Source organism: Sus scrofa, chromosome 2 (genome assembly GCF_000003025.6).
Source record: "Sus scrofa isolate TJ Tabasco breed Duroc chromosome 2, Sscrofa11.1, whole genome shotgun sequence".
Taxonomy (NCBI): domain Eukaryota; kingdom Metazoa; phylum Chordata; class Mammalia; order Artiodactyla; family Suidae; genus Sus; species Sus scrofa.
Window position 1 is genome coordinate 1,136,221 of NC_010444.4, and position 123,534 is coordinate 1,259,754.

The 123,534-nt window shown below is 61.5% G+C and overlaps 5 protein-coding genes and 1 long non-coding RNA gene across 9 annotated transcripts; 4 read left to right on the forward strand and 2 right to left on the reverse strand.

Annotated features, from left to right (window-relative positions):
• IFITM10 (interferon induced transmembrane protein 10) lies at window positions 30,755-47,089 on the reverse strand. Its single transcript, XM_021082599.1, has 2 exons — window positions 46,581-47,089; window positions 30,755-31,391 (listed from the first exon to the last, which is right to left on the reverse strand). The coding sequence occupies exons 1-2, from the start codon at window positions 47,085-47,087 to the stop codon at window positions 31,242-31,244; spliced, it is 657 nt and encodes a 218-aa protein (XP_020938258.1). The 5' UTR covers window positions 47,088-47,089; the 3' UTR covers window positions 30,755-31,241.
• On the forward strand, window positions 47,415-48,601 carry LOC110259170 (basic proline-rich protein-like). The gene is made up of 3 exons (XM_021082503.1): window positions 47,415-47,718; window positions 47,843-48,448; window positions 48,567-48,601. Exons 1-3 carry the CDS (start codon window positions 47,415-47,417, stop codon window positions 48,599-48,601), a joined length of 945 nt encoding a protein of 314 aa, XP_020938162.1.
• CTSD (cathepsin D) lies at window positions 52,328-61,422 on the reverse strand. The gene is given in 9 exon segments (NM_001037721.1): window positions 52,328-53,184; window positions 53,260-53,358; window positions 53,454-53,598; window positions 53,910-54,032; window positions 55,361-55,587; window positions 56,751-56,869; window positions 57,165-57,288; window positions 59,109-59,268; window positions 61,262-61,422. Coding segments are annotated over 9 exon segments (1,233 nt in total). The 5' UTR covers window positions 61,330-61,422; the 3' UTR covers window positions 52,328-53,016.
• Window positions 69,989-87,892, forward strand: LOC106508288. Of its 4 annotated transcripts, none has more exons than XR_002341384.1 (8): window positions 69,989-70,292; window positions 74,478-74,641; window positions 74,994-75,193; window positions 80,282-80,336; window positions 81,183-81,737; window positions 83,909-85,628; window positions 85,728-85,947; window positions 87,511-87,892. It is a non-coding gene; the product is annotated as an uncharacterized LOC106508288 (long non-coding RNA). The 4 variants fall into 4 exon arrangements; XR_002341381.1 differs by lacking the exon at window positions 69,989-70,292 and having other exon boundaries at window positions 72,017-74,641; window positions 81,183-81,342; window positions 81,569-81,737; XR_002341383.1 differs by lacking the exon at window positions 69,989-70,292 and adding an exon at window positions 72,017-74,024 and having other exon boundaries at window positions 74,423-74,641.
• SYT8 (synaptotagmin 8) lies at window positions 109,768-114,202 on the forward strand. Its single transcript, XM_021082508.1, is given in 11 exon segments — window positions 109,768-110,069; window positions 110,291-110,400; window positions 111,564-111,980; window positions 112,086-112,252; window positions 112,536-112,634; window positions 112,758-112,839; window positions 112,842-112,924; window positions 112,997-113,164; window positions 113,244-113,349; window positions 113,445-113,578; window positions 113,676-114,202. Coding segments are annotated over 11 exon segments (1,902 nt in total). The 3' UTR covers window positions 113,910-114,202.
• On the forward strand, window positions 115,346-117,663 carry TNNI2 (troponin I type 2 (skeletal, fast)). Its single transcript, NM_001032359.1, is given in 8 exon segments — window positions 115,346-115,368; window positions 115,966-115,995; window positions 116,193-116,199; window positions 116,655-116,696; window positions 116,776-116,904; window positions 116,990-117,079; window positions 117,166-117,342; window positions 117,484-117,663. Coding segments are annotated over 7 exon segments (549 nt in total). The 5' UTR covers window positions 115,346-115,368; window positions 115,966-115,987; the 3' UTR covers window positions 117,580-117,663.

Here is a 123,534-nt window from a genome sequence, read left to right on the forward strand (position 1 = left end):
GAGCCCCCCAGCAGCGTGGTTCCCCCATCCTGAGGTTGGCCAGTTTGGCTGCTCCTCGCGCTGTCCCCGGCGTCCCTTTGTGAATCTCTACTGAAGGCAGACATTGTGGCCAAAGAGCAGAGCCGCCGAACGTAGATTTCTGCCCAGGAGGGGCCGGCCTCCTCTCCCGCCAGGACCTCGGGGCAGGATGTGCCCGGCCGGCCAGGGGCGGGCCTGCATTTGGGTTTCTCACTGGCGGTGGCGGTGCCGTCACCACCCTGTGCCCTGGTGTGGGGTGTGGGTGCTCTTCCTGTCTGAACCACAGAGGGGCTTCCTCTTCGTTCTCAACCCTCCGCTCATGTGTTTAGGCACCAGTGTTTACTGAGCAACCGCTCTGTGCCAGGCACCAAACCGAGGATGGGGCTACAGCAGAAAATGCACTTATGAAAGCCTGAAACTTCGCAGATGATGAAAATCTAAGAACATCTCAAGTATAAACTTCAGGTTCAAAGTCCTAAAGCTTAGAGCACAGCATTCATTTTTTTAGGAGACAGGGCAAGACTTGAAAAGCTGACACTGTCTCCGACTTCTGAGAGTCAGCCACCAGAAACTGACCCTAAACTTCATTTAAAGGCGAAGCATTAGGAGAAAAAAGCCACCACCTATTCTACCTGGCAAGGTTCTGGATGATGACGCTGTGGCAAAATAAAAACACAATTACAGTAATATTTCAATGATTAAATTTAATGTACGGATCCACCCAACCGTGTATGTAACGGAAAAAAATAGTACAATTAAAAACATGTAAAAGGAGGGGACAAAACCACCAGGACCAATAAAGTCGACACGAGATACAAACACTATAAATCAAGAGGTTCCCTGCACACCACGTGCAGGAAAATCTCCCGCGGCCGTGTTTCCCGTGTATCATTAAACATCAGCCATACTACGGGAGCGTCCTTGGCAAAAAACTAACAGACGAAAATGGAGTTGGAAAAATCGAGTCTTAAGAGCGAACTCTGCTAAAGAAAAGAGCTGAACAAATGAAGAGAAATCAAACGTTCCGTGACTGGGAAAGCCAAGAATGAATTCGGTTCTCTGAAGGCGAATCTCCACGTTGGAGGCCACGGCACGTGAAATAAAGATTACTGCCACCTTACCGAACTGGCTTGAGATTCTCTGCAAAGAGTGTGCAGGCAGAGTAGCTGTAAAAGCCAAATTCAGAGGAAGCAGGCCGAGCAGTCTCCCCAGGCGGATACCGGAACACGCGGCAACGGCCGGCAAAGCCAGGACAGTGCACCGATTCTCCATGGGACACCCCGGCCACTCCAGCAAGGCCACCCAGCCTCATGCAGGACGCGATGACGTGGGGTCGTGACAGGGAAAAGGAGTCTGCCACCGAGATGGCACGACCTCTCCTTCGCTGGGCCTGAAACAATGAAAGCTCAGTTTCGACACGAGAGTGAATGAAGGACGAGCTGCAGTCTCAGCAGGAGCAAGAAAGTGAAATTTCTGAAAGGAGTTCAAGGGCACGTTAGTGCGAGGCACCTTTGCGGGCGCGAGAGACGGCGGTGGTGGGGAGGGCGTCTAAGAACCTCAACGGACATCTTTCTGCTGAAAACCACCACCTGGAGCTCCCGTCGTGGCTCAGTGGTAAGGAGCCGGACCAGCATCCACGGAGACGCGGGCTCCATCCTTGGCCTCGCTCAGCGGGTTAAGGATCTGGCGTTGCTGAGGCCGTGGCTCAGGCTGGCAGCTGTGGCTCCAATTGGAACCCTAGCCTGGGAACCTCCATATGCCGCGGGTGTGGCCCTCAAAAGACAAAAAAAAAAAAAAAAAAAAAAAGAGAGCGAGAGCGAGAGAGAGAGAGAGAGAGAGAGAGAGAGAGAGAGAGAGAGAGAGAGAAAATAATCACCCAATCACAGATTCAGAGAAAATACCTCCAACAAACAGAGTAAGGAAACACGACTGCCCCTGACATCCAAATTGGCTGCACGAATCTGGGAGTGAGTGGCTAGGGGCCTCAGAAAAACGGGCTGAGGGTGAAAAGGTGACTCACGGGGGTCCAGGCTGGGGGTCGGGGGCAGACCCCACATCGCTGTCTTCATCTCACACGTGAGTGTAGTAAATGACCACCTCAGGAAATGGCCGCTGTCTCAGATTGCCTTTAGATTTGAATTTTCCTAAAGTGGTCTGTCTGGATTTAACACACGTCCTAGCAAAACCCAAGAAAACCATCTTCCGTTTTGTAGAAACACAGCGACGCTAAAATTTAAGTGGAAGGCAGAAGAACTAGAGCAGCTCGTTTTTAACTATTTTTCAGACTGAAGTGGGAGGGTGCACAGCACGGGGTTTTCGGACGCTCTCCAAGGCTGCTGTGATCAAGGCCCCCGACCCACGGTACACGGAACAGGACGGGCCCAGGCTCAGCGCCCCCCCCAGGACACCCCGTAATTTACAGAGACCAAAAAGCCACGCGGTGGAGGAAGTAAAGTCTTCTCGACAAATGGGGCTTCATTGAGCAATGAGACATCCAGAGGGAAAGAGGCCCTGACCTGAACCGCACACCGTCTTATGAGAAAATTAACTCAGATCAGATCAGAGATTTAAACGCTGCAGCCTTTTCAAAGCAAACACGCGGGAGGACCTTCGGGACACGGCGTGTGCTTGGGTGTGATGTGAAAAGCATGGTCCATACATGTTTTTGAAAGTCACGAAATTAAAAACGTTTGCCCCCTGAGAGCCCCGTGAGGAGGATGAAAGAATAAGCTGGAGACGCGGAGGAAGTGTTTGCAAACTGCCAGTCTGACGAGGGGCCGCATTTAGAATGTGTGTCGAACGCTCAGCGCCCAACTAACGGCAGGGAGACGAAACGTGGGCAAAAGACACGAAGACACGTCTCCTGGGAGGGGCGACGGGGAGGCAAAGCAGCCCCTGAAAAGATGCCCCCGAGACGGTCCCTGACGGACCTGCAAATTGGGGCTCCAAGGCGGGACCGCTCGCACCCACGAAAACGGCTGGAAGGAAAAGCGTGCACAAGGCCACGTGCTGCAGGTCACAGCCGCTGCGGCGCTGTGCGCGGGGACATCCACGCAGGGACAGAGCGTGACGCTTCCTTACAAAACTAGGCACGCACTTGTCTCACTGTCGAGGGCTCACACGCGAGGCGTTTGTCCCGGAGACATGAAAACGCGTTCACACACACGCGAAGGAAAGAAAACCCAGCATGCAAACGGCTGTCGGTAGCTGCGTGTAATCAGGGACAGTGTGGAGTCCGTCGGGGACCGGGGACCGGCTGTGGATAAAATTCAGCAGGTGATACGCACAGCAGCCTCTGTGGGTCCCCAGCCCTGGGCCGAGGGGAGAAGCCGGCCTCAAACAGCCACGTTCCGTGTGAATCAATCCATTCATCCTTTCGAGACAAAGCTCGAGCCACGCAGGGAGCTCCCGCTGTACAGCCCGGGGGCTCCACCTAACCCCAGTGGCGGGACATGACGGAGGATCTCGTGAAAAAGATTGGGTATCAGTGGACAGCTGGGTTTCTTGGCTGCGCAGCGGAAATCGACAGAACACTGCAAATCAACTCCAATAAAAAAAAAAATTAAGTTATAGCCACAAAACCAGGCAGGCATCGCTGGGGGTTCTGGGTGGGTGGGTGGGGGGTCTGTGACTCGGTTCTGTGACGCTGTCCTGTCCCCTGTGTCCAGACCCCCGGGAGCCCCGGCCAGTCCTGGGGCCACGCGCTCCTCTAGCTCAGGGGAGGGACGCCGGGGAGCTGGGGAGGGCTCTGTGGGCCGCTTGGTCCTTATTTCTAGAATTCTGTGAACCTACAATTGTTTCAAAATAAAAAGAGAATTTAGGTGACATTCTAAGCTTTAAGAAAGGAGCCTGTGTTGTCTGTGAAAGCGCATCTAACAAACAAGACGAATTGGGAGACGGGCGCGAGTCTGGTCACTCTTGCGAGTGAAACCCACGGGAAGGAGACCAGGGACAAGGGGCAGACAAGAGCAACAGGTGTTAGCGTCTGGGGTCCCTTACAAGTTTTACTCCATCAAACAGGGGACACCAAAGAAGATCAAGAAGAACGGAGAACAAGCGAAATGGGACAAAGCAGGGCCCACGAGCCTCTTACAGGAATGAGCGTTGGCGAGGGCCGCCGGCCCCGACGCCCTCCGCCCCCCAAAGCCCAGGTGCCCTCACAGTGAAGGCCAGGGCAGGGCCAGCAGCCAGCAGGCAAACCAGCTCAGCCCGGGCGCGGGCCTCCCGCCGGGCCCCTGTCCTTGGTGCTGCCACGCAGCCGGAGGCCTTCGGGGGCCTCCCAGCCCCCAGTGCCCCGGGCCCAGGGCCAGGGTCAGCCCGGCCCCGCCGCTGTGCCCCCACCCCGCCCCCGCCCTCCCCTCGGGGCTCCCGGCAGACGCGGCCCAGCCATGAGCTCCCCGCGCAGCCCAAGGTGGGCGCGAAGTCGGGGCGGCTCCCTTCGCGGGCATTTTCCAGCTGACAGGGCCCCCTGTGCTGTTTCCACTGGTATCACTTAATCAGCCAGTGTTTTCCTTTTCGAGAAGACCTGAAATTGCAGAGATCGCGGGGATTTAGGGCAGGAATGCGAGGCCAATTTGGCCTAATTAGGACCCGTCTCGGCGGCCACGCTGACGTGTCCCAGGGTAGGCGCTGCAGACCCCGGGGCCTCCCCGGAGGCGGGGGCTCTGACACACATGTTTACCTCACGTCCTGGCCAGAGTCTGGTTTGCGTTGAGGACTCAGACTGTTTACGGGACGGCACGTCGGCCTCCCTCCGCTCGCCTTTCATTTGCTGTAACGCTCTGCAGGGCCCTCGGGTCCTGGGGGATTAGCTGGGACATCACGGGAGTCACGCCACCTCCGGACGGACGCGCCCGTGTGGGGGACGCGTGCGCCACGGCCCGGCCGCCCGGGTGGTCAGGGGCGCCCGGGCCGCCGTGCGGGCGGGGAGGGTCCGGGCACCCCCGGGGGGGGAGAGGCCCGGGCCTGGGGAGGGGGCTGCTCCGTCCCCCCTCCCCCCGGCCTGCAGACCAGGCGGGCGCCGGCCCTCTGGGGGCTTCTGGAAGCGGAGGCTGAGGGTGGGCCCCGGGCTCGGGGAGGGTCCACGGCCCCGAGAGGCCCCGCTCCCCGGGGACCGAGCGTCCAGACCCCGGGCCCGGGCCCGGGTGGGGTCAGGGACAGCACGGAGGAGGTGAGGTCGCGGCCGGGGGCCCTGCATCGGCAAAGCCACAGGGGTGCGGGTCAGAGGGCGGCAGGCACAGGGGGGCTGCCCCCCAGGACCAGGGCAGGGGCTGCAAGGGGGCTGTGGCCCCGCGGTCCCCCAGCCCGGCCCCGAACGTCGCCTCCCGATCCTCGTGGCCTCCAGAGCCAGGCCGCCCTTGTGACCTCGTGGTGTCTGCCTCCTGCCTCTGCCGGCCACGCCGAGCGGCCCACTTGCTCACGATGCCCACAACGCCTCCCAGGACCCGGGCCCCGCTGACAGCAGCCTCGGGCCGCGAGGCGGGACCCAGTCTCCACCCTCCCCACAGACCCCACCCAGCTGGTGAGAGACTCTGCCCTCGTGGCACCCAGGTCGGAGCCCCTCCCGCAGCTGGTCAGGCGGCCCGGACCCTTGCGTGTCTGGCTTTGGCCCCGACGCCCCCACCCCTGCCTCCGTGGTCCTCCGGGGCCCCATCCCCGGGACCACTGCTGGGCCTGCAGCCCCCTAGGGCTGCCTCCACGGTGCCCTCAGCAGCTCCCCCGGCTTTCAGGGAGGCCAGGTCCCCCGCCCGAGGGCGGCCAGGAGGCTCCCAGTCCATCTCCGTGCAGAGAAGCGGCCCGGGGCCTCCTCGCCCACCCGGGTCCCCCTCCCCCTCCCGCCCCCGGACACACGGGGCTGCCCTGTCCCCACCGTCCCCACGGAGGACGCGTGCCCTGCACCGCCAGCTCGGGTCCCGGCCTCGCCCACGCCCGCGGTGGCCGCAGCCCGGCGCCCCGGCCGCCGAGAGAGGACCCGAGTGTGTCGTCAAACGTCCTGGCAGCCAGGTCCTTCCTCGCCCGCTGTCCTCCGTGCAAAGACCGTCGCAGACGCTGTGCAGCACCAGCCTGGCAGCCTCCCCATTCTCAGCGCCCAGGTCCGTGGCACGCAGTCGGTCACGTGGTCGTGTGACCGTCACGCTGGCAGGTCCAGAGCTTCGCGTCTTCCCAGGGGACACGCTGCCCCCTTTGCACACCCGCCCTGCCCCACCCCGGCCCCTCCGCCCCACCTCCTCTCCGTGGCCCTGGCTCCTCCGGGGGCCTCCTGGGCCTGGGCTCCTGCGGGACTGGCCCTTCGGGTCTGTCTCGTCTCAGGGGCACAGCGTCCCCGAGGCCCACCCGCGCTGCAGCCTGTGTCACCACGTCCCTCCTTCCTCGGTCACGGCTGAACACGGTTCCACGGCCTGGCCGGGCCCCACGCGGGACCCGCTCACCTGTGGCTGGACTGGGCTGTCCCCACAGCGAGGTCACTGTGGGGAGGACCCGTGCTGTGCACGTGCCTCTTCGAATCTCCGCTCTCAAGGCTCGGGGGCCGCGCTCAGGAGGGTTGCCGGCTCAGGCGGCAGCCCCACGGGCAGCCCGCCCTCTCGCAAGGCACATGCGCTGCTGCCCGGGCTGCTCTTTGGTCCTTTCGGCTGCGCTCCTCGCTGCCTCTGAGAACGCTGACCCGCGGTGGTGCTCCAGCCACCGTCTCACCACGTAAGGGCCTCTCGGGCTCAGGTTGGGGAGCAGGGGGGCCTTTGGGCTCGGGTTGGGGAGCAGGGGCCCCGTCGGGCTTGGGTTGGGGAGCGGAACACGAAAGAGCTCGAACACCTGATCATTCGTCTCCGTGACCACCTCAGCGGACGCCACCTCTCGACTCGAGACGCTGGGCTTGAGGATTCGAATGCTACCCTGCAGGTGCCTTCGTCACCGTGGGGTCTCTGTGATGTGCTCTGACTTTAAAAATCACGCGAGACTTTGGGGTTCCCTTCGTGGCTCAGCGGTTGAGGAACCCGACTAGGATCCACGAGGGCGTGGGTTCGATCCCTGGCCTGGCTCAGTGGGTTAAGGATCCAGCGTTGCTGTGGCCGTGGTGTAGGCCGGCGGATGCAGCTCCCTTTCGACCCCTAGCCTGGGGTCCTCCATATGCCACGGGTGTGGCCCCCCAAAAGAAATCATCAAAACAAATAAAAATACTGCTCGCCTTTGGGCAGGTTGGACTCATTCTTTTCTCTTGTAGAAAAGGATGAAACGTAAGTGAAATCGGGCCGGAATCTCCCCAAGCAGACAGGCCCAGGCGCAGCCCTTGGGGGGTCGCTCTCCAGCTCTTTCCCCACCTGCCCTGACACTTGCCGGCGCACGCGTGTGCTCAGGCCAACAGGGCTGCGCGTGTGTGTGTGCCCCGGACACGCCTCTCTCGTACCCCCAGGGCTTGGGTGCCTCAAGAGCTCGCCCCCCGCGGCCACGCCTCCTCTCGGATGAGGCTGGAAACCTTTCAGCAGCACCGCTTTCACGACCCCGGGCTCCCGTGGAGGAGGCGGCGGCAGGGAGGGGCTCTTTCCAGGCCCCCGGGGAGTCCGAGGCTCGGCTGCATTTGTCCAGGCCGCTTCCGCAAAGGTTCCGCACCTCCCTCGGTGGCGGCGGGGCTCAGCTGCCTGCCTCCCCGCACGCGGGGCACAGAGGGCCCTCCCCGGCCAGCCTCGGGAGAGGAGGGCGCCTCGGCCCCTCTTTCCCGCGCTCTCTCCTCTTTGGTGCTTTTTCCAACTCCACGGTGGCCCGTTTTTCACAGTGTGGCTCACGTCTTCGCTCGCCCCTTTTACGTGGGTTTTGGAGTTTGCTCGACGCCCAAGCCTCTCGATCTTGGCGGTGACAAGCTTTGTCGTTCCGTTAGAGGCGGGTGGCCCCACTTTGGACTTGGTGGGCTGCCCGGTTAACTAGGTAATTTAAAAACACCTGTGTCTGAGCCTTTTACGGGCAAGGGGACGCGTGCCCCGGGCGACACATACCCACAGGGCTTCAGGGCAGCGGGTGAGCTGGGCAGTGCGGGAAGGGGGTCTCCTCATTGGCAGTGTGGACAGGGGCCGGTCCCCACTCCGCAGTCACGGACGATGGTGAGACGAGCCCATGCACGCCCACGCGGTGCCCTGGTCCTGTAGTTACCCCGCGCCCACACGCACGCACCACGCCCGCACACACCGGCTCCTGGGCACCGCATCGGCCCAGGCCCAGGTTCGCTGCCCGGTTCGCTGGGTGCTCCAGGCCACCACCCGCTGTCCCCTGAGCCCTTTCTGTAGCAGGTCACGCGGGCAAGGAAGTGGGTGACGACGACCACGGGGTGACCGCCCTGCGGCTGCTCCGGGGGAGGGCAGAGCCTGCCCGGGGCTCTCTGCTGGTTTACCCCGCAGCAGTGTCTGCTCCTCCTGCTCTATTTACTGTTCGCTGCCGTGTCTGCCACTTGCCACAGTCTCGCTGGCCCTGCACGTGTCATCTGGGCCTGGGGTCCTTGTGCCCCCCTCCCTTTGGGGCACTCAGGGGTGAAGAGAACCGGGGCCTGTGTGCCACTGTCCACACTGCCTGCCGTGCTGGGCGTGGTGAGGCTGTGGTCTGTGACCCGGGTGGATGGAGCCGGGCTTGGGGCCACGGCCTCCCTGTGGTGGACAGCGGCTGCCTGGATGATGCCTGCCCCAGAGAGGGCACATTGTGTGGGACCCGGGGACCTGAGGGATCTGGGGTCCCTGCAGAGTGCCCTGTGGCCTCGGGGAAGGAGGAGCCTCCAGCATCTTGAACTGGCCCTGGGTGGGTTTCCCGCCGTGCTCGGCGCCTGGGCCGCTGCTCGAAGCCCCGCAGCCTCATCCTGACTCCGAAACAGCCCCTTCAGGAACCTGTCCCATGGCTTCACAGAGGCCTGCCCTGGCCTGTGCCCCAGCGCCCCCCGTCTGGGTCTCCCCAGGGCCACGTCTCCCAGATGCCTCATTCCAAGTCCCTCCCTGATCAAGCCTCTTTCCGAAATCTCTGAGATGGTCCCCAAACCGCTCGTGTGCGCCGGCATTTGCGGGAGGGTCCAGGGCTCTTAGGCTGCGTCTGTTCCTCCTCTGTTGGTGAGACAGAGAATGACGGAAAGATGGTTCATAATGAAAAAGCGATGAAGGGAGGAAGCAAACTAACTCCCTGCCCATCTCCGGACAGTGTCCACCTGCTGGCCTGGTCCCTGGTCTCGTTTGGGTCTTTCCTGTTTATCTTGGTGGCCTGGACAAGGGGAGCTGGAATCTCATCAGAGCCTCCAGGTTTCTGTGGACCTGCGGGCACCTGGCCAGTTGGGGACACAGCCCCTGGAGACCCAGCAGATTTGTGCAGACCACAGACCCTGGAGGTCCCCCTCCCTGGACAGAAGGTGTCTGCGCCTCTGGCCTTCCTTCCCCGGGCCAGTGCCCCGCTATGTGCATCTCCTGCCACCAGGTGGCGTCCTCTCCCGCCGACTTTCTGGGGGCCCAGAGGAGGCCGCGCAGGGCACCTCCCCGCTTGATTTTCTCATCAATGGATTGCAATTTCAGAGCTGACAAAGGGAAGCTCTGAGAGCAAAAGCAACTGGGTAACCGTCACGGGGCGGGGTGGGGGGACGAGAGTCTACCCAGACAACCCCTGGGTGACGGGGACGGGCTTGGGCTCAGGGGCCTGAAGGGAGCAGGGACAGGGGGTAACCAGCAGCCACCAAAGGGGGAGCCGCTTCCTCGTGGGCCTGACCCCACGGTGCCAGTGCCCAGGGAGCGGGCCGGAGCCGTGGGGGGACAGGCAGGCACAGGGGTCTGAGGGCGCAGCGTGTCCTGTCCCCGCCCCCTGTAAACGGCAAGGAGCCCGCGGGCAGTCTGGCCCGAGGGGAGAGCCTCGCTCATGTCACACTCCCCTGCTCTGTCCCTTCCGGCTCCGGACAGCTCAGCGAGGTGCACGCCCAGGGAGGACCAGGGGAGAACATGGGTCACCTCCATGCCAGCGCCCTGCTCCCAGGAGGAAGAGGCCGCGGTCCCGGCTGCTCTGAGCTCACTGTCCAGGTGCCATGCGGTGCCCTTTCTCTGCACCAGCCTGTGCCCAGCCTGTGCCCTTAGCGGTTCCAGCCTGTCCTGGGCTCAGAGTCCTGAGTCCGGGCCCCGCTGTCTGCAGACTTGGGGCTCGGACACCAGGGGGCGCCCACGGTCTTCGCAGCGGCCTCTGCTCGCCTTGCTGTCCTTTCCCTCCCCCGCTCCTCGAAGGTGGCTCCCCTCAACCAGGGAGCCTGCCAAGGGTCCGTGGCTTCTCATTCGCTCTCCCTAGAAGAAGCCTCTGAGCAGTCGCTGCTGACCCACGTTCTAGAGGAAGAGACCGAGGGCCCAGGAGGCCCCCGACCCGTCGCAGGCCTGGCAGTGGTTCTAGGACTGGACGTGGAGGCCACGGGGCCTGTGACCCCCACCGCATGTCCTGCTCGGAGGCTGTGCACGTGGTGCTGGTGTGGCCCCGGGGGGTCCGAGCTGGGGGTGCCGAGCTGGCGGGCCGCCTTCCTGGGGCGGGCGGACGAGGGGGGCTATGATGGACTTAGGATGCGGTTGTGCTGACGGGCCGGTGCCCGAGTCATCGGCTGGTGTCCTCGCAGGAGGAACGGAGGACGCTCGGGGGGCAGATCCACGGGAGAGAAAGGCCCTGTGAGGACAGAGGTCTTAAGGGCCCTGGAGGCCCAAGGACTGTCCCCCCGCCAACTCCCGCTCCAGGAGGCTGGAGGGGCGACGGGAGCTCCCCTCCCCCCAGGGCCGTCAGGGGAGCGCGGCCCACCCACGGCCTGACGGTGGTCTCTGCCTGCGGAGCCGGAGAGGTCACGTTCTGTGGTTCTGAGCTGCCAGTTACAGCTCCAGGGGGTAACGGCCACTACTCAAAGGGCAAAGGTGGACTGGGTACCAAGGTCACGGCCCCGCCCTGTCGCCTTCCACCAGCACAGAGATGGGGGCTTCGCGGTTTCTCTGGGGACCCGGGAGGGAAAATGATGAACCAGAGAAAGAAGGCAAAACCACGACGTCCTTGAGGTTATTTTAAAATTAAACAAACAAATACCATTTTCTCCGGGAAAGGCACAAACTGGAGCCAGGAAGTGACCGTGTGCCCAGGTGTCCCCTGAGCCTGGCAGGTATATGGAGGCCCCCGGCCCAGGAGGCGCCACACCTGAGCCCCTCCCCTCTCTCTGCACCTGCTCCTCTGACCAACTCCAGCCTCCCCCTGCCAGAACCATGGGCTGCTGTGGCTGTTCCGGAGGCTGTGGCTCCAGTGGCTGTGTGCCTGTGTGTGGCCAGGGCAAGATCTGAGCTGCTGACCTCAGATGTCCGCTGGGTCCCCTCTCCCTAGGGTGTGACCACAGCCCCATCTCAGTTCTGGGCTGCCCTGAGTCCCAGGCAAGGGAAAGCCCCTGTCACGGCCCCTGGCCTGTGCTGTGCCCCTTTGCAGTCACCGCGGGGAGCCCCTCCTCCCCGTCCCCCGAGTCCCCAGCAGCCTTGGAGCTCCCAGAGCCCTCAATCCCCTCCCCGAGCCCCCCGCACCAGCTCCAGCCCAGGGGGACCCTCCCTCCTTCCCCTTTTCCTCCTCGCTCCCTGCCTGAGCCAGCCTTGCAGGCGAGGTCAGAACTGGGGGACAGAAGGGCAGCTGAGACTCCTAAGGTCCAGCTGGACCTTCCACCCCTTTGAATACCTGGGTTCCCTGCCCACGCGTCGTCCGGAGGTCTTTGTCATCGGCACAGCTCACCGCCCCCACCCCTTGGCCTTGTTGTCACCTCTTCTGGGCACCTGCGGGGCTCAGGCTGCCCGCCTCGCCCGGGGCACAGCAGTAAGGAAAACAGAGGCCCCTGTCTGGGGTCCGCATCCAGGGGCTGGGCTCCTGCCATCCAGCAGCCGCCCTTGACCTGGGTCCTGTTGCACCTGCATTTCCTGGCTGCTGAGCCCAGGCCCAGGGCAGGCACACAGCTGGGCGAGGCCCTGGGCACAGGTGGCGCAGGGGAATGCTGACCCCTCCATCTGCCTTCAGGTCCTGCCTGTGACCACGACGGAACCCAGGCCAGTGCCAAGGGCTCCGGCTTATAAGATGGTGGGAGGGTGGGGAGAGGCTGGGGCCCTGGGGGGCATTGCAGGCCCTCTGCTCCGGTGGTGGGCATGCGAGGGCATGCCCCAGGACACCTCTCTGCTTGAGATCTACATGGCTGGGAGGTGGCTGTATTGGGCACCTGCCTGGGGCTTGTGTCCCTCCTGGGCCCACAGGACACGCAGGCTCAGGGGATATTCTGGGCTCAGCAGGGAGGCCCGGGTGTGCGGAGGGTGGGTCCCTGGTGGCTGTTGGGCCCCGGCTCGCAGGCCCCTGACTCCCCCGAGCTGGCCGCAGCCTCTCCTGCCCACCCCTACTCAGCAAATTTCTGTGGCCTCCTGGGGCCAGGTCGCAGGAAAGGCTGGCATCCCCAGGGCTGTGGGCTCCTTGGCCACTCACCAGACTGGGGGCCAGTGGCTCGAGGGGGCCATGGGCTGGGACTTCAGCCCTGCTGAAGCCACCGTCCCGTCTCAGCCGCCCCACTACGAGATGGTAGCAGAGGGGAGGGGGGCCATTCTGTGCCCCCAGCCCCACCTTCCTGCCCCTGACTGCCCTCTCTCGTGCTCACCCACGGCCGCCCCCAGGAGCCCCATTCATCCTAGGGTCGCCAGCACAAAGACCTGTGTCACGCCTGGCACGCTCCTATTGTGGCCTCTTCTCCCGGTGGCACCTCCTCCCCAGGCCTCCCTGCCCAGGGCTCAGCAGCTCCATGTCCCCAGGGACCAGACTTGGGCACCAGAAAGGCCTCGCACCTTCTGCCCGCTGTCCTCAGCCAGGAGTGCCCCCTGCTGGCCTGAGGTGCCCACGCTTTTCAGATCCAGTTTCGTGCTTCCCTTAATGGCAAAACACGCTGGAAAAATAACACTAATTGCTAACTCGTGCGGAGTGTCATGCGCCAGGCCCTAAGTTAAATATTTTACATACTCTAACCTAAATGAATAATTAAAAACCGGGGACCGAGTAAAGGAATTTGCCCCAAGCACAGAGCCTGTAAGTCCAGAACAAGGGTCTAAACCAATGTCACCGTGCCCCCCAGGCCTGAATCTGCCTTGGTCTCCTCGGATGCCAGCGGACACACCCAGAGGGTGTAGATTGTTTTACTTTATTTTTTATTTTTTAATTTATTTATTTTTAGGGCCTCACCTATGGCGTATGGAGGTTCCCAGGCTAGGGGCTGAACTGGAGCTGCCGGTACTGGCCTACACCACAGCCACAGCAACGCAGGATCTGAACCGCATCTGTGACCTACGCCGCAGCTTGCCGCAATGCGGGATCCCTTAACCCACAGAGCAACGGGAACGCCAGAGGATGTAGCCTATTTTAGAGCTAAAGTTCAGGAATCATGTGAATCCCCAAAAGAAAGAGTGGAAGATGCAATCACATCATTGCATCTGGACCCAGGGACGTGAAAGCCTGAGAGCCCGACTTTCGCTGTGAGCTCCCCAGCAGCCACAGCAAAAAGGGAAAGGAGGCTTCAGAGGCCTTGTCCCCTGGGGGAGGGAGCAGAGCCATTTGTAGGAGATGAGCTTCTGTCCCATTTCAGAAGGAAGGGTTTCCTGGGCTGATGGGCTCTAGGATGGAGGACACCGCCCCCCAGGGCAGCAGGTCCCCACTGCCTCAGTGAGACGCAGGTGGCCAGTTCTCAGCCTGATCGGGCAGCTCTGCCGCCACTTCCAAAAGCTCAAGTAGTTCACGCACAGACAGCAAATGTGAAGTTCACGTTTGAGGAAGCATGACGGGTCCTGTGCGAAGCAAGGCAGCCTCATGCGATCCTGACTGTAGCTGGGCCGCGGTGCCCAGGTGTTTGGTCAGCATCGTTCCTGGCGTTTCCGTGAGGGTGTTTGTGGGAGCGGTTAGCACTGAACTTGGTAGATTTGAGTAGCGCCGATGGCTGCCATGACGCAAGTGGGCCACATCTAAGCCGGTGAAGTTCTGAGCTGAAAGAAGCCTGTCCTCCCCCTCCCCCCTTCCCCCAGGGAGGGGAACTCTGCTGGCAGAGTTTGGATCTTGTCCTTAGCGCTGGCTCCTGCTGGCTTGTCCGCAGAAATGCCTCCAAACGCCACCTGCAGCTCTGTCCTGGGTCCCCGCGCCTCCACGGTGGTGCAAGTCGGTTCCCTCAGATAAGTGTCTTTCTGGAGAAGCTGACCAGCAGCACCCTGGCTGCTGGCTGCGGGGACGCTGCCCCCAGACGCTGGTCCACACCCGGCAGTCCCAGGACTCCCGAGCCCCCCAGTCCGCGTGAGGCCTTCTCAGAACAAGAGAGGCCAGGGTTCAGCGAGGACGTGGGGACCCGTCCTGGAAGCGCCCCTGCCCTGACAGAAAGGCTCCGGCACTGAACCTAAGAGAGTCCGCGCAGGCCTGGGACCCGCGCCGTGGGAGCAGAGGCGGTGAGGGCTGCGGCCTCGGTTAGACGGACAGTCACCTCTGAGGGAGGAACCGGGCCGTGAGCCTCCTGAGCCTGAGCCCTGGGTGGTCAGAGACTCTCCCGGAGACGTGACAGGCCAGGCCCCCTCCCACAGCTCGAACCCCAAATTGCCATCCCTTTTCAGTCCTGGAAACTGCAGGCTGAGAAGCCACTGGAGGGTCTTGGCAGGGGAGTGGGGAGTGGCCAGAGCGGCCTGGCAGGGACAAAGCACGACTCCAAGGACGCAGCCCCCTCCCCACCCCCCGGCCGCGGCTGAGTCTGAGTCCTCAACAGAAAACCACACGACGTGCGGGAAGCCGGCACCGCGAGGCGGCGCCAGCAGACGGAGATCCCGGAGGGCCGAGGAGACGCCAGGGGACGTGTCCCGCTCAGTCGCCTGCAATCTCGGGCCCCGGGCTTCCTGCCCCAGAGGGCACGTCCTTCCCCAGGTCTGGGCGAAGCGGGGACGCAGCGGACAGGACCCCGCTGCCCATGCCGCCCTTCGACGGCCAAGGGGGAGCGGGCCCGTTTCTTGAAGGGTGAACAGCCAAGGTCACCGGAGAAGAAGTAGGTAATCTGAACAGCCTGACGTTTAGCAAAGAAACTGAAATCGTAGTGGAAAAACCCTCCCTCACACACGAAAACTCCACAGCTTCCCTGGAGAACTAGACGAAAACTTAAGGGAGAAATAATGCAGGTTTCACACAGCTCTTTCTGGAAAGTGGAAGAGGACAGAGCCCTTCCCAGCTCTTTGGGGGATCAGCGTTATCCTGAGACCAAAATGCGTTTTAAGGAGAAAAACGCAGACTTGCGCTCATTTTTTATTTTGGGGGGCCTCATGCTTGACATGCGAAAGTTCCTGGACCAGGGATCAAACCTGCACCACGGCCGTGACCCAAGCCGCTGCCACGACGGGGCTGGCTCCTTAACCCTCTGAGTCACCAGGGAACTCCCCACAGACGTGCGTTGATGACCTCAGACTCAACCGAGTGTTAGCACATCGCATCCAGCTGTGTCGAATGTGTGTATATTATATATAATCATGTATAATGTGTGTAATGCGCCTTAATTACAGTACAAATACGCTTGTAATTAAGCGTATTACGTTAAAATATAATTACCCATAAGTATAAGCAGATAAACCTATATGACTACGCGTGAGTAAATAAGAGTGAGTGAGTTGGCGAGTGTATGTTTTGTGGAAAGAGAAGGCAAGGAGAGGTTTAGAGAGATTTAGCTAAGGTTTAGCCACAGGGACTCTCTTTCCAGTACGTATGCATCAGATACGTAACACGATGCGAACGTTCAGGGCACAAACATAGTGATGTGTGGAGCAGGTTCTATGTGCCTAGCTCGCCCCCACCTCCCCCCCCCCCCGGTGTCCGCATCCCCCTCCCGCTGTCCCCGTCCCGCAGGGGCGGAAGCCCCCCAGCCGGAGCCGCGGCCCCGACCCGGGCGGCCAGGTGACAGGGCGTGCGTCCTCGGGGGGACCAGCCCCGTCCTGGGCCATCAGGGCTGGTTGACTTCCCCTCCTGCCAGCCACTTACCCTGCGGAGGGTGGGGGCCGGTTGAGTTTTCCTCTGGTGCCCATGTCATTTCATGCCCCCCTCCCCCTGGGCCTGGGGACACCAGCCAGCAGACTGGAGTCGAGCTTCAGTGGAAAACCCGGGAGACACGGGCTCCCTGGCCTGGTTCCCCAGCTTTCGGGGTGCTGGCCTACAATCCCCACTGGACAGGAAGGGCAGCCCTTCCGCAACCCCACCAGCCACTCCCTAAGGGCACTCAGGGGGCTGGGGGGAGCGGAAGGGCCCCCCAGCCCCACCCTGGGCTGAGAGCTTGGATGGGGGATAGAACGAACGGCCTCAAGAAGGGGCTGCTCCTGGCCTGACCTTCAGAAACAGTGAAACAGAAACAGACGGCAAACACGTACGCCAGTGAGCATGAGGCCGAAGGTGCACCGTGGACGTGCAGGTGCAGGTCCCTGGACTGCAACAGACCCACCGTCGGTGGGGGGCATTGGTGGGGGGGGCACAGGGTCTCTGGGGAATCTGGACTTTCCACCCCATTTTGCTATGAACCTAAAACTGCTCTCAAAAAACAGAGTCTATTTAAAATCAATGAATACGTAGCTAACATCTGTTTGTAAAAAGCCGCAGAAAAGGAAATATTTAGGAATAAGTGGGACAAAACACATACAGAATCTCGGCTAAAACACCGATGAAGGGAAAACAGACGACGCACACGTGGCACGAGAAGCTCTGCTTGGACAGATGTGCGACAACGGGAAAGACACCAACTCTCCCCGCCCCATCGTCAGAGTCAGCGGGATTCCAGTCAAACGTCTCGGAAGGGAATTTTGGTAGATTTTGGTGAAATCGCCAAAAGTAATTTTGAGAAAGACACATGAAGCCGGAGGCATGGCTCTGCTCTGATGTGACACCTCGTCGGAAGACTCCAGGGGTCTGGACGCTGTGCTGGCGGCAGAGGGTGGACCCGGGGATGCACACAGAAGCACCAGGTGTAGACGGAGCTGGGTACAAACAAGGCCAAAGGGAGAGGCAGCTGACTTGCGAAGGGAGAGCCTTAGATCACCCAAAAGTCAAAAACCGCCAGAATTCAAGGACACCCCTTAGGAGTTCCCAGAGTGGCTCAGCAGTAATGACCCCAACTAGGATCCATGAGGTTGCGGGTTTGATCTCTGGCCTCACTCAGTGGGTTAAGGATCCAGCGTCGCCGGGAGCTGTGGCCTCGGTTGCAGACGGAGCTCGGGTCTGGCGTTGCTGTGGCTGTGGTGTAGACCAGTGGCTACAGCTCCACGTCAACCCCTAGCCTGGGAACCTCCATATGCTGGAGGTACGGCCCTAGCAAGGGGGAATAAAAAAGACACAACTTACAAGTCCAGAAATCACTCAACTTCAAAGACACTATTGAAAAACCCAGAAATAAAACATTTTATTTCTTTTTCAACACATGACGTTGGAATAGCGGAATAAGCCATCGTCAAACAAAACAGAACAGAGAACCTTGACCTAAACCTCCTACACGTACAAAATTAACTCTGGATCAATCATGGATCAAGATGCAAACTAGGAAACTGCAAGGCATTTAGCACAAAGCAAAGGAGAAAAGCCTGTGTGACCTTGAGTGACAAACAAGGGCATGCTGGCGGCAACCCGCTCCGGAAGCGGGATTTACTGCAGTTTGGACACGCAGGCTGAGGTAATCAAATCCTGCCCCACTTGCCCCGGGGGGGGAGAGAGCGCCTGACCCTGGACCGTGGTCAGTGAAGGAGAAGAAAGTGGTTCATTTGGAAGGACATTGTTTCTGCACCATTTTCACCGAGTGTTAATTTTTCCGGGGGTGTGGGAGGGCCCTGGTAATCATAGACTCCAAGTTTACTGAGTCGGAAAGTGACGGGGACTCCGGCCCGTAGGTGACAGAGAGGGCAGAGCCACTCAAACGTGAAGCTGGAGAGGTTTTGCTTTTTTTTTTTTTTTTTTTAATGCAAATAGCTGTTCTCTGGAGATGATCCTGCAGCCATTTCAAACGAAGAAATATTTATTTCATAAAATCTGCTAGAACACAGTAAGAGCCATGAGGGTCTGTGGTCTTCGGACCAAGGGGTGTGTCCCCCCCCCGCCCCGTCCAGGCTCCAGCTCAGCCAGCAGGACAGAACCCAGCCCAGGCTGCATGCAGGGACCCTGCCCCAGCCCCCCGCTGGTGGGCTCTCTTTCCAGGGGTGGCGGCATGCATGTCACCGTCTCTCATCCCGCCCCAGGGATCTGTCCTTGAGGCTAAACCTGGGCTGCGCGTGGCTGAGAGGTCGGGGCTCCCTTCTCTGGCTGAGACCCCATGTGTGGGACCCCACGTCGGGCCCCCAGTGCACCAAGCGCTCAGCTTCTCAAGTCGGGTGAGACCCTGAGAGCCGTGGATCCTGCCCCCAGAGAAGGGGAGCAGCCAGAAAGGACCAGAAGCGTAATCACTGCAGATTCCGCGGGGAGGGAAGCACTGCGAGGGAGTGGTGCCAACAGCCGTGGGCCAGCCGCGGGCAGGCGTGGGCAGCACGGACAAGTTCGATGCGTGAGGCACCTTCCAAAGCTCCCTCAGAAGACAGAAGAGAAACAGCACAGGAGATCCCTTCTGGGTGGGATCTAAGAAAAGGATGCAAACGAGTTTATTTACAAAACAGAGACGGACTCGCAGACAGAGAACAGACGCGTGGTCCCCAAAGGGGACGGGGACGGGGGTAAATGAGGAGTCTGGGGTTAACCCACACTCTCTACTGTACACAGACAAACACCAAGCATCTGCAGAGAGGGCACGGGGCGCTGTACGGAGTGTTCTCCAACAACCTGGGGGGAGAATTTGGAACAGAATGGATAGATGGGCGCTCCCGTCGTGCCTCAGCGGTTAACGAAGCCGACTAGGCACCCTGAGGTTGCGGGTTCGATCCCTGGCCTCGCTCAGTGGGTTAAGGATCCCGTGTGGCTGTGGCTGTGGGGTAGGCCGGCAGCTAGGCTCCAACTGCACCCCTCACCTGGGAACCTCCATACGCTGCGGGTGCAGCCCTAAAAGGACAAAACAAACAAACCAACAAACAAAACCCCGCAAGAATGGGCAGACGTATGCACAGCTGAGTCACTTTGCTGTACACCTGAGAGAAACACAATTATGGAAATCAGCTATACTCCTCTATAAAATACAAATTAAATTTAAAAATGCTACTTTAAAAAAAACAAGGAGAACTAGAAACCCACATAAGTTTCTATTTATCAAAGAAGTTAAATTTTGGTTTCGAAAAAAGAAAAATTCCCCTAAAGAGAACCCCAGGCCTAGATGACTTCATGGGTGAACTCTACCAGACTGCACAAAAGAAATCGCACTGATGCCACATAAATCCTTCCAGAAATCGAAGAGGAAGGGTTACTAAAATACACGCGGAAATGAGAAGGTCCTAGATTAGCTACAAGGGCGTAGGAAAAGAAGCAGGCTTACCCCATCTGACTCCAAGGCTTATTATAAATCTGCAGAAATCAAGATAAACCCGCGGTTCTCAGCTGAGGGTGACGTGTGCAAAGGGGATATTTGCGTTTGGCTGAGCTGTGTCCCCAGAGTCCCGGGCTGCAGTCCTGACCCCTCAGAGTGGGGCTGTGTTTGCGGCTGAGCCTTGAAAGGGGAGATGAAGGTCAAGGGAGGTCACGGGATGGGGACCCTGACCCCACAGGACCGAGGTCCTTAGAGGCAGCGGAGGTCGGGACACAGACACGCACAGAGGGACGGCCCTGCGAGGACGCGGGGGGCAGACGGCCGTCCACACGCCCAGGAGAGAGGCCTGGGGAGGGACCCGCCCTGCCCGCCCCTGGGGCTCGGACCCCTGCCTCCAGGCCTGGGCTCAGTGAGCGCCTGCCCTTTGAGCTCCCTGCTCTGGGACCTGGTGGGGAGCCCTGGCTGGTGAATACGGTGATGTCTCCGACATTTTCAGTTGAAACCCTGGGGGTGGGGCTGGGCCCGAAGGAGGCACCTGGGGGGTTGAGGCAGGAATTGCTGTTCAACACGTCACAGGATGCAGGACAGACAGCCCCGCGGCCCAGAAGCGCCGGGCCCACGATGCTAAAGGCTTCAGGTTGAGAAGCCACGACAGGGACAAACGGGCCCAGGAGGAACTGGACCCCCGACCGTCTTCTCCACGGACGACGGATAACCTCGCACAGACGGTGCATTTTGACTCAGGCTTCCCAGCACGCACAGATCTAGAGGTCAGACAGAGGAGGGAACCTGCAGCCCCGGGCTGGGCGAACGCGGCTCAGCTCCGCCAGCGATAGAGGAAAACCATGATGAGCTGGGCTTCCTCAAATTACGGGATATGCTGTTTTGAGTCCAGCGCTGTGAGGAGAGTCAGGAGAAGCCGAGCCACGTGTGGAGCAAGCCTCTGAACACGTGCCTGAGAGACGGCTGGTGTCCAGAAGACATCCAGAATTCTCAAACCGAGAAACGATCCACGTATCAGAAATTGGCACCAGGTCGAAACAGACACGTCCCCGAAGGAGACAGACAGGCGGCAAATAATGAAGAGGCTGCTCGGGGTCACATGGCATCGGGAAAGGGCAGATTCAAACTTCAGCGGGAAAACCAATCGTACTTCTTAGAGTGGCTAAAATTAAAAAAAAAAAGGACCAGCTCAGGTGCTTGAGAAGGTGGGAGCCTTGGCGGCTTGGACCCCAGCGGCAGTGATGGGGTGGGCGGCCCCGGGGTGGGTTTGGTCGTTTCTTGTAACTGAAGCATGAGTGTCTAGGGCTCAGCAATCCTACTCACACATCTAATCGAGTGAAGTAAAAACCCGTGGGTGAGGGTTTGTTTGTAATCACCGAAAGCCGGGAGCGGCCGGGCTGAGCTTCTCCTTGGGGGTGGGTAGACGGCCGTCTAAGGGCGGGGTCACTGCTGAGCAAGGCAAAGGGGTAGCTCTCTGCAGTGCCACTGTGTGAACGCAGCTCAGGTGCATCTTCCTGGGAAGGCAGGTACAGTTGAAACATACACCCTGCCTGAGCCTGTTTACATGGCATTCTGGAAAAAGCAGAATCGCAGGGAACAGATAAAAGATCGGCAGTTGCCAGGGCCTGGGGCTGAAGAGCGGGCTAGAGGGCAAAACAGCAGAGGGGGTTTTTGTGATGGTTTAACTGTTCCCCCCCCTTTTTTTTGCTTTGTTTTAGGGCCGCACCAGTAGCATATGGAAGTTCCCAGGCTAGGGGTCCAATGGGAGTTGTAGCCGCCGGCCTAGCCCACAGCCACAGCAAGATCCGAGCCTTGTCTATGCCTACACCATAGCTCACAGCAACGCCAGATCCTGAATCCACTGAGCGAGGCCAGGGATCGAACCCGTGTCCTCATGGATCCTATCGGATGCGCTCGCACTGCGCCACGACGGGACTCCGAATCCCACGTCCTGATTTGGGCGGAGGTTGTAGGGCTATACCTTCGCCTAAACTCAAAGACCGTGAATTCGACGGGGTTTTACCCACACCCCCCATTTTGTTTTAAGTGGAGGAAAAAGTCCCGTCCCAAAGGCGACTCCCCCCGCTCCTGCCAGGATGCCCCGCTGGCTCTGGTGGCCCCGGAGCTGTGCAGGGTCCTGCCGGCGTTAGGTCCCACACATCCTGGCTGGATCCCGCCGGGGGAGGCCTTCGAGAGACACTTCAGCCTCCATCCTCCGGCCGAGGTCGGCCGGGCCTCCCAGGACCCAGCCTGCCTGGGAATCGCAGTCCCGGGCCGGGGGCAGCCTGTGGCTTCAGTGCAAATGGGGTGTTGGATTTCAGAGCACAGCTGCTGAGGCTTTTGATGAGTGACACCCCCCAAACCGAAGCCAACACGTATTCAGAGAATGTGCGTCGCGGGGAAGAAATTTTTCCTACAGTCATGTAAAGAGGTCGGTGCTGACGCTGGAAAGTAAATATTTTTTCCAGGGCCTAGGATAAATTAACAGAAGATTGACCATCCAGTCAGCATGTAAACACTTCAAAAGACTGAAACCACACACAGAATATTCTTTGCCCGCGGTGCTCTTAGGCCACAAGACCACGAAGAGAAAGCCAACTAGAAAATTCGTGTTTGGATACTAAAAAAATGTATTCTAAACATACTAAGCTGGGTAAAATCACACTGCGATATGGGAGATAGTTTTAACGGAAGCTAATAATGTTACTAATTCATTCGTAGGCTGAAGGTATGAATTCCTAGCATTTAAGTGTCTTTACCTATGAAAGCCGTGACTTCAACAGGTTCAATCAAATAACATGAAAACACTCCCTATCAAGACCAGGAGAATGACCAGAGACGCGCTGAAATTAAAAAAAAAAAAAGACAAAAAAGTTATGGTTTAATGCAAGAATACCTGACCCCTGATAATGTGACTTTTTTCCCTGAAAACTGCCACTTGCGCAAAATCTGTCGACAAAATAATATTTCCACGAGCTTTCCTGTGAAAAACTGTGACATGCTTCACCTCCACCCAAGACACTAAAACTGCTCTAACAAATGGAAACTTAGCTTAATGGAGCGATGAAAACAATCGGAAATGAACTCCGTTTGTGCGTGAAATGTGACGAGGTTTCGTGTTCCCCGTCCTTTTTTCTGCACCATTTTCCCCACCCGCTTTCCCACCAGGCAATTTGTCACAGTTGTGCAGCGCTCACATGGCACTTAGAAACCCACCGCCAGCCCTGGAAGTCACCGCAGGGCAAAGCAGGAGGTAAAGGTGAGAGCAGCTTCCAAGGCACATAATAGATGCAAGGTGCACGGCCGGGGGCTGGCCGGGTGTGCAAAACCGCCCAGGACCCTGCAGGACGGGGTGTCTCTGACCTTGGGTGCGAGAGGAGAGACCACGGCGACAAAACACCCCTTCTTGAATGTATCTGTGTAGCATCTCTGGGGGAGAGGACACTGCTGAGTAAAAAGAGAGGTCATTCAAAGAGCCCTAAACATTCTCAAGAGCTTTTGCCACGAAGACTCATAACTCGAACAGTACCATGTCCGCGTTTGAAAAAGAAAAGAGATAAAAACGGACTTAACGCAGACACAGAAAAACAAACACATGGTCACCGAAGGGGGGCAGGGGATGCCTGAGGGGTTTGGGATGAGCAGATGCGTACGGCTGCAGAGAAAGCAGATAGACAACGAGCCCCTGCTGTGCAGCACGGGGAGCTCTCGTCAGTATTTCCATCGTTAACCTATGATGGAAAAGAACCTGAAAAAGAGGGCGTGTGACATGGAATCCCTTTGCCGAAACGAACACAGCGTGGTGAATCAACAAAACGTCAGGAGAATTTCTTAAAATAATAAAAATGAACCAGTTAAGTATTTAGGGGGAGACATTGGAGGTAAGCACAGATAAGACAAGTGAAATAAACACTATTCAAGGAATTGAAGCTAAAACGGACAGCTTCCTTCTTAAAAGACTCCAGGGCCGCACGGCTTCACCAGCCACGGCACCGAAAAGAAACCAAGAATAAAAAACCCTCCAAGTAACTCAAAAGGAGCTTGGCCCCCGAGACCTGACAGCGGTGGGAGGAGGGGTGCCTGCACGTCCGTCGCTCTCCTGGACTCGAGGCAAAGACGAGAGTCACGAGCAGAGCTGTTCTTCCAAATAATAGGGCCAAAGAGCCGTGTGAGATGTAGTCCAGGCGTGCAAGGTTGCTGGAATGTTGGGGGGACCAAATGATCTGCCACATCGACTCTTACCAAAGGAGGAAGACCCACACTCGCATCCAGAGAGACATACGCCCGGCGACCCTCTGGACGGGGGTGTGAGGAGGGGGAGCTGTTTCAGGCCAGGCGGGCTCACCAAACGCAAAGGAGCTCAAACGCCCTTGGCAAATGGAGAACCGTCAGCACGATGCAAGCCGGGCGCTTACTGAGACCCGTTTCGTCCAGCAGAGTGAGGCCCGAGTGTGATGGAGGCTTAACCCCACACTGCGAATCAATCAAAGCTCGGAACAGTGAAAGAAACGTGTAAATAAAGCTAGAGGCCCTGAGGTGGGCCTTCGCAAGGGCATCTTAGAAAGTCTGGGGAGGGAAGAAGGTCAGAGGTCGGGCAGACGGCCCGGACGGGGTTCCAGGTTTGGGAGCGGGTTGCGATCCGGTGCCGGGACGCACCACGGGGCGTTGGGCCGTCCAGAGAAGCCCAAAGCACAGAGACGCTTTGCCTTGTTTTGAAGGCTGAGGACGTCTGCGCTCTGGGCCGGAGGCGAGGCTTTGGTCTGGGGTCCGCCCTGACCTTCTGTGAGGACCCACTTGTTGACGTCAGAATTCCGGGTCCAGGCTGCAGGCTGCGAGGGGACGGCCGGCTGGGGTGCTGCGTGGCGGAGCCGGCGGGGCCTGGGCTTTGCCGTTGTTGCCTATCGGCTGGGGTCCCAAAGCCCCACGGTGGCGGCAAGGGAGGGGTGGACCAGGGGGGTGTGGGTGGAGATGGCCTAAAATCAGCCTGTGATGATGGTTGCACAACTGTAAATACAGTGAAACTCACTGATTTGCTAAAAAAATAAAAAAGGAAAATCCCAAATAAATTTAAAAAAATGTAAAAAACAAAGTCCCCCAGTGCTGCGTCGTCTGCCCCAGAATCTCCTTTGCTGCTGGCTCTGGCAGTTTCCGTCTGTGCTTTGCGGAGGGCAGAGCTGTTCATATTTATGGCATTATGGCAAAAATGTCCATGTTAGCACATTCTGCATCACAGGGACATTCCTTACGCTAACAAAAGATTACAAAGACCGAGAGCAAATATCGCCCCCAATCACCCAGCTGGACGGATGCGCCTTTGATTAGAAAAGGCAACCCCACCCGGAACCTCTGTTCCGCGTCGTAACTGGGGTCCCAGAAAGCCAGTGTAGACCGTGTGTGGATCAGAAAGGACTGCAAAACCTGCGATGGTGCGAAGGACCACGTGCTGTGACCGCGCATGGAAAAAACCCAGGACGTACCGAAAATTCCGTGAAAACAAATGAAAACGCTCTTAGCAAGGAGGCTGCAAACATGACCGCGCTTTAAAGAGTGAACTGCAAAAGAAAAAAAACCCCTTGCATTTCTTGACATCAGCAACCCACACTTAGGAAAGACTTCCAGCTGTGATAGACCATAAAAATCAATTATCCAGAAAGAAATCTAACACGTTTTGTGTAAGACTTTTACCCAGAAAACGATAGAGCATTTGGGGGAGAACTTAAAGAAAAAAGCTTCAAAGAAGTGGAAGAATGCGGCCCACTTGCAGATTTGGGAAACTCAATATTGTAAAAATGTGAATACGTCCAAAGGTGTCTGTAGCTTTAATCAAAACCCCGATAGGTCTTTTTTTTTTTCTCCTTGCCAAGTCGGTTCTAAAAGTAAATGACTACCCAGACAGAGACGGATTCAGGATGGATCACAGACCCAACAGGCAAAAGAAGTTAACCAGGAGCTGCTGCGGCGAAACCAGGAGAAAAACTTCAGGACCCTGGGGTGAGGGAAAAATAAAAATCAGCAGGGCCTGAATCACAGTGACGAAAACGTTCATTCGACAAGAAAAAAGGTATAAAGGAGACGTGAAAGGAGCCACTCGTGTTTATCATAGGATCGTGTTCAGAGGGTGACCAGCAAGCCGCCAAGGGGGGAGACTTGTGTTTGCTCCTTAGTTATGGTGGCTTTTGAGTCTGGAACTGTTCCTGGCTTCCTTGACTCTCATGCCCTTGATGTGGCTGAAGGTCACAGGACAGCTACGTTTTTATTGTCCCGCCGCTTGGGTCTGTGTGGCGCGTGGTCGTGGGTTTCAGACGGTGTCTCGTCTCTGCTGGCCCGGAGCTCCCAAAACCCTTGTGAGGCCCTAAGAGACACAAGCCCAGGAGCCTCTGCTGTTCTGATACTTCTTTTTGACCCCATCACCGGGCGCCTAAATCCCTTGGGATTTCCTGGGTGCTAGGAGTGCCTCTTGTTGTATCGGGTGGTCCCCGGATGGGGGCCGGGGGCCGGTCAGCCAAAGGCCAAGCCAAGATTAGCAGCTTTGCAGTTTTCAACCCTGGCCTCCATCCACCCGAGATGAGACGGGTTAATGATTGCTGGGGCCCTGGGTCCCACAGGATCCCCAAAGTATGGGCCTGGGAGGGCCGGGAGCAGGTGCTGGGGCTGGGAGCGGGGCGCCCGGCTCTGTGCTCGCCGCCCCCTCTCCATCAGGATGTTGGCCTGTACCCTTTAATGGTACACTGGCTGGCAATACCTAAACTGTTTACCCGAGTCCCGTGAGCCGATTCAGTAGATTAACCAAGTCAAGGAGGGGTCATGGGAACCTCTGATTTACAGCCAGGTGGCCTCCGGGGTCAGCAGTGGGCGTCAGAAGCGGGCAGTCGTGTGGGACCGAGGCTGTCTCTGCGCGGGTGGGGTCAGGGTTGAGCGAAAGGGCAGGAGCCCGGCTGGTGCCGCATAACTGCTCCCTGTGGGAAGCGCGGTCCCCTGAGCGTGGGAGTCATGGGACCGCACGGGGGACGCACGGGACAGGGGCCGCTTCCTCGCAGGTGGCTGTAACCGGACACCACAGACCGGGCGGCTCCAACGACAGACAGACAGCGTCACGGTTCCGGGGGCCGGGGGTCTGGGGTCAAGGTGCCGCCCGCTCGGTTCCGGGTGAGACCCGTCCCTGGTTCGGCCTGGCCGCCTCCCTGCCGACCCCTCACAGGCGGGAGGAGGGCTCTGCTGGCCCCCTTCTCTCCGAAGGGCCCGCTTCCACTTCGGGGCCCCTGCTTGACCCCCATCCCCAAAGGCCCTCATGCAGCCGCATCTGAGTTTGGGGGGCAGCTCAGACACACACAGTGAACACACACTGTGCGCCTGTTCTCAGGGCCCCATATGGGGAGGTAGATGATGCCGACTGGGCCGCTTCCTGTGCTGTCCCCGGTCATGGGTCATCAGATCCCGGGGCGGGGGAGCCTGCTGGCTGCTGCACTGCTCGGTTTTCCTTTTAACGATAATTTTTCTTAGAGACGCGTCTTTGAAACGAGAGCTCCCGGTGTGCACTAACCTCCAGGAGATTTATCTCCCGAGCCGGGTGAGGACCCGCGGTTCCCATCTTACCCAAAGCATCCGGGTTCTTACTGACACGATTCACTTTGATGCCAGATGGTCCTGGACTGGGGACGGGAGGGGCCCTGCACAGTTTGGACGTGTCCTTCTGCCTTGGGCCGCTCCCGCTTCCTGACCAGAGGCCCCAGGTCAGCCTGAACGCCACGCTCCCTGGGATCAGCCTCTCCCCAGGAGCCCGCTGCCCGGAGGTGGCCAAGGGTCGCTTTTGCTGGTGGGACCTGCAGCCCCTCTCAGGGGACACGTGTCCCCCTCCGAGTCCACCCAGAGCCGCGGCTGCTCCCTTTAAGTCCTTCCCCGGCTCCCTCCTCCCCGCCAGCAGCTGGCCCCATCCAGCTGGGGGTCTCGAGAGCAGTGGCCGGCCAACCGGGCAGCGCGACGGGGAAGGGCGGGAGGGCGGGAGAGTCGCCTGACCCCCAGAAGCTGCAGAAAACTCGGAGGCACAGCCAGAGGACGGGGGAGAGGGAGCGAGGGCGGCAGCATCGCCCTGCAGCCAGCAAAGACACCCCGGCTGAGGATTGACTGAACTCGAATGCAAGCCAGGTGCTGAGAAATGCCAATAAAAGTGGGCGGGGGAGGCGGGGCAGGGGGACTGGAAGGGCGGGACGGCCGGGAGAGGAGGGAAGCCAGACACGGAGGCGGAGCCCGGGGTCCCCCTGTCGCACTGAGGTCACCAAGCTGAGGGGCCGGCCCCTCTCCAAGCCTCTGGGGTGGCCGCGCACCCCACGCTGCCCGGGAATGGACTCGAGCGTCAGTGAGCCAGGGCGCCTTTGCTGGCTGCAGGGCGATGCTACCATTTCTCCCCTGGGTAGGCAGGGCCCAGGGAGGGGCTGGCAAGGCTGCCCTTTCCCCTGGTACCTGTCCCGGGCACAGCTGTGGGCATCAAAGGCTTAAGGACAGTGACCAAAGACAGCTTCCACCTCCCCCACGCCCACCAGGCATAATACAGCTCTGTGACCCCAGGGTGGGCCCCTGCTGGCCTCATGATCCAGCACTCTGTGGCCCCCAGGTGCCCGGGGGTCTGGGGGCAGGGCCTCTCCCCTGGCAGCACTTCCAGTCCTCCCCCCGACTCCTCCAGGGAGCCCCGGGCCATGCTGGGCATCCACGCGGGCCTGACCCAGGAGGTGTCAGCATCTGGGACTGAGCTGCCCACAGGCCCTCAGGGCGTCCCGGTGCTTCCTGCCCGCCAGCCCCTTCGCCAACCCCTCTTCCCCGCTCCAGCCCTCCGTGGAGGCCGCCTGGCTGCCCTCTGCCAAGGGGTGTCCATGACCTCACTTCTTGCGACCCTTGCAGGGTCCCCAGCTGCTACGGCCTGGGGTCAGGGGTCAGCACCAACCTGCCCCCAGTCCTTCCCCCTCCCTGGCCCCCAGGGCGGCTGTCTTTCCTTTGGAGGTATCCCGGTCAGGTCCGAGCTGGAACCCACTCACGCTCTGCCTCCGTCCCCCCAAGCGTGGCCCCTGGTCTGCTGGTAGCTTCCAGACCTGGATCCTGGGCAGCAGGCAGCCAACACGGGGCCCTGATAGTCTTACCTGGGAAGCCCTTCTCCAGACCCCGGGGTGCAACACCCAGCACTGCTGCTCTGGTGGCCCCTGCCTTGACCCCCTCCTCCCCCAGCTCGGCCCAGGCGCTCAGCATGCAGCGCCCCGTGGACCCTGGGTTCTGTCCCTAAGCCCCTCGGCTCCACCGTCCTCACCAGCCAAACATCAGCCTGTGTCCTGTTGCAACACTGCCTGCCGGACCCCCTCCCCAGCCCCCTGCGTGGGGCTCCCTCTGCTTCGTCTGTGTAGCTGGGCACAGGGTGAGCCAGCCCCGTGCCCGCGACTGGTACCCCGACAGTCAAACGCCTGGCCCAGTAGGGCCTGCGCCTCTCCAGAGCCCAGCGGCCCGACTGTTCACTGCCCCCAGCAGAGCCCACCAGGAGTGACCCTCTCTGCCCGGGAGCCGGAGGGGAACCCGTAGCTCCCGGCCCCGAAGCCACACGCCTGCCAGCATCGCCGGTGGTAGAAGAGGTCTTTCTCTGGACGCTGCCCCGTGGTCCCGCCCTCGCCTCCCCCTCTGCCACCACGGACACGGCCCAAAGTGGGACCAGCCTTCCCGTCCCCTCCTCTGCCTCTACAACCTGCCTCTGGAGAGAGCTGACCACCCACCGATGCGCCCCAGCCCTCCGTTCCCACCTCCCCCCTTCAAGCTCTCCGAACATGCCTGCCCCTTCCTTCTTGGTGGCCCTAAATCCCAGGGGTGCTTTTGGCCACGCCCCTCAGGCTGGGTCCCTGTCCTGCATGGCCTGGTCCCCATCGGCCTTCTGCTTCGGCTGCCTGGACAGTTCTCTGCTGGGCACCGCAGGGTCACGTGGCCTCCTCCCCCAGCCTCCCCAGTTCAGTCCTCCTCCCACCTGCTGACCCCGCCGTCCACCTCAGGGACTCAGGACCCTTCCCGGGTCCCCAGAGCCTGCCTCCAGTCTGTCACCAAATTCTCTTTTTGCGTTTTAGGGCTGCACCCACGGCAAATGGAGGTTCCCAGGCCAGGGGTTGAATCGGAGCTACAGCTGCCGGCCACAGCCAGAGCCACAGCAACGCGGTATCCAAGCTGCATCTACAACCTACACCACAGCTCACGGCAACACCGGATCCCTAACCCACGGAGCGAGGCCAGGGATCGAACCCATGTCCTCATGGATCCTCGTTGGGTTCATTGCCGTTGAGCCATGACGGGAAGTCCTGTCACCAAATTCTATCAACCTCACCCCAAGAATCTGCCCAACCCCCTCCTCTCCGCCCCCACCCACCCCGCCCACCTTTAGTTCCTACTTGGACCACAGCCTCTGTCCAGTCTTGTCCCTGCCAAGTGGGTCCTGACTCGGCACCATCTCAGAATCTGCAAAGCACAGCAGATCCTGATGCCAAAGTTGCCTCGAGGCCTCGGTGCAGGACACAAAGGGCTTCCTGCTCTGCATCTGAGCTGCACGCCGCCTCCTCAGCTCCCCCCGTCCCGTCTCTTCCACGATGGTGAGGGCTCGGCTCGGGTCTGCCTGCCACCCTCTCTGTGGCTCCCCCCACCAGCCCCCCATCCCGAGGGGCAGGCGCCCTCCCTAAGGCTCCTCAGGCTTGTTCTCAGAGGGCGGGTGTGAGCAGAGGCCATCTCTGCTGGAGCGTTGCTGCCCCAGTTCCTGGCATATGCAGGCCGCCTGGCTCTTGGTGCTGGAACAGCAGCCTCCAGCCGATACCCTGTTCTCCCCCCGGTGATGCGCACAGCACCTGGGAGAAACGGGAAAGCCATGTCCCCTCATGGGGGAGGAAAAGCAGGTAGGAGTGAAGTGGAGGAAGTGGCCCAGGTCCCAGGACCCACGATGAGCAAGGACTGGCCAGGGTGCTGCCCCCTGGTGAAAGCAGTGCTTTCTTTGCTCTAATGCTGGGGGTGGGTGTGCAGCGATGCCCACCCCTCCTCCCACATCAGGGAGCCTTCCTGACCCCCATGGGGTCTTGGGTTGGGGGCACCCTCCACCAAAAGCCCCCCCACTCCATTCTGTCTTGCACATCTGCCAGAAGGTCACATTGGTAATGGAAAGTCAGCTGCATGCAGTGCTGGGCACCCTGGACCACCAGGAAGTGCCCACCGGGGGTTCTCAAAGCCCCCAAATCCACCCCCTGCCCCACTGCCCAGGGAGGGATAGGAGCTGGGCCAGAGCTGGGCAGGTGTTTTATTGGAAGTTCACAGATACAAGAGCTCTGAGCAGGGTCACAGCTTGGAGGGGGGGGGGTCAGGGAGGGTGGGGTACGTCCCCAGGTGCTGGCAGCACCCCCAGAGCTTCTCTGGGAAGCTCCTACAGAAGCCCTTCTTGCTGGGGGTCAGATCTGAGGGGCCCCAGGAGCCTGGGGGGCACAGGCAGGCAGGGAGGGCAGCCACTGGAAGCCAGGGTGCAGCAGCACAGGGAGAGTCCCCCGGGCCCCCCAGACACAGGCGAGGACCAGGAGGCCAGAGGGTGGGCTGGCAGGAGGCTCGCCGCCTGATAATTACTGTACGAAGCTTCTGATGGCCTCGGTGCTGGGCTCACGGCTCGGGGGTCCCCGGCGGGCGCCCTGCTCTGCCCTGGCCTCCCGGCAGCCGGCAGCGCATCAGACACAAAAATGAACCTCGGCTCTTGGTCTCCAGGCTGCGGTGCCGTCGGGGCCTAGTAGTCGGTGAGCGGGTACCGCAGGAAGATGAAGACAAGGATGATGCAGGAGGCCGCCAGGGCAGAGCTGGTGATGTTGAACAGCCGGGCTGTCTTGGCGTCCTCCACGGCTCCGTTCAGGTCGTTGAGGAGCTTCTTGTCCCGAACCTGAAGCCAGAGGCACGAGATGAGTCCAGCAGCCGGGAGGGCAGACACGGGCCAGGCCGGAGGGCAGGAGGGCAGATGGCCCCAGCGGGTATAGCCCCAAGCCCGGGTCAATCTCCCGTCCCCTGTCCCCGACAGCCGTGGGGAGCTGCTGCATGAGGTCGCCCTTGCTGCGTGGAAAAGTGCGTGGGAGGGGGCAGGGGGTGCCAGCCTCAGGTCGGAAACTTACCCTCAAAGAGTTTACAAAACAAAGAACCCAGGAGTTCCCGTCATGGCGCAGCGGTTAACGAATCCAACTAGGAACCATGAGGTTGCGGGTTCGATCCCTGCCCCTGCTCAGTGGGTTAAGGATCTGGTGTTGCCGTGAGCTGTGGTGTAGGTTGCAGACGCGGCTTGGATCCTGCGTTGCTGTGGTTCTGGCGTAGGCCGGTGGCTACAGCTCCGATTAGACCCCTAGACTGGGAATCTCCATATGCCACGGGAGTGGCCCAAAGAAATAGCAAAAAGACAAAAAAAAAAAACAAAAAAAACAAAAAACAAAAAAAACAAAGAACCCAGGTTTATGGAGGGAGAGTAAAAAAGGCCAATTAGTAACCCGTCAGCACTGGGACGTGGGCTGAAGGGGAGCCAGGAATTCTTTCTGGGGTTTGTTTTTTTTTGAAACTTTTTTTTTGAAACTTGAAAAAAAAAAACTTTTTTTTGAAACTAAATATAAAATCATTTAAAGTGAAATGGATTGTTATGAATATTGTATTACATAGTTGATGGTTGCTAAGAGAGTAGGTCTTTGACGTTCTTACCACCAAAAAAAAAAGAGCAGCTAATTATGCGAAGCGACGGAGTGTTAACTAAAGCCCATCGTGGAAACCATCCCCGATCTATGCACGTATCATGTCATCACGTTGCACACCCTAAACTCAGGACACGTCGCAGATCAATTCTATCTCAGTGAGGCTGGGGAATAAATAAATAAAATGAAAGAGGAAGTGGTATCAGGAAAAGTTATATTATTGAGCAACAGAGCAATACTGGCTTGTCCTAATCAGGTGGGTCCCACCTAATTTAAAATTCACTGGGCTTCCCCAAGGATACACACTCTGTCTGTGGTGCACGCCCCTGGTCTCTGGGACAGGACAGGATCTTAAGGTGAGGGGAGTGGGCTGGGGCCCAGTAAGCCTGGCAGATGGTGGCCCATGGAGCCAGCTCCCAAGGTCCTCCAGCTGTGAGGAGATGGCTGTGGAGGTGTGCCACCCACAGCCAGGCCGGGTCTGAGGAGTCCCCTCTCCTTCCACAAGGTCCAAAGAAATGCATGTCTGAGCTACAAGCAGAAGGCAAAGAACATGAAGAGGATGAGAAGGAGGAAGGAGAGAGATGAGTGAGGCAGAGAGAGAAGGTCTTTGCATCAGCAGATTGGTGGATGGATGATGGATGGATGATGGATGATGGATGGATGATGGATGGATGGATGGATGATGGATAGATGATGGATGATGGATGACGGATGGATGACGGATGGATGGATGACAGATGGATGATGGATGATGGATGGATGGATGATGGATGATGGATGGATGATGGATGATGGATGGATGACGGATGGATGGATGGATGGTGGATGGATGGATGGATGATGGATAGATGATGGATGATGGATGACGGATGGATGACGGATGGATGGATGACAGATGGATGATGGATGATGGATGGATGGATGGATGATGGATGATGGATGGATGATGGATGATGGATGGATGATGGATGGATGGATGGATGATGGATAGATGATGGATGATGGATGACGGATGGATGACGGATGGATGGATGACAGATGGATGATGGATGATGGATGGATGGATGGATGATGGATGATGGATGGATGACAGATGGATGATGGATGATGACGGATGGATGGATGGATGATGGATGATGGATAGATGATGGATGATGGATGACAGATGGATGATGGATGGATGATGGATGGATGGATGGATGATGGATGATGGATGGATGATGGATGATGGATGGATGATGGATGATGACGGATGGATGGATGGATGATGGATGATGGATGATGGATGACGGATGGATGATGGATGATGACGGATGGATGGATGATGGATGGATGATGGATGATGGATGGATGGATGGATGATGGATGGATGGATGGATGACGGATGGGATGGATGATGGATGGATGATGGATGGGTGGATGATGGATGGATAATGGATGGATGGAGGATGGATGGATGGATGGATGATGGATGGATGATGGATGGATGACAGATGGATGATGGATGGAGGATGGATGGATGGAGGATGGATAGATGGATGGATGATGGATGATGGATGGATGATGGATGATGGATGGATGGATGATGGATGATGGATGATGGGTGGATGGATGACGGACGGATGGATGATGGATGATGGATGGATGGATGGAGGATGGATGGATGATGGATGGATGGATGATGGATGGATGATGGATGATGACGGATGGATGGATGGAGGATGGATGGATGGATGATGGATGATGGATGGATGGATGATGGAGGATGGATGATGGATGATGGATGGATGGATGGATGATGGATGGATGGATGACGGATGGATGATGGATGATGACGGATGGATGGATGATGGATGGATGATGGATGATGGATGGATGGATGGATGATGGATGGATGGATGGATGACGGATGGGATGGATGATGGATGGATGATGGATGGATGGAGGATGGATGGATGGATGGATGATGGATGGATGATGGATGGATGACAGATGGATGATGGATGGAGGATGGATGGATGGAGGATGGATAGATGGATGGATGATGGATGATGGATGGATGATGGATGATGGATGGATGGATGATGGATGATGGATGGATGGATGACGGACGGATGGATGATGGATGATGGATGGATGGATGGAGGATGGATGGATGATGGATGGATGGATGATGGATGGATGGATGGATGGATGATGGATGGATGGATGGATGGATGATGGATGATGGATGGATGGACAAAAGGCAGGAGGCGGGGTTGGGCGGACAGAGGACTCACTTAGGTCTGTCTGCCCAGGGGTTGGGGTCTGCAGATGTATGGGAGAATAGATGGGTAGCTAATTGGGTGGGTATATGGGTGGGCAGGAAGGTGGGGGTGGCTGGGTGGACAGGCAGAGGAGGGTAAATGGCAGAGGAAACAGAGGAAGCGGGAGAAGACAGAGAGGTGAGGGTCCAGCTGCGGACGGAGGGGCTGGGAGGATGAGGACAACTGGCTGACTGAAGGCAGGCTGTGCAGAGCGGAGAGCATGACAAGGAAAAGGAGCAGACACTGAGGAACCAGGGAGCTATGCCCCTGTGGCACTTTTCTTCTGGTGATTTCAGAGAGAACCCACATCTTCTCTGAGATTCACCTTCCTTGATGAGGGCATGGTGTAGTACCTACTTATTTAGGTCTTATGTGATGTTTTCATTAAAATAAAAATTTATAATTCTCTGCACAAAGAGCTATTGTATCTTTTGCCAGATTTAGGCTTCGTCTGTTTATCTTGGTTGTCATTAGATGGCAATGGCTAAGATTACATTTCTAACTGACCCTTGCTGGTACATAAAAATTCAACTAACGGAGTTCCCGTCGTGGCTCAGTGGAAACAAAACCAACTAGTATCCACGAGGACACAGATTTGATCCCTGGCCTTGCTCAGTGGTTTAAGGATCCGGCGTTGCCATGAGCTGTGGTGTAGGTTGCAGATGCGGCGTGGATCCTGCATGGCTGTGGCCGTGGTGTAGGCCGGCAGCTGCAGCTCTGATTGACTCCTAGCCTGGGAACCTCCATATGCCGCAGGTACGGCCCTAAAAAGACAAAAAAAGAAAAAAAAATCCAACCAACTTTTATGGATTGATTTTGCATACAGCTCAACTACAGTATTAATCAACTGTGACAAGTGACTAAGTTTTCTACGCAAAGACTCAGACGGGCTGTAAATGAAATTCTAGTTCCTCCTTTAAGGCTTTACTCCTAGAATCTATAACAAACACAGTGGTATTTTTTTTTTTTTTGTCTTTTTGCCATTTTTAGGGCTGTTCCTGCGGCATGTGGAGGTTCCCAGGCTAGGGGTCTAATCGGAGCTGTAGCCACTGGTCGACACCAGAGCCACAGCAACGCGGGATCTGAGCTGCGTCTGTGACCTACACCACAGCTCACGGCAACGCCGGATCTTTAACCCACGGAGCAAGGCCAGGGATCGAACCCGCAACCTCATGGTTCCTAGTCGGATTTGTTAACCACTGCGCCACAACGGGAACTCCTCTAACACAGTGGTTAAGAGAACAGATGCCATACCCTCACTGCTTGGATTTGAATCCTAATTTTGCCAACCATAGGCTGCATAATCTTAGCAAGTATTGTCATCTGTAACAGGAAGATAACAGTTGTACCTACCACAGAGGGTTGTTGAAAGGACTCAGTGTGTTGATGGACGGAAAGCAGTAGCATAGCGTCTGGTTCAGAGCAAGCCCTTGCATAATGGAAGCAAAGACGTCCAGAACGGTGCTGAAGAGCACAGGCGGTAACGGGTGGCCTACTCTCAGTCTTAATCGTAAAGCTGGCTCCTCGGGACAGTGCTCGTTTTATTATCAGAGGAATAACACCACATTTACAAAACTCTCCATGAGATAAACATGTTTCCTCTCTAATCCATTACGTAGTAAGTTATATGCATTGGCTTTCTCATGTTAAGACAGTGCTGATGGATTTAAGAATAAACCCGTGGTCATGGCTTCTTGGTTGGGTACGTGGGATGAGGAAAAAGAAATGACAGGGCTGGATGCTGGATGTGGACGGAGGAGTGGAGCGAAGGAAGCTGGAGGGAACACGGGTCCCTGAATGGACGGGGCTGCTGGCTGCTTGTAGAGGAGACGGCCGAACAGGTGACCGGATGACGGGGACGGCGATGGATGATGAGGAGGGAGGACATACGACGGCTTGCTGAAGGCACGTGGCACACAGGGAAACGGACGCTGGGACAGAGGCTGGCTGGGAGGGAAAGGCGATGGATGCGCCAGCGCCTGCCAGAGGGGCAGGACCAGTCCGCAGACGAGCATGAGAGGATGGGCGCCGAATGCATGTGGAGTGGGACATAGACGGACAGGTAAAGGTACGCCAGGTGGAGAGATACACAAACGTACGTTGCGTGATGAACAGGTACACCAGAGGCTAAAGGAATGGATGCTGGACGGGCGGGACTGGCGAGTAGACGCGTTTGTGAAGACGTGCTGGGCAAGTTGGACAGGTGGATGGATGGGTACGGAAATACATGTCTGAGGACAGGACAGGGAGACAGGCGGGTTTTGACCTAAGTGCTGAATTGCTGGGACAGGCAGACACGGGAGTGCTGGGCTGGTCGGGAAAGTGCGTTTCTGGGCATCGACGGGACTCGACGGGTGGGATGGGGAGATGGATACGGGAAGGCATGGTGGTGGGGTGGGGGGGCAGGTACACGGAAGAGAGGGAGGTGACTGGGTAGATGACAGTACAGACGACGGCAGGGCCGGGCGCTGGATCCACGACCTCGAGCAGGCAGCGTTTATTCAGTGCCTGCTCTGTGCTGTTGCTGTTCTAGGTCCCGGGTGTTCGTCAGGGAACAAAACTCAGTCCCCTGTCCTCATGGAGCTTACATTTAGGGAGAGGACACAGAATGCGAACACGATAAATAAGTAAAATATATACGAGGTGATAAATGTGTTAGAAAGAGGACTGGAGGGAGTTCCCATCGTGGCTCAGCAGGTTAAGAACCCAACTAGCATCCATGAGGATGCAGGTTCGATCCCTGGCCTCGCTCCGTAGATAAGGATCCGGCATTGATACGCGTTGTGGTGCAGGTCGCAGATGTGGCTGGGACCCCATACGGCTGTGGCTGTGGTGTAGGCCGGCAGCTCCAGCTCGGATTGGACCCCTAACCTGGGAACCTCCACACGCTGCAGGTGCAGCCCTAAAAAGTAAAAAAAAAAAAAAAAAAAAAAAGAAAGAAAGAAAGAAAGGAAGGAAGGAAGGCAGGAAGGGAGGGAGAGGAACTGGAGAGGACCTGGGGCAGCGGGCACGAGGGAGGTGGGTGCCCGGAAAAGAACCGGTGGCATGGGGACATTTGAGCAAAGCCCACGTGCTCATCTGTGGGGAAGTAGGTCTCAGAGCACAAAGCTCTGCAGTGGGACGTGTCTGTGCTCTGAGGAACAACCAGCGGCCCGGGGGGGGGGAGTGGGGGGGGGACACTGAAGGGCCAGGAGGGGAAGAGCACTGAGGTCAGAGAGGAAACGGCCAGGGAGCAGATTGCGTGGGGCTGAGGCAGCGCCTTTTAGCAGAAAAAAAAGGCAGGTTCTGGCATATTGTGAGCTGGTAATTCTGCATTCTGTGCACAGAAGAGCTTGAAGGGGCAGAGGCTGGACAAAGGCAGAGAAGAGTCCAGTGAGTGACCACAGCAGGCTGCCCCGGGGCAGGAGCAGCGGAGGTGGGAAAAGCCGACCTTCTTCTGGGTCTCTTTTCAAGATCCAGAGCCAGCAGGGTTTGCTGGGGTCAGAGGATGTGGAAGTCGATATTTTCAAAAACAAGAATGGAAGCTGAGATGACTTCCAGGCTTTTTGGTTTCATCTACTGAAATAAGGAAGTTGAAATAAGCGGAAGACCTCGGGAGGCGCGTACCTGTGCCTCCTTCAGTAGTTTGATTTGTAACGTGTTAAGAAATAAAACTTCTGGAGTTCCCGTCGTGGCGCAGTGGTTAACGAATCCGACTAGGAACCATGAGGTTGCGGGTTCGATCGCTGGCCTTGCTCAGTGGGTTAATGATCCGGCGTTGCCGTGAGCTGTGGTGTAGGTTGCAGACGCGGCTCGGATCCCGCGTTGCTGTGGCTCTGGCGTAGGCCGGTGGCTGCAGCTCCGATTTGACCCCTAGCCTGGGAACCTCCATATGCTGTGGGAGCGGCCCAAGAAATAGCAACAACAACAACAACAACAACAAAAAGACAAAAGACAAAAAAAAAAAAAAAAGAAAAAAAAGAAATAAAACTTCCAATCTGGTTAAGAAATCAACCAAACATTAAGCTAGAGAGGCTTCAGACACGCAGCTGGACATCTTGAGGAGGTGTGTTACGCGGGTCTAGAGGCCAAGGGCGAGGTCTAGGGAGAGCTATAAACTGGAGAGGCAGCAGGATGGAGGCCCCACTGAGAGGCAGGAGACCAGATAAAGGCACCAAGGGGTGAGGGCAGAGGAAGACGAGGGCAAGGCCACCCCGGCGTTCAAAGACCTGGGAGGAAAGGGGCAACCGGGAAAGCAGGCTGAGAAGAGCAGCACAAAAGGACAAGGATGGAGGCCCCCCGGTGGCGCGACAGGATTGGTGGCGTCGTGGGAGCCCTGGGACGCAGGTTCGATTCCTGGCCTGGCACAACGCGTTAAGGATCTGGCGTTCCTGCCGCTGTGGCTTAGGTCGCAACCGCAGCTCGGATCTGATCCCTGGCCTGGGAACTCCAGACGCAGCAGGGCAGCCAAATAAAGAAAAAAAAGTAGAAGGGGGGGCGGGAGGGGAAGCGGAGGGTGGGAGAGGCGGGCTGGACGGAGGGGGAAGGCGCTGGCGCCTGGCAGGGCGGGTGCAGAGGTGGATGGGCGGTGACGGCTGGATCCAGGACCCAAGGGGAGAGGCGAGCAGAGAGGGACAGACTGCTGGCTGGACGGCTGGTTAGTCCACTGAGACAGGAAAGGAAGAAATAGGGGCGGCTGTGCAGAGGGTAGACGGCGGCCAGCGCCTCCGTACACGTGTATGTTCGCGGGGCGGGCAGACAGACCACGCGTGAGAGGAGGAGGCAGGACGGGTGGGGCGGGGTGATACCAGCTCAACAGCTGCCTGTGTGACAGATACGATTAGACACACACGTCCTTAGCAGAAGGGACAGCGGGAAGGGAGGGCCTCTACACAACCGGTGGATGGGCAACTTAATGTGGAGGTGGATGAATGAGAAGCATGAATGAAGGGCAGGAAGAGACGGAGAGACGGAAATGCACAGGTGGTCCTCGGAGGACCGGAGGGACAGTGTGGGTGGACAGTGCGGTGGACACGTGGTTGTGAGAAGGAGAAGTGGAGAGAGGGTGGGAGGTTTAGCGGATGAAGGATGAGCTGTACTAGAAAGAGCAGGCAGCAAGAACAAAGAAGAGCTGAAAGGAAGCCTGCATGGCTGGATGGACAATGAACAAAGAGAGAGGGATAGCAGGTGCGAGAGGGTGAGCAGAGAGGAAGAGATGAGCGGATGAACAGACACGGTGACGACCAGAGTTGTGCAGCGATGAGAAGCAAAGGGTCTGAGACAGGAACCTGGTGGCGCTTTGTGTCTCTCTGTCTCCTCTTCTGTGGAATAAGGGTGTGGATGTCCCCGTTTCATAGGGGCTGTCATTAAGTAAAATATTAAATCATGAGAGGAGAGGGCTTAGAACCGTGCCTAAAATGTACCGAGAGCCCAGTTAATCATTGCTCTTATCTCGTGGTTATTGTTATTTGCTGGCTTGTTGTTACCACCACTACAACAATCAATGAGCAAGGGAGGAAATAGATGAATCCAGGAAAGAAAAAGAGATTGGGTGGACAGCTGGGTGGGTGGGTAGATGGACGGAGCAACGGATGAGGATGGTGGGTAAACAGCGGAAGAACAGGAAAAAGACGGATGGTGGAATGAGTAGACGCGTGAGCTTGGTAAATTGACGGATAAAAGAAGGGAGGGATGCTTCACTGCACGGAGGTGAGGTGCTGGAAAGAACGAACATGGGTAGACTTTATGGAGAGGAAATGGACGGGTAGGTAGTTGATGGGGTGGCAGGTGCGTGTGTGCGCTGGTGGGTGGACAAGGGGAGTGAGGGTCTTCCCCTCACAAGCCTGCTCCCCCACCGCCTTCCTCAGCTAGAAATGGCACCTCCATTCTTCCGACCGATGAGATGAATATCCTCGGAGTCATCTTTGGAGCTCCTCTATCTTCCCTCGCCCCGCGTCCAATCCATCAGGACAGTCGGGTGACTTTTCTTACAAACTATTTGACCTCTCCACACCTACCCTGTGCACCGAGGCTGGACTAAGGCAACCGCCCTCGGTCTGGTCTCCCACGCCCCCGCTCCCGCGCAGCCTTGGAGGCTCTTCTCCGCCAGCAGCCAGAGCCCTCCTTTTCGGCGTAAGCCACGCAGCACTGAATTCACCAGAGATGTCACTCAAAGCAAAACCGAAAGCCCAGCTGCGACTTCCAAGATGTCGGTGGTCTGGCCCCTTCGCCAGCTCTCTGGACCCATCTCCTGGGCTCACTCCCATTCCAGCCACCCTGGCCCCTGAACCTGACCGTGCCTCAGGGCTTTTACAAAACCTGGTCCTTTTTCTCGGAACGTGCTTCTCAGACGCATGTATGGCTCCTTCGTGAGGGAATTCAGGCTGACGCTCCAACATCATCTCATCAGAGAGGCCTTCCCCGTCCACTCTATGTAAATGAGCGCCCCACCTTGCCCCGACCAGGCTTCCTCCAGGCTTCCAAGCTGACAGCGCCACCTGACATGCGCCGGTGTGGGTTTCGTTATTGTCCGACACCCCCCCCCCCACCTCCAGAATGCAAGCTCCTCATGGGCGGGACCCACAAGCATGTTGCTTTGCCACTTACTGGGCATCAGATGAGTATTTATTGTTTGTGGGACAAGAGTGGAAGGATGCTGGGAATTTCTCATGAATTGACGACAAGGTGATTGACTTGAGAGTTTGAAGAATGGATATGATGACTATATGCAAGGAAGGGAGGGAAGGAGCGGAAGAGGGTGGGCCGGCCTGATAGTGCAGGTGAGGAAGAAGGATGAATATAGGGACAGAGGGAAACTGACGGCTGGAGGTAGGCGAGGAAAGGCAGGAGAGGAGAAAAGAGAAGATGAAACAAGTCCATGAGGGTGTGTGGGTCGCTAGATAGAAAGAGAAGGTGGATGAACGGAGCAGATAGGTCTGGGAAAGAGCTGGAGGAACCGGGTTACAGTGGGTGGACAGAGGAATTAACAGGAGGCGGAAAGAAGGTATGGGGTGCGTAGATGGGCCGAAGAAAAGAGAAAATGAGAAATGAGAAGGCGTCTGGACGGATGGATGGACGACTGGATGAACTAAATAAAGTACAGTGACGGAGGAAAGTGCTGGAGGAAAGAAGAGTGGGATATGAGTAGGAAACAGGGTACAGGGCGTGGCAGAGACGCCTGGGTACCCGAGAGAAAGCACGAGAAAGCTGGGAAGAAGACAGACGAGAGAGAAGCACATTGTCATCAACACCTGCATTAATAAATTGGTGGATGGGTAATGAAAGTGAGTAAGGGAAGAAAGGAGAGAACAGGAAACAGAGGGTGGGAAAATGGTCGGAGAGGCAGAGAGCTGAGAAAGGAATGGGTGTTTGAATGAAGCCGATGGACACATATTCTGGCGAATGGATGACCAGGCAGAATCATATCCAGGGCGGGTGAAGGGGAGAAGTGATGGGAGGTAAGAACGGAGGAAGACGGATTAGGGAAGAACAATAAAAATAATAATAAACAAATGGCTATGGGCTCGGTGCGACGCAGAGAGCAGTACACGGTATCAACTGGGTTCATCTTCTCCACAACAATCTCAGGTGGGGACATCCCCACTTTTACGAGGAGGGAATGAGGCACAGAGAGATGTGCTAACTTAAGGTCTCAGGACTCAAACCCATGCTACAAACCAGAGCCACCACAAACCATTCGGGGTTTGGCTACATGGGATACATGGAAGGCGGAAGAGGTGGGTAGAAGGAGGCAGAGAAGATGGAAGAATGATGAACCGAGTAGGTGGGTAGGTAGATGGATGCGTCACTGGGGAGGAAATAGTTGGAAGAAAGGGGAGAGGGAAGGAGATACAGGTAAAAAGATCAGTGGGAGGGGAGAGAGATGAACAGGTGTGTGGGTGTGCAGATGGACAGTGGTCGGGGGCGAAAGGAAAAAGCCAAGGGGATCAGGAGTGAGGTGGGAGAAAAGTGAGTACGTGAATGCAGAGACGGGTGAATAGCGTCTTGATGGGAAAACGGGAGGATGTGTGGGCAGGCAGGTGGACGGATGGCTGAAATCCATGGATACAGTGCTGAGCACAGATGGAGAGACGGAAGGATGGATGCGTGGATGGACAGATGGAAGGATGCGTGGAGAGGTAAATTCAGCATGTGGGGTGGAAGGAAAGACGGAAAGGGAAGACAAGACTGTGAGTCAATGGATCCATGAGTAGTTGGATACATGGATGCATAAGATGGGAGAGAAAATAGAAAAAATAATAGTGGATAGATTACACGGATGGACGAGGTGAGTTGAGGCGTAGAAGTGTGCAAATCAATAGGGATTAGTGTGAAGAGAGGCACACGAGGAATAGAAGAGGGTGGTTTAGCCAGAGAGCAGTGGAAATCAGGGATGGCAGATGACTTGAAGGATGAATAGATGTGTTGACATGTTGGGATAGAGGATGGAAGGATGATTGACAAGAGGAGCTGGGGGGAACTTACTGAGAAAATGAGGTTGGATGAACAGGTGAGTGAACTGATGTATGAGACAGGCGGGAATGGGATGGGCACAGTGGGAAGGGGAAGACGAAGTTTATGAACATATACAGACGACTAGAGGGTCGGTGCTACTTGGATGAGTTGAAGGGAATAAAGAAGGATGGACTAACATCTATGGGAGATGGATGGATGGGTGGGTGGATGGATGGTTGGACAGATGTATGGTTAGATGGATGGATAATGGATGGATGGATGGGTGGGTGGACATGGAGATGAGTGGATGGGTGAGTGATGATAGGTGGGTGGATGGATGGATGGATGGATGGATGGATGGTTAGACGGATGGATAATGGATGGATGGATGGGTGGGTGGGTGGATGGATGGATGGACAGATGGATGGTTAGACGGATGGATAATGGATGGATGGATGGGTGGGTGGGTGGATGGATGGATGGACAGATGGATGGTTAGACGGATGGATAATGGATGGATGGATGGGTGGGTGGGTGGATGGATACGTACAGGGATGGATAGAGGCGTGGATGGATGGACGGATGTGAGGACAAGTGAATGGGTGAATGGATGGGTGAAAGGAGTCAGTGGGCAGTTATGTACACAAAGAACAGTATCCTTCTCCTAATCTCTTCCTTCTGACTGTCCTGTCACCGACCCCAAACTGAGCGGCTGCCATGTCCTCCTGACACCTGCTCCCCCTCCCCTGCCGCCATCCCCGTCTGGGTTCAAGCCACATGCCCTCTCGCCTAGACCACCACACCCGCCCCTCGCCCCTCTCTGCCTCTGGGCCTCTCGTCTCCTTGCCCCGACTGATGGCAGAGTTCACGGCTCTGATCACCTCTCCCCTCCGTGTCCCCTACCCCCTCCCATGGAGTCCTGTCTTTCACTGCAGGGCTTCTGTCAGCCTTTCCCGGACCATCTTCTTCTGCCCCCGCAGAGGAGGGAGGCCTTGCTGTTCCCCCCAAGTGCCCCAGCCTTGTCGCTCAGTCAATGTCCTTTTCGCCATCTGGACTTCCTGGCCCTCACCCCCCATCAGGCCCAGGGGAAATGCTGCCCCTGGAGGTGTCCGGGCCTGACCCCAAGCCCACCCCAAACCTGGAGTGAGGTGTTCCTCCTGCTACGTGCCCTCGGTCCATCCCCTCATCCTTCCAACATCCTCTGACCGCTACCTTGGTCAGCGTGGCCTTGGGTCTGGTGGGCTGGCGGCTGTGATGGGGTGGGGGGTCTCTGATGGGAGGGGCCTGGTGGAGACTCTGGCAGGAAGGAGGCCAGGCCTCATGAAGGCCTCGGGCTGAGGGCCCCGGGCAGCCTGGCGTGCTCACGGGACGTCGTGGGGGACGTTTGGTGAGGCTAGGAGAGGGCTGAAAGTGGGTCATGCAGGCCCTCGGAGGCCAAGGTGAGGAGGCTGGACGTCTCCAGGTCAAGACTGGGCAGCTGGGGTCACTGTGAGCAGCTGTGCAGACTGCATGGACAGAGAACTGGCCTTCTGTGTCTGCGCCTCCCTGGACACCAGGCCGCGCAGGCCCGGCCTGCACTGAACTGAATGGGCCGTGGGGACGGAGTGCGTGGAGGGACCTTTGGGGACAGGTGGGGACACGGGACTCCCCTGAGTCTTCTGTTTTGCTGTGTTTTGTGCATGGATAGGGGAACAGGCTCAGTGAATCGAGGTGGCTCAGGGCTCTTCAGGGACCACGCGGGGCTTTAGCCAAGGCCTCCTGACCCCAGGGCCGTCAGGTGCCCTTGGAAGTGCCCATGACTGGCTGCAAACGATGTAGGTGCAGCTGGATGGACAGATGGACGAATTCCCAGGCGTGGGAGCCCGTGCCAGCCAGTTCTGCTTGCCCCCCTTGCTGGGGATGGAGGCAGCTTGCCTGGCGCACCCCTCCCAGGTAAGCCCAAGCCTCTCTGCTCTCACTAACCCCCAGCAAGGATGCGGGGGTGCAGCCCAGGCTCGAGGCCCAGCGAGGCCCCTGGGTCTCTCAGAGGTACCGGCTTCCACCCCCACCTCAGCACGAACGCTGCCCCATTCCGAATCTGTGACCTACCTACAACCCACAGCAGATGGCCCTGCCCTGTGCCAGCCGGCCGCCCCCAAGAGCCCGCACAGCCCGACCCATGTCCACAGGCTACTGGCAGGGCCTGGCAAGAGGGCACGGGGAGTCAGCGCCCCGCCAGCTGCCCGGGCCACTGGGCCCTCTGCTTGGCACTGGCCGGGGAGCCAGAGGCTTGACCCCCAGTTCCCAGGGCCTCTGCCTCTGTGGCCTCGGCAGCACACACAAACATGCACACACCCACATGTGCAGTCACATGCACACAACACTCCTATACACATAACACACGCGTGCACACCCACACACGCACACACAGTTACAATGGACTCTCACACTTACACAACTCCTGCACACACACACACACAGTTACGCATGCATGCTCACACCTACATGCAGACAGATGCAACACACTCATGCACACGTGCCCATACTCACACAGTGCTGTGTGGCAGAGCCCAGGGCTGGGTACACGGGCCTGAAGAGGAAGGCGTGAAGGGCAGTGGGTGACAGTGGCGCTGACCAGGAGGAGGATGGGAAGGCCAGGTGGTCAGTGTGTGTGACGCCGGGGCAGCCAGGGCTCAAAGATGCACTGTGGCCGGGCTGTCCCATCGGCCCGTCCCCCAGCCTCTCGGGCCCAGCCCCCACCCCGCCGGGCAGCTGCAGCCAGGAAAATGCGCTGCCCTTGGCCACTCAGACTGGGCTCAGGAAAAGTGACAATCCGGGGGATGTGAGCCAAGCCCTTCCGGTGGCCGAGGGTGGGGAGTCCCATCTACCCCCTTCCTGATGCTTTAGCTCTTCCGTCCTCACACATCGCACGGCCCTCCCGCCCCATGTGAGACTGGACCACCGCCCCCCTCCCGCCATCTGGGTCCACTTCTCTCCACTGCGCCTGGGGGACGCGGTCCTGTCTGCCTGGCCCTCTGCTCTGCTCCTGGCCAGCTCCTGCCACGGCAGCAAGGGGCTTCTGAAAGTGGTAAGCACTCAGGGCACAGAGTCAGGGCGTCTGGGACATGCTCCTGCCCCTGCCCCCACCCCCCCGGGGCAGACCTTCTAGAAACTGCACATGAGGGGAGAGGCAGAGCAGTGGCTGGTGGTCAGCACCGCCGTCTGTCTGTCTCAGCCTCCCTTTGAGTGCCCGCCTGGCCTCAGGTCCCTGCCAGGGGCTGGGACAAGAAGGTCTCCAGCAATGACGTCACTGGGGGAAGGGTTCCAGGGCCTCCTCTCCTCCGCGCTGTCTCCATCCCGCGTGCCCGGGGTAGCTTCACCCAGGTCTGACCCCCACATCCCCCGCCCACCGGGACAGGACATTGAGTCCTGGTCCCCACCCCAAGGACCAAGCTGGCCGTGCAGAGACGCTGGCCCTGAGGCCCCCAAGCCCTGCCAAGACCCCCTGCAAGGCTCCCCGGCTCAGGACGGGGATGGACGGGCGCTTCTGGCCGGCCCCCAGCTGGGCGACACCCCTGTCTCGCTGGGTCCCCCCCTTCTATCCCTCAGCCCCGCCCCCGCCCCTGCTGCAGCCCTGGGCGCCTTGGTGCCGCAGCCCCCGCCCTCCCCCCGGCCCCCGCTCACTTTGAGGGAGTAGGCCAGGGCGATGAAGCCCAGGCAGCAGAAGTTGAGGTAGACGAAGTTGAAGATGGACCACAGGTAGTAGTCGTTCACCTCCGTGGTGTCCGGGTACACCTCAATGACCGTCGCGGGGTTGGTCATGGTCTTCTTCTCCGCCAGGTGCTTGCAGGCCTGGGGGGCGCCCGCGGCCCGCACGCTGTCCGCCTTGCTGCTCTTGGACTCCATGGGGAACAGGGTGGGTGCCATGGGCGGCGAGGCCGACGGCTCAGGGGCGGGGGCCGCTGGAGCCTGCAGGGCGGGGGGCTTGGACACGCACGCGAAACAGCCCTTGGGCGAACCTGCCGGGGGCCTGGGGATCCAGAAGGCCCCGTCCAGGGGGACCCGGGCTTCCTGGGTGCTGTCCGTGGTGCTGGCCGGGCTCCCAGCGGGGCTGGGTACTGGCCGGGGCCCTGGGCCTGCAGGGAGGGGGAGAGGAAGAATGAGCCCGGTCCTACCCACGCTCTGGGCCATCCTGGCCCCTAAAGCACGCCCCCACCCACCCCCGCGGCCACATCAACAGCCCCAGAGGACGCGGGAGTCCCTGCGGAGGGAGCCAGCTGCCGGCCTGCCTCCCCCACCCGCCCCAGCCACTGCTGATGCCAAAGCCCTCGCAGCAGCCTTGGCAGGGACTTCGGGGGCTTTTCGTCACTTTGCCATCTGCGCACAAACATTCACCCACTGACACACAACAGCAACACCCCCACACTCCCCACAGCTCCCCGACTGGCAGGCTTTTGCGGTAAACAGAGCAATCAGCACCCCAGACAGCCCCGCGCTCACAGGGCACGCAGACCCACAATGACACGGCCTCAGTCACTGGCACAAGGAGCAGAGCTCTCCGTGGCACCTGCACGCTGGCGCCCGCTGACACATCGGGCACAATCGCCAGCGCCACCGCAGGGCCCTCCAGACCCCGGCACACACCGAGCGCTCAGAGACGCCGCCAGGAAAACGGCCTCGCACTGTGACACTCACACAACAGGGGCAGAGGCTCCGACACAGCCGCCAGACGAGGCACCCGGCGGCCGCCGGGGCTCCGACCGCGCGCGCATCGCCCCGCCCCCAAGCCGGCCCAAGGTGCCGCCGCTGGGACCCCAAGCGCGCGCGCGCTCGCCGGGAGCCACCCGCCCCTGGCCGGGAGCCGGAGCACAGGGACCCTCCGCGAAAGGAACACTCCCCCACCGCGGCGCCGAGCCTCCCGCGCCCCCCGCCCCGCTCTGCCGCAGCCGCCGGGTCGGCGCGCCCTCACCTACTGGCGACTCCTCGGCCCGCGGGCCCGACCCTGCGCCGCGCCGCGCGCGTCCTTCCGCCGTCCCGCGGGTCGCTGGCTGTCCCGCCGCTCGGCGTCCCGGCGGCCCGACCGCGGCGTGGGGAGCGCGCGGGGCGGCGGGCGGGGAGGGGCGCGGGGCGGGCGGCGCTGCTCCTCCGCTGCCTGCGCTCCCTCCGCAGCGCCAGGCCGGCCGCCCGCTGCAGCCCAAGCCTGACTCACGGCGACGGCGGCGGCGGCCGGCGCAGCCACCTCCCCGCCTCCTCCCGCCCGCTGGGTGGGGGCCGCCGGCGCCGGCTGGAGCCCCCCGGAGGCAGGGCCGGCCCGGATGGGCTCCCCTCCAGCGCCCGACCCCCTGCAGGTGCCGCGCCCCGCGCGTCTCCCGGCCCCTCCCTGCCGCTGAGCCCCCGAGGCCCCTCCGAGCCCTCCCCTCTGCCTGCCCATGGGAGGCCCCCTCCTCCCGCGCTCTCCCTCCGCTCCCCTCCACCCCTGCTCCCAGGACGGGGTCAGAGCCCCTTCCCCCAGGGGCGGCGCCTTCTCCGCCTGTTGCGTCTCCGGCTCCGCGGTCCGCACCTCAGTCCCCGCCCCTCCCCAAGTCCCAGCCCCAGTGGGCGTCCGAGCCTCACCAAGCCCCTCTGCCCACGGAGCCCAGGTGCCTCCGGCCTGTCCTCCGCTACCCCCAGCGCAGCCCTACCTGCCCCCACAGCCCCGCCCCTAACCAAGCCCCCTCCGGGGCCCTTAACCCTTCTTTTTTTTATTACTCAGTGAATTGTATTACATTGATAGCGGTCATCACAACCCAGTTTTATAGCATGTCCATCCCAAACCGTCCGTGCATCCCCCCAGCCCCCAAGCTGTCTCCTTTGGAAACCCTAAGTTTTTCCAAGTCTGTGAGTCAGTATCTGTTCTGCAAAGAAGTCCACTCTGTTCTTTTGTTGAGATTCCACATGTAAGTGAGAGCATTTGATGTTGGCCTCTCACTGTCTGACTTCACTTAGCATGATAATTTCTAGGCCCATCCACGTTGCTGCAAATGCTGTTATTTCTTTCCTTTTAACGGGTGAGCAATATTCCATTGTGTATATGGACCACATCTTTTTTTTTTTTTTTCCTTTTCTAGGGCCGCTCCTGTGGCATATGGGGGTTCCCAGGCCAGGGGTCTCATCGGAGCTGTAGCTGCTGACCTTTGCCACAGCCATAGCAACGTGGGATCTGAGCTGCATCTGAGACCTACACCGCAGCTCACAGAAACGCTGGATCCTTAACCCACTGAGCAAGAGCAGGGATGGAACCCGCAGCCTCATGGTTCCTAGTCGGATTTGTTAACTACTGAGTGACGACGGGAACTCCTGGACCATATCTTTATCCACGCCTCTGTCCCTGGACATTTAGGTTGTTTGCATGTCTCGGCTATTGTAAATAGTGCTGCAGTGAGCATTGGAGTACATGTGTCTTTTCGTGGCTTTCTCTGGGTAGGTGCCCAGGTGTGGGATTCTTAATCCTTCTTGAGTCTCTGGCCCTCCCAGCCCCCAGGACCCCAGCTGCAGTCCCTCCTTGAGCCAGGTGCACCTCACCCAGGCCCCACCCAAGCATCAGGCCCTAGGTCTGACCTTGGCCAAGACCCCAGCCCCCAGGCCACCCTCACAGCCCCATCCTCCTGAGAATCTACCAGGTCCAGGCGATCCCTCAGCCTCAGGGGCCCCTACTCTGCCCCATCCTGACCGAGACTGCTCCCCTTGGAGTACGTGCCCCCACCTGTCCCCAAATCTGACTCACAAGCACCCAGCACAGAGCCCCTGAGCCCCACCCTCAGGAACGTGGCTGTGTCACAAAGTCCGGTCTCAGAGACCATGACCTACCTGTTGCAACCCTCTGCCCCTGGGGCCAGTGTCCCTCTCCAAGCCCCTAAATACACTTGTCTCCTTGGAGCTCAGGTCACTCACCTGCCATGCCTCTCTGCAAAGCCAGCCCACGCCGCGATGCTCTGTCCCCCAAGTCCCTTCCCCTCTGGCCTTGGCCCCCAGCCTCGTCTACCCTACCATGCTTCCATTCTGGCTGGCACTTGCCCCCACCTGGCTTCCCCTGGCTGCAAAAGTCCCCCCATACCCTCCGTGCGAGAAATCCCAGCCCCCTCTGCCAACCGAGCCCCCACCTCACCGTGCAGGAGCCCCTCTGAGCTGGGTCCTTTGCACCAGCCTGCGGCCCCCGCGGAACCCAGACCCTCACGACCTGCCCTGCCCCAAAGCTGCCCTTCTGTACAGCAGCTTTTCCCTTTCTGCCGCCGCCCCCACTTCCTCCCCTGAAGCCCGGCTCTGCTCTGACCCACTCCCTGCTCCCCGCCACCCTCTTCTCAGGACCTCCTCCTCGGAGCGGGCTCAGTCCTCTGAATCCCTTCTCTTCCCAAACCTCTGTGCACTCTGAGCCTGAGCCCTTCTCTGCACCCTTATCTGTGGATGGGCCCCACCCCCTCTCCAGGCCCCCAGCCCTCCGCCCGGGCACAGCTTCACAGCTTCATTCAGGGCTGGGCAGCAACCCACAAGACGGAGCTGGCTTTAAGGATGTTGAGAAAAACTCCTCGAGTGGGAGGGGTTCCCAAGCACAAGCCCCGCCCCTTCCTGACCACGCCCTCGGCAGGCCCCGCCCAGGGCCCACAGGCCTGAGGATGGGTGGGCACTGTGGGGACCAGGGTTCAGGTCTCTCTCACCCAACCCCCTCTGCCCCGTCCCAAGGGCCTGGCCTGGGGGCACCCGGACTGGACCGACCTCGGCCGAGCCTGACCTGAGAGGCCTCGCAGGCTGCATGTGGCCTGCGTGTGTCTGACCTGGTCTCTCGTGGGCCAGGCACTGCCCCACCAGCCACGGGCTCTGCCCAGGGCTGCACTGTACAGGCAGGCTGCAAATGGTTGGTCTACACGGGTCCAGCTGGTCTCGGGCAGAGGGTGCCTGGCCCACAGGGGCCTGCTCCAGGCTGCCTCTCCCCCAGCCTCAGCAGGGAGGTGCCTTGTCATGCGCTGTCTCCAGCTGAGCGGGGAAGGGAAGGGCTCCTCCGAGCGCGCTCAGCCACGGGTTAGGAGCCAGGGTTAGGAGCAGCCGGACGCCAGGCCCTGCGCTGGGCTCCTCGTCATACCCATCAGGCCCACCGCAAGGCGTGCCCTGCTGCTGCCCACCTTCCAAAGACAGCGACTGCAGGTGCAGGGTCAGGTGACAGAAGCTGGTCAGACTCCAGGCCCGGAGACACCCAGCCCATGGGTCAGAACCCTCCTGGGGGCAGCCAGGCAGCCACGCTGGCCTGGCTCTGATTGCGCCGGAGGGTCTGGATTAGGGGCTGGGGGCGAGGCCTGTGCTAACCTACATCGTGTCTAGGGGTCTGGGAGCAGCAGCCGCCCTCGTCCCCGTGTTCCCGAGGAGGGAACAGAGGTGCCAACTGAGCTTCCAGCTGAGGGTCGTGTGGGCAGGGCGGGCAGCGCGGACAGAGCAGGGGGCCCCTGCTGGTGCTGGGTGATGGGAGACCAAGGGGGACAGAGTGCAGCCAGAGCAGGCAGGAGGGGCCTGGGTGGGTGGGGGGCGTCCTGCAGGGCTCCCCACACACCAGCTTGGATGGCAGTCTCCCCAGAAACCCTGCAGCCCTGCAGAGCTCGGCCCGCTCCCGGCTCGGGTTTCAGGTGCAGGCGACACTGGGCACACAGCCACCAGCCTCCTTGCAGTTCTGCGTAGATGTTTTTTAAAGGTGCTTGCTAGGACTCAGCTCTGGGGTGCAGTCCCCGGCCCCCTGGGGACAGGCCAATGGCCACCACTGCTCTGCTGTTTGAGAAGGCACTTGGATGGTGGCGGATGTCCCATCGGCCATACCCTACACCAGCAGGGTCCAGAGCGACCCATCCCTGAAGAACCTGCCCCCCCACCAAGTGTTCACAAACTCCTATTCATCCTTTAAAACCTCATTGTGTAGCTGCTTCTGATCCCCACCCCACCTTCCACCAAACGGCGGGCCAGGCCCCCCAGCTGGGAGGTCATGCTGGCCTGAGGGGGTTCCTAACTTGGATCCCTGGACCCTGCAAGCCCCAGGACCGCAGGCAAGCCTGGCCCAGCTCCGAGACAGACAGTGCTTCCAGGGGCTGCAGAGGAGACCCAGCGGGGAGGCAGGCTGCCCAGGTGCCCCCAGTCCTTTGTAGGCTTTTCCCAGGCCTGAATCGGGTGTGTAAGGAAACGAGGAAACACCACAGCTGGTGGGACGGTCCCCAAGAAAGCATGGCGGCGCGCGCCTGGACCTAAATATCGCGCCGCAGTGTAGGCACTCAGCCTCTGTGCCAGGCCCCCCCCACTGGTCACGGCTCCCAGCCCCCACGGGCGCCAGCCCCCCAGCAGTGCTCTGCAGGGACCGCGCTTCACCAGCCACACCGGCTCCCTCCCCTCCCCGCCAAGTACAAAACACGCCTACACACAGAAAGAGGCCAAACAACTGTATTTTCACACCTACTTTGGCTCCCGGCAACTCAAGAAGGGGGCAGCCGCAGAGAAGGCTGGTACCAGGCCCCCTCCTGCCCTACCCCTAGGCCCGTGGACGCCTGGCATGTCCTCCCGAATGGAGTCAAGCCCCAGGGTGACCCACAGGCCTCACAAGACTGGCTTCTGTCCCCTGCCACCCCTGCCAGCTCGTCCCCAGGCCTCAGCTGGCCCCTTCCTCGTCAGGTCCAGGACAAACCGACGGGTGGGGGCAGCAGGGCTGAGAGCTGGATGGACGGACCAAGAGGGTAGCCTGGCGCTGGGCGAGGGCTCAGCCCAGAGGCCATGCCAGGTGGCCAGGCCCCCAAGGTGCTGGCCGGGGAGGGACCTGCCCTGGGGCGGGGGTTCCTAGGGTGCACAGCCGGCCAGCCGCCCAGCAAGGACTCTGCGCGTCAGAGCTGCCCACTGGCTCTGCTCCGGGCCCGTCCTCCCATCAGACAGACAAGCAGGCAGCATTTCTGGAACCAGGGAGGGACACCACGGAACAGAACAGCAGGCTCATCAGGCCGGCGGCCTCCAGCGAGCGGGGCTGCGAGTGTGAGTGTGTGAGTGTGTGTGGCGTGGTGGCTGGAGGGCGGGGGTGTGGCCGCCTGGACTCTCCCGCAGGCTCTGCCAGCCGGCAGGGGGCCAGCTAGAGTGTGGCCGCCTCGGCCAAGCCCACCCGGTTCAGGTCCCGGTCGAACACGGTGTAGTAGCGGCCGATGAAAACGTCTCCCAGGATCCAGAGCGGCCCGCCGGGCGGCGGGATGTCCATGCCCATGAAGCCGCTCAGGCAGATGGTCTGCCCGGCCTGCGACACCTGCAACGGCCACGCAGGTCACCCCCCAGGCCGCCACCCCGGGCGCCGCACCCCGTGCCCCGGCCGCCCGCTCACCTTGAGCGTGTAGTTCTCCGAGGACAGTTTGTACTTCTTCCCCCCCAGCGTCACGGTGACGTCGGGCAGGCTGGGCACCTTCTCACAGGGGATCATGTACTGAGGAGCGACGAGAGGGCGGAGCGTGTCAGGGGCACAGAGGCTGGGGTGCCCCCCTCCCCGCACCCCCACCCCCGGCTCCCCGGCCCGCTCACCTCGCCCTGGATCAGCGGCACGGCCCCGATGGCCTTCTGCAGCTCACGCACCTCTTCCACGGGGCCCACGATGAGGGACGTGCCCGTGTCCACGATGGCCTCACAGCCCCCCTTGCACAGGGTCAGGCTGCTGCCCACAGCCACCCTGCGAAGGACGGGGTGCGAGTCCCCAGGCCGGGCTCACAGTGAGCCACCTGGAGCCCCTGCCCTGCCCCCACCGCAGCAGGGCTTGGCTCTGAGCAGAGCTGGGTGGGTGGGAGGGAGAGGGCGAGGGAGGGTGGGGGCTCAAAAGGCCAGGCACAGGTGCATAGCCACCCAAGCAGCCATGTGGAGAGGGCCCTGGCCAGAGCCTGGGGCCAAGAGCTTGGCGGGGCATCAGGAGGGGCTGGTGGGTGCAGGGTCCAGGTGCCCCCACCACGCGACTCGCCCTCCCTGCAGAGGCGCCCCCGGACTCACTGGTCCATGTGGATCTGCCAGTAGGCCTTGCGCGTGACGTTGTGATAGTCCAGGGAGCCTTTGTAGTACTTGGAGTCAATGCCGCCCAGCATCAGCTCGCCCCCCGGCTGCGCACCTGGGTCCCTGGGGGAGGAAGAGGGAGTCGGCCACCCTGCCCAGCCCCAGGTGTCCAGCCGGAGGACCAGAAGGACAGGCACAGGCTGGGGGCGGCCACGGGCAGAGGGGGGAAGTGGACACTAAGCGCCCCCCAGGAGTGAAACCCTCACCTGCCTGGAAGAAAAACCAAGGGCTTCCAGGAAGCGGTGCCGAGCAGCCCCAAGAGAAGCTGGGCTGCTATTCCCGCCCCAGGCCCTTTGCACGGGCGGCTCTGAGGATGCAGGACTCGCTCCCCCTTCAGATCTCAGCTCCCCGCCCCCACCTCGAGACCCCTCTCTGCACCCTGAGCTAAGCGCTGCTCGCCTGGCTGTCCTGCCTCGGAAGCGCCTACCGGAACCTGTCCTCCGGCCACCACTGTGGCCTCTGCCTCCCAGGACCTCTGACATCTGTGCCCCCTCCTCCTCACCCTCAGTTCTGCCCTTGGAAGCCACTGCTCCCACCCTCACTTCCTGCCTGAGTCCGTCACCCAGGGGGTCTGGACACTGGGCCTGCCCCGGCCAGCCTCCCAGGCCCTCTGCCTCTCACCCACCCCAGGCCCTGGACCCGAGGGCTCAGGGGGCACGGCACCCCCATTCATCTGCATCCCGGCATCCACACGGAGGCCTGGCTGGGGGCGGGGCTGAGCAGGAGGGGGGCTCTGGGCTGGAATCCTGCCAGAGGTGCCCAGGGTCGGACCCCCAGTAAAGCGGGCTGGGGAGGGGCGCAGTGACCGGGAGCAGCTCAGGGCCGCGGGCTGCGCGGCTCACGCCCTGCCCACAGCCACACCCCCGGCACACCGGCATCACCCCTCCTGTCCAGGCCTCCCCTCGGGACCAGTGCCACCCGGGAAGAGGCTGGAGACGTGAGGCCCTGACCAGGGACCCTGCGCCAGCAGGAAGGGCATATCTGTTAGCGCCTCTGGAGGGTAGCAGCACCTCCCGGGAGGCCCCCTGGGCAGCACTGCCACCCCTTCCAGGGTCACCTCCCATGGGAAGCCAGGGCCCCCTGCTTCCAGAGCCCCTATCACAGTCAAGGATTATGGCCTTGTCCCCTCTCGGCTGACAGCAACCCAGGGGCCAGGACCATGTCTGCCCACCCCGGGAATGCTGGGGTGGGGGGGGGCGCCGCCCAGACCCCTGGCTCAGCTCTGGCTCTCGTAGGAGGGAGGCCCGAGGACCAGGATCCCAGACCCGGGGCCCCAGCAGCTCCTGCTGAGGGCCCCTGAGACCTTCTGTGAGATGGCACCAGCCCGCCTGCCGCCAGAGGTCAGGCACCGTGGCCCCGTGCCTGGCGGGCGGAGACTCGACCCCCCACACCTGTTCAGGTAGAAGGAGAAGATATTCTTGTCCACCAGCTTCTGCTGCATCAGGTTATCGAAGACGGGTACCACGTTGTTCACGGAGATGCGGGGGTAGGCCATGCCCAGGATGCCATCGAACTTGGCCGCGATGAAGGTGAGGCCCGGCTGCTTGGTGGCCTCCCCGAAGGTCTGCCTCTCGACCTTGATGCCGCCCACGCCCGACGACGCAGAATTACAGGGCACCTGAGGACCACGGGAGGGTCAGCGGGCCCTGGGGACCGCCCAGTCTGGGCACCAAGCGGGCTGCCACCTTTCGTCCCCACGGCGACAAAACCCAGCTCAGTCGGTGCCCATCACCTGGCCCTTGGGAACGCAAGGCGGGCAGAGGGCTGGGAAGAAAGGGCTGACGGCCCTGGACGGACACGGCTGCAGACACTGGGTGGGGGGGCTGTGCCCACTCTGCCGGGACCGTTTCAATGACAGTCGGAAATGGAGTGAGCTGGGGGGGGGTGGGCTCCTTGCTGAGCTTGGGCCCCCCCATCCCAAGGCCCCCCCCGGCCGGCTCCTGCCCTCGGGGAACCCCACACCCTCCCCTGGCTCAGGGGACTCAAGGCCACACCGCCCCTCCCCCAACCAGGGGCCGAGGCTGCAGAGACAGCGGCAGGATGTGGGAAGAAACGGCTGCTTGGGGCCAACGCTGGAGGGGGAGCGTGTTGGGTGACATCCTGTCCCAGGCCCAGAGAGAACCTGGTGGAGGGCCCCGCAGATAAACCTGGGCAGGCAGATGAGGACGGGAAGGGGTGGCCTGCAGGGAACGACAGTGCCCCCCAACCTGCCAGGACTGTCAGCAACGGTCCAGCCGGACCAAGGGTCCTCCCCGCCTCTCAGGAGGCTCTGCAGCCTTGCTGTCCCACCCAGGGCTGGTTGGGGGGGGGGGGCTTCTGCTTTGCTTCTCCCCAGAGCCCTGGGAAAACGTTCAGGCCACACCCCTCCTGTAGCTGGCACCAGCAGCTCCACCCGAGGGCCCATGCAGAGGTGTGGGCAGAGCCCACAAGGATCCCTCACCCCTCCACGCCTGACTCTGAGCGTCCAGCTGGCACCTCCCACCCAACATGTCGCAGTGGAACCCAATCTTCCCCCGGTTCCACTGCCCAGCGGGGAAGAGGCCCCAGCGCTCTCACACCCGCACCCCGGTGGCCTCCGCCGCACATGGGATGGCGCGTCCTGCCCCCGGCCCTGGCCCTGGCCGCACGCGCTACCCCCTCTCTGCTCTCGGAGCGCGCTGAGCTGTGCGCCTCCAGGCCTTTGCTCAAGCGGAGCCCCGGGCCCCTGGCTCAGCCGCCACCCCCTGCGCGCAGGAGCCCCCCCAGGGAGCGAGCGGACCGGTGGCCCCGCGGCGGACTCACCGACACGGTGTCCTGGCTCAGGTACCCGGACAGGCTGCCGGAGCCGTAGTGGATGGCGAAGGTGGTGCCGTTCTTCACGTACGTGCTGGACTTGCCGCTGTTGTACTTGTGGTGGATCCCTGCGCGACCCCGAGGCGTCAGCCGGCCCCGGGGGCCGCCCAGGTCCCGCCCACGGCTGCTCCGTCCTGGGCCCACAGCCCCAGCCCACCGCGGAGCCGCCCACGGGGCAGCCTCTGGCGTGGCTGAGAGGAGGGAGCGCTGCAGGGCCCGAGGCACCTGCCTTGACCCGGCGCCTGCCCTCCGCCCCAGCCGCGCCCCGGCCTGGAGGAGGTGGGCCGGGGCAGGACAGCAGCCCCCGGGCCCCCCAGGCCCGCAGGGAGAGCACGTGCAAGGGGGGGACCGGGCAGCACTCACAGCAGGCGATGTCCAGCAGCTTGCAGTGGATGGAGGGCACCCACAGGTTGGAGGAGCCGGTGTCGAAGACGACGGTGAAGCACTGCGGGGGGGTCCCGATGCCGATCTCCCCGTAGTACTGCGCCTGGGGTGGCGGGGGGGCACAGGGCCTGTCAGCAGCCAGGCTCGGGGCCTCACCTCCCCACGGGCCCAGAGAAGGGCCGGACGCCCTGCCTCCGCTGTCCACCCCCACCTGCCCCTCCCATGCTCCGTCCTGGTGCCCCCCGGGCACTTGGGGTTGCAGTCCCTGGGGACAGCCCTGCCCCGGCCTGACCACGTGAGGTGGAGGCGTGGGGAGCCCACCCCATGGGAAAGACAGCTAAACTGGCGGTGGACTCTGGGCCAGGACAGGGTGGAAGTGCCTGCCTGGGGACCCCTTGTGCTTCAGGCATCCAGGTCTGGAAGGGAAGGCCCCCCTCGCCCCCCGATCCGGACCCCAGCAGGAGGGCCTGACGCCCGGGCCTTGGCTCCCCTGGGCCCCTGCCCCATGGGGCCAAGCCTGGAGGGCCGCCAGGCAGAGGGGTCCTGGTGGCCCACGGGAGAAGGTCCACAGGGGAAGCCGTGAGTCACGCCAGCCATACGGCCTGCACGGCTGACCCAGGGCTCAGGTGAGCCTGAAGGAGTCACAGGCCCCTCGGGGCCCCTGAGAGACCCTCGGTCCCTAGTCCTCTGGTGGGTCACGGGGTGCAGGTGGATCTGAGTCTGGGGTCTGCTCCTGGGTGCTCCCTTCCCAGGGAGGGAGGCTGGGCTAGTGGTCACCACAGGAATCTGATGCCAGCTCCTCTGGGCATCGCTCTGCGGCCACTTGGCTCTGAGAAGCACCAGCAGCTGCTGACTCATGACCCAACAGAAGTGCCCAGACTTGAGGGGGAGGGGAGTGATTCAGCAAATGTGTGTGTGTGTGTGCGTGTGTGTGTGTGTGTGTGTTTGTGGGCGCACGCGCGCGCGGGGGGTCAGGGGTGGGGGTTAGGAATTAGCACTGGTCAGCCAGGCCCCAGGCGGACGGCCCCCCTCCACCAGCCTGGTCACAAGCCTGTGAGGTCACGGCTTCCTGACATGGCTGGGGCACCAGCCAGGACAGAGGGCACGGCCACCCGTCCCAACCCCAGGTGGACCGGAGGCCGTACAGCAGCAAGCGGCTGGCTCCCCTAGACTCAGGGTGGGAGCGCAAAGAGGATGTCGCCTGGGAAGTCCCAGGGGTACAGGCTGGGGCGCAGGACCTGTCCCGAGAGCTGGGACCGCAATGACCTTGCCCCAGCTTGCTATGTGGCTTCCGCAAGGCTCCAATGCCGAGCCGTTTCCTCCACACTGAGCAGAGGCGTGATAAGGGCTGGCTGCTGCCCAGAGAGGAAGATAAAGGGCCAGAGCTGGCCCACAGCTGCCCCCGGGCAGAGGGGCAGGAGCGGTCAGTGACGTGAGGGCAGTCTGGCCCTCGGGACCCAAGCTCAGGGACCCCCCCCCCAGGCCCCACCCGATTCTGGGCTCCTCCACGCCATGCCCAGCGCCCTCAGCTGTCGAGGCTGACGCAGCGCCCCCCCCCCTACCCCCCGCCCCCCAGGCCCGGGCTGGCCACCAGGATGAAGACAGCCCAGCCCTGAGCTGATGGTTGGTGGTGCGGGGGAGAGACCTCGGGGAGGTGGTAAGGCCACTCCCGCCAACCTTCTCACCCCCCGCAGGACCAGGACCAGGATGGAGAGCTGGGAAGGAGGCAGGAGGCAGAGCCTCAATCAGGTGAGGTGGGCGGGGCGCCCACAGGAAGGGCGGGGCTGAGCGGCAGCCCCGCCCCCGCACCACCCAGGAAGCAGCTGGAAGCACTGGCCGCTGAGAACCAGAGACCTTCACCCAAATCCACTGGTCCCAGCACCTTTCCCGCCCCCAGCCCCAAGGTGGCCCCCCGACACTCACGTCCATGTAGTTCTTGAGCACCTCGGGGATGGGCCCTTGGGTCACAGCAGGCACCCCCTGGGAGTATTTTGAAATGGGGCCCTTGGCGATCAGGTTCTCCACGGGGCCGCCCACTTCCGACATGGTCCGGCGGATGGACGTGAACTTGTGCAGTGGGATTCTGCCAAGAGAGGGTCAGGGCTCCTTAGGGGCGGCTGGCCTTCGCCCCCACCCCCGCCCACGTCTAGGCTGGAGGCCAAGCGCACCTGCTCCCGCCCCTCCTCAGCCACCGGGGCTCCGACCCTCCCCGACGCCCCACCTGTCCTGTGGCCACGCCGGGCCTGCTGCGGGCTCTTCTGAGACAGTCTCCAGTGGGGGCTATCAGGGTGTCCGTGCCACCTGTCGCACCTGCCCAGAGCCCTCCGAGGCGCCCCTTTCACGCGGCCCTCTGGACAAACCTCTTGCCACCCAGACCCCACCTGAGACGGCTGCCCCTGCCCTGCCTGACTGCGGGGGTGACACCTCCTGGCCATGAGAGGGGACTTCCACGATTCGCCTCCGAGAAGCCCTCCTGGGCCATCCTCTGTCCCCTCACATGTCCCTGTTCCCTGCAGCACTGAACCCAGTCTCCTCAGGACACGGACCCTGGAGGTCTGTGCTTCCAGGCCTGCCCTCCTCCCTGGGGGCCCAGCTGGGAGCACCCTTCCCAGGACACAGCCAGCCTGGGTGGCCTTGGTGGCCTGCCCCGCAGGAGGGAGCACGGGGTTCTGCCATCAGAGAGCAGAGTAAGGGGTCCTTCTCTGCCCCCAGCTCCGGGCTCCCCAGGAGGCAGCAGAGAAGAGCCCCCAGAGCAAGGGGAGCCCCTGGGTGAGATGTCTGCCCCGCCCCGAGGGTCTGGGGGTTCAAGGGCACAGCTGGCCTTTCCTACCATGCCCAGGGCGCGCTCTAGGAGAATGTGGCTCTTGACTCTTGCCTAAGAGCGCACAGGCTGGCAAAGCCCGAGGGGTTTTTTTGTGGGGGGTCACGCCCTTCAGTAACCAAGGAAACAGGTGCTATCAGCCCCATATGACCCAGAGGAGAAGTGAGGGGCTTTGGTTCCGCCCCCAGAAACCCCAGGCTCCCCTGCCCACTGCCACACACCTCTGGCTGGAGGAGGGCCTGTGGGCGGGGCCAGGACAGGCTCAGGCCCGCAGCTGCTCCCCCACAACTGCTCCAGCTGGGGCTACCTGTCCCCAGGCCGAGGCCCACAGAGGAGCCCACACAAGCCAGCCCTTCCGCAAGGCTTGGGTCCCACTGGGCCTCCAGCCAGTTCCCATAGCCCTGTGAGCTCACCCACCTGCCAGGAGAGGTGGAAGCAAGCCTGCCCCCACCTGGCACAAAGGTCAGGGCAAGGACAGAGGGGTGGACCTGCTGCTGGGCCAGCAGGCTGCCTTTCAAGGCCAGAAGGATGGGGGACCCCAGCCCTGCTGACACAGCCCTGGACCAGGCCTGACCGGTGGTCTGGCCACAGTCCGCGCCTCACCTGCCAAGGCCTGAGGATGGCGTGGTCCTTGCTAGGACAGCTGTCGGTGGTGGGCCAGAGCCCCAGCCCCAGGGAGGGGGGAGCTGCCCACCGCCTGGTGCCAGCTGGGCAGGTCACCCAGACCCACTCCTTAGGCCACCTCCCTTCTGTCTGCAGGACCTATGGGCCTCCTGGGGCCCAGAGGCTCATATCGCCCCCGGGGGCAGGCAGTAAGATCTCCTGAGACAGACCCCACACACAAGGCGACGCCCAGTTCACAGCGGGCAAAGCGGCCCCAGGCAGGAAACCGACTTTCCCAGGCTTGGGGGCTCCGGGCCTACACCTACCTGGGTCTCCCGACTTCCACCTGCGTGCGGGCCCCGAGGACAGGCACCGACCCTACCCGTCCCGGGGAGGCTGGGTCGCCCGGAGTCACAGCCACTCTCCCTCCTGCTTCCTCCTGCCCCCCCCAAGGCCGACCCCAAGGGTCGCGGGCCTGGCGGGGACCCTGGGAGCGCCCCGCACTTGCAGAGCTCCCCCGCTCCGCCCGAGCGTGCGTCCTGCAGGAGGCCGCGGGGGCGGCACAGCAGCATCCCTCCCGGGGCGCGCAGAGGGTGCCCGGGAGCCGCCGTGGGGGCGGGGGTCACCTGGGCGCGGGAGCTGCAGGGCTCACCTGATGAGCGCGGCGGCGGGCGCGGCCAGGAGGCCGAGGGCGAGCAGCAGCAGGCTGGGGGGCTGCATGGCGGCGGCGGCGGCGGTGGCCCGGTCGGAGCGGAGGGTCCGGGAGGTCGCGCGCTTATAGCCGGGATGACGGCGCAGTCGGGCCCGGTCAGCTGACCCGCCTGGCTGCGCCGGGGCTGGTCACATGGGCCTCGACCGGCGGCGCGGGGGCGGGGCCGGGGCGGGGCCGGGGCGGGGCGACCCGGGGCCGGGAGCCGAGGCGCCCGCTCGGGCCTGCGCACGGCGCTCGGGGGCGCGCCCGCGGTCCTGCCCGCTCGGCTCCGCCCCCAGCCCCGAGCGTTGCGGGACTGGAGCTGGGGCTGCGGGTGCCCGGAGGCGTGGGCGGCCCGCGGGCCTCAGCCGAGCAGGCCCGCGCCTGGGCCTCCCTGGACGCCTGCGGCACCAGGCCCGGGAGCCACGACTCCTTCCCCGCCGCAGGCGCGCGCGCGGTCCCCAGGACCCCCGGCTCCATCCTCCCCACCCCGTTCACCTGTTCCCTCCCGGGGCGCCCCTGGCCCTTCCGTCTCCCTTCGACCTGGGAGTCTCCCAGGTACCTGCTTTGGAAGCTCCAGCCACTCTCATCGCCCCTCTGCAAGCGTCCACAACCCTCCCACCCCCAACGGCCCGCCTCAGCAGCCCCTGGCCTGGCCCCTGCCAGGATCACCCTGGGTCCCCCTTCCTCTGTACCGTCCCCACCAGGGGCCCCAAATCTCAGAGATGCTGTGCAGGGGGGTAAGGAAGCAGTTCCCAGCGCCATCACTCAGGGTCAGCTTTTACCAGTCTGGGAGGGTAGGGGCGTAAGTTCTCCGGTCTGGCCGATGCCAGCCCTGCAGGGGTCACAGTGACCCCCTCACCACCCGTCCTGCCAGGGGATGGTGCTGCTCCAGACGGCCAGATCCATCCCTCCACCTTCAGCCCCAGCTCGAGGAGGGGCAGATGTTATCTAGAAAAGGAATTCGGACAGGTCGTTTCAGAGAAGCTTGCCTGAAGACAATGAAGCAGGAGAATGTGCGAGAAAGTGACCTCTGCCGGGCTGGCCTCTCTGAGGAGGTGACTTTTGAGCAGGATGTGAACACCGAGGAACCTCCACGAGGGGACTCACCCAGGGCACTTTTTCTCTCCCACTTAAAGGGGTGGGAGAGGTTCTGTGGCTCACAGAGGCAGGGTTAGAATTCTCATCTTTTCCGTAAGCACCAAATACCCCAGGACCCTGACCCAGCCACCACCAGCCCCCTGCACCGGTCAGTCTAATGGCCACAGATGAATGGCCACCCCCTCTCCCTGCCTCCACACCCTGCTGGTCCACAGATATCTTCTGGCTCACCTGATGTGCTTCTAGGTAGGAAGACCAAAGACAGGAGCAAAGCAGACACACCTCTGCCTCGGAATCTGACCCACCTCCCAGGTCCAGGGCTGTCCTCCGGGCAGGCCCAGAAGTGGGCCCCTTGAATGGGGCTTACCCCCCTGCCAACACACACACACACACACACTGGCAGGAGGTGATCTTGGGGAGAGCCCAGCCAGGCTCTGGGTGAGCTGGACTCTGGTGGGTGCTGCACGGTTGCTGTGGGAGGAGTGAATGGGCGCTCGGGTCCCCCAAGGTCTCATGGGGGTCAAGGGGGGCGCTGCTCACGCTGATCATCGGATCCAGCCGGGCAGACCCTCCCCGCTGGGGCTGGGCCTCTCCCTCCTGCAGCATCAGGGTCAGACTGGGCGGTCTCTAACCCCAGCCCCGACCCCGAGGAGGTGCTGGCCTTGAGTGGGTGCCCAGAAGTTCCTGGCTCTCTTCTCTGCCCTTCCCCCATGCGCCCCAAGGGGCCCCCCTTCCCCACCTCTCCCATGGCCATCAGAAGAAGGGGGGAGCTGGCCCTGGACCCCTCAGGCTGGCTCCCAGGAGAACAGCTCCAGGGTCCCTCCCTGGTGGGCAGCACAGGGGTTGTCACTGCAGAAGCTGGGACCCAGGTGGGCCAGGCTTCCACAGGCACCAGAGCCCAGGGGCCCCCGAGTTCAAGGAACACCTTATGGGTTCGGCAGGCACCGCAGGGGTCTCGACTCTGTCACAGGCCAAAGCCCATCCCCCTCAGAGTGGACCTGTGGTGCGGTCGTTTGGAGGGTCCCTGTCCCTTGTGCCTTGTCCATTGTGGGGCCAGGCCAGGGAGAGGTGCCCCCAGGTAGCCCAAGGCAGTGGGCTCAGCACAGAGCTGCAGCGCCTGGCCAGGCTGGGCCGTCCACTGGTGGGACTGGGGCCCCTGTGTCTGCTTGGCAGGCAGCGAGTCCAGGGAGGCCCCAGGCCCTTGATGCTCCAGGAGGCGCAGCCAGGCCCGGGTGGGGAGGAGGGGTGGGGACGAGCAGCCACTCCTGGGGACCTCCCCTCGGACCCGAGCAGCTGTTTACATGTGTGCCAGGCAAGATCTGGGTGCTGCTGAAATCCTGGGACAGGATGGGAGGCTGCCTTTGGGAAGTTTGTATCCAGGCGGGGCAGGCAGATGGGAAAGAAAACAGGCCACTGGAAAGAGGTCATGATGGGAAGTCCGGGCAGGGGCGGGCCGAGTGCCAGGAAGAGGGTGTCGTGAGCACGGAAGCCTCGTGAGCTTCTAAAGTCAGCTGAGTGGAGCACAGGCGGCAGGGACAGGAGACATGAGGTCAGGGGTCACGGCAGACCTGCCGGGTTACTGGAGGGCAGCCACTGAGCAGCCCCCAGGAGGGGTGGGCCCTGAAGAGAGGGGAGGGAAGGGGGCAGGAGACCAGCTATCTGGGGTGGGGGCTGTGAGCTGGCCTGGACGGTGGCCGAGGAGGCGGGCAGAAGTCGTCGCAGATTTGGGACACGCTTTGGAGGCAGGGCCAGTAGGATTTCCTGATGGGTCTGAAGAATGGTGTGCAGGGGAGGGACCTGGACTCCGGGCCTGGGTCTGTGTCCCAAGCGGCCAGAAGGACGGCCCCTTCTCGGCCAAGGAGGAGGGGCTGGGAGGTCTGTCACGCGGGGCTGATGCCCAGGGGAGGTGCGGTGGCACTACTGGGTGGCAGCAGCTATTGGTGTTGGGAGTTGAGGGGAGGGGGTCCATGCTCGGGAGCTTTAGACAGTGAGACTTAGCTCGGGGGACTTAGTGACTTGGCTTTGAGGGGAGCGGTTTCAGTGAAGTGGCAGCAGTGAGGTTTAAGAGAGAAGGGCTTCTCTAAAGACCTGGTGAGCAGGACAGTGTGATTCGATGCACAGATTGGCAGATAGACGGGGATGGGGTGGGGGGCTGCGGAAGGCAGGGGGCAGGCTCCCTTCTCCGTGGATGACACACAGACGTTGGACGGGACGAGGGATGGGCCACCGGCTGGGGTGACCTTGGTCCCTCCCTCCCACCGCGCGCAGCTGCCCCTTCCAGGTGGGCCAGGGAGACGGCAACTCCTTAGGTGCGTGAGGTCACCGGTCAGTTCTTCTGGGGGAAAGACAACTCAAGCCCTGGGAACCAATAAAGATTTGTTGCTTAAGTGGGAAGCACACAACAGCCCGAAATCGGTGAAAAGGACAGAAAGACAGGGTGGGGAGAGTGGGAAGACAAGCCAGAGGCGGAGAAGCGTGAGTCTGACCAAGGCGCGCCCTCCGACACCGACACCGACACCGAGCCGAACTCTCAAAACCCAGGGATGGGTGAGGGATCCAAGGACCGACCCCTCCCAAAGGAGAGGCCGGAGGGCAGAGGAGCCCGCGGAAAGACCTTCACGTCGTCAGGGAGACGACGTTAAAGTAGCAGTGAGACACCCCACACCCTGTCAGAGCGGCCAGAGTCCAGCCACTGACAACGGCAAATGCCACGGAGGGTGTGGGGCCACAGGCGCTCCCATCCAGCACCCGGGGGAACGCACACGTGGCCGCTGCTTTGCAAGGGACTTGGGCAATATCTTGCAAAACGAAGCCTATTCTTATTCTATGATCTGGCAGTTGGGCTCCCTGGTATTTACCCAAAGGAGAGGAAAACACAAAACCTGCGCCCCTGCACACAGGTGTTTAGAGCAGCCGTATGCCTCCCTGCCAAACCTGGAAGCGTCGAAGATGTGCCCCAGCAGGTGGATGGGATAAACTGTGGTCCATCCAGACAGCGGGTGTCACGCAGCCCCAGAGAGACGAGCTGTTGCACCGTGACAAGACACGGAGGAAACGGAAGTGCGTGTGTGTGTGAGCAGAAGAAGCCAGTCCGAAAGGCGACACTGTGCCTCTGCCGTGGGACATTCTGGAGAAAGACAGTGATGGAGACAGTAGAAGGATCAGAGGTTTTGGGGCTTGGGGAGGGGGAGGGATCAGTGGGTCGATGTGGCACAGCTGTTATCACAGCAGTTAAAGGACCTTGTATGATGCTTTTTTTTTTTTTTTTGGTCTTCTTGTCTTTTCTAGGGCCACTCCCTCGGCGTATGGAGGTTCCCAGGCTAGGGGTCGAATCGGAGTTGTAGCCACCGGCCTCCACCACAGCCACAGCAACGCGAGATCTGAGCTGAGTCTATTTGGAGATTCCCAGGCTAGGGGTCCAGTCAGAGCTGTAGCTGCCGGGCCTATGCCAGAACCGCTTCTGTGACCTGCACTACAGCTCAGGGCAACACCAGATCCTTAACCCACTGAGCGAGGCCAGGGATCGAACCCGCAACCTCATGGTTCCTAGTCAGATTTGTTAACCACTGCTCCACGACAGGAACTCGGGACCTCGTATGATGCTTAAGGGTGGACACAGGACATTACAGATTTCTCACTGCCCACAGAATGCGTCATACCAGGAGTGACCCTTAACCTCAGCCGTGGACTTGGGTTTGTAATAATGTATCAACGTTGGCTCGTGGGCTTGAGAAAATGTACCTCTTGGAGCTCCCGTTGTTGTGCAGAGGAAACAAATCTCACTAGGATCCATGAGGATGTGGGTTCGATCCCTGGCCTCGCTCCGTGGGTTAAGGATCCGGCATTGCCGTGAGCTGTGGTGTAGGTCACAGATGCGGCTCGGATCCTGAGTTGCTGTGGCTGTGGTGTAGGCCGGCAGCTGTAGCTCTGATGAGACTCCTAGCCTGGGAACCTCCATGTGCCATGGGTGTGGCCCTAAAAAGACGAAAAAAATATACCTCTAATGTACATCGTTAATAAGAGGGAACACTCTGTGTGTGTGTGTGTGTGTGTGTGTGTGTGTGTGTGTGTGTGTGTGTGTGTGTGTGTGTGTGTGTTAGGGGCCAGGTCCATGAGCACTCTGTAAAAAGCTGTAAAATTGTCCTAAAAAATAAAGTATTAATAGAAAAAGGAGCATCCATCTCTCTCAGGGGAAAAACGATACATCGGATCACCCCACGATTAATAACTCCTGTGGCTCACAGCACACCGTGTAAAGAGAGTGGAAGGGCCGAGCCGCAGGGTCCGTTATGCCCACAGTGGACCAGCGACTAGTGCCAAAATGTAAAAAGAATGACAAACCGATAAAAAGACAGCTTAGCTGAAGAAAGAAAGCAGGGCGAGTGCTGGGACCGGCGCTTCGCACACACAAGGGCAGCCAAGCACCACAACAGAAAAAGGCTTGTCTTCCTTGGCCACTGGGAAGGTGCCAGGCACCTCAGGCGGGGACCCTCCACGCCCTCGAGAAGGGCCCGGGCGGAAACACCCGAAGAGCCAAGTGTGGTCAGGATGCGGGCAGGTGCCTGTGCCGGGGAGCGGGGAGCGGCCCTTCCGGAGCCCTGGGGCCTGACCGCTGAGGCTGGTCCCCAGTTGTCCCAGCCAGGGATGCCCAGCTGACCACGGAAGCAGACCAAGAACGGGCCCCCCGGCCCCACAAGGAAGGGCCCACAGCCTGAGGACGCGTCGTCCCCAAGACTGGAGAGGGGGTGGGTGCAGCCACACAATGGGAGATCACACAGCCTGCAGGGCATACCAGCCGCCACACGCCACGTGGGGGGCCCTGTGACTGGGCCCCTGGTCCCGCTCTCCCTGCCCCTTTCCCTCAGCTGGGGAGGGAAGAGGGTGGGGGTGCTGACGGGCAGGGGTCCCTCTCTGCCCTGGTCTCTGGGCCCAGGCCCGTGTGAGGGTCTGCGCTTCCTGGCACCTGGAGGGAAAGAGGGATGTGGCCTTGCAGGGCCTGCAGGGGATGGGGACAGCCGAGGGCAGAGCCAGGGGAAGTGGTTTGTCACCAGATCCTCCCTGAGGTGGGTGGGAGCACAGCTGAGTCAGCTCCTCCCTGTCCCCACTGCCCCGCCCGCTCCTTGGACCTGAGTCACCCCCCTGGGGAGGGGGTGGGGGTGCAGCCCTTGGGTCCCAGCACAGGCCTGGCTAGTAGTTCTCCAAGGGCCATGGGAAGGCATTAGCTTCAGCTCTGCTGATCTTGGATGGGGGCCGAGTGGTGGGGGAGGGAGGGAGCTGTGAATGCTTGGCAGAGCCAGGGTGGGGGAGGGGGTACCCGGGTACAGTTAGGGCAGTGGAGGGGGTGCCTGGGCACAGCTAGGATGGGAGAGGGGTCCCCGGGCCTAGCTGGGATGCGGGAGGGGTGCCAAGGCACTATTAGGGCAGGGGAAGGGGGTCCGGACACAATTAGGGTGGGGGGTGCCGGGCACAAATGGAAGATGGGGAGGGGATGCCAGCTGCGGCACAAGGGCTCAGATTTACCCCAGTCCAGGGTACAGGGATCCTGGGTGCCCTGCAGGGCGGAGACCTGGCTTGGCTGAAGTGCGCCCTCCACCCTGACCCCTGGTCAGGGTCGTCAGGGCTCTGCCCTCCCCTGGCCACTGTCCCTGTGCCTTAGTCCAGCTCTCTGCGTGATGGGAGAATCAGCTTCCAGGGCCCCCGGTGGCTAGAAGCCCACCCTGCGAGTCCCGCCCAGCAGGCCTCTGCTTCCGCTCTGCACCCCAGCCATGAGCGCCCCCAGTTCTGAGCCTAGCACAGCAGGCTGGGGGCCAGGAAGCCGCTGTGGGCGGGGCTGCTGCTGGGGCGGCGGCATCTCGGGGTGTCTGGCGGCCTAGGCCCTGCAGAGGCCAGTCAGGCTCCTTGGGCTGGGGGGGCACACCTGCCTCATCCCCACCCCCAACGTGGCGCACAGGCCCAGGCTGATGGCGCTGAGCTTGGAGAATCCCCGATTCTGAGATAGCGACACGTCCCAGAGGCTTTGAGAACAAAGTGGTCCCTCAGGGCCTCAGTCCGGGCACAGATGGAAAGGAGACTGGGTCCCAGGGGCCCACGAGCCCTCTGGAGTGGGCACTCCAGGCCTGAGGGTTGAGCCCTGGGTCGTGACCTTCCTCCAGCAGGATTTCTCTGGGGAGGTGGGCCAGGGACCAGGGGCTGGTGCTGGAGCCTCCAGGTCGGCTCGGGGACCTGCCTCAGCAGAGGCTGCACGGCCCGTACCTCAGCTGCCTGCGTGCTGATGTGTGACCCCTGAGTGTGGTCAGGGAGCCCGCCCTCTTTCCTTAAAAACCTACCACACTCCCGGATGCCCATCTCTGTGCTGCAGGCTGGGAATGACCAAGACAGGTCCTTAATTGGCACATGACCTGGTCACAGGCGGTGGCTTGTGCTGAGGGCACAGCTGGGGCAGGGCGAGGACAGCCACGTGCCCTCCTGGATGGTGAGCAGAAGGCGGCCCAGGAGCCATGTGGGCGGGGGTGGGGGAGGTGGGAGGCCCTCCGGGGCGTGGGCAGCAGCGTGTGCAAAGACCCTGGGGTGGGCTGGAGAGCCGTGAGCTCCAGGGAGGCAGAGGAGCTCCCGTGGGGAGAGTGGGGGTGGGGGTCAGAAGGATGATGGGCCGTCTGACTGGGCAGTGTGCCCAGTTGGGCTTGGCCAGGCTGTGGGGGGACCTGAGCAAGAGCCCAGCCCCCATTCATGGGGGGAGGGGTGACAAACACCCACGGAACGGAGAGGGCCCCGGTGCGGGCCGGGCCTGAAGCCCTGGGAGCTGCGGGGACGTGGGGAGAGCAGAGGTCCCAGGAGCGACCTGCCCACCACCTCCCACAGGCAACGGTGGCTTGAGGGCTCCCCAGGTGGGAGGGGTGGGCCTGTGATGGTGGCTTTAGGAAGGGGACAAGGGCACCAGGAGGGGTGGACGCGGGAGAGTGAGGACGAGGGGCAAGCGCGCTCCTGCTTCTGGCGGGCGGTGCTCACGAGCCCTGCCCGTCCGTGTCCTGTGGCTGCTGTGTTATGGGAGGACACTGGACCCCCCGGGGACCCAGCACCGTGTCCCCCCTCCAGATCCCCACTCCCACCTGTGGGGGCCCTTGGCCACGGAAGCTCACACATTTGCGCGTCTGAGGGCTTGGCCGTGGCATCTTTGGGGGGCTGTTCTGCCCCCTGCGCCACCGTGGGGACCACGGATGTGAGGACGAGGAGTTCAGTTTGGGGCCCGGAGGCTGTGTGGGCGGGTGGGCTGCACCTGCTGGGACAGGTGTCCCCAAGGCCTTGGACACGCAGGGCAAGGTCAGGGCCAGGCCGGGAGAGGCGCGGGGAAGTGGGAGCTGGCCGGTGGGGCCAAGGCAACGAGAGTGGGCGGGCAGGTAAGAGGGGTGCCAGCCGGCCAGGAACCCTGAGAGCCGAGTCAGGGCCTGGGGTGGGATGGGTGGGTGGCTGGCCGCAGGAGGGTGTGGGTGGGTTGGCACGGCCGTGACGGTGGCTGCCTTGCTCTGCCTGAGTCCGCTGGGCCGGGCCGACCCGCGTGCTTGTTTTGGGCGCCACTCCTGTGAGTGTCGGGAAGAAGGGAGGGTTGAGCAATGTCTGCGGCTTCCCCCGGGATCTTGGGCCCGCCAAGTGTCCCACGGCACAGAGGTGGGACTTGGGCCTTGACCCCTGGAGGCCGACGGAGCAGAGGGGCGCCACTCCAGGCCTCTGGCAACCACTGACCTCCCTCCACAGCCACTCGCTGGGCCAGAGGGGGCACAGGCTGTCTTGCCTCCATGGCCCCAATCCACCTGGAGACGTGCACGCAGCAGGGCAAGCGGTGCCCACATTGCCAACCCTGAGGGCAGGGCCACGGCGACCCCATCATGACTGCCAGGTGGGTGCACAGGTGCAGGGCAGCTGCGTCCCAGTGGAGCCCAGGCGTCCCCAGGTCCGTCCTCTCCCGGAACAGACCTCACGACTCTCCCTGCGGCCCCCACCCACGCTCCAGCCACGCGCGGGCCTGTTCCCAGGGGTGGGCAGGTGGCACCTGCTTTTGGGAATCAGCTCCCTGGTGGCACCCAGCCCCTCCCAGGCAGCCAGACAAACGGGTCCAGGGCTGCAACACCCATGGCCTTTGGAGCCGTGACTCAGCCGAGCAGGGAGAGAGGGTGGGGCAGGTTGTCCTTGGCCCCGTGAACAAGGCCTTGATTCTTCTGAGACCCTGGTTGAGCTGGGGGGCCCCGGGGGACCCCGTTGCGGGCCGTGCATGAGCTGAGGGCCAGGAAGGACGGCCTGGCACTGCCTGGAGGCACGTACTGAGGCCTCGCCTTGCAGTCCTGGAGCCAAGGATTTGGAGCCCCAGTCAGCCCCCTGCACGGCCGCTTCCCTGCTAGCAGGGAGATAGACCTGGAGGCAGCCTTCTGCCCGTCTGAGCCCTCAGCCCGCAGGAGGCTCCTCAGTCCCCCCAGGCCTCAGTCACTTGTCTGCAAAATGGGATCACAGTGCCGTGGTCTCTCCCGCAGGGACAGAGCAGAGAGCGGGATGGGGCAGACGGTGCTGGCAGCGTAACCCCTCTCTGTCCCCTCCTGCCACCGCCACCGCAGAAAGCCGAGGCCTTGGTCCCTGCTGGCCTCTGGCTGAGGGGAGAACCGCGGAGGGCGTGGGGCCTGGCCTGGAGCTCCGGGGCCTCCATGGCAGCAGGGGGGCCGCCGAGGGTCTTGGAGACAGAGTCCCTGCAGGAAGGGCGCCTGGGCAGGGCCCCCAGCAGCCCGGGCCAGAGGATTCTGCAGGCGTGGCTGGAACTGAGGGTGCACAGCCTGGGGGCGGGGGGCGGTCTGCAGGTTGTGGGAGACTGCGGGGAACCCCAAATGCCAGGAAGGTGGATGTCCAGGCGCTGGCTGCCTGGAAGTGGGCCCCTCTGGGCCCCAGCGAGTCATGCAAGGTCTGCCCTGGGTCTCTGGGGTGGGGGTGCTTTTCAAAGGAGGGCCTGGCGAAGGGCACAGAAGGAGGCTGGGGGTCTGGGAGGGACCAACTGATCTTCCTCCATGGGGCTGGGTCTGGGATGGGGGGTCCCCTCGGGAGTGTCCTTGGAGGCTCTGCTCTAGTCCAGGCTCCGAAGACTCCACGGCGACTGCCCAGCTGGGTCCTGGTCCGGGGAGAGTTGCAAGCTGCCCCACACCCACCAGGACGGTGAGCCCTCGGGGAGGTGTTCGTGTGCCCCCTCCCCGGGCCGGGCAGCCCTGTGGGCACAGGGTGGGCGGGATGAGTAGGACAGACACCCATCCTCTGGGAGCAGAAGGTCCTGGGGGGACAGCAGGGTGACGAATGCAGTGAGATGGGCATGGACAGTGCCCTTGGGGACAGTTGAGGGAAGGGGACACCAGACACTGGCCAGACATGTTGCACCACACGTGGGGTCAGCGTGATGCCGCAGGAGGAAGCAAACCTCCTGACCACTGGCGACAGTGTCGGGAGAAGGGCCAGGCGGCCGGTGGGAGCCCCAAGTGGGTGGAGGGCGGGGCTGGCCGAGAGGGGCTGCAGTGTGGGGGGCTTTGCTGGGATGAGCAGGTGCAGCCCAGTGGGGGGGTGGGGAGGAGGCAGGGTCGGGAGTCGGGGTTCAGGGGAGGAGGAGGTGGCTGGCGTGGGGCAGGGATGAGGCGGGGAGAGAGAGAAGGGGCCCGGAACACCTCCAAGGAGATGAAGCTGCAGGAAGATCCCCTCCGAGGGGCCTTTGAGACGCTGCGAGCTGCGCCCGGGGCGGGGGTGCAGGAACTCGCCAGGCTGCGTGTGGATGCAGGGGCTGGGGAGGAGCCAGAAGAGGAGAAGGCACAGCGGCCAGTGAGGAAAAGCAGGAGAGAAGGTTCTGGAAGCCAAGAGCAGAAAGCGGCCACCATAGGGCCTGCTGGTTGCTGTTGTCTCCACCAGGCTGAGACTGGGAGCCACCACCACTGGGAGCCACCACCGAATATAGCCCGTGTGGCCCTGGGGACTTGCCTGGAGCAGCTCCAAGTGTCCAGCAGGGAGATAGGATGCCAGGGTGTGGGCTGTGCCTGGCCAAGTGGCCATGGGGGAGGGAGGGGGGCAGCCGGGGGTGGCCTGCGGGGAGGACAGCCTCAGACAGCGGAGGGCAGGGCAGACCCGGGTGCCGCCGGCAGCTGGAGGCCACTCCGCCCGCAGCGCCCTCCCCCGGAGCCCAGGCCTGCTGACCCCAGAGCGCGTGACGGAGGGAGGGCCCAGGGCCGGCCTGCAGCTTCCTTCCCCTTCTAGCCGGGTGGCCACGGGACGCCGCCTTGGCCTTAGGTTCCATCCCCACTGCCCCCAGCGAGGTGCAGTGGGGATGCCGGTGCAGCCGCCCCCCGGCACGCAAGGCCTGGCCTCTCAGCTGGACCGAGGAAGCCCTCCCGAAGTGGCCACTGCCCGTGGGTCCTGCGGCTCGGGCCGGGCCCCCACCCTGCCCAGCGGGGTCCCCTCCCCACCTGCTGAGCCCACCACAGGGACGTCACCTCGGCCTGGGGTCTCCAGCCCCCGAGGTGCAGACCCCACGGGGAGCCCAGACAAATGTCACCATGGTTTGCAGTTGTCACCCTGGGGGCGGGGGCTACGGGGTGCCAGGGACTCAGGATGACAACCAGGGGCCTGTGGGCGGGAGGGGAGCAAGGAGGGGTTGGCGGTGAGGGAGGAAGGTCCCGGGAGAGTCTGCCTGCAGACGGGTGGCAGGCACCCCTCACATCCGGGCGCCTGGCTTGGCCCCACAAGCCCCGTCTCACCCCTGTCCTGCCTCCTGCACTCCTCCCCCCCAGCCCCCAGGCTGTGCGGAGACAGGGCCTCTACTGGGTCACAAGTGAGACTGTCAAGGACACGCTCAGCAACCCCAGCGGCGCTTTTGCAGAAGCCAGTGTCCGGGTCTGGGGACAGTCAGGGTCTTCCCCCTGCAGAGGCTGGGGGCCCTCCTTGCTGTGGCCTGGACAGGGTCCCCGACGGGCGGAGGGTTGGGGGGCCCGCTCCGAGCTCCCCCACGGGCAGGATGACCTTCCAGCCCCCCAGCCGCCCACCAGAGAAGACCCCTCCCTCAGCTTCCAGGGCTGAGGCTGCAGAGACCCCAGCTCCGCACGAGGAGGGCAAGCACTTGCCCCGGAGCCCCGGGCAGACCTGTGGTGCCAGCAACGGTGCGGCCGTGCCGCCCTGGGCCTCGGGGGGCCTCCCACCTCTGCCCCCTTCCTCTGCCCCTCCTGCCACCTAACCCCATGCTCATGCTGGGTTGAAGAGTCCTGCCCCGCAGAAATGTCCATGCCTGGGAGGGCTAATTTTACGTGTCAACTTGATGGGGCCACGTGGGTCCCAGACCCTCGTGCGTCTGGGCCTGCCTGGGAGGGTGTTTCTGGATGTGACTAGCATCTGAATCGCCGGACCCAGGGAGCAGACGGCCCTCCCCAGCATGGGTGGGCCTCGTCCAATCAGTCGAAGGCCTGAACAGAACCAAAGGCCTAGCCTCCTGCAAATGAGAGGGACGCCCGCCTTTAGACTGAACTGTACCATCGGCTCCCCTGGGGCTCCAGCCTGGAGACCACTGATGTTGGGACCAGCCAGCCTCCATGACCTGGTGACCAGTTCCTTAGCAGACAGCAAGGTGGGTGGACAGACATCCTACTGCTTCTGCTTCTCTGGAGAGCCCCGACTCGTCTGGTATCCTCGTCCCCAGGACCTGCACTCAGTGACATCAGGTCGTACAGGGACTTTGCAGGTAGTTACAAGTAAAGGAAGGAGGAGTTCCCGTTGTGGCTCCATGGGTTAAGGACCTGACGTTGTCTCTGTGAGGATACTGGTTTGATCCCTAGCCTGACTCAGGATCTGGCGTGGCTCTGGCATAGGCCGAGGCTGAAGCTTCGATTTGACCCCCCAGCCTGGGAACTTCCATATGCTGCAGGAGCGACTGTGAAAAGAAAAAAAATTAAGGCAAGGGCCTCAAGATGGGGAGACTATCCTGGATTATTGGGGTGAACTGTTCCTGCCCTGTTGTCAACACAGGGTCCTGACAAGAGGAGTCCAAGAGTCTGGCCGACTCCGGCCGCTGCCTTTGCAGGTGCAGGAGGCGGGCTGGGGGCCAAGATGCGGGCGCCCCTGGATGCTGGAAAAGGCCGGAAGAGTCCTCCTGGGGGAGCCCCGGAGGAGCCCGCCAGTGACACCTTGATTTCAGTGCCAGGAGACCCGTGCTGGGCCCCCCGCCCCGAGCTGAGCCGTGAGAGGGTGAGTTTGTGTTGTTTTAAGCCCAGCTTCGGAGCTGACCGGCCCGACGCAGCAGGGGAGTGAGTCAGAGCTGTGGAGGGTGACTGGGCATCCTGTGGGCCCAGGGTCTTCCCTGCTTTAGAAGCAGAAGGCTTTCCTGGAGACCTCTCCTACGCGGGACCAGCAGGGCCAGCTGCCCACTTTTTGCCTTTTGCCTATCACCCCTGACCTGCTGTCACAGGGTGAGAGGACAGGTTCCCGTGTGTGACCCACGGGGGGCCCAGTGCAGCGGGAAGCTCGGGCGGGGGCGGGGGTGGGGCTCGGGCATCGTCCCACGTCCCTTGGGGAGGCTAAGTGGGATCCCCCTTTGCAGGTGCTGGACGGAGAGCCCCGCCCTTGCCCAGCTCCAAGACAGAAGAAAGAGCCTGGGGTCAGTCACAGAGATGTCATCGGGCTCGGTTCAATGGACGGGCGAGGTCTTGCGGGTATGACGCAGGGTCCAGAGCGATACTGCCCTGTGGGGCAGCCGGCAGTGTGCCCCGGCGGTGGCGTCACTCCTGGAGGGAGGGAGAGGTAATCGGTTAGCCCGAAACCCATGGGTAACCAGGGAAACAGGCAGAGAGGCCGTGGTGGTGGTGACATGCTGATGGAAAGATTAGAAGAGTCACTAGGTGGGCCGAGGGCGAGCCCGTGGGCGGGGACCGACTAGGCTCTGTGACTGGGAGGGAAGGCGGGCCGGGTGAGTGGGCTGTAGGGGCGGCAGGGACGGGTCCAGCCGGGGACACACAGGGAGCAAGAGGGCAGCCATCTTGGGCAGGCTGACCGCACCCCAGCCGGGAAGACAGAGGCTCAGACAGGCGGGGCAGCTACTAAGTGACCTCAGGATTTTAACCCCAGGGACTGGCTCCCAAGCCTGAGTGGCCCCGCTGCAGGCCAGGGACAAAGGGCAGGGCCTGGACCTCTCCTGCCACGGCCCCTGCCTCAGAAACAGCCCCCCAGGGTCAGCGGGCCCATCTCGCTCCTTTGCTCAGATGGACCCCTTGTTTCTGTGTTGTCTGCTTTATGCCCCTTGGCTGTGGCGACCAGGAGCACAGGGAACCCCTGCGAGGGGGCCTTTCTACTTGCTGGGAAGGGGCCGGTGCCCTGGGAAAGCAGAGGCGGCTGGCCGGGAGACGGCGGGGATGGCGCTGTCCAGGTCCGCCGGGCTGTCCGAACAAGGTCCTGCAGCCGGGGAGGCTCCAACAGCAGTCCCTGTCCCCCAGTCCTGGAGGCTGGCGTCCGAGCCCCAGGGGCGGGCAGGGCGGGTCCCTCCCGAGGCCCCTCTCCTGGGCATGTGGACGGCCATCTGCCCCCTGTGTCCTCGCGGGGCCGTCCCTCTGTGTGTGTCTGTGTCCTGACCTCCTCTGCCTCTAGGTCCCCAGTCCTGTGGGGTCAGGGCCCCACCCCGGTGACCTCACTTGACCTTAATCACCTCTTGAAAGACCCCGTCTCCAAACGCAGTGCTGGGGTCAGGACCCCAAAGTGTGAATTTGGGGACACAGCTCAGCCCACGACAGGCCAGGGACAAAGGGCAGGGCCTGGACCTCTTCTGCCACGGCCCCTGCCTCAGAAACAGCCCCCCAGGGTCAGCGGGCCCATCTCACTCCTTTGCTCAGATGGACCCCTTGTTTCTGTGTTGTCTGCTTTATGCCCCTTGGCTGTGGCGACCAGGAGCACTTCCCTCGGCCCTCCCTCCACTTCCCCGTCTTGAGACACCCACTCTTTGCCTCGGCAACTCCTGTCCTCACACTCTTCCGCATTTATTTCTAAATAGCAGCCGTATTTCTAAATAGCAGCCTTGTTTCTAAATAGCGGCTATTTCTAAGTAGCAGTCTGTTCTGCGCTATTTCTGTCTCAAACATCTGCTGACGTCCCACCATGGAATAGCTTTCCCATTCGGCCCCCACTCGCCCCAAGCCCTCCGCTGAGCTCCCACCCCAGCCCGGAAGCCGTGTCTTTGCCCCTCGGCCTGGGGTCTCACCAAGAATGCACCTGGTCCCATTCCTCCAGAAACGCCTGGATGGCCCCTGGGCCACCTGGAGACAGGACCAAGCTCTCCCCAGGCCTCGAGGCTCCACAGGAGCCACTGCTGCTGACCTGCCCACCCCAGGGCCTACCCCAAGCAGCCCCTTCCCCTGGGACCGGAGGGGGCCGACCCCACCCTGCTCCCCTGACTCTGCTCCTCGGAGAAGAGAAGCCTCGCACCTGGTGCACCCCCAGCCCAGAGCCACACCCCTGTTCTTTTGAACCCTCTGATGCCACCTTTGCTGGGCTTCCTCACGGGTCAGCGCTGACGACTGAAAGAAATGCACGCCTGAAAGTTGAGAGTTAAATTTCTTGGGGGAAAAATAAGGAGCGAGCGTCTCAGGGAGCCCCGAGAAACCTCTCGGGGAGGAGAGGGAGGGGCTGGGATACTGGGAGCAGGGACCTCAGCGGCCTGGGCGCCTGAGGTCACCCCTTTGACACGCACCTGGGCTATCAGGGCGGCTCCCGCTCAGCCTTGGAAGTGGCTGCATTCCCAGGGGGCATCCTGTGTGCAACAGAACAGAGCCACAGCCCTGCAGGGGCATTTCAGAGGGAAACACCGCCCAGGGAGGGTATGGCTCTTCCTGATAGAGGGGAGGCCCCTGCAGCCAGGCCCACAATCTCCAAAAGTTCGCTGCTGGGCTCCTGAAGGTCACCAGGAGCAGATGTCACCAGGAAGGCTAAGGGGGGGGGGGGCCCTGAAACCTTCGCCTAAAAAAACAGCTGTCTCTCTGAAGACCTGTTCTTCCAGTTTTCCCAGCGCGCAGGGCGCCTCACTCCCGGCCTTCACCCCGATTCTTCTCTGGAGGAGCCACGGCTGCTGTGGCTCATGGTTGAATCCGTGTAGAGGCTGAGGGCAAGAGCCAAACTCCAGCTCACAGCACTTAACAGGCTGCACCCCCAGTTCCTCATTTTATTGGATGCCCACTCGACCTGCAATAAACCAGGTGCCTTTCCCCGCACGACGGCCCCAGGAGCACACTTCGAGGCGCCACCCCCTCCACCCCCGCGGCTGGTCCCTGGCATCCACAGAGAAGTGCTGGCTGGCCCTGCCGTCCCGCTGCAGCCCCATCATTTGCACGGAGGAAGCCAGTGTGTGCTGTCTTCCTCTGGTCCCTCTCAAGGGCAGAGCCACCCGGAGGACTCATGGGCTTGGAGAGCAGACCTGTGGTCACCAGGGGGCAGGGAGAGGGCGTGGGATGGTGGGGAGTGTGGGGTTAGAAGGTGCAGCTCTCCCGTTTGGAGTGGATGAGCAAGGGGCACAGCACCAGGAAGGATGCCCGGTCTCTTGGGACAGAACACGACGGAAGATGATGTAAGAAGGAATCTGACTAGCATCTGCGAGGATGCCGGTTCGGTCCCCGGCCTCACGCAGTGGGTTAAGGATCCGTTGTTGCCATGAGCTGTGGTGTAGGTGGCAGACGCGGCTTGGATCCTGCGTTGCTGTGACTCTGGTGGAGGCCGGCAGTGGCTGCAGCTCCGATTCGACCCCTCCCCTGGGAGCCTCCATATGCCGCGGGTGAGGCCCTAAAAAGACCAAAAAGAAAGAAAAAAGAAAAAAAGAAAGGGAATGTATATGTGTATGACTAGGTCACTTTGTTGTAAGCAGAAATTGGCACGTTACCGATCAGCTATGCTTTAAAAAACCTTAAAACACAAAAAGACCGGGCCGCTCAGCCCAGTTACTGCCCTCAGGCTGAGGCCCCGGGGCTGCTGCAACAGTGACAGGCCTTTTGGGCCCGGGGAAACAGCAGGGATCTCCTCGTCTGCAATCCCGGGGCTCGGACGAGAAGCGCGTTCGCAGGGCGGACGAGAAGCGCGTTCGCAGGGCGGAGCTCCCCCTGGGGACTCCAGGGAAAAGGGGGAGCCCTGCGCTTCCCGCTGAGACGGGGCCCCCGTCTCCCACCGGAGCACCTCGTGATGGCGAGCGCAGCGCGTGCTGTAATCCAGATAATCTCCCGTCTTTAAGGTCAGCTGCCTGGCGACCTTATTTCGCCCTCGGTCAGGCGTGCAGCCGGAAGAAATCACGGGGACGGGGTCAGGACGGTCGACTAGAAAAATACAACCTGAAAATTGAGTTAAGTTTTATTGGGGGTGAATTAGGATTTAAACCCAGGAGACAGCAGCCCAGGTCCGCGCCAAGGAGGCGGTGGCGGAGGGGGGAGCCAGGATCCCTGAGTTTTCGCCGCTTTGGGAAAGTGGAGGGAACGGAGGGCTTGCAGATGTGAGCAGACCGACAGCAAACCCACGCCTCTGGAAGAGGTGACATCTGGGCTCACTGGAGTCCCTCTTTGGATGGACCTCAGCCGGGGCGCACTCCTGGGCGTGGCTGTTCTCACAGGGGACAGTGACATGTCTTGTTTTGTCCACTTAACTGTGGTCCAGGAGGCAGTATTTCAGGAGAGCTGCCCCAGAGAGCAAAGGGGGACCCTCGAGATAGAAGCCACAAAGCTGAAGCTGACGCGGAGGGCACTCGCGCACGGAATGCGGCCAGAACCCAGGCTGGGACGAGAACCCACAGTCTTATTTTTATGCATTTGTTATTTTTTTATTTTTATTTTTTTGCAAGCAAGCCAAGTCTTTATTACAGGAAAGCCAAGAGCTCCCAGGGCTGCTGGGAGTGGGGACAAAGCCTCCCCCCCACGCCCGGTTGTCCTATAGGGGTTTTTATCCCTTAAAGTCGGGGAGGGTGCCAACATGGGGTCCAGCAAGGTGTGAACCCACAGTTTTAAATTGGAATCCCTCCCCCTGTGTCTGGACTCACTGAGGTTCAGGTCCTTCACGCCTCTGCGCAGAAGGAATTCAGCCAGAGACAAAGTGATAGGCGAGAAACAGATTTATTCAGATGCGACACTTGTGAGACACGCAAGAGGGCAGGCACGGAGACTCCACCCCGAGGCTCCAGTGGGCTCCAGTTTTATCCTCCAAGTGGAGTGGGGGTGGGAAAGGCCGCCTCTTCCTCCTCCAGCTGAAGGGGGCCCTCGAACTGTGGCCCTCGGTCTGAATCTGAATGCAGGCCTCATCCCACCCCCCCAGCCCACCGACCCGAGGCCATTCTCGCCCCGAGAGTCCAGGAAGGCTGCTTTGTTCTGGGGGCCGTCTTGAGTGGTCTCCCGACATCCCCACGTTCCCCTCTTATCTCTGGTCCCTTCCTGGGATTGTACCACCTCCTGTGCCTCCTCCGTCGTCATCAAAGCGGCAGGTGCCTGCAGCCAGGCAGAGGTTTTGTAGAAGTTCGCTGCTGGTCTCCTGAAGGCCGCTGCTGGTGTCAGACATCCGTGTTTTTCTAGATATGAGGAGATGCAAGAATTGAGCTCATAAAGTTCCGCCTGCCATGTGGTAGCCGGGTCCCCCCCAGAGACGCCTGTGTTCACAGGGTCATCTGTGTCCATCTCGAGATATCTTATGTGTAAAACAAGAATCGAAGTCCGTTGCTGGAACCGGTTTATCTGTTTGTCCGTCGCCGTGTGTCTGTGTTACACCCAAACCCCGGTTTACTCTCCCCGCCCCCTTTCCCTCCGTGACCATCAAGATAGGGTTCCACGCCTGTGGGTCTGTTTCTGTTTTGTAAATAAGCTCATTTGTATCATCTTTTAGATTCCAGGTAGAAGGAAGGCTGACTTTAAAAACTGCACAACCTGATCGTTGAGAGGTAAGTTTCTTGGGGGAAAAATAAGGAGCGAGCGTCTCAGGGAGCCCCGAGAAACCTCTCGGGGAGGAGAGGGAGGGGCTGGGATACTGGGAGCAGGGACCTCAGCGGCCTGGGCGCCTGAGGTCACCCCTTTGACACGCACCTGGGCTATCAGGGCGGCTCCCGCTCAGCCTTGGAAGTGGCTGCATTCCCAGGGGGCATCCTGTGTGCAACAGAACAGAGCCACAGCCCTGCAGGGGCATTTCAGAGGGAAACACCGCCCAGGGAGGGTATGGCTCTTCCTGATAGAGGGGAGGCCCCTGCAGCCAGGCCCACAATCTCCAAAAGTTCGCTGCTGGGCTCCTGAAGGTCACCAGGAGCAGATGTCACCAGGAAGGCTAAGGGGGGGGCCCCTGAAACCTTCGCCTAAAAAAACAGCTGTCTCTCTGAAGACCTGTTCTTCCAGTTTTCCCAGCGCGCAGGGCGCCTCACTCCCGGCCTTCACCCCGATTCTTCTCTGGAGGAGCCACGGCTGCCGTGGCTCATGGTTGAATCCGGGTAGAGGCGATGGCAGGAGCCAAACTCCAGCTCACAGTGGTATCACAGGATGTTTGTCTTTCTCTTTCTGACTTGTTTCACTTAGTACGATCAAGCATCTCTAGCTACATCCGTGTTGCTGCAAATGGCATGATTCCCTTCTTTCTTGTGGCTGAGCAGTATTCCACTCTCGCTCTGTATGTGCCACATCTTCATCCATTCCTCTGTCGATGGACTTTCAGGTTTTCTCCGTGTCTTGGTTGCCGTGCACAGCGCCGCTGTGGACATCGGGGTGCACGGATGTTTTGAATGATGGTTTTCTCCGCGTAGGTGACCAGGAGCGGGATTGCTGGATTGTACGGTAGCTCTGATACGGGAAAGACGATACCGGATCCGGGCTCTTGTCCACGGCCGTCGAGGAATGAACTCCGCGAACACACAGGGAGCAAGCAAGCAGAGCTTTTACTACAGGAAAGCAGATGGCTCCCAGGTTGCTGGGAGCGGGGAGAAGACCCCCTTTCTCTACTGTCCTGTAGGGTTTTTATTCCTCTTAGTTGGCGGGGGTGGGCGTGGGGGGGCACCACCGTGGGATCCGGAGAGCCGTGGTCTTCTCCCCTTGACCTTGTTCAATTACCCTTATCGGCCCTTGTCCACTAGGGCCCTGGGGCTGGAAACGTCCTCTCCGTCTCATTTTTCTTCGTCCTTTTTGTCCGTAGACGGAGTCACGGGGCTTAGGGATGAATGTCCATCTGGGAGCAGGTGCACTCCCTACCCTCAACAAGGCCCGTGGGGATGCTCGTCCCCGGAGCCCTTAAGCCACAGGCGTTCATCCGTGGCCACATCGAAGAACGTACGGAAGCCCCTGCTCCTGCACCGACGGCCTGGGTTAGCATCCTGCCTCAGCTCTCTACTTTTTTTTTTTTTTTGTCTTTTTGCCTTTTCTTGGGCCGCTCCCATGGCATATGGAGGTTCCCAGGCTACGGGTCTCATCGGAGCTGTAGCCGCCGGCCTACGCCAGAGCCACAGCAACATGGGATCCGAGCCGTGTCTGCAACCTACACCACAGCTCACGGCAACGCCGGATCCTTAGCCCACTGAGCAAGGGCAGGGACCGAACCCGCAACCTCATGGTTCCTAGTCGGATTCGTTAACCACTGCGCCACGACGGGAACTCCTCAGCTCTCTATTTAGCTTTTTAAGGAAGCTCCGTGCTGTTCTGCACAGAGGCTGCATTAGCTTACATCCCCGCCCCCCAGTAAGGAGGGTCCCCAGCTTTTGCCGCGTGCTCTGCTCTGTGACATGCGTGGGCCACTGCTTGTCTGTCCTGTGGGCGTGGATGGACATTAGGTGTTAAGGAAATGAAGCGGGGCCCTGTGGGCTCCTGGGCACACAAGCTTTTCCGGGTCCCCCATTTCTTGTTTTGGGGAACAACCTTCAGCCTCCATGACCTCCCCTCAGTTGCGAACGGCAGGTTCAGACAGCCGCTGATCAGGGAAGGGAGGGAGGCAGAGACACGGGAGGAGCCGTCAAGAGACAACAGTGCATGGAGTTCCCGCTGTGGCGCATCGGAAACGAACCCGGCTAGGATCCGTGAGGACACGGGTCCGATCCCCGGTCTCGCTCACTGGGTTACTGATCCGGTGTTGCCATGAGCTGTGGTGTAGGTCACAGATGCGGATTGGATCTGGCGTTGCTGTGACTGTGGTGTAGACTGGCAACTGTAGCTCCGATTCCACCCCTAGCCTGAGAACCTCCATGTGCCATGGGTGCGGCCCTAAAAAGCCAAAAAAAGAAGGTTTCTGATCATCTACATTTATTTTTTATTTTTTGTCTTTTTACTGCTGCATATGCTGCATGGGGAGGTTCCCAGACGAGGAGCTGAGTCGGAACTGCAGCTGCCTGTCTACACCACAGCCACAGCAACACGGCCGCCAAATCGAATCGCGTCTGTGACCCACACCACAGCTCACGGCAATGCTGCATCCTTAACCCACTGAGCGAGGCCAGGGATCGAACCTGCGTCCTCGTGGATGCTGGTCAAATGCGTGTCTGCTGCGCCACGATGGGCGCTCCCTCAGTGTGTGTGTCCTTAATTTCTCCCTGTGTGCCTTCAGGTACTTCATACGGCGTCGCTTTATTTTTTTTAGTTTTGGTCACGCCCACAGCGTACAGAAGTTCCCGGGCCAGGGATCGAACCCACGCCGCAGCAGTAACAATGATGGCTCTGTAACCCTCTGCCGCCCGCCCGCAGTGGCGTTGCAGTGGGAGACTTCTGGCCTCCTCGCAGCCTTAGTGCTGCCATTAACCATTTTTCTCAGATCACGACGGCAACCTTACCTACGCTGCTACGATTTTCACTTTCAACCACCAGTTTTCTCTTAAAGATTTTTTTCTCTTTTCACGACCGCACATGTGGCCGATGGAAGTTCCCAGGCCAGGGGCTGAATCCGAGCAGCAGCTGCCGGCTTACGCTACCGTCACAGCACAGCCGGATTCTTAACCCACTGAGTGAGGCCGGGGATCGAGCCTGAATCCTCACGGATCCTAGTCAGGTTCTGAATCCACGGAGTCACAGTGGGAAGTCCCCGATAGCTCGTGTTAAGTGATTTAGTATGGCATTCTTTGGTGTGGCTTATTCATGTTTGTTTTGCACGGGGTTTGTTCCAATGTTTGAGCCTCTGGGCAGCCTCCCCTGGGTCAGAGCCCCAACTCTGTCTGGAACAGGTTTCAGTAGGGCCGCTCTGAGGGGCCCGTAGAGCAGAGGTGTTGAGCTCAGCTGGCTCTGGTGCTGGGTAGGCCTTCCTCCTGGGTGCCCTTGGAGCTGGAGGACCTGCTGGAACACACAGCCCCGGACGAGCCGGCACACTCTGGGTCCCTTTTGTGTGTGTGTGTGTGCGTGGTTTTTTTTTTTTTTTTTTTTTGCTTTTTTTTTCAGGGCTGCACCTGCGGCATATAGAGGTTCCCAGGCTAGGGGTCAAATCAGCGATGCAGCTGCCGGCCTGCACCATAGCTACAGCAACACGGGATCCAAGCCCTGTCTGTGACCTACACCACAGCTCCCGGCAACGCCGGATCCTTAACCCACGGAGCGAGGCCAGAGATGGAACCTGCAACCTCACGGTTCCTAGTCGGATCCATTTCCGCTGTGCCACGACGGGAGCTCCCTTTGTGTGCGTTTTGAGTGAGTCCCACACGGGTGGCTTCGGTATCTTAGTGATGGAAGCAGGGGCAGGGTGCATGGCCTGCTCACCTGAGGCAGAGGGGCTTCCACTGCTGAGCTTGGAGATGGAGGGGCAGGTATGGCAGCTGGGGGCACACTGGGCTCAGCGGGGGGCAGCACCCAGGGCTGTGGTGAGCAGAGGGTGGGCTGCGTGAGTCCAGCTCAGGAAAGAGCTCTGGGCCAGCCTTCGAATTTGGGAGCTGGTGTCTTCATGGAATTTAAATTGAGCCCTGGGGACTGAGCGTGCCCAGAAAAAAGGTGGGGACTGAGTCCGCGTGGACCCTTGAGCCGGGGGAAGGTGAGGGGTGGGCGAAAACAGCCTGGGTGCCTTTATCTCCCGGCCAGGGGATGGGTGTGGGTCTCCCCGCCTCCGAATTCAGTTCTAGACAATCAAGGCTTTAACTAAGAAGCGGAGCCAGAGAAAGCCCTGGGCGGGAGTTCCCTGGTGGTGCAGCGGCTTAAGAACCCGGTGTTGTCCCTGCTGCGGTGTGGGGTGGGTCCCTGGGTGTCAGCCGAGCCCAGCGGACGGAAGTGAGATGTCACAGGGCCCAGGTGCCACTCCTGACTCACGCAGGCGTGACCTCTGTGACCTTGTGAGCTCACTTGGCTTCTGTGCCTCCGCTCCCTGTCTGGAAGATGGGGCGATGGCGCCACCACCTTCTGGGCTAAATGAGCTGATGACGGCCCAGCATGCGGGACTCCCTGGGGGCGGGACTCCCTGGGGGGCGGCTGTCGTTATCACCACTGCCCTTTGGGGTGTTTGTTGTCACAACTCAGAGCGGGCCAGGCCCTGCCTGCCAGGAAACCCAGAGGCCAGAAGCCTGGGTGAGGGGGGAGTCTGGTGACCTGCAATTAAAAAATGTTTCATTCGTTTTTAAAAATGTTTTCCATGTGTATTTGGGTAAAACCCCAACAGGCAAAGTTGAAAGGCTCTGACAAACTCGGAAGGAGTAGCAATCACAGGAAGCTTCATCCCCTGACATCCAAGGACCTCCTGTAAATAGGGATTCAGAAAATGTCTTGGGTCCCTGCTGTGGCTCAGCCGGTTCCGGGCCCGACACAGTGTCTGTGAGGACGCGGGTAGGATGCCTGGCCTTGCTCAGTGGGTTAAGGATCCAGTGTTGTCACAGCTGCAGCATAGGTCCCAGATGCAGCTCGGATTCCGGTGCGGCCTTAAAAAAAGAAAAAGAAACAGAAAAGTTCTTTTTGTTTGGCTGTACCTGTGGCCTGCAGACCACGTGAAGGAGCTCCTGGGGCTCAAACCTATACCCGCGCAGCGACAACATCAGGTCCTTAACCCTCTGAGCCACCAGGGAACTCCAGTAATTTTGAAAGCTAGCCCCACAGAAGCATCGGCGCCTGAGAGAAGCAACAGTTCAGAGGGAAGGAAATTCAGCTGGTCCTTGAACAGCAAGGGGGCTGAGGTGCTAACCCCGCTGCACTAGAAGGTCCACGTGTCACGTTTGCCTCCCCCAGAATTAACGGCGAGCAGCCTACCCACAGCTGCCTCACCGACAGCACGGACAGGCGGTGAACACGTGTGTTGTGTGCCATAGGTATATCCACACACAGCGCGTGCATTCTTGATACGCCCTTGTCTTAATTTTTTCAGGGTTTCTATGCTCCACCGTTTGGCTGTTTCCTCTGTCACACAGGTGCCTCAAAGCCATGTGGTCGGAAGGCCAGTTGTACAACGGGCCTCAGCCTCTGGGGCCTGTTCACGGCTGGGAGTCCAGCTGCCCCCTCTCACAGGCGAGACGACCAGGCTGAAGCTTTCCCACACCCTCGACTCTGTCGCCCAGGAGAACGGGGACAGGGGCCCCGCACGCGGTGCTGGACGGATGCGGGGAACGTGCTGGCGATCCCGGATGTCAGGTGCGTGGAGCTTCTGGCCCAGCTCTCCCGCTCTGCCTCTGGTCCTGCAGACACACCACGCACGGACCGTGAGCTGGGCGAGCTGCCTCTCCCTGCGTGTGGGAGCGAGGGGCTGGGGAGACGGCCCAGGAGGCCGCTTACGGGCAGCAAGGACCAGCCTGTGGCGAGCGCTGTGTGGCCCTAACAAAGATGAGACTAGGAAACTAGGAAAGCCCTGCAAGGTGTACTTGCTGCAAAGACTCTCAGGCATGGTTTTTTTTTTGTTTTTTTTTTTTTTTTTGTCTTTTTGCCTTTTTCTAGGGCCGCACCCTCGGCATATGGAGGTTCCCAGGCTAGGGGTCTAACTGGAGCTGTAGCTGCCGGCCTCCACCAGAGCCACAGCAACACAGGATCCGAGCCGTGTCTGCGACCTACACCACAGCTCATGGCAACGCCAGATCCTTAGCCCACGGAGCAAGGCCAGGGATCGAACCTCCAACCTCATGTTTACTAGCCGGATTCATTAACTGCTGAGCCATGACGGGAATTCCAAGAATAATCTTATACTTAGTTAATATGTATCTTATGCATATCCTGTTTAAAAGGAGAGAGACAGACAGACAGAGAGGAGTACAGAGTCAGGGCTCTGTCCTGCCAACAAGTGTTACTCTGAAGCCACAAAGGCGGGTACCGTGGAACGGGCTGGTTGTGTTTTATGTAATTAATTAATTTTTTTTAGGGCCGCGCCTGCAGCCTGTGGATGTTCCCAGGCTAGGGGCCGAATTGGAGCTGCAGCTGCCGGCCTCCACCACAGCCACAGCACCACAAGATCCAGTCTCCTCTGCGACCTACCCCACACCTCGCCGGATCTTCCTGAGCGAGGCCAGGGATCGAACCCACATCCTCATGGATACTAGTTGGGTTTGTCTCCGCTGAGCCACCATGGGAACTCCTGGGTGTGTTTTATTTCTCTTCAAAGCACCGACCTCTCGGCTGACATCTTGGAAGCTCTTGGGTTGAGTTGCTGCTGAATCCCAGAGCCCCTGAGAGCCAGCAAGTACAGCTTTGAATGAGCTGTCCTCCGAAACTCCATTTCTGGCACGGCCTTGGGTTTTAACAGAGGTGCTCAGAAATCACGCTCACATTCTTGTTTTGTTTTGTTTTGGCCACGCCTGCGGCATGTGCGATTTCCCTGGCCAGGGATCAAAGCCACACCACAGCCGTGACAGCCCTGGATCCTTAACCCCCTGCGCCCCTTGGGAACTCCCATCCTTTGGGGTTAAACCCCAGACGGGCAGGAAGATTGGTCGCAGGTTTTAGGACGTGACTTACTCACAAGTTTACTTAGGATTTTCGCATTCAGGTCAGACGGGCCTGCAAGCTCTCTTTCTTGACCGTCTTTGTCTGGATGTTGAAGGGACCCTAGTTGCATAAAATAAACTATAAAACCAACTTACTTTCAGGTCCTCATGTGAGTAAGGTTGGAACTTCTCATCTTTCACTCCCCACCACCCGCCTCCTTGTGGTCACATTATAACTTCTTCTACCTCTTCTTCTTCTTCTTTTTTTTTTTTTAATTTTTAGGGCCACACAGGCAGCCTGTGGACGTTCCCAGGCTAGGGGTCAAATCGGAGCTACAGCTGAGGCCTACACCCCAGCCACGGCAACACCGCATCCGAGCCGCTTCTGCAAACCACGCCAGATTCTGCAAACCACGCCGCAGCTCTGCAGCCACGCCAGATTCTCCACCCGCCGAGTGAGGCCAGGAATCGAAACCTGAATCCGCATGGAGACTACGTTGGGGCCTTAACCTGCTGAGCCACAGCGGGGACTCCCATAACTTCTAGTTCACCTGCTTCCATGGTGTCGAGGCAATTAAGTCTTCTCTTTCTTCTGACGTCAGTTTGCTGTATCTTTTTCTACGAAATTGTTCATTTCAAATACAGTTTCAAATTACTTAGCCTAAGGTTGTTCACTGCATTCTCTTATTTTTAAAAAAATGTTGGGGAGTTCCCGTCATGGCTCAGGGGTTCACGAATCCCACTAGGAACCATGAGGCTGCGGGTTCGACCCCTGGCCTCGCTCCGTGGGTTAAGGATCCGGCGTGGCCGTGAGCTGTGGTGTGGGTCACAGACGTGGCTCGGGTCCCCTGTGGCTGTGGCTCTGGTGCAGGCTGGTGGCTACGGCTCCGATTCGACCCCTCGCCTGGGAACCTCCACGTGCCGCGGGAGCGGCCCAAGGAAAGGCACAAAGACAAAAACAAAAAAGCTTTTTTTGAGGGCCTTTGTGTTGGCCTCTGTTCACCACTGATACTGTAGATGTATCTTCATCTTTCAGATTTCTGAGCATTTCTGGCGCATCTCTGTCTTCAGTTTCACTCACTTCTAAAAACTCGCAAACTCGTGTTCCCTTCGACTCTGAGGGAGGGACTCTGCTCTCCTCTCTCACGTCTTTTGCATCCGGCCGCCTCCTCCCTGCTTTCAGCCTCTCTTCCAGTTCAGACTCTCGCTTTTCCCACAAGCGCGGCTCCAGCAGCAATGGCTCCTCAAGCCCTGACCTACAGTTTCCTGTTCTCACGATGGGTGAGCTCCAGGCTCCCCCTAATTTCCATTTTGACTTATTCTTGGGCCTCTGGCTCTTCTCGAGAGCCTTTGACTTGTCAGGCTCAGAGACGCTTTTTCGGTTCTCTTGCTGGTGGTTGGTTTTCCATCCGGCCTGCCGTGTGATTAGGCAGCAGGGTCCCTGTGACGGGAACGCACTGAAATGAATGGACGTGCTTGTCGGGCGGCAGCCCCGGGTGCCAGCTGAGGAGAGGGTCATTCTCTAGTGGGCAGGTCCCGGCTCGCGCCTTGCGCCAGGCTGGCTGACCCCGTCTGAGGCTCTCTCCCGCTTGGGTTTCAGAAATTGCACATGGAGCAGCTCTTGGACTAGCCCTCCAAAGAAAGCAGTGGTAATTCCGGACAACGCATTTTTAAAAACTCTTTAAAGGGGCTTGGGAGTGATCAGAACCAGGCAGAAGCGTGATGGGATCCACGGTGAGGACGCCCGCGGGGGGCCCAGGGCCGCCGGGCCCCTCATCAGTGTGTGGCAGTGAGCCGGGGTGCAACACAAAATTTACATTGTGGTGGGTGGTGGCGTCGGGGGATGGAGTTTGGGGTGAGGGAGGAAACCCCAGATAGGAGGGAGCCCCAGAGAGGGGACCCCCAAATCCGGACATAACTCACCCTAAACCTGGGCCCCAACCCCCAAACCGAGCACCTGCAGGAGAAAATCCAGGTGTCTGCTCGAAGCGACAGCTGGGAGCGGGGGAGTCGAGCCGAGCTTTCCAAGGAGGACCCCAGGGAGGCAGCAGGGCTTAGCGTTGGGCTCTCAGCGCCGGAGAGGAGCTGGCGCCTCCCCTGCTTTCAACCCCGGAAGGACTGTGCCCCGAGAACGAGGACTCGCCCTGGGATTAAGGCTCCCCGTGAAGCGAAAGGTCTGGTCTCCTGCAGCTGAGACGAAGCCCAGCTCGTTCAAAGGGATGGCCTAGCAATGAAGGGGCGGCGGCGAGAAGGAAAGTCAGTGCCGAGTGCAAAGAACGTGTCCACATGCGGCGACTCAGCACGATGGACGAGACGGGCCGATGCCTAGGAGCCCACGGGGCACGCGGACTCGGCCGAGGGCATCTCACAAGCCCACGACTATGAAAGGCTGCAGCCCAAGGCTCTCCCACCAGAGACATCGCACCCCTGGAAGAACTAGCATCAGCTTTACACACCTCCTCCAGAAAACCCAAGAGGGCCGGGCTCTCGCTAAGAAATTTTGCGAGGCTGGAGTTATCCTGACACCGAACCAAAGCAGCACGAGTAAGTCTCTGAACTGCCAAAATGTTTAAGGCTCACAGAGGGGCGTTCCCCTCATGGCTCGGTGGTGAACAAACTCGACTAGGATCCGGGAGGATGCAGGTTCCATCCCCGGCCTGCTCAGTGGGTTAAGGATCTGGTGTTGCCATGAGCGGTGGGGCAGGTTGCAGACAAGGCTCCCTCTGGCGTGGCTGTGGCTGTGGTGGAGGCCGGCAGCTGCAGCTCTGATTCGACCCCCAGCCTGGGAACCTCCATGTGCTGTGGGTGTGGCCCTAAAAGGAAACAAACAAAAAAAGACTCACAGAGTATGTGATCTGGACCCAAGGGAAGTTAGAGACCCACTTCCCAGAGCTCTCTAGAGAACCCCCCGCCCCCCGATATCTGGCCGAAAGAGAAACCACAAGGGAAAACGGAAAACCCACAACCCAAACGAAGACGAAAAAGCCCATCAAAATTTGTGGGAGGCAGTTCCTGCCGGGAAGGAAATGTACGGCTTAAATGATTGCACTGACGAAGAGAAAAGGTTTAAAAAGAGGTATTTAGGTTTCCATCTAATAAACCCAGCTGAAAAAAAAAAAAAAAAAAAAAGAAGAAGAAGAAGAACCAGGGAAGCTAACTTTAGCAGAAGGACTAAAACTAAATTGATAAAAGAAAAGGCAGAAACATCGGAGAGAATTATTAAGAAAGGATAAAACTCTTAGCTAAATTAATCAAGGAGAGAGAGCGGGAGAGAGAGAATACACGTCTACCAAGAGCTGGGGGAGCGGGGGCGCTGGGGGAGCAGCCGGGGTGGCCCTCCCCCCGCAGCCCTTGGTCCCAGACTATCCTTTAAGGACTCGGTCCGGCCAACAGCCTTGGAAGACAGTGCCTCCCTGTGGGGGCAGAAGGCGGATTGTCCCAAATATCCCAGAAGGTGTTTCCCTCCAGCGTGACAGGTGGATGGGTTTGCTCACAGCCCCTTACAAAATATTGGCTCTTCCCAGACTCAGGCGGCCTCCACCTGGACGCAAACCCGCTGCAAACGAAGCCGAGGCAGGAATCCAGGTAAAAACCCTGGAGGAAAATCACAAGCCCGAATAAGCGGAGAGCTAGAAGCTCGAATGTGTACCCGAATCAGGCCTCGGTGCTGCTAAGACGCTGGTTCTCTCCTTTTTCTTCTTCTCCCCCGAGGCCTGGGCAAGTTTCCTGGGTCCGGGATGGAGTCCAGGCTGAAGCTGTGACCTACACCACCGCTGCAGCAAGGCCAGGTCCTTACGCCACCGTCGGGAGCCGGGGATTCGACAGGTGCCTCCAGAGACAAGCGGGATCACGGGCCAGCGGTGCCACAGCGGGAACTCCGGGTGCTGGTTCTCTTCTCACTCGCTCGTATAGATGTGATGCAGCTCCCAGCCTCGGCGGGGTTCACGTCCCGTGCGGGGAGGAAAAGGAGCGAGGAGAAGAGCCAAGGCCGTTTCTGAAAGGGGGACACCCCCCCCCCCGCCCCAGCACACTCGCTCCAGGGCCCCAGCGACTGAGGCCCCGCGGGGCTCCTGGACCCCCAGCCCCAAGTCGGTGGGCGGGGAGGGCATGTCCAGAAGCGGCCCCCACGGAGAGGGTCGGTAGGGTTTGGACAAAGACACAGGGTAAATCTGTGCAGAAAGGGTTGTCTTTTCAACCAACGATGCCAGAAAAGCCGGACACCACTTCAACCAAAGCAAATCCACAACCTCGAGCTGCGCCTCAACTTACACAGAAATGGACTCGACCTGGGCCCGCATTTCCTTATAAAACGGGGTGCAAGGGAATGTTTAAAGAGCACAGAGGCACCCCTGTGACCCTGAGTGAGGTGGAGTCTTCAGGTCGGACGTGAATGTGGGATGTGTCCTGAAGAGGCTCACTGGGTCTCGGCACAATTGCAGCCTGGCCCTTCGAGAGCCGGGGCCGGGGCTGTACCAGCAAGAAGGGCCCGGCTCCGGTTCCAAGACGCCTCCGCAGATCACGTGCCCGACGGTGGACTTGGGCCCAGAGTCCTCAAAAATTCTCACAACTTAGCAAGAAACGAGACCCGTTTCTCCAAAGACACATGCACCCACACCGCTCCTGTTGTGAAAACCCACCTTAAACCCCAAGCGTTGACCGCCGCAGCCCCGGAGAACGGCTGGCACACAGCACTGAAAAATGGCCGTGCCAAGCGCGGCGGGATGACAAGGGCAGCGCAAGGAGCCAGCGGGCGACCCCAGGGTGAGCCTGGGGGCGTCGTGCTGAGCAAGCGAGGCCAGATGCAAAAGGCTAGCTCGCCGCGGGATCCACTGGCAGGACATTCCGGAGGTGACAGACCGCGGCCCGAAAACAGATCGGCCTTCGACAAGGGGTGCGGGGTGGAGGGGTGACGACACACGGGGGGCTGGTGACAGAATCGTCCGAGCTCCTGACGTGGTGGTGGTTACATAACTCTCCGCCTTTGTCCAAACTCGCCGAACTGTCCACAAAAGAGCAGGTGTAAGTGAGGTAATTCAGAGACAAGCATGGTATGAGATCACCTACGCTGGACTCTGGAGACAAAGACGCAGTGAATGTATTTGCAACAAAGAAACCGCAACAACCTCCGTTACCAAAGGCGATGGGGGATAAACGGGGACTTTAACGTTCACAGAGACGCCCACCGTACATAAAACAGCGAGCCCGTTATGTTAGAGACGGACCTACCGCGTGGCACAGGGAACCCGGCTCACTATGCTGCACAGCCTCCGCGGGAAGACCGTCTGAGAGAAAGGACATATGCACGTCCAGCTGAATCACGTTGCTCTACACCTGAAACTAACACAACCCTATAGGCCAACTAGGCTCTAATACGTTTTTTTAAAAGAGCAGTTGGGGGAGTTCCCATTGTGGCTCAGAGGTAATGAACCTGACTAGGATCCATGAGGACCTGGGTTCGATGCCTGGCCTTGCTCTGTGGGCGGGGGATCCGGCGTCGCGGTGAGCCGTGGTGTCGGTCGCAGACGCGGCTCGGATCCCGCGTGGCTGCGGCCGTGGTGTCAGCCGGCAGCTGTAGCTCCGATTCCACCCCTAGCCTGGGACCCTCCGTGTGCCACAGGTGCAGCCCTAAAAAGACCATCAATCAATCAATGAATGAATCAATCAATGAACAAATAAAAGGGCAATTGACTGCCAGTAAAATTAAAAATGCAAGTAAAAAATAAAAAGTCTAAAAAGTTAAGATTAAAACTGGAAGTGTAACGTGTCTCCTTTACATCTCGTGTTAGTCTCTCAGCAGCCTTACCCCCGGCCCTCTCTCCTCCCTGACGTGTCCTCAGCAAGTGTTGTATTTCTACTGCATTTTTCATCCCTGCAAATTAGGGGTGATGGTAAGGTGGTATCTGCCTAGTTTTGCCTGTTGACCAGTTAATCAACTCCCCATTTCTCCTTGCGTTTCATGCTTCCTCCAGCTAGAACTGGGCCGGGAGTGGTTTGTTCAGCTCGCCACGTTAGGGGTACCCTCGCAGGTGGGCCGGGAAGCGCCTTCACTTCTTCCCAGGTCCGAGGAATGGAAGCTTGGCAGCTGTTTCTTTGCTGCCTGGGGCTCCCCAGGCACGGCCTCCAAACTTCTGCTTTATAGCTGAGACACCCTGGGCCCATAATCTGCCCACCGCATTTTCAACGTTGGGGAAATTGTTTTCTTGCCTTTCCTTACAGGTGCTGTTTATGAAAACATCCTTAAACCACGGCGTGTAGTTTCTCCTATTTTTCAGCTTTGCCTGAGTGGGGGGTGTGGCAAATGCATACGTTTTTCCTGGCCGCACGGGTTTGGGTCCCTCGAGGAGGCTGCCTCTTGGCAGGTGCGTCTCCGTCGTGTGTGCCTCTTGCGTGGATGTTTGTCGTGCTTCTCTCTGGAGGCTGCTGCGAACGCCGCGACCACCATTCGGGAACCTGGCTGGCGCGGGGCACCTATGCGTGGGTGACTCTGGATCCAGGTGGGCAGGGGTGGTATGGCCGGTGGGTTCCAGGCCTGTACCTGTTCACCTCCTCCGGGCGCTGTCGGACGGGGGCTTGAAGCCGGGCCCGTTTCCACCGAAGTGGCAGCGCGTGAGGGCTCTTGGTCCGCAGGCCCAACAGAGCTGGGTTCCGACAGGCATCTAGACGTCTGCCTGGGGTGCTGTGAGGGCACCTCTGTGCGAGGTTTTCGCACAGCTTTGTTGTGATCCAATCCACATACAGTACAATGTACTGAACTTCAGGGGCGCTTAGTGGGCTCAGAGTTGGGCGATGGTCACTGCCAGGTGCATCCAGAAAGTCGTGGTCACCCCTACCCCGTAGCTGTGGCCCCCCTCCCCCATACTGCAGCCCCTGCAACCACGATGTTCAGACTCTGGACAGTGGCCAGTTCTGGGCGTTGGCCAATCCTGGACAATGCCCAATTCTGGCCATTGGCCGATTCTGGGCAATGACCGATTCTGGACAATGGCCAGTTCTGGACAGTGGCTGATTCTGGCCGTTGGCCATTTCTGGACGGGTTCACACTGGTGGGTTCACACCACACAAGGTCTTTGGTGACTGGCTTCTTGTCTCAGCAGGGCCTTTCCTGTCGTCGGGTACCTGGTTCTCTTGTGTTGCCACTGCCAGCCCAGGACACGCCTGTTTTCCACTCCTCGGCGAGTGGAAGCGTGGGCTGCGCGCACCCTGTGCTCACGCCACGGCTGCGATCCCTTGGGCGCGCTTTTGTGCGGATGTCTGTTTTCGCGTCCCTCGGGGACGCCTGGGCGGGTCGCGGGTCGGCCGGGGAGGACGGGGGTCTTCCCTGAGCGTTCACCTGCCTTCCCTGCTTGTGTCTGGGGCTGAGCATCTTGTGCGTGCATTGGCTGGCCCGTCGAACTTCCACGCCGATGAAGTGGCTGTTTAATCCATCTGCCCGCTTTCCTCGGCATCGTCTCTCGCTTCCCTCGGCCATGGACCTCGCGCACGACCCCGTCGTGTCGTACAGGTGCTCCCAGTGCTTCCTCCCAGTCTGTGACTTTTCCTCGAACTCTTTTTCTGATGAACAGAATTTGGAGATTTCCCTGCGTTGACCTCTGGTCGAACATGTCGAGTCTCTTTTCCTCGCCAATACGGTTTAAGGCCTCTTGTCTCTTAGGACGTACAGAATGCTGAGTCTCCTTTGATCCACACGGTGCCCTGTTGCTCCAGCACCGCCTGCCAAGGGACTGCCCATTCGCGCCAGCTTTGCCGCGTGCCCACGGGCCAGCCCCGTCCGGGGCTCCGGCGGCTTTGCAGTCCCCTCTGTTCTGATCAGTTGCCACTTAGGAACCTTTCTGCTGTGACGCCTGATGGCTGGTTGAGGAGCTGCTCCGACGCCCTGGTTGTCCTCCTCTTGGCTCTCTGCATTTTCTCATAAACACTGGGGTTAGTGTTCCCATTGCCACCACACACCAGCCAGAATGCTGATCGAGATTGCGTTTAATGTCTAGGTCCTTTGGAGAACAACAGACATCGCTAGACCGTTTAGCACGTGAAAACCAGACGTACCTTCGTTCAGCCACTCACTGAGGATTGTGGACCATGCAGAAGCGTGCACGGAGCCCCTGTGTACAGCTGGACGCGTCCGTGCAAAGCAAACGTCTGTGTGAGCCTGAGGCAGGTCAAGAAGCAGAATTTGCTGCCTCTGCAGAAATCTCCCGCGTGATAATAATCTCCCCTGCTCTCCTCCCTGTGGACGGGAATCGGTTTCCACGGCTTCCAACACTAGTTACCAAGGTCTTGGTAAACATCCAGACAGCCATCGCTCGTGAAGTGGGCACACGTACACGTGGCTGTGGATCCAGTGAGTACCGCACGGCAAAGAAAGTGAGCGCCGGCTGACGTGAACAGGCGGGACGTGTGCTGTGTGTTGGTGTGTGTACACGCATGTACCCACGCGACGTGGGCTGTACATGTACCCAGTTACCTATTCATTGTATCTGTGTATCCAGATACGCGCGTGCACACAAGGCATGCATGTACTTTGTAACACATGTGTGTATATGTGTGTGGACACGTATATGTGTGCACACATGTCCTGTGTGCCTGCATGTACATGCATGTGTGCGCATTTGCATTCATGTGTGTATGTGAGCATCACCTGTGTGGACATGCGTGTGCATGTGTGTGTGTGTTGCATAGTGGGCGTATCTACCGATGTGCATGTGCTGTCGTGCAAATGTACATGCATGTAAGCACGTATGTGTGTGCCTGTATAGGTGTGCACATTGTACACGTGGTGTATTCGCGCGTGTGGGTACACATATGTGGCACACATGTAAACACACATATACGAGACAAAATCTGTTGTACCCAAGTGGCGATTTCACCACGTCACACTGTTTTCCCAAGTAGTTGCACAAATTAACACACTCCCAGCCATGGGTGAGCCCTTTTGAGGCCCCGAATCCTCAATCCACGTGGCATCGTCTGAGTTCTAAATGACGGCCAAGCTGCTGTGAGTATCATAGGTTTGTTTTTTTTTTTTTAATTTTTTTTTGTCTTTTAAGCGCCACACCTACACCATATGGAAGTTCCCAGGCTAGGGGTCAAATCAGAGCCACAGCTGCCGGTCTACACCCCAGCCACAGCCACGGAGGATAAGAGCCGCGTCTGCGACCTACACGGCAGCTCGTGGCAACGCCGGATCCCAACCCACAGAGCGAGGCTGCACCGTTTTGGATTCTAGTCAGATTGTTTTTCCTCTGAGCCACGACAGGAACTCCTGCCCCTTCCCTGCTGATTTTCGAAGGTCCTGTATGGTTACGTGTGCCGAATATCTTGCTTAGTCCACAGACCCTCTTCCCACGGTTTGTGGGGAGTTATTGCACCAACTGCACTGAGATATAGTGAAATACAGTGGAAGGAACACACTCAAGTGTATAGTAAGTTGGTTTGTAAAACGCATACGCTCAGCCAGCTATGACTGTGTGAGGACGGAAAACATTCCCATTCCTCGGAATTCCCAGGTGGCTCAGCGCGTTAAGAAGCCGGCGTTTCCACAGCTGTGGCGCGGGTTCCATCCCTGGCCTGGGAACGTCCTCGTGCTGTGGGTGCGGCCCCAAGTCCCATTTCTCTGTAAACCTCTGAGTCCCTTCATCCGTTGGGGGCAGCGAGTTTGCGCCCATCGTGCTCACCGCTGCCGAGACACAGAGCGCAGGTGCAGCTCTAGGCCTGCTTTGGTTTCCTTCGCATCAATACCCAGGAGTGGAATTTCCGGGTCTATTTTTAATTTTTCGAGGAAGCTCCGTATGGTTTTCCACGGTGGCTGCACCAGCTCACGTGCCGTACAAACCGTACGGTGCCGTCTCTTCTCCTCCTTCTAGTTCCCCGGTTCTCCTCTGTGCTGCGCCTACTGTGTCTTGCATCCATCCACCCGTCCCTGGGCCTTTTGTATGTCTAATTCCAGATGTTCCATGCAACGCCTTCCTCCCACAATTTCTCATTTTCTACCAAATGCCTCCATCTGGTTGTTTCATTTCCTAAACAGCGAAATCAGTTCCATCACCGGCAGGCCTGACACTTGCAGCGCCCGAATCTCCGCTCGGTCCGCTCCTCCTGCCTGCTTTTCTCCCGGCCTCGGTTCTCGCGTGTCTCTGTGCTGGCTCATCTCTGACTGGGTACCAGGCTTGTTCCATAAAGTCCCAGGAGCGGACTCAAAGCTCTGGGGATGGTCTCATCCTCCCGAGAGGGTTTCTTTCTGCATCTATCAGGTGATCGTGCTAAAAGGGTGATTTTAATTCACTCGAGAGCGGAGCTGATCCAAAGAGGCAGCTCCCCTCCCCCCCTCGAGCGTGGCACTATGGGGTTGCGGGATCCCCGGGACAGACTCTGTCCCTCCAGCCACGGGGACACAGAAGTGCCCTCGGTCTCTCTCGCTCACCGCTGCAGACGTGGCTTTAGGAAGACGTCATCTCCCGAGGGAAGCAGCCGGAGCGCCCCCCGCCCGCCTCCCCTGGCTCTTGCCCTTCCTCGGCTGCGGCGTCTTGGACAAGGAGACCCTCTCGGCCCAGGCTACGCCCCCCATTGTCTCCAGAATGTCCTTCTCTCCTTTGGGCGTGTTCTCCAGGCGTTCTCAGCACGAGGTCAGTCTGGCCTGTCACCCCAGAGGCCAGATGCCTCCTCCTGTCCTGTGATCTGGGAACTACGCTTATCCACCCCTGGAAAGCTCAGCGCCCTTTCTAAAGGGTCATTGTTCAGCGGGTGCGGCTGTTTTTATGGGGAGATGGTGACGCTTTCTGTCCTCCGCGAAGCTGCACGTTCCGGCTCGGCTTTCCTTCCCTGGTTGCTCCCCAGGAGAACGTGGCGGAGATGTTTACGCGGCGCTGGGCCCATTTGGGAAAATCGCGCTCACGGAGACGTGCTCCCTTGCGGGGCGTGGGTCGGTCTCGGTGACGGGTCGGCGTGTAGGCCGGGAGCCCCTAGAGCCACGAAAAGGAAAATTCTCCCTTGCCACCTTGACCGGCCTGAGTCTGAACACAGCCCTGCCTTGCCCTTTGGTCTAGAGCACATGCATCTCATGCTTGGGGGTCCCCTCCAGCCCGGACACGGGGGGCACCAGGCTGCCAGCTGGGATTGGCACCGCAGCGGGAGGGCCAGGGGCCGGGGTCATGGAGCAGGGGTCCTGACAGCTGGCGCACATGGCCCCGCAGCCTGGGGGCGCTGGGGTGTTAGCCAAGGGGACACATGGCACGTGGGACTCGTGAGAAGGGTTGGGGGGCCAGGAAGTGAGGCCGCTGAGCTCAGGTCACAGGCCTCTAGAGCAACAGCTCCTACGCGTCATTCAGTCCCAAGGCCTGAGGAGCAGATGGCCCCGGGTCCGAGGGTGGGAGGTGCCTGCCTCAGCTCACCCTTTGTCCTGGGCAGGCTCCCTGTGGTTCAGATGGCAGCCTCCTGCCTAGACGGGCAGCCTCTTTCCTGAGGCCACCAGGTCAATGAGAATCCCTTCTGGGAATACCCTCAAGATGCCCAGACATCATGTGTCACCTGCTCGCTGGGCACCCTTGGCCGAGCAAGCTGACACACAAAGTTGACCATTGCAGAGCCGGCGAGGAGGGGGTTAGCCACGGGTCACCTCTCCCCAGGACCCCCGGAGACTGTGTGCTCCTGGTGCCACCACTCTGGGCCCACACAAGGGCGGTTCTGGTCCAAAGGAGGCACAGGTTCTGGACACGTCACTGGACCTTGGCCTGGGACTTTCCTGCGATGCCCGCCGCACTCAGCCCCGCCTCCCGGCCTCTGCACCTGACGCGGTAACTGACCACATTCCGGCTAGGGGTTGCAGCTGCTTCTGGAACCTTCCCTGAGAGACAGCAGCTGTTGGCCTCTGCCCTTCTCTCCATCTCTGCCTTCACCTGAAGCTCGGAGCCCCGCGGGGCCACCCGGGACCACAGTGTAAGGGCCACGGCTGGGGGTGGCGGCGTGGTGAGCTGGGCAGGGGCTGCCCAGTCTTAAGGACACACTCTCTCCTAGTGTCAGCCGGCAAGCCCCCCAGCAGCCGCCCCCACACCCTGCCTGACCCACCCCTGCGGCCTGGACGGTGCAGGAGGTTAGAGCCACTGGCGACTGGAGCCTGTGGAACCCGCTTCCTGCCTAAATAAATGCCTTCTCGCCTGCGTGAGCCAGCTCGGCGGCCGCTCCAAAGTCCCCAGCCCGAAATTTAGCCGCAAACACTCACCGCCCATGTCCCGGGCACAGCCTCTCTTCGGCCACGGGCTCCCATCACAGCAGGTGCAGGCCCACCTGGGGACCTGACCTAACTTGATCAGCTCCCTAAGGCCCCAGCTCCGGACACAGTCACCGCCTGGGGTGGGGGCTCAGGCCTGTGGCGTGGGACTTTGTGGGGCACAATGCAGCCCCAGGGCTGCAGGGCTGCTCAGCACACCGGGAGGGGGCTGCCGAGGTGAGGGGGTTCCTGTGTGTCCTCCACGGCCCAGGGCAGCACAGATGGACGGAGGGGGAGAGCTTGCGGCCCGGCCTCCTGCAGGGCCGCAGGAGACAGGCGGGGAGCCGAATGGGGCTCCGCCTCTGGGGCAGCCACCGCCCCAGGAGGATGACCAAGGAAAACAGGCTGGTTGGTGTCGGGTGGGGCCAGGGAGGCTGGGCAGGTGGCCCTGGCAGTCGCTGCGAGGCGAGGGTCCAGCCTCCCCGTGGCCCAGGAAGCCGCCCGGTGAGGGGTCGGTTCCCTGCGCACCTGCCACAGCCTCTGTCCCAGCCCCTGGGAACAGAGACCTCCTTTCGCTGCCAGAAAGAGCCCTCCCCCACGGGGCCGCCTCGGGTCCTGCCAAGCCCGGGCTGGCCCTGCTCCCCGTGCGGGTCTGGAAGGAAGGAAGGCAGGAGGCCCGGGAGGCAGTGGCCTTCGTCCCCGCTGGGAGCCTGGCTTGCCCCGCTAGCCTGCGCCTGCGGCTCCTTCTGGCTTCTGCTGCCTCTGCCTCACGCCCTCCTTTCCTTCCGCCCGGGGTGCCTGGGGGCCATTCCCCACTGTGACTGGAGAGGCTCTTCTGCCGCCCGGGCTCCAGGATGGTTATGCTGGCACTTCCCGAGGGCAGTGGGGCAAGGCGGCTCTGGAGATGCCCTCGGGCTGTGGGCCAGCGGCCAGGCTGGGAGGTGTGGGCACAGGTGGCCCAGGCTTGAGCTAGCCCTGTCACCTCCTGGCCGGCCAGCACCCAGGAGAGGGGCCAAGAGAGGCCCGGACCCCACGCTGGCTGCCGCCTTGGCGGGGAGGGACGCAGCAGCAGCGTCCGTCCGTGAGCCGACGGGGTTGTGTTCCAGGGTGGGCCGTCCGGAGGCGCTGAGGACCCCGGGCCTGCCTGGGAATGATCCGTCATCTGAAACGTGGGGCTGGATTTCCCGCTGCGGCGGAATGGGGTGCGTGGCATCTTGGGAGCGCTGGGACGCGGGTTCGACCCCCAGAAGGAACAGGCAAAACTGCATCCCTTGAAACTCGGGGCTGCCCCAGGCGTTAAGAGCCTTCGCCACGGACCACGGCTCTGTCCCGCTGGGAGGGGACCGCGGTCCGTCCAGGCTCCGAAAGGGAGCGACCGCAGAGCTGCGTGGGTGCTCCCTGGACAGTGCGCTGCCCAGACTGGCGTTTGCGGACCCCAGGGACACAGGTGCTGTCCAGAGCCAGGTCCTCGGCAGCAGAGGACAACGCCACGCTGCCTGGACACCTGCAGGGCGGTGCCGCGTGGTCTCACATGTGTCCCTGCGGGGGGCCTGGGTGGACAAACTGCAGGGCAGCCACCTGACGGAGCGGTGCCTGCAGGGAGCCGGGGGTCCATCCTTCAAGAAAGGGTCAGGTGTGAGTCAAGGCACTCTAAGCGGGCGGGCGAATTAAGCAACGCTAAGGAGGGGACCCACGGGGACAGAGGAGGTGGCCCGCGAGGCCAGGAGGGAGGGGCCCTCCTATGAGTGACGTGGGACGGAGCGTGAACCCAGCGGGGTCAGAATGAGGCACCAGCCCCCAGAGGGGAGGAGGAGACGGCGCTGAGCCTGGCTGCGCATCAAGGCGGCGACGTCACCGCCGGAAGGACTTATTTCAAGTCAGTTCAAAGCATGGGAATTTGAGGGTATCTGTCACGTGTGGCGGACTGTGCGTGTTCGGTCATGCTTACCTGTGTGTGTTTCCATTTATAAGTGGTGTGTGTGTGTCTGTGTGTTTATGTGTCCGTGTAGTTTGCTTATGTTTACAGGTGGCGTGTGTGTGCTTGTGTAGACTGCCACTGGGAAGCACAATTTCCAAGTTAAGACACACATACGTAGTTGAAGGAGCTGAGAAGCATCCTTGGAATCCTTCACCAGAGTTGGAAATTCAGTGCGATGGCGGGATGTCCTTTAAAGAAATACATATTTCCTAAGTCAGCCGCAAAAGGCCAAATCTGCACGATTTCACCAAGCGGGTTCCAAGTGTCGTTAAATCCAGAGACAGGAAGTGGACGGTGGGCTGGGCCGGGGCCGGGAGAGACGGTTCAGTGGGGACAGAATTTCCGTGGGGAGACAGGAAGCGGACGGTGGGCTGGGCCGGGGCTGGGAGAGACGGTTCAGTGGGGACAGAATTTCCATGGGGAGACGGAAATTTCTGGAGTGGATGGTGCGACGGGGGCGTGGTGGTGGAAATGTACGGAAAGCCCCTGAGCTGCGCACTTAAAAATGGGTAAGCTGGTGAATTTTACCCACATTTTACCGTGGTAGAAATAATTGAAAATCATGATTGTGCTGCTTCTGTCCACTGAGAAGCCCTGGCAGGGACGACCGCGCCGGCTGCAGGAGCCGCTTGCCCCTTCGTTTCCAGCAAAGTCCCTCCAGGAAGGAGCCCAGGATCCTGAGAACAGGCTGGGGCAGGACCTACCGAAGCTGAAGGCGACCTCAGGGCCTGTGTGACACACGGGAACGTCCCGGGTCCAACACGTGACAGCCCGGTCGCCGTGGGGTGCCGCGCACGAGGAGCTGAAACACGTCGTGGCAGGGGCACCTGGCGGGAGCCCGCCCGGGGGCCTGTGACTCGCTTCTGACTGGCCAGCGAGGGCAGGGGCGTGGGATTCTCGAGGTAGCGGGGATCCCGTGACCCGTCCAGGGCAGCTCTCCTGGTGACCTGGCTGGTCTGGGCGTCAGGCCTCCCCTGGACTCAGAGACTCAAGGCCGTGGACGTCTCTCTGGGGCTGGCTTCGAGGGAGCTCTGCCGCCACCGGGCCCAGCCGAGCCGCCAGACCAGGGCCCGGCCCTCGAGCACCTGGACCTCGCCCTGGGAGGCCTGGCGGACGGGGTCCTAAGTCACGCCTCTGACCCACAGAAACGCCCGATCGAAAAGGCGTGTGGTTTTAGTTCTTTAAGCTTGTGCTGAGCCTTCATGATAAAACCACCCCATGTGTGAGACATATTTAAATAACATATTTAAATGAGTTCATAATTCTCTCTCTATTTATAAATGATCCGTATCTTTCTACTTTTTCTACCGTCTCTGTTCCAAATACGCCATGTGGGGAAATGCGTCTTTACAGAATTCTTTTCAGGGCCACAGCCATAGCATATGGAGGTTCCCAGGTTAGGGGTCAAATTGGTGTTACAGCTGCCAGTTTGCGCCGCAGCCATAGCAACTCAGGATCCAAGTCTCGTCTGCAACCTATGCCACAGCTGGATCTTTAACCCACTGAGCAGGGCCAGGGATCGAACCTGCAAGCTCATGGATGCTTGTCAGATTTGCTTCTGCTGAGCCATGACGGGAACTCCTACAGAAGAATACTTACAGAGAAGTGTGGAAGAGCTGCTCGGTTTAGAAAACTGCCCTGGAGTTCCCGCTGTGGCAGCAGGAACGAATCCAAGCAGTGTCCATGAGGACGCAGGTTCGATCCCATGCCCCGCTCAGTGGGTTAAGGATCCGGTGTTGCCGTGAGCTGTGGTGTAGGCCGGCAGCTGTAGCTCTGATTCCTCCCGTAGCCTGAGAATTTCCAAATGCTGCAGGTGCAGCTCTAAAACAAAAACAAAAAAGAAAAAAGAACAAAAGAAAACTGCCCTCTGCAGGCTGAGGATGTAAGGTGTGTACGCCCGCAGTACGCAGGCTGCGGCGATTCTGTCCCCAGGGTGACAGCGATCAACGCGGGAGACATTTCTGATGCATTAGAGGGGGTGCCCCTGGCACGGGGGCGCGGGGGTGCCGATGGACACCAGGGAAGACAGCGATGTGCCCTGTGGTGGGCGGGTCCCAGACCACTCCTGACCCCGCCTCCTGTCATTGACGCCGCCTGCAATCCCGCCCCGTGGGAAGGGACCCCTCACCTTCTCCTTGCAACAGAGAGCGGCTGGAGGATGGGGTCACTCCTGCGACCCGGTCTCACTCCTGAAGGCGCTGGGGTCACTCTCTCTCCTGCCAGCCTCGCAGGCGGCCTGTGGGGGGCCATGCACCCGGGACCGGTGCCCGGGGGAGGCGAGGACCTCCTCCCGCCACCCCGGGGGACGAGGGACACGGAGGTAGACCCTCTCCCGTCAAAGCTTCCAGGTCGAGCTGAGCCACAGGGTCCGTGCGCAAGAACCGCCCGTGTGAGCTCTTAGCCACCAAGTGTGCCGTGGTTTGTCTCAGCCCCGAAAACGCACACACGGGCCCCAAACGCCCGCCGCTCGTGCTGAGGCTGAGACTGGTCTCCAGCGATTTGCTGTTTCTGTCAGGAGCCGGATGTAAACACCTCCGGCTTTGCTGGCCACACGGACTCTGTTGCGACAACTCGGCCGGGCGCGCTGTTGCCTCTCTCCCATCACCCGGCAGACGACCAGGGGTCCAGCAGCCCAACAACCCGTGTGCGTTAACTGGCTCGCGGTTCGCAGGACCCAGGTCTGGGCCATTCCGCCAGGATCCCTGCCCGGGGACTCAGGGGCTGGAGTCAAGGTGGGCGCCCCTGCAGGCTCAGGGCTCAGGGCCCATCCAGGCGGCTGGCAGAGCTCAGCGCCCTGTGGTGGCAGCACCGAGGTCCCTTCCTCCGGGCTCGGCCACGGTCAGCGGGGCCCCTCTTGGTGCCCCCCACGCGACCCCTGTGGCAGCCGTGAGAGCCCTCCCTCCCGCCAGACCTCTCTCGCTTCCACTCTCTCTCGCTGACACCAGCTGGAATTCGCTTACGCCCACCCGGGCCTCTGTCGATTTTAGAGCCGAATGATGAGTAGCCGTAGTTTCACCCTCGGGATCCTTCTTGCAGGAAAGTCACCCATCTCTTTTGCATATTCCCGGTTCTGGGGACGAGGGCAGAAGACCCAGACAGGCGGGGTTTCTTCGATTCCATCCCACCGCGGTGATCAGACCACGAAAGAAGCCACAGAGAGTCCGTGGACCAAGGATAGGCCGTGTTTCAGTGCAACTTAATTTACAGAAGCAGGTGGCGACTGGGTCACCGTGGCTTGCCAACGCCAGTCTAGCAAGGGTGGACCTAAAAGCACGGGGACCTTGACGGCAGGTGGCCCTGGCTGGCACCCATCCACTGACCCACCCGCTGACCAGTTCTCGGGGAGGTCATGCCAGCCAGCCCCAGTGCCACGGGACGCGCCATTTCCACCTGCAAAGCGACCTCGCCCAGAGACTCGACCTCAGACCAGCGAGGTCTAATGAGAGAGACAGAGCGTGGAAAAGCATGATATCCCCTGAAAGAGACAACCTAATCCTTCACCAGAAAACTGCAAGGATTAGGGAGTACTTAGCGTTAAAAGGGTGGCTTCAGACACAGCAGCGATGCCTGTGTGAGTTCTGTGTGGTTCCGCTGGAGGAAGTCACCCGTAAAATCCACTTCCGAGACTGCTGGGAAAACGTGGGCCTTGCCTGCATGTTTGATGACGGAACAGAGCCAGGGACACCGTTTTAGGTGCGGCAGTGGCGTGGGTCTTTTAAAAAAGACTTCGTGTCTTTTAGAGACGGGGCCGCCGACACCACTGAAAGACGAAGCATTCCTGGGTGAGATCGCCTCCAGTAATCCAGAGAGCGAGTTAGGGTGGGCGCAGAAGATGCGAGACTGGCCGCTGGGGGTGCACGTCAGATGCGGGCAGGAGTCACAACGCTCTCTGTGCTTTTGGACTTGGGCGGAACTCTCCCAACCAGGCTGAGAAGACAGCCGCCTTCCGATTGTCCCATAGGTTTCGTAGGTACCTTCGGACTGTAGCCTAGGTTTCAAATGGACAGGCCTGGGTGGGGAGGAGGGGCCCTGGGAGCTGCGGGGGAGCTGGGACCCCAGGGGAACCGCAGCAAGGACGCGCTGCGGGCCAGCCGCTGGGCGGGCAGCCAGGATCCAGGGACCCTCGCGACGCGCTGAGTATTTCTGAGCTGGGGCAGCGTGCGTCTCGGGACTGTCGGTGGCCGTGAGACCCTGGCCCTCCGCGTGACCTCAAGGGGCACTGTCCCTGTTCCCAGAGACCCAGTGGGCCCTGGAGCTCGCCACAGTCGCCCTAGGACATGGGGCCCAGGGTGCTGGGTGAGAGCCAGTGCGAGCCTCCTCCGGGGCCGCCGGTCTGCCTCTCCACTGGCCTGCGTGAACTCCATGTGGCAGGAGCTGCCTCTACGTTCTGGCGACGTCCCCTGCTTTCCCAGGGGCTGGCTGGACCCTTGACCGATCTTGTCACCTCCCACCCGGGTCCCTTTCGGTGCACAGCGCTGAGATTCCGAGGTGCAGGAGAGAAGACCCTCGGGTGCAGGAGCCGGAGTCAGCCTGTCCCCCGGACATGGGCTCTTTTAACCCAGAGTCCCAGCTGTAGGGTCCCAGGCACCCTGATGCCAGTGCTGCAGCTGAGCTGCCCCTGGGCCAGGCAGAGGGGCGCCAGGCCCTCAGTTTCTCAGCCTGACGGGTATAAGCTATCAAGGTGACAGAGGCTGAGAGCGCTGGGCGACGTAGAAGCCACCCTCTTCTCCGGGGAATGGGGTGCAGGCCCCAGGACCCCAAGGACAGACTTTGCAAGGGCTCCATGGCTGAGGCGCGCTCAGGGATGTGGGCTGGACAACTCAGCTCTCCAGAGGCGTGGAATAGGGGTTCGGGGACCCAGACCTTCAGAATAATGACCCGGACTCTCAGAAAAGTGGGGTACAGGGCCCAGGCACCCAGAATAATGGGGTACAGGACCCTGACCCTCCATTGTCAGGGTTCAAGACCAGACACTCATCCTAATGGGTATAGCCCAACACCTAGACTAATGAGCTGCAGGACCCACGCACGTCTGGTTTGGGGTCCAGCTCCAGTGAAGCGTGGGTACTGCCCCAGACACCTGCGGCAGGGCGGGCAGGGACCTGGCACGGGAGTGAGGAGCTCGTAGAACTAGGACGTGGGTGAATGGGACACACGCCGGCGGGGAGGGGTCAGTGGGGCACCAGGCCTGCCGGAGCAGGGCCATGGGGCCTGGCCTGGCACTCACGCCTGTGTGACCCATGCCCGAGGGGGATTTAGGTCCCCAGGGGCCCAACAAATGGGTACAGGCTTTCCAGGAACTGGGCGAGCACAGAACAGAGACCCGGTGCCCAGACCAGTGGGACGCGGGCGCCTGGGCTTGGCTGTGAGGGGAGAGGCTGCCCGGAACCTCAGATGGTCGGGTGTGTCCCCAGGTGTTTGCAGGAATGGGGAAAGGCCAGGACGGCAGGGGTTCCCTGATGAACAGGTGCCTCAGAGGACATGAAGCGGCCCCAAAGCAGCAGAGGAGCCAGGTCCCAGCCAGCGGGGTCCCAGAGGTCCCCGGAGATGCGGTCAACAGGCCTGGGGGCGAGTGGCCTCTGATGCCTGGGTCCCGGAGAACACCCGTCCTCCAGTGTTCTCTGACAGGCCTGGTGAGTGGATCACACACGACAGGTGCCATCAGGGATGGTGTGTGTTCCCGCGGTCTCCAGTGGGTCTCTGTGAACCGGGTATAATTCACCCAGATACTCCAAGAAGCCGACTCTTCGCATCCCAGCGCGGTCCGACCTCCAGCCGCCATGCACGTGCTCACACGTCGGGGAGAAGCTCCAGGAGCCGTCACCATGGTGCTGCTGCTCAGAGGGGCCGCACAGAGCGCCGCGCTTGCTGGGGGAGCATGCAGGCTCCTCGGGGGCTCCTGTCCCCCAACGCAGGGAGGATGAGGTGCAGGCTCCCTGGATATTCAGACGATGGGGTGCAGACATCCAGATGAAGAGGCGGGATGACCGGGGTACCCAGTCCACAGAGGACTGGCGTGCTGAGTGCCTACCCGGTCCTCAGTGTGGGCCCAGCCGAACTGCCTGCAGCAGCCAGTCCACACAGGCAGGGTGCACGTGTTCTGTCCCGGCACCTCCCACGGCTCCCTGCCAGCAGCTCCTGGCTCCCTCAAGAGCCCCCCAGGCCGGCGACTGCCACGAATTCCAACCTCAAACATTCCCAGGCAACCTCAAAGGAAGCAGCCCTGTCCAGGGGCCCCGCCAAGCTCTCCACGTGGCTCCTGGCTGCCGAGCTGCCGTCTCAGGGGCCGCAGGGCTGGCCAGGGGCTGCCAGCTCTGTTTGGTTTTCCCCTTCCCGCCCTGGAGCCTCAGACGCCCGTCTCGCTGTGGAGGCAACCGTAGCCTGGGAAAGGCACCAAGGCCCTTCACACTCAGGCTGGGGAGACCCGCACGCTGGGCAAACACGCAGCAGTCTGGCCCTGCCCCACGTGTGCCCACATCGCGCCCGCCCACGCAACCTCGTGAGCCTGTGTGCCCTGCTGCCCCCCAACAGGCTTCCTCTGTGGCCCCAGAACGGCTTCTTCCAAACCCCCATCCCTGGGTGGGATCCCACCTTGTGCAGGAGGACATGTGCCCAAAGGGACAGGCCCGCTCCCTCTGGGCCACCAGCCTCCAGAGCCACGCGTGACCAGCCTGGGCACACACGGCCACATGCGTGTGCACACATCTCACCTGCCGGGTCCCCAGAGCAGCCTCCGAACCTGGGCCCGGTCTCCTGGAAGTCCGGCCCAACAAGCCCAGCGGGCTGGCTAAGCATTAACCACCTCCACGATAATGAGAATGGCTTTGGAGAGACACCCCGGCCTGGGGGGGCCACTCAGAGCTGGGCCCAGGGGAGGGCCCGGATCCCGAGAGACCGGACCAGATAAACTGGCCCAAGGCGGGGGGAGCTTGGATTACAGGCCCTGCTGGGCCCGCCGAAGCAAGAGGTACTCAGGGGAGACCAGAGCAGCACTTCCGCCCACAGGCTCCACCAGCCACGGGCAAAGGCGTGGACAGATGACCTCCAGAAGGTTCTCTGGGTTCCGGAAGCCCAGGTCGTTGCCCACTGAGAGTGGCGCCCGGCCAGGCTGCCCGCCGGCACACACTCCCTGCTGGGTGCTGTCCCAGTGGCTCCCCCGCCCGACGTCCGGTGACTCAGGACACCCTCGGGGGGTGCAGAGCCTCTGCAGATCAAGGCCGGCCTGCCTCCCTCCCGCTGCCCCATCCAGGGTCAGTGCAGCTGGGCCAGCACCTCGTCTGGCAAGGCCTTGGGAGGACTGCGGCCGCCCCTGCAGGTGGGCCCGGGCCCAGAAGCTCACCCCTGGGTCTTCGGGGATCCCTCCCCGAGGGGAGTTCCCGGCTCCCAAGGGCCAGCATTTCCGGGCTGAGGTGGGGCTCCCCGAAGCCCTGCCTCCTGCACCCCCTCCCCCTCCAGGGAGAGTCTCCCGGTCACCGCAGGCTGAGCAAAGTTGTCCCGGCCGTGGTCTCCAGTGCCCAGGGTCCTAGGGAAGGCCCGGCGGCGGGCGGGCTTCAGGAAGCACAGGCATCAGGTGAGAGAGTGTGGCACCTGGGGGCTGCCGCTCCTTCCCTGGGGGGATCTTGCTTTTTCGGGGGGAGGCCCAGAGAAACCCTGGCCCATCGAAGGATGGAAAGTTCCAGTTCAACCACAGGTGGGAGGGGTCCATTAGCCCGGCTTTCAGGGCCGCCTGTCCCCCCGGCTGACAGGGAAGGCCTGTCCCCCAGGAGTGCTGGCCTTCTGACTGGGGTGGGGTGGGGGCGCACAGGGTGGAATCCAGCACCACTGCCCGCAGTTCTGAGGGCCGGGAGTGACCAGGGAGGGCTTCCTGGAGGAGGTGGGGCTCACCCAGGTCTCGAAGGCCCAGTGGGATGGGAATGGGGTCGGGGAGGGCCCGGAGGAGGGGAGCAGGGCTTGGCAGTGCAGGATGCGGTGAGAAGGAGGTGTCCTGCCCGGAAGGAGGGAGACGGGAGCAGCAAGGCCGGGAGGGGGCCCTGGGGAGGCGGCGGGGCCCAGGACTCCATTTAGGAAGGACGCCTGTCCCCTTTTGCTGGGAAAACAGCCTTAGCACCTGGAGAGGGTTTTCCTCAGCTGGGCCACAGAGGGAGCCGCCTGGAGGGACTTCCTGCCTTCTGAGAGGTGGGCAGAGGTCCCGCCCAGGGGCAGCCGGGCTTCCAGAGGCATGGCATAGGGGCAGGGAGAACTGGGCAGTCCGCACAGGCCTGGACGGCCGCCCCTGGGCCACCTGCCCACCTGGGGCTCCTGCCAGCTTTGCCCAGGCACCCTGGGCCCAGGGCGGAGACGCCTAGCTGGGGCCAGTGGAGGAGATGGCGCCACCTGGTGGCTGTGTGCCAGCCGGGACCCTCACCACCACCAGACCACCGTCCCGAGCGGCCCCGTCGCGGGTGGCTGGTGTGCTGGGGACGCGGGACCTCTCAGGCCAGCTTCCAGGCGCCCCTGTGCTTCTGGGCTCAACCTTCACCAGGCTGACCCAGGAACCTGCCAGGCCAGCAGCACCCAGTCCCTGTGACGTGACGCTCATCCTACGCCCGGCAAAATCCCAGATGAAGAGGCCAACGAAGCAGGGGTGCGGGGAGAGGCCCGCGCAGGCACCCACGCACAGTCACAGGTGCGTGCGCACGAGCAGGATTGCACACACGCGCGCGTGCACACACATGCACACAGGTGGAAATTCTACGCTGACCGCCGATCCCGCCCTTTCAACCATAAACGTCTCCAAGGAAGCTGTTTTAATTCCAGAACCCTCGGAGGCTCTGACAGTCAATGATTTTAAGTCCCACACGGGAGCCAGGCCTCTCTGAATTTGCCCCCAAACCCGTGCTGCTCCAGGGACCCCGACGGACCCTCAGCTCTCCGGCCAGCCTGTGCCATCCGCTGCCACCAGGGGCGCTCGGCCAGCCACGTGGGCCGCCCTGCTGACCTGGAAGTGACCTTGGGAGGTCGTGGAGGCAGGAGAGCGGGCCGGGGTCAGAGGGGGTGTAAGGCCAGTGAGGGTCCCCTGAGCAGCCCCACCTCCATTTCTGGGGGGTCTCACCCAGCAACTCCCCGCCCAGGACCAGCTCCGTAACTGGCGGGGCCCGTGCGGAAACCACGCAGCCTCTTGTTCCAACATGGTTAGAATTTCAAGTCGGCAGCGGCGGGCGCTCGGAAGCAAGCAGGGCCCTATCTCCTGAGCACGGGGTCCGGTGTACGGCTGCCTCAAAGTCCCTTCCTCGGGGTGTGTCTCCCCAGGCCTGGCCTCTGCCTCGCTGCCAGCCTCAGACCTCTCATCGGTCTGTGACCTCGTAGGGACACCAGGGTAGGGGTGGGGGGACAGAGCAGGGCCTGGGAGGCAGAGCCCTCGGGGCCTGGACACCCACTTGGAGCCGTGGCCCTCCTCGGAGCCGGTTGGGTAGCTGGGAGCGGGACTCTGAAACCTGTGCCTTGTGGGGGGCATCTCTGAGATCACGGGGGGGCTCCCTCCTCTCCTTCCCCATGCTCGGCACCTGCATGGGCAGGGCTGCAGAGTGAGGGGAGACGGCTTGGACGCCTGATTATTTCTGGAAAGGGTGGGCGGGCTCGAGACACAGGGGAGGCCCCAGGTTTGCAGGAACCATGACTCCTGCTGCCGATGCTCCCAGGAGGTTGGGAGGCCAGGAGGGGCTGAGCCAGAGACTGCACGTGGGCCTGGGGTCCCAGGGTGGTGGACCCCCGGGGCCCTGCTGTGGGAGGGAAGAGCCAGCCTCCTCGGGCCCCAGGCAGGTGGGCTGAGCAGGGCCCACCCTCCCTCCCACGAGCCGGGAAGCGTGGCGAGGCAGGTAGGCAGGACTGTTCTGTTTGCCAAGAACGTTCCGGCCGCTCCCAGCCACACCCTCCCCCTGCGGGCCCCCACCGCGACCTCCTCCTCCACACGGGGAAGGTGCCTTCAGCCCCGACTTGCCCAGGCGAGCTCCCACGGGCTGCCACCCCCAACTCCCCGCCCGCCCACCCCCCATGACCCCAGCAGACCCCCCCCATCCCCAAACTCCCTGGTCCCTCCGGCCCCGGGACCCACAGGTGTGCACCTGAGCCACGCGTGTCACTGGCAAACCACGGTGTGCCCAAGGTCAGGGGCAGGGTTGAGACTCCAGCAGCGACCCCCAGGAGGGCCCAGGGGTGGGGGGAGGCCAGGTGGGAGGGGCTTCCTGGAGGAGGAGGCCCTGTGGTGAGGACCAAGGGAGGGCTGGACCCGCTGGGCTGTGCAGGGGCTGGGGGAGGGGGCCAGCGCCCAGCCTCACCTTGGCTCCGCTCAGAACCCTCGCCCCCGGCCACCCCAGGCTGCCTCCTGGTTCTGGCAAACCCAGAGCTGCTGCTGGGCAGGTGGGATGGTGGGCAGGGGCCCCCGGGGCCGGCTTCACCAGCGACCTGGCCACCCCGGCCATTTGTTCCAAGCCAGCAGGGCAGGGAGATGGGGCCCCCCCCAGCACCCCCAGCGCCCCAGCCCCGGCGGGCACCACGGCTGTACCCAGGCTCATTCCAGACCTCGTTGCCCGGATCCCCTGTGAGTCTCGGGACCTCCAGGAGGTGTGTGGGGGTGGCCCGGCCGGTGGGAGGCAGCTGCTGCCCCCAGATGCCGCTCAGGCCTGTCTCTTCGCCCCTCCCCCAGGGCCCCACTGGGCACTGGTTGCCACCGCCGTAGTGGTTGGGGTCCTTGTTATTTCCTGCCTGCTCTGTGTCATCTGCTGCTGCCACCGCGGCCGCCACAGGAAGAAGCCCAGAGACAAGGAGGCTGTGGGCCTAGGCAGTGCCCGTGGCACCACCACCACGCACCTGGTGAGAAGCAGGCATGCAGCTCAAGCTCCGGGCTTGGGGGAGCGCTCAGCCGCAGGAAGGGGGGCCGTGGACAAAGGTGGGGGAGGGCCAGGCCACGGGAACCACAGAGGTTCTGGAGGAGGCGGTGGTGGGAGAGGCGGAGCGGGGACTAGAGCCTGGCCAAGGGCGCGAGCCCTCTGGCCGCCTGGCCTGGAGGTCTGACCCGCCCTGGACCCGCTGCCGGGGCTCGGATGGGGGCACGGTCCCCGCAGCGCCTGTCACCAGCCCCTGCCATGCCACCCAGGTGCAGCCCGATGTGGATAACCTGGAGGCTGACTCCGGGGGCGCCCAGCAGTGGGGGCGCCTGCTGCTGTCCCTGGCGTATGACTTCAGAAGCCAGGAGGTGAGGGACCCGCTGGCAGACCTGGGGCGGGGGGCGGGGTGGGTGAAGGGTGGGTGCTGGGTGGAGTGGAGCAGAATGCTGACTGGGGAGGGGCCCCTGGCTGAACCAACCCCTGGCTCCTAGATCAGGGTGGGCCTCAAGCAGGCAGCAGACCTACGGGCTGGGGGCAGAGGCGGCACGGCAGACCCCTACGCCCGCGTCAGCCTCTGCCCCCCGCTGGGCACACGCACGAGACAAAGGTGCACCGTGGCACACGCTGCCCTGTGTTCGACGAGATCTGCTCCTTCCACGTGAGTCTGGGCCGGGCGGCAGGCTGAGGGGGTGGCGGGCGGAGGGGCTCTGGGCCTCACGCTCTCCTGTAGGTGCCGCCGGCAGAGCTGCCGCGGACCAGCCTTCAGGTGCAGGTGCTGCACTCCCGGGGCGTCTCCCCGCCCGAGCCGCTGGGCGCGCTCAGCCTGCCGCTGGGCACCGTGGACCTGCAGCACGTCCTGGAGCTCTGGCACCCGCTGGGCCCACCCAGCGCCCCTGAGGTGAGATCGGATTGATCGCGGGCCTCAGCTGTGCCCCACCCGCTGTGCTGGGGAAGCTGAGGCCCCCTCCCTCCCGCAGCCCGAGCAGACGGGTGAACTGTGCGTCTCACTCCGGTACGTGCCCGGCTCCGGCCGGCTGACCGTGGTGGTGCTGGAGGCCCGAGGCCTGAGCCCGGGGCTGGCAGGTGAGAGCCAGGCCGGCCCCTCCACGGGGCCAGAGGGGAGCCTGGGCTCGGGCCTCAGACCCAGACCGCCCTCTGGTCTCCCTCGCTTTGCCCAGAGCCCTTCGTGAAGGTCCAGCTTGTGCTGAATCAGAGGAAGTGGAAGAAGAGGAAGACGTCGACCAGGAAAGGGACGGCCGCCCCTTACTTCAACAAGGCCTTTACCTTCCTCGTGCCCTTCAGCCAGATCCAGGTGGGCTGCCTGGAGGAGGGGGACAGTGGGCCCGGGCTCAGGGCCAACCTGACTTCTGTCCTTCTCCCCCCACCGCACCCTGCCTGCCTCTACCCAGAGCGTGGATCTGGTGCTGGCCGTCTGGGCCCGGGGCCCTCAGTTCCGGGCCGAGCCCGTGGGCAAGGTTCTGCTGGGCGCCCGGGCCTCTGGTCAGCCCTTACAGCACTGGGCGGACATGCTGGCCCACGCCCGGCGACCCATTGCCCAGTGGCACCGCCTGCGTCCGGCCAGGGAGGTGGACCGGGTCTTGGCCTTGCAGCCCCGCCTGCGCCTGCCCCTGCCAGGCTCCTGAAAGCAGTGTCCTCGAGGGTGCAGGCCGCCCCGGGCGCCACACAATAAACGCCTTCTCCCGCCTCTGCTGTGTGTCCTTCCTGAGCCCGAGGACACAGTAGGGTCAGGGGCTCCACCAACACGTCCCGGACCCCTCCAAGGACAAGGGGGGGGGTCTCCCCTCCAGACTCAGCCAGGCCCTGCGGCCTCTGACCAGTGCCTGACCCCGAGTGAGGGCGAAGGGGCCCCTTCGGGCCCAGTGGGGACGGCGCTGGGAGATGGGGAGCTCTCCCTGGCTGCGGGGGCTGGGGGCCCATGGGGTGGCCCCACGCGGACATGTTGGGCAACGGGGAGACATCTGGGGGCGGTGACAGTGTTGGAGGGGACCTCAGCCCCAAGGACCACCCCAGCCCCCTGCCAGGCCCCGAAAGCCTCGGGCTGAGGCCTCCCCTGCTCGAGCAGCAGGGGGCAGTAGATGCCTTCCGAAGCCGCCCCGGGCCTTTGGGGGCTCAGCCTGGCCCGGAAAGCGGCGCTAATCCCCGCACATCTGGCCGGCTCCTGCTCTCCCTGACCCTCCCCACGCTGAGAGGCCAGCGGGGCTGGGGCCGTGCGCCCCCGGCTCCGAGGGTGCCAGGCCCTGGTGGGGTCTCCATGCCTCCGCTGGGTGGGGGCCCGGGCCGGGGGCACAGGCCCGGGCCCCAGGCCCCTCGGGTCAGGGAGAGGTTCCCAGGTGGGTGGTGCCGAAGTCCGAAATCTGGGGGTTGAAAGACACATTCCAGGCCGTGCAGGGAACTGGCCTGCAGGCAGGGCGTTCCAGGCAAGGCAGCACGTCCCTCCGTCCCGGGGCCCCCAGCCTGCTCCCCAGCAAGAAGCAGGGACCACGCCCGCGGAGGGCGGCCCCCACCGCAGAGACCCTGGCTGCTGCCACAGGCACCAGAAGCTGCGTTTGGGGGTCCCGACTTGTCCCAGTCCAGCTTGGAGCTGGCCAAGCTAAAGAGGCCAGTGAGCACGGAGAGGGGCTGTTGTCCCCAGGGGGGCCCTGGGCCCTGGGGAAGCTGACCACGGCGGGGACCTGAGGCAGGGCAGGTGGGGCTGGGCTGCAGTGACCCCTCGGCTGACATGAGCTGCGCACTGTGGCCGGCGAGGCTGGCACACTGTCCTCAGGCCTCTCACAAGAACAAGGGCAGCATCTCGAAGTCGTCACTGAGCCCTAAATAGAGCCACCCAACCTCGGCCCCCCCACCTCCCGTCCCCAAGACTCCTTGGCCTGGACGGCAGCACGCGGACGCAGCTGGGCCGGGCAGGCAGCCTGGGCAGGTGGGCAGGTCCCTGTGCCCCCATTGGTCTGAAGAGGGCTCCATGCCCTTTCTGAGCGGGGGCCCAGCCTGGGGGAGGCCATTTATATCCCTCCCCTGGGCCCACCAGCCCAGCTTGCCGCTGCCGGCCTAACCTCAGCCCCAGTGCTGCTGCCCAGACGTGAGGTGAGGTGGCCCTGCCAGCCGACTCCAGGGACAGGCGCTGCTCAAGCAAGCTCACAGAAGGGCTTCCCAGGGCTGGGGGGCCAGAGGCGGGGGCTGCAGCCTCTCGGGGGGCTTCCACAGAGAGGGAGCGGGGGCGGAGGGGGGGCAAGAGAGAGAAGCATTGGAGGTGGGCCAGGGTGGCCAGGGGTCCTGGGCAGCACCCCGACGGCCAGGCCTCACCTCTGGGACATGGGAGGGGATCTTACGGGTCAAGGAACCCCAGGCCCAACTGGGGAGCCGTTTCTTGTGTGCACTGGGGCCAGAAGCTGAAGGAGCAGAGCTAAAAATAACTGGTGGCTTTGGCGGCCACCTGCGCTGGCCGGACCCACCCTCCCTTGGGGACAGCTGCAGCCCCCCCCAGGCCCGCCTGGGACATATTGGGAACACTTTCTCCTCTTACTCCCCCCCCCGCCGGGATTCCAAGACACAGCCCTCCAAGGAGGTGGGGGGCGGGGCTGCAGGGGGCGGGGTTCGTGTGAGGGCAGAACCCTCTGGACAGCTGGGGTCCAGGGAAGGCGGGGCAAGGGCCCTAACAGCCCTGACCTTTCTCTCCCACAGGCTCTAAGTCCAGGAGCTCAAGATGGGGGAGTAAGTGCAGCCCCCCAGCCCGGTGCCCTCGCCCCGCTCCGGCCCACACCCCTCCCCCGCCCCGCCCTCGCTGGGCAAGGGGCTCTGCATCCCCACCCTGGCCACTGCCCGCCCGCCCACCCCGTCCGTCACACAGCCCCACGGCATGGCCCTAACTTCTCTTCTCTCTCCTCCCCCCACCTGCCCTCCTGGGACAGTGAGGAGGTGAGTACCTGCCCTGGGGTGGGACTTCGAAGGGATGGCACACCCCCCACACATCAGGACAGGTTGGAGCTTCAAGGCAGCCCTCCCTTCCCCGTGAAAGGGCAACCCCCCCCCAGAGGAAGTGTCTGCTCCATGTGGTGGCGCGGCACAGGGGAAGTGCCGCCTGGCCCCGTCACCGGGAAGTGGCTTCTTCTTTCTGATGGCTGCATCCCCTCCCCCACCTCCTGGGCCCTGCCAGCACGTCCCCCCCCACCTGCCTCTGAGGCACAGCCACACCTACTCCACCTAACCTGAAGGGACATCCGGGCAGAGGGTCACTGTGCTGCACCATGTCCGGGCCCCAGCCTCCCCACCAGGCCCAGTGGACCCCGGACTGGGCGGCACGAGCCAGACAGGATGCAGGATGCTGGCAGCCCGGCCGGCCCTGACTCTGTCTCCTCTCCCCTGCCCTGCAGAAGCGCCACAGGGCCATCACGGCCCGCAGACAGCACCTGAAGGTGGGTGCGGGCCTGGGTGGGGGGCGCCCAGGGGGCCGAGGGCCTGCTGCCGCCCCTCACCAGCTGCCTCCCCGCCCAGAGCGTCATGCTCCAGATCGCGGCCACGGAGCTGGAGAAGGAGGTGGGCCGCCGGGAGTCGGAGAAGCAGAACTACCTGTCTGAGCACTGCCCCCCGCTGCACCTGCCCGGCTCCATGTCGGAGGTCCAGGTACCCAGGGAGGGCGGGCGGGGTCAGGGCGGAGGGAGGCCCAAGGGTGGGGCCGGCCCCCCGCCCACCCACGCCCCCCCCCCAGGAGCTCTGCAAACAGCTGCACGCCAAGATCGACGCGGCCGAGGAGGAGAAGTACGACATGGAGATCAAGGTCCAGAAAAGCACCAAGGAGGTGAGAGGTCGGGCGGGGGCGGGGGCGGGACGCGCCCCCCACGGGCCTGGCTTCCGAGCCTCCCCGCCCCTCGCCCACGTCCGCAGCTGGAGGACATGAACCAGAAGCTGTTCGACCTGAGAGGCAAGTTCAAGAGGCCCCCGCTGAGAAGGGTGCGGATGTCGGCCGATGCCATGCTCAAGGCGCTGCTGGGCTCCAAGCACAAAGTGTGCATGGACCTGCGGGCCAACCTGAAGCAGGTCAAGAAGGAGGACACGGAGAAGGTAGGCCAGGCTCGGGACCCGTCGGCAGGGACCCTCGCCCGGGGGCGGCAGTGGCAGGCGGTGGGGGGGGCGGGGGTGGGCTCGGCCCCCCGGAAGGGTCTAGGGAGCGGGCGCTGAGCCCTGTGCCCGCGCGCGCGGCAGGAGCGGGACCTGCGCGACGTGGGCGACTGGAGGAAGAACATCGAGGAGAAGTCGGGCATGGAGGGCCGCAAGAAGATGTTCGAGACGGAGTCCTAGGCCCCCGGGGGCCCCGCCGCCCGCGCTCCCGGCAGCCGCGCGCCCCCTGGAGGCCGCTCGGCCTCGTGGTCAATAAAGGCTTCCCATCCCCAGGACTGCTGCGTCTGGCCTGGTCCTCTCTGCCCGCGGGCCGTCTGCGGGGGGCCTCTGAGCCCTGAGTCGGCGCTGAGAAGCCGGGGTGGGCTTCGGGGCATTTCGGCTGGGCCCGAGGGCCGCGTCCAGGCCAGGGAACCCTCCTCCCCCACTCGCCCTCCCCGGGGGGGGGGGGCCTGCTTGGCGACATCGGGCAGACCCCACAGGCCAGACACAGGTGGCCCAGGTCCTGTCCGAGATGCTTCTCCAGACGACCATTTGTCCACTGTCGCTGTCATCGCAAAGGTCCCGGAGCCTGCCCTTGTGGCATAAGTCAAGGCAGGAGCCTATGTGGGCAGCCCCCCACCCCAGCCTTCCTCCCAGGCTGCTCCTCCCCAGACCCCAGCCTCCCGCAGGGCACATGGGGACCGTCCTGGGTCAGATGGCCCTCCCAGCAGCTGGAGCCCCCGACGCAGGCGTACGCTGGGCTGGGGCCTGCGCTCCTGCCAGAGACACCACAGGCCAACCGGCCCCAGGCTGGGCTCAGTGGGGGCGGCGGCGGGGGGGGCTCTTCTTTCTGCCCAGCCCTCGCCGACCTCACACACCAAGGGACGATGTGCCCGACAGGCCCAGACGTGACTGTCATGGCAAGGCCGCCGCCAGCCTCCTCCGTGAGGGATGATGCTCAGGTCCGGCGCTCAGGTCTTTGGTGGGGAGCCGGGATGCTGGGCGTGGCCGTAACGGAGTGGCCATCCAGCCTACCCTTGCCCTGTGGAGGTCCCATCGATTGGCGTGCCAGGGCTGGAGATGCGGCGGGCAGCTGCCTTCAGCCTTGAGCCTCAAGGGACAGGCGTCAGCCTGCCCGGCTGGCCTTCACAAGTACGGCTCCCCACCCCCGCTCCAGCCCAGGCACCGGGCTCAGGCCACCCTGCAGCTCGGGGCCCCCAGCCTGGTGCCTGGGCTGCCCTTCCCACTCCCGTAGGCGGGTGTAGGGCCCGGGTCATCCCTGTGGAGCTCCGAGCAGGCCGGGCGGGCTGTGGATTCAAGGGGTGGGTTTTGGCGCCCACAGTGCAGAGAGAAGGAAGCGGTACCCTCCTTGCACCTGGCAAAAGGGATGGGCAGCTGGGCTGGGGCCGTGCCCACCAGGAGAGGGGCCGTGAATCCATCCTGGGGGCCGGCTGTAGGGCTGGGCTCCCACAGCAGGACGCAACTGTGGGCAGGGAAACGCAAGGAAATGTCCAGCACAAACTCCCGACGGTGACCCCCCGGGTGCGGCGGCCAAGCAGGGGCAGAGGGGGCGGGAGCACCAAAGGGGAGGCAGGTTGGGGATGTTGTAATTCTTGGGGGGGGACAATGGGTTTACGGGTGCCCTTGTCACATTTTCCAGTGAATGAATGAAGAAAGAGAACCCTGCAAACCAACCAGGCCAGCACACATCCAAACAGCGCCACACCCCTCTGCCACTGTCCTGGTGGGCCACGCCGCTGCACTCAGCGGCAGGGAGGGCCGAACGGGGCAATCCCGGGCAACAAGCGTGTAGTGCAGCATCCAACGCCTGCATGCTGAGGGTGCTGCGTTCTCTAGAAAGATCTCTACAGGGCGGGGAATGGGCAAGGCCGGAAGGAACAAGAGCAGCCACTGCCACCTCCTGGGAGGGCGGGCAGTGGTGACAAGATTCAGGAGGCAGAGCCCCCAGGACTTGGTGCACAGGGAGACCCCGGCTTAGGCTGAGGGGGGAGGAGGGCGTGCGGCGCTTGGGGAGGAGACCGGAGCCGGTGCGGGGCTGGCCTTGCATAAGACTTGGGAGCGGGGGAACACGGCAGTTTCTAGGCACGGCAGGCTGGGTGCAGGGGTCTGGGCTGGAGATGGGGTCTGGGGGTCATCAGAAGCAAGGCGGCGTCCCTGACAGTGGGGGGAGGGGAAGACAGCAACTTCTGGCGGACCCCTGACGGCAGGGGGTGGGCAGCAAAGGTGCAGGGGACGTGGCCCACCCTGCTGCGGTGGCAGGCGAGCCTGGTGGGAGAGCACCTGCCTGGTGCGGGGTGAGTGTGGGCTCGGGCCCGCAGCCCCCTCCCTGCCGTGCCCCTGCGAGGTCAGGCAGCAAGGGGTGTGCCGCGGCCTGGGCCTTGGTCCCTGACCCAGTCCTCTAGGAAGGGACCAGGGATCCGAGTGCAAAGGCAGCAGGTGCAGAGGTAGCCCGGACCGTCTCGGTGAGCCAGAGGCAAGGGGCAGGATGAAACAAAAGCAACGAAACCCCAGGGAGCTGGTCACAAGGACTCAGGAGGCCAGGCGGATGACAGGGGCGTTTCGTAGTCACCGGCCTGAGGTTGGTGTCTGCACCGCGGTCAGGGAAGAGGGGGACGGCTCCTGTTTTAGGAGGGACACCAGGGGGTCTGTAGGAGCAGGCCTGGGGCGGGGGAAGACGGACAGACGGCGTCATGGATGTGCAGATGCTCTCTGCATAATCTTGAAACTTTTCTGTAAGTTTGAAATTATTTCCCCGCAGTTAAACTTTTCTTTAAATGTCAAAACAAAACACTCTTATGCAACCACAAAATAGAAGAAGCAAAATCAACAGAGATGACTCGCCCAGACTCCCAGACGTAGAGGTGTGGGCAGAAGGAGCCCAGAGAGCTCAGCGACCCGGCGGGGGTGGGGACTGAGGACGAGGGAAGCAGCTTGACTGTGGGGGGGCGGGGGACCCAAAGAGGGTCTCGGGTGGGTTCTGGACGCTGGTCTCCAGCTGCGTTAGGGGAGTGCCTGGGCCAAGAGCGGGTGCAGGGCGCCACACTGCCTCCTCCATTTAGAAGTGGGCGGGGCTGCGAGGACCGCAGTGGGGTGTGGTCCTGCATTGCCCGCAACTGGCAACTGTGGGACAGCCCCCCACCATGTGGCCCAGGGGAAGCCAGAGCGACCCGGGCACTTTTCCTCTGCAAGTGTCCACGTGTGCCCCTGCCCAGTGCCCCACTCTCTCTCCAGCTTGACCCTTGACAGCCTGCTCGCAGCTGTCCCCTTGGTCCCCAAGCTCCATCTGGGCCCAGACTGCTTCTGCTTCAACAATAAGCCAAAGGCATCCCTGTCACCCTCCTCCCCGAAGGCCACTCACTCCTCCTCCAGGCACAGATTGCCGGCGGCTGGGCCTCAGCTTACCTGACTACAAAATGGGTGTGTGTGTGTGTGTGTGTGTGTGTGTGTACACCTGCCTTGCAGGATGGACAGCTGAGCAGGGGCTCTGGCACCCTTGGGAGTGGGCCCGGCTGTCCCCAGCCTCTCAGGCACCCCACAGCCGACTGGGCACCAGCCCCGGAAGCATCCTCCTGCCTATCCCCAGGCCACCTCCCCCAGCACCCTCTTGGGAGCTTCCCCTGCTTCCTGGGCCTGCCCCCTGGCTCCTGAAGATTCCAGGCTCAGCTCACTGCAGCTGCCCCTGCCAGGGAGACAGAGCCGGGCGCAGACAGGGCCCAGCCCACCCCGCTGTCTGCCACCACTCCCGGACCACCCTTCTCTGCAACCTTATCTCTTCCTCGCTCACCTGTCCCCCTGGGGCTCCGGGAATCCACCCGTGTCCCTGGGCTCCCATCTCACCTGCTTCGGCATGTGCTCAGGGCGGCTGCTCCCCGCCTCCCCGGTGGTCCACTCTAGGGGTTCCCCCCCCCCCCCGCCCGGGTCTGCGCCCCGCCCTGCCCCGCCTGCTTTGCAGATCCTCCGGGTCCCAGGCCAGGGTCCTGGTCCCAGCTCACCTGATGGGGAAGCAAGAACCTGGCTACATGTGCGGCCCCCTTAGGGCCAAGCCAAAGCCCGATGGCACGGGCACGTGCCCGCGGCGTGATCCAGCGGAAGCCTGCGCGCAGGCGCAGGTCGGGGTCGGAGGCTGAGGCCGGGGACCGTCCACCGTCTCCCTCCACCGCGTCTGCCGCCGGAGCACCCAGGCTGGCTCCCCTCATGCCCCAGACCTCCTGCTTTGTGCCCGCACTTGCGGATGCCACCCTTGGACCCCCAGCGCTTCCTGGGGGCCCCGACTTCTCGCTCCCTGGTCTTTGCACCTCGCGGTGGCGGGAACTGGCTGGCTTCCCACCCCACCACCTCCCTCGTCCTCCTGGGCACACAGTCTGAGGACAGGTGAGGCTGTGCACCCCGCTCCCCCCGCCTCCCTCAGGGTCTCCCTGTCCTTCCCCCCCGCCCTGCGCTGCCAGCAGGGACTCCACTGTCCCTCCGCGCCCCGTGGCCCCGACTGGGCTGAGGACAAAGTTTCCTTGCGCAAAGGCCCCTAGGTGCTGCTTGGGGGTTCCTTCCCTGAGCAGCGCCATCCTTGTATCAGTGGCCGGGACACCCGCCAAAAAGCGACCCAGGTGGGGCGGCTCAAACAACAGGTTCATTTGTCCTGGAGGCTGGGGTCCGAGCCCCAGGGGTGGGCAGGGCTGGCCCCTCCCGAGGCCTCTCTCCTGGGCGTGTGGACGGCCGTCGGCCCCCCTGTCCTCGCAGGGCCGTCCCTCTGTGCGTGCCTGTGTCCCGACCTCTTCCTCTAAGGACACCCGTTATATAGGATTAGGGTCCCACCCCGGCGACCTCATCTTGATCATCTGCAAAGTTGCTCTTCCTTTTTTTTTTGGCCACGCCAGCAACAAGCAGAATTCCCGGGCCAGGGACCCAGCCTGCGCCGCAGCAGGGACAATGCTGGGTCTTTAGTCCGCTGAGCCACCAGGGAACTCCAGAGACCCTATTTCTTAACAAGGTCGCAGAACCTGGGAATTGGTGGGGACACCACGAGGCCGTGGCCCTGCGCGCTCCCCAGGCGGCTCCGTCGTTATCTTCAGACCCTCAGCGTTTCCCTCCTGGGTCCCCCAGGTGCCCTCGTCCTCTGTCTGCCTTTCCCAACCCGCAGGGACCCCGGCTAGCCCCCAGATCGCTCCGCGTTCCAACCCTTGGCCACCCACCCTCTTCCCGCTGCCCGCCGGTCTCAGGCCTCTGCTGGCCGACGGGAACCCTCAGTGCCACAGCCCTTCGGACAGGCCTCTCCTCCGGCCTGGCCTCTTGGTGCCCACCTTTCCCTGTTCCTGACTCCTCCCACTCTCTCCCACCCCACCCCCAGCATCCGGTCACCCAGTGTCGCTCAAGGCTGGGGTCCCGACACCACTCTCCCTGTTGAGGCCACCTGTCCTTGGACCCAGCTGCCCCTGGACTGTCCACCTTAATGTCCTACAGGCAGCCCAGAGTCTGTGTGTCTCTTGTCCCTCTGTCCCCGTCTGCCTTGCGCAGACCTCCTCGCAGCGCCCCAGGCCTGCGCCCCTCAGCTCTGAGCCCAGGGCTGGAAGCGCCCGGCTGTCCTCCCGCAGAGCTTTCTTCGTCCTGGCCTCCGGTCAGCTCGTTGCTGTGTCGCTGGACGTGGCACCGGGCCTGGGCCCAAGGCGGGGATGAAGTGGTCTCCGCCCTTCCAAGGGCCGCCCTGAAGTTCAAGTGACGGAGGCCAAGGGTGCGTGCCTGCTTCCTGGGGGGGCCCTGGGTGCCCCCGAGGAAGGCCCTGCTCTGCTCCAGCTGCCGCCCAGCGGGGCACAGGGGCCCTCGCCGTGCCCTGCGCAGCTGGATGGGTGCTGGCTCTCCCAGCGATGCCTCAGGCTCGGCCCATGCCTGCTGGTCCACGCCGACCGGAGGGAGAGGCGGGGCCCTGTGAGACAGGCGGGGCCGGGGGGCGCTGTTTGGTTCTCAGGTGTAAGAGTCTTTGGGTCGCAGGTTAAATTGGGGCAGGTGGCGGCGGGGAGGCTGGAGACGGCAGCGAGACGGCCCTGGGGTCTGGGGAGAACCGAACCTCAGCTCAGGCGCTGGAACTTGGCGGAGGGGGGACGGGGCCAGACCGAGAGCGGACGATTCCTCTGAGAAGCGGCGGGT

What these genes read in the sequence shown, in the direction of transcription:
- IFITM10 (XM_021082599.1), bottom strand. Translation starts at nt 47,087, where the DNA reads ATGGCCCAGAGCGTGGGTAGGACCGGGCTCATTCTTCCTCTCCCCCTC. An exon ending in CCCTGGCCTACTCCCTCAAA is followed by an intron (nt 31,392 to 46,580) that starts GTGAGCGGGGGC and finishes CTCTGGCTTCAG; the next exon opens with GTTCGGGACAAGAAGCTCCT.
- LOC110259170 (XM_021082503.1), top strand. Translation starts at nt 47,415, where the DNA reads ATGACACGGCCTCAGTCACTGGCACAAGGAGCAGAGCTCTCCGTGGCA. An exon ending in GCCGCTGGGACCCCAAGCGC is followed by an intron (nt 47,719 to 47,842) that starts GCGCGCGCTCGC and finishes GCTCTGCCGCAG; the next exon opens with CCGCCGGGTCGGCGCGCCCT. An exon ending in GTTGCGTCTCCGGCTCCGCG is followed by an intron (nt 48,449 to 48,566) that starts GTCCGCACCTCA and finishes CGCTACCCCCAG; the next exon opens with CGCAGCCCTACCTGCCCCCA.